This window comes from Oncorhynchus nerka, linkage group LG15 (assembly GCF_034236695.1).
Source record: "Oncorhynchus nerka isolate Pitt River linkage group LG15, Oner_Uvic_2.0, whole genome shotgun sequence".
Classification (NCBI taxonomy): Eukaryota; Metazoa; Chordata; class Actinopteri; order Salmoniformes; family Salmonidae; genus Oncorhynchus; species Oncorhynchus nerka.
In genome coordinates this window covers 80,932,987-81,077,165 of record NC_088410.1, presented here as the reverse complement: position 1 = coordinate 81,077,165, position 144,179 = coordinate 80,932,987, and the positions used below count along the sequence as shown (strand labels likewise).

The 144,179-nt window shown below is 44.0% G+C and overlaps 1 protein-coding gene across 5 annotated transcripts; it reads left to right on the top strand.

The window, feature by feature from the left end:
• The first annotated feature begins 22,536 nt into the window (after positions 1 to 22,536).
• On the top strand, positions 22,537 to 132,263 carry sema3fb (sema domain, immunoglobulin domain (Ig), short basic domain, secreted, (semaphorin) 3Fb). Of its 5 annotated transcripts, none has more exons than XM_029683760.2 (19): positions 22,537 to 22,947; positions 26,323 to 26,478; positions 82,204 to 82,364; positions 84,721 to 84,783; positions 85,045 to 85,164; positions 86,752 to 86,841; positions 88,891 to 88,984; positions 91,988 to 92,104; positions 92,266 to 92,405; positions 94,803 to 94,917; positions 117,494 to 117,563; positions 117,712 to 117,856; positions 118,056 to 118,278; positions 119,415 to 119,503; positions 119,990 to 120,031; positions 120,637 to 120,794; positions 126,280 to 126,347; positions 127,039 to 127,172; positions 129,626 to 132,263. In XM_029683760.2, exons 2-19 carry the CDS (start codon positions 26,361 to 26,363, stop codon positions 130,031 to 130,033), a joined length of 2,355 nt encoding a protein of 784 aa, XP_029539620.1. In that variant the 5' UTR covers positions 22,537 to 22,947; positions 26,323 to 26,360; the 3' UTR covers positions 130,034 to 132,263. The 5 variants fall into 5 exon arrangements, with proteins under 5 accessions (XP_029539620.1, XP_064858008.1, XP_029539622.1 ...); XM_065001936.1 differs by having other exon boundaries at positions 120,637 to 120,796; positions 126,267 to 126,347; XM_029683762.2 differs by lacking the exon at positions 86,752 to 86,841.
• Positions 132,264 to 144,179: the final 11,916 nt, after the last annotated feature.

Here is a 144,179-nt window from a genome sequence, read left to right as displayed (position 1 = left end):
TGTGGTTTAAACACCTCTACTGGGTGAGCTTGGCTGGGTAGAACCTGTGGTTTAACCATCTCTACTGGGTGAGCTTGGCTGGGTAGAACCTGTGGTTTAACCATCTCTACTGGGTGAGCTTGGCTGGGTAGAACCTGTGGTTTAAACACCTCTACTGGGTGAGCTGGGCTGAGTAGAACTTGTGGTTTAACCATCTCTACTGGGTGAGCTGGGTAGAACCTGTGGTTTAAACACCTCTACTGGGTGAGCTTGGCTGGGTAGAACCTGTGGTTTAAACACCTCTACTGGGTGAGCTTGGCTGGGTAGAACCTGGGTTTTAACCACCTTTACTGAGTGAACTTTCCTGGGTAAAGCCTGTTGTTTAACCACCTCTACTGGGCGAGCTGTGCTGGGCTGATCCTCCTGGGATCTCTGCCTGTCTGTGATGACACTTGAGCTGGATGTGTTTTCCACCTGTCAGGTTTAGAAGCACCAGGGTTCCAAACAATCCTTAATCAGTTATGTCATCGACACAAGATCACAGGATGACCTCTCAACCTCTGTTTGGTAGACTGATCAACAGCCTGACAAGTTAAGAGGTGTGCCACACCTGTGATTTACTAAGGAGAGTCTCATCCAAAGAACATGCTCTGTTGGGGATTTGTCTGTTTGTTTCCACCCAACAGGAAATGCAGTGCCTGGTTCTAGTGGCATGGAGAGGGTGGCAGAGTGGCCTATCGCCACATCATGTCAATTCGGCGATGTGTTCTGTAGGTATGAGAATGATTTACTGCATCAGACGTGGTCTTGATTTCACTGGAATTAGAGTTTAAAGCAAATCATTCAGCAATCCCCTGACTGGTTTCCTGGCACTGCGCGGCATCAGTGTTTGTTTGTAGCAGGGGGTGAGAGAGTTATTGAAAACATCCAGCACTCAGCCTAGAAATGTAGTTTATGTTAGGAACCCCTCCCTTGACATAATTCACTCGCCAAACGTGATCCTGGCAAAAGACGACAAAATAATAAAACAATTTTAACATCTGATTTCTGTCAGTGAGGCTTTAGAAACAAAGACATAGCTTGGCAAGGCATTTAAGTTACACATAGCAACCAATGCCGCACTGTGTTTTAGGAAAACTTTTTCAGTGACTGCTAGAAAAAGGGCTAAAGCGTTAGAGCCGTTCTACGGGGTTTGCGTAGTAGTCTACACAGAGAAGCAGAGGAGCCCAGACGTGCAGGTCCCTCAGCCCTTCCAGCTCTATGGCAGACAAGTACAAGTGCCTCTAATAGCATCAAAAGCTTCTCCCCTTCCTAAAAACACCCAAACACAATTTCACTAAGTGTCAAGCTGTCTGTCACCTGGAGAACTATCGTGTGTGTGTGTGTGTGTGTGTGTGTGTGTGTGTGTGTGTGTGTGTGTGTGTGTGTGTGTGTGTGTGTGTGTGTGTGTGTGTGTGTGTGTGTGTAACCATGTATGTTGTCTATCCAACTAGCCTCTGGCGCTGAGGGGTAATTATCCTGAAGCACCTTTCACCACTCAGTCTTCTTCCTCCCTTCTCAACATCAAAGAGCTGATTCACCAAGCAAACAAGTGCTGTGGAGTTGTTCTGAGGGATGTTTTCAGAGTTGACCAGCTACTAATTTCACCGCCTCTGTGGGTCATTTGCACTGGTAGGTGCTGGACAGATGATACATTTATCCTGAGAATAACTGAAGTACGCAAACGCTTGTTCTGACAGCCCATTTTCTGACAGCTTTTGTCAATCTTCCTATTAAACACCTTCATCATACATCATGACTCTGCAGAAACAGCATGATTCAGTGCTGGCTCCAGTTGGTTGCAAGGAAGCAGGTGGTTTCACGATGCAAAATCATGACTGCTGATATTTCCTGTGAAAGATATTAGAGTGAGTTTCCAGAACTTTTGGGTGGTGTGTATGTGAGAGTTATGTCATAGAGTGACATTTGGAGAGCACGCCCTGGGCTTTGCCTGGCTTCCTGTGGGCTGGCATGGGGGAAACAGGCAAGCTTCAGCAGGAAAAGGAAAGAGCAACTACATGGGAGCAGGTTTCCTTTACTATGGAATGACGTGATGAGGTGTGTGCCACTGTCATGAATGACTGTCAAACACACAGCCTTTCCACAGAATCCTTATGGTAAAACACAGACACTAGTACTGTATGTTCCTTACACATTACCCATACAAATCACCATGGCAATGTGTTTAATGAGGTTGTGAACATGAGGGATACTCCCCCACCAGTGGTGTAGTATATGAATCAGATAAGGGACTGTTAATACATTCCTCTCATAGGTCTAATGCATTCTCCAACCAGCATCCAAAGACAGCAGACAAAGTATCAGCACAGCACACCTAATTTGCAGTGTGAATAATGTCAGTTGTTGTTTTATTCTGGTGTGGGACAACAGCATTCACAGCAGTTGTGTCTAATGTCTCCCATGTCTACTCTCTGCTCACTCATTGGGGGTTGCACCTCATCAATTAGAGGAAGGGAGTGCTCTGTCTCTGCTGCTGCAATAGCTGATAGGACAGCCAGTGAGATCCTCTCAAGCTTGGTTCCCATGGACCATTCTAGATAACCCTTCACCTCTGGCAACCCTTACAAGCCCAACGCATAGTGACAAGACTGGATATGAAGACATATTCAGCAAAACAGTTGACCCATTCCATTACTATCATGACTGTACAGTATGCAGGAGAGGTTTGCATTGAGAGAATTGTAAACTTGTGAATACATTAGTTTGAACATATTTCACAGACTCCTGTCAGTATTTTGAAATGTAGATATTATGCTGTAAGAAACTTCATGAATGCGTTCTGTGAATTCAAAGCTTTCTCTTCTCATGCAGACAAAATAGGAATGCTTCAAGTATCAAACACATTGAGCTCTTTGTTCATTCTCCTTTCAAACAGCCTAATTATGCGTGCTTAATCATGCAACTTAACCACCAATTTGTGCCTAACAGCTATTAAATGTATTTTTTTTCTAATGTTCTTCGATGAACAATTAGAAGTTGCTTTCTATTCTCTCTAAATATTTTTTAAAATTCCTTTTCTGTGTCTTTCCTTGTCATGTCTGTCATTAATCCCTGCCATGTGGTATTTACAATAGAGCATTGGGATGCAGTATTCTTGAACTAAGCCTATCCATCCCAGTAGAGGTTCTGATGTAGGCTGGTGTCATCTTTGACCTCTGGCACAGCAACATCCTGGTAGTGCCTAGTGATGGAGGAAAAGATAGATACAGTTACACATCAGGACATTATTTTTGATTTTATATCGTATCGTTTTGACAATATTGCAATATTATTTTTGCTCTTGTTGGCTGTACCTGCACCAAAACTCCATATTCTTTTTAAATAGGGAGCCAATTTGTTTTCAGCACATTTATTTATATTACTGATCAAAACTCAATTTCTCATGGCACTCTCTTGTCCCTGTGCAACAGACATATGCTGAGCAATATGTTTGGAACATCGAAACGCTAAAATATCACAGTATCGAATTGCAAGCCAAATAGATCTTGAGAATCGCAATATATATCGTATTGGCACCTAAGTATCGTGATAATATCATATTGTGAGGTCCCTGGCAATTCCCAACCCTAGTTAGTGCCCTTGTAGGATGTGAGTGTCATGGAGACTGAGGTCATAACCCAACTGCCCAGTAGCAAGGCAGGAAGTAGATGAACACATAGAGGAACTGGTGCGCTCTTACCCAGTAGAAGCCTGCTGCCTTCCCACAATATCCTCAGGAAGTATCAATGGGCTGGGCAACGCCAAGCCTACAGCACAATAGACCACTTGGGGATAGAGGCCGCTGACGTCCTTTTGCTCAAGAGATGGATTAAGTAAAAGACGATACTGAACTTCAGAGTTATTATTACATATTTTCTGTCAATTCAAATGAAGTAAACAGATAAGTGGTAAAAGACAGAGGGTAGAAGAAAGACATCATACAGGTAGAGATATAATCAGCAGTAAGTGATTGTGTTGAGGACAAAGTGGAGGGAAATAGACTCCAGTAAAGCCTCACCTAACATTTAAGCAGATGGTGGTGAGGAGTTAACACGCACTCTACCCGACAGAGTACCTGCACGGTCTCAGTGACCTCTCTGACCTGACCGCCACAGCCACCTGCTCCATGGGCCTGTCAGCCCCAGTGATGACAGACACCCACTCCCAGGGAGAGGAGGGGAAAGGGGACAGCAGAGGGGTGAGGTGGGCTGAGCACGCAGAGTTTCCAATATTCAATTATACTGATGTTTATCTTTTTGTAATGGTATGCAATCATACAGGGTCATATGACAACACTAATAATTCCTGTCCTCATTGAATAGGAAGCTTGGTGTAGAGAATATCCCAGCATTCCTCTGGGGGAGATGCAGTGGTTTCCACACAATAACCACAGTAGCTGGCAGTGAGACAGAGTGGCATTGGCAAAGTGGTGGGGCCGGCAGCATTGAGAGACAGCTGCTAATCCGTTTTTAAACGTACCCATACCTTTCAGTGCCCTTGTACATTCTCTGTCTGTCTGATAGACATGGGCACCACAATGTGTAGTGCAGCAATACGATACAATACAATAAAACTTGTCCAATGTAACATCTTCATTGGTGGTTTTCTTCGTTGGGGGCATTAGCAAATAAAAAAGGTCTGGTGATATCACAATAAGATATCAATGTATGGTGATATAATCTTATTTAAATTCAGTTGTTGTAAATAGGCACTCCCAACAATGCCGTCCATCCAATAACAATGCAGTAGTGACATAATAGAGGAGTTTTTGACTGTACTCTAAGGTACTACCAGCCAGCACAATGCACAGTCCCTACTTGCTGTTACTCCCCTGAAACGTCCCTTTAAATTGCATCAAAGCATGACGCATACTATGCATGAATCATAAATGACCCACCTCTAATTGTGCTTATTTCTCTTTCCGCAGAATGAAATCACCACTCAAAGTTTGAAAGATGGATTATGTTTTACAAAGTTCTGCCCCTTGACTTGACTTTAGCAGCCAAGAAGGACCACAGAATTTGAGGTCCTGCCCCCATGAAAATAGGTTTATTGAGCAACATTGAGTTAGTGGACACTGAGATATTCTCCACCCTAGCACTGTAGAGTTGTGATTTTGTTTAATTACAGACTATTTACCTTAGACATATTTCAGCATTGATGTAGGGCGGTCGTGGGTAAAAATGAGCTCACCTTTTCCTCCATGCACACACAAGCACACAGGTACGCGTATGCACACACACACACACACACACATGCAGACGCACACACACGCACACACACACGCACGCGCGCACGCACACACACACACACACACACACACACACACACACACACACACACACACACACATCATGGGCAGTGGTCCAGTGGTCTCACTGGGATACTGATTTATTTGTGCAGCTTGGAAGAGAGAAGTTTACAGTACTCCTTCCCTTTCCTATTTGATGTGAGAAAGGTGGAAGGAAATCATAGCCATTTCCATAAAATGGCCTCAGATTCTGGCCACAATGGGTTGTGGCTCCTCTTAGATACTGGCAGTAAGGAAACATAAGGGGCTGCAGTTAGAGTCTGGGAGGGAGCGAGGGAGGGAAGGAGGGAGGTGTGCTTCGTGAAAAGCTCAACATGCTGCCAAAAACAACAGAGGAAACTGTGGCTGAATCACTCCAACCACAGGTACGGGGAAAGGTGGTCCTGTAACATTAGTGTTCTTGTGAGGACCATGCTATTAAGGGCATTCAGAAAACATTATCAATCCATATAATCTTTCAAATTAGATTTTTGCCACTGTTCGAGCTGAGGGGGCAGTTGTCCAAAATGGCATGGTTGTGTGGTGAAAGCTGCAGAGAGTTGTGGTCTGTTGCTAAAGGGGCCAACACACAGCCAGTTGCCCTGTTCATCACTGCTGCCAGGCCCCACTCACTCCCTCACTTAGCCATTCACTCGCTTGCTAGCTCGCTTACTCACTCACTCTCCAACTCTCTATTTCACTCACTCTCTAACTTACTCTCTAACTCATTCACTCACTGACTCACACACTCTCTAACTCGCTCACTCTCTAACTCACTCACTCACTCACTATCTAATTCACTCACTCACTCACTCACTCTACTCTTTAACTCACTCTCTAAATCACTCACTCACTCTCTAACTAACTCACTCATTCATTTTTTAACTCACTCACTCTCTAACTCACTTACTCACTCTTCAACTCACTTTCAAATGCACTCATTTACTCTCTAACTCACTCACTCACTCTCTAACTCACTCACTCACTCTTTAACTCACTCACTCCCTCTCTAACTCACACACTCTCTAAGTCACTCACTCACTCACTTGCTCTCTAACTCACTCTCTAACTCACTCACTCACTGACTCACTCGCTAACTCACTTACTCCCTCACTCTTTATTTCACTCACTCGCTCACTCGCTCGCTCACTCACTCACTCACTCACTCACTCACTCACTCACTCACTCACTCACTCAGTCTCTAACTCACTCACTCTCTAATTCACTCACTCACTCTCTAACTCACTCTCCAACTCACTAATTCACTCACTCTCTCTACAGCACTCATTCATTCTCTAACTAACTCACTCATTCATTTTTTTTAACTCACTCACTATCTAAACCCACTCACTCACTCTGTAATTTACTCACTCTCTAATTCACTCACTCTCTAACTCACACTCTAGCTCACTCACTCACTCTTTAACACACTCATGCACTCTCTCTACAGCACTCACCCACTCTCTAACTAACTCACTCATTCATTCTTTAACTCACTCAATATCTAACTCACTCACTCACTCTCTATTTCACACACTCATTATATAACTTACTCTTTAACTCACTTTCTAATGCACTCACTCACTCACTCACTTGCTCTCTAACTCACTCACTTACTCACTCCCTCACTCTCTAATTCACTCACTCTCTAAGTCACTCACTCTAACTCACTCATTCATTGTTTAACTCACTCACTATCTAACTCACTCACTCTTTAACTCACTTTCAAATACGCTCATTTACTCTCTAACTCACTCACTCTCTAACTAACTAACTCACTCATTCTGTAACTCATTTCACTCACTCACTCCCTAACTAACTCACTCACTCACTCACTCACTCACTCACTCACTCACTCACTCACTCACTCACTCACTCACTCACTCACTCACTCACTTTCTAATTCACTCACTCTCTAAGTCACTCACTCTAACACACTCACTCTCTGTCACTCTCTAAGTCACTCACTATATTACTCACTCAGTCTCTCACTCACTCACTCTCTAACTCACTCTCTAACTCACTCACTCACTCACTCAATTCTCTAATTCACTCACTATATCACTCACTCAGTCTCTCACTCACTATATCACTCACTCAGTCTCTCACTCACTATATCACTCACTCAGTCTCTCACTCACTCTCTAACTCGCTCTCTAACTCACTCATTCACTCAATTCTCTAACTCACTCACTATATCACTCACTCAGTCTCTCACTCACTCACTATATCACTCACTCAGTCTCTCACTCACTCACTATATCACTCACTCAGTCTCTCACTCACTATATCACTCACTCAGTCTCTCACTCACTCACTCTCTAACTCACTCTCTAATTCACTCACTCTCTAAGTCACTCACTCTCTAAGTCACTCACTCTCTAAGTCACTCTCTAAGTCACTCACTATATCACTCACTCAGTCTCTCACTCACTCTCTAACTCTCTAACTCACTCACTCAATTATCTAACTCACTCACTCACTCTCTAATTAACTCACGCATTCATTTTTTAACTCACTCACTCTCCAACTCACTCACTCTCTAACCCACTCTCTAACTCATTCACTTGGTTCTGTAAAATACTGTATGTGTGTTTAATTTGAAAAGTATTTTCAACAAAAGTTATTACGTCTGTACTGCAAGTGGACTATAACTACTTACCAATGAAAAAAGCAGGATAGAGAAAGATTATTCCATGATCAAGGTGAGATGCTGTCTACTGCAATAACCTATTTTTCCATTTAAATGCTAATAACACTGAGAACATCGACTTCAGACCAGCATTTTTTGTCATATCTTGTCACACCATAAGGATACAGCTTTTCTACTGAAGTTGAAAGATGACTACATGTGCAGCCCTTAAACTCAACAGGGTTGTGTGTGTGTGTGTGTGTGTGTGTGTGTGTGTGTGTGTGTGTGTGTGCGCGTGTGTGCGTGTGTGCGTAGTTATGGGTTTCAGGTTGGAAGGTGCAATGTTAAACACATTAAACATGGTCAAAGACCAATGACCTAACACCCATATGTACAGCCAACCTTTTTGCCTCCTCATTATTCCTCCCTTGGAGATGTGTTTGTGATTATGCTTTACCTTTAGGCTTATTGAGAGGGACTTCAGGCTCTCAAGAGGTTAAATGATGTCATATTTTTTACACTTGGAACTAGTTGCCTAGCAATGAGGTAGACGTCCTGAAACAGAGTGTTTTGAAATGGCAACACAGCATGTGAAGACCGTAATACCTATTTCCAGGATGAACAAGACACCTCATGTGTTTCCCACAAAATTACTAAAACAATTCCCACAACTTGCCTGAAACATCCAGACAGAGACAGTTCAGTGTTGACAACTACACCTTTCAGCTCAGCAGCACCAACACCAGGTGGATTATGAAACGTGCATTGTTCATCTGAATGCCAGCAGCACTGTAAAGCATGCAGTCACAAAGAGTGGAGAGCTAGACACGCACCAGGGTTGTTACATCTCCCTACACAATGGGACTGTGAAGATGAACACAATGTGGATGTCACACCTTCTCCCGCTCCCCTCTCTGGCGCTCGAGGGTGCCAAGCTGCCCATCATTACGCACACCTGTCACCATCATTACACAGATCAGTGCTCATTGGACTCACCTGGACTCCTTCACTTTGTTGATTGCCCCTCTATCTATATCTGTCTGTTCCTCAGTTGGTTCCCTGTGTCAGCATTATTTTCGAAATGTCGTTTTATCCCCCTGTCCAGACGCTGTTCTTGTTTTGTTATATGTCCGTTGTTTCATTAAATGTTCACTCCCTGTACTTCCTTCTCGTCTCCATCATCAGTCCTTACAGAATACTGACACCACTATTTGAAGCATCAGGGAGTTCGTGTTTTTTGGTTTTGGTGGTGACGTCGGGTCCGGGTGCCGCTGCCGATGGAACAAGGGGTGCCTCAGCTGGCTCGTTGGGCTTCCAAGCCTTTTTAAACATTTTTTATTTCACCTTTATTTAACCAGGTAGGCTAGTTGAGAACAAGTTCTCATTTGCAACTGTGACCTGGCCAAGATAAAGCATGGAATAAAAAACATACAATCAATAATACAGTGGAAAAGTCTATATACAGTGTGTGCAAATGAGGTAGGATAAGGGAGGTAAGGCAATAAATAGGCCATGGTAGCGAAGTAATTACAATATAGCAATTAAACACTGGAATGGTAGATGTGCAGAAGATGAATGTGCAAGTAGAGATACTGGGGTGCAAGGGAGCAAGATAAATAAATAAACACAGTATGGGGATGAAGCAGTTGGATGGTGTCACACCCTGACCATAGTTTGCTTTGTATGTTTCTATGTTTTGTTTGTTCAGGGTGTGATCTGAGTGGGCATTCTATGTTGGATGTCTAGTTTGTCTGTTTCTGTGTTTGGCCTTATATGGTTCTCAATCAGAGGCATGTGTTAGTCATTGTCTCTGATTGGGAGCCATATTTAGGTAGTCTGTTTTGTCATTGTGGGTTGTGGGTGATTGTCTATGTTAGTTGCTTGTGTCAGCACAGTTCTCATTATAGCTTCACGGTCGTTATTAGTTTATTGTTTTGTGTAGTTTGTATTCAGTGTTCAGTGCTTTCTTTAATTAAAAAATCATCATGAACACATACAATGCTGCATTTTGGTCCGTTCCTTACGACGATCGTGACAGATGGGTTATTTACAGATGTGCTATGCACAAGTGTAGTGATCTGTGAGCTGCTCTGACAGCTGGTGCTTAAAGCTAGTGAAGGAGATATGAGTCTCCAGCTTCAGGGATTTTTGCAGTTTGTTCCAGTCATTGGCAGCAGAGAACTGGAAGGAAAGGCGGCCAAAGGAAGAATTGGCTTTGGGGGTGACCAGTGACATATACCTGCTGGAGCGAGTGCTACGGGTGGGTGCTGCTATGGTGACCAGTGAGCTGAGATAAGGCGGGGCTTTACCTAGCAGAGACTTGTAGATGACCTGGAGCCAGTGGGTTTGGCGACGAGCATGAAGCGAGGGCCAGCCAACGAGAGCGTAAACTTGCAGTGGTGGTTAGTATATGGTTGGCTTTGGTGACACAACGGACGGCACTGTGATAGACTGCATCCAATTTGTTTAGTAGAGTGTTGGAGGCTATTTTGTAAATGACATCGCCGAAGTCAAGGAACCATAGGATGGTCAGTTTTACGAGGGTATGTTTGACAGCATGAGTGAAGGATGCTTTGTTGCGAAATAGGAAGCTGATTCTAGATTTAATTTTGGATTGGAGATGCTTAATGTGAGTCTGATAGGAGAGTTTACAATCTAACCAGACACCTAGGTATTTGTAGTTGTCCACATATTCTAAGTCAGACAACCGAGTAGTTATGCTGTACATGTGATGCTGTACATGTGGGCAGGTGCGGGCAGCGATTGGTGAAGATCATGCATTTAGTTTTAGGTGGATCAGAGTATCACCAGCAGCAAGAGCGACATCATTGATGTATACAGAAGAGAGTCAGCCCAAGAATTGAACCCTGTGGCACCCCCATAGAGACTGCCAGTGGTCCGGACAACAAGATCTCCGATTTGACACACTGAACTCTATCAGTGAAGTAGTTGGTGAACTAGGCGAAGCAATCATTTGAGAAACCAAGGATGTTGAGTCTGCCGATAAGAATGCAGTGATTGACAGAGTCGAAAGTTTTGGCCGGGTCGATTAATACGGCTCCACAGTAATGTCTCCTATTGATGGCGGTTATGATATCATGTAGGACCTTGAGCGTGGCTGAGGTTCACCCATGACCAGCTCTGAAACCAGATAGCATTCCAGAGAAGGTACGGTGGGATTCAAAATAGTCGGTAATCTGTTTGTTAACTTGGCTTTCAAAGACCCTAGAAAGGCATGGTAGGATATATATAGGTCTGTAGCAGTTTGCGTCTAGAGTGTCTCCCTCTTTGAATAGGGGGATGACCACGGCAGCTTTCCAATCTTTGGGAATCTCAGATGATCCTGAAGAGAGGTTGAACAGGCTATTAATAAGGGTTGCAACAATTTCGTCAGATAATTTTAGAAAGAGAGGGTTCAGATTGTCTAGCCCGGCTGATTTGCAGGGGTCCAGATTTTGCAGCTCTTTCAGAACATCAGCTATCTGGATTTGGCTGTAGGAGAAATGGGGAGGCTTAGGCGAGCTGCTGTTGCGGGTGGAAGGCTGTTGATCGGGGTAGGGGTAGCCAGGTGGAAAGCATGGCCAGCCGTAGAAAAATGCTTGTTGAAATGTTCAATTATATTGGATTTATCGGTGGTGACAGTGCTTCCTAGCCTTAGTGCAGTGGGCAGCTTGGAGGAGCTGCTCTTATTCTCCATGGACTTTACAGTGTCCCAGAACTTTCTTGAGTTTGTGCTACAGCATGCACATTTCTGTTTGAAAAAGCTAGCCTTAGCTTTCCTAACTGCCTGTGTATATTGGTTCCTATCTTCCCTGAAAAGTTGCATATCACCTCTCAAACCTTAGCTGGCTCGAGAGGTTTCCTTGCCTCGGTTAGCTCGCAGGCTCCCATCCCACATCAGGCCTCAGCCGGATCCTCGGGCTCCCATCCCATGTCATGCCTCACCTGGCTCGTCAGGTTCCCACACCTCAGCGGGATCATTCTGCTCTCTGGCACTCGAGGGCGCCAGACTGCCCATCATTACAATCCACTTTTTACATTTTTTATTTAACCTTTATTTAACTAGGCAAGTCAGTTGAGAACAAGTTATTTTTTACAATGACGGCCTACCAAAAGGCAAAAGGCCTCCTGTGGGGACGGGGCTGGGATTAAAAATAAATTAAATAAAAAATATATGACAAAACACACATCACAACAAGAGAGAAAACACAACGCTACATAAAGAGAGACCTAAGACAACAACATTGCATGGCAGCAACACATGACAGCACAGCATGGTAGAAACACAACATGACAACAACATGGTAGTAACACAACATGGCAGCAGCACAACATGGTAGCAGCACAAAACAGGGTACAAACATTATTGGGAACAGACAACAGCACAAAGGACAAGAAGATAGAGACAACAATACATAACGACAAAACAGACACAACTGTCAGCAAAAGTGTCCATGATTGAGTCTTTGAATGAAGAGATTGAGATAGAACTGTCCAGTTTGAGTATTTGTTGCATCTCGTTCTAGTCGCTAGCTGCAGCAAACTGAAAATACAAGCAACCCAGGAATGTGTGGGGACCTTTAGTGAATGTTTGGGGCTAGCATAACGGGTGTTGTATGTTGAGGATGAGGGCTGCAGTAGATATCTCAGATGGGGGGAGTGAGGCCGAAGAGTGTTTTATATACAAGCATCAACCAGTGGGTCTTGCAATGGATAAACAGAGATGACCAGTTTACAGAGGAGTACAGAGTGCAGTGCTGTGTCCTATAAGGAGCATTCGTGGCAAATCTGATGACCGAATGGTAAAGTACATCTAGCCGCTCAAGAACACCCTTTCCTGCCGATCTATAAATTACGTCTCCGTAATCTAGCATGGGTAGGATGGTCATCTGAATCAGGGTTAGTTTGGCAGCTGGGGTGAAAGACGAGAGATTACGATACAGGAAACCAAGTCTAGATTTAACTTTAGCCTGCAGCTTTCATATGTGCTGAGAGAAGGACAGTGCGCCGTCTAGTCATACTCCCAAGTACTTTCATGAGGTGACTAACTTAAGCTCTAAGCACTCAGAGGTAGTAATCACACCTGTGGGGAAAGGGGCATTCTTCTTACCAAACCACATGACCTTTGTTTTGGAGGTGTTCAGAACAAGGTTAATTAAGGGCACAGAAAACTTGTTGGACACTAAGAAGCTTTGTTGTAGAGTATTTAGCACAAAATCTGGGGAGGGTCCAGCTGAGTATAAAACTGCATCATCTGCATATAAATGGATGAGAGAGCTTCCTACTACCTGAGCTATGTTGTTGATGTAAATTCAGAAGAGCGTGGGGCCTAGGATCGAGCCATGGGGTACACCATTGGTGACAGGCTGTGGCTGAGACAGCACATGTTCTGACTTTATACACGGCACTCTTTGAGAGAGGTAGTTAGCAAACCAGGCCAAAGACCCCTCAGAGACACCAATACTCAGTTGTGGAAAAAGTACCCAATTGTCATACTTGAGTAAAGTATAGATACCTTAATAGAAATTTACTCAAGTAAAAGTGAAAGTCACCCAGTGAAATACTACTCATGTAAAGTCTAAAAGTACTTGGTTTTAAATATACTTAACTATCAAAAGTACATTTAATTGCTCAAATATACTCAAGTATCAAAAGTAAAAGTATAAATAATTTCAAAGTCCTTATATTAAGCAAACCAGACGGCACCATTTTCTTGTTTTTAAAATGTATGGATAGCCAACACTCCAACACATTTTTTACAAAAGATGCATTTGTGTATGTGAGTCCACCAGAACATAAGGCAGTAGGGATGACCACGTGTTCTCTTGATAGGTCTGTGAATTTTACAATTTTCCTGTTCTGCTAAGCATTCAAAATGTAACGAGTACTTTTGGGTGTAAATGGTACAATATTTATTTTAGGAATGTAGTGAATAAAAATTAAATAGTTGTCAAAAATATAAATAGTAAAGACCAGATACCCAAAAAAACTACTTAAGTAGTATTTTAAAGTATTTTTACTTATGTACTTTATACTACTGCCAATACTCCTTCGCCGGCCCACAAGAATGGAATGGTCTACAGTATCAAAAGCTTTGGCCAAGTCAATAAAAATAGCTGCACGACATTGCTCAGAATTAAGGGCAATGGTGACATTGAGGACGTTTAAGGTTGCAGTGACATCCATAACCTGAGCGGAAACCAGATTGCATACCAGAGAGAAAACTACAGATATCAAGAAAGCCAATCAGTTGATTATTGACAAGTTTTTCCAACACTTTTGAGAAACAGGGAAAAATAGAAATATTCCTATAACATCATATGTTGTGAAATGTATCTTACTGGGAGGATTTCTGTATTTTGAAAGTTACATATCTTGAAAACTTGATTTTTGGGGTGGAATTTTCCTTTATTGAATCATGCAGGGTGACATCCAATGCTTGCAATCCCACAGTCCCACAGGCAGGCAATGCCCATGATGTCACGCCCTGACCATAGAGAGCCATTGTTTCTCTATGGTGTAGTAGGTCAGGGCGTGACTAGGGGGTGATCTAGTATATTCTATGTCTATGTTGTGTTCTAGTTTCTTTTTCAATGTTGGTGTTTTGTATGATTCCCAATTAGAGGCAGCTGGTAATCGTTGTCTCTAATTGGGGATCATATTTACGAAGGTATTTTTCCCACATGTATTTGTGGGATCTTGTTTATGTGTAGTTGCCTGTTATCACTCCATTGTCTTCACGTTTCGTTCATTCTTTATTTTTTTTGTGTGTTTCAGTTATTAAACATGTGGAAACCATATCACGCTGCACCTTGGTCCGATAATTCTTACGACGAACGTGACACCTGAGCAGGTTCTTCACTCTCCCTTTGGAATGCATTATATTCTGCAGAACACTAAAAACAACGTCATACACCACTTAGATGTCAACAGCATCATTAAATCACCTCCCGGCAAGATTTTATCCCAAATATTATAGTTCAGGCCCATTTAAAAACAGAGAGTCCTTTTGGCTGCAAAATGTCTACAACTCATCTTGCATTTTGATCAAGCAGAAAAGCACAACTCACACATGGGCAGTGTGGGACTCGTTCTGACACCCCAAATGTTCTTCTTTCAGCAGAATGGATGAGGTGAGGAATGTAGAGATGGCTTTGCAGAACTCTCAGGCACATTTCTCATCTCAGACAGCAAATCCATTCTGCCCTCAGCCTCAGACCCTACCTGAAGAGCTGAAGAGGAAGAAGTCAGTTTGAAGTCATCGGGGAGATCTTTTCCATTTGACCTCTGCCAAGTCACTTTGTAAAAGGACCTTTATGGAAGGCCAGAATACATTGGAGATTGAGGAGTATAGATTGAATTTCATGACTTTTTATGTGTGAAAACTTGAGATACTTTATACAGTTTATTTTGACTCCATTGATTCAACTCCAGCACATCTAGCTAACTTCCCTAATTCATTGGCATGCTTAATTGGGAAATGAATGCATGACATTTAAAGGGATGAGATTGAAGAAGAAAATTATAAAGCAGGTAGGAAAGGACAGTGAAAATAATGAGTCTCCTTTTTGAAAATTAACAGCAGTAACTTAATTAATGCATTGGATTCTATCAGTTTGAATGGAAGGGGAAATTCACCATATTAATGATAATTTCCTAAGCTCTGTAAAATGAATTACATCAGTTGCCCTCTGACAATTATTATTCAAATTATCATCACAAGTACATGACGAAGATAACATTGTTTTTTTGGACATTTGCAATGGGGTTATTAATCAGCACCTGTTAAAGTGTTCTTTGTGCTCGGTCATATTAGTGGAAGTGAAAGTCAAACATTAATTGGAAAGCGATGTGAATTATGTTTAATGGCTTTAAGGTCAACTTAGTATGTGGTCTCAGTCTTTATGGCCATAGAGTTGGCCAACTGAACATATACAACATGTGCATTACCAGTGATTTGCAAATAGGTATTCATTTGTCTGTTTCTTCTTGCATGAAGTTCCAATAATAACATAAAATGTATACTTTTTTCCCGCTTGTGGATTGATCAAGCATTTAAATCCATAGGAATATAGAACACATATTATTAGCAAGTGTGTAATGTTTTCCTCAGCCAAATCCTGTTGAATATTATCCTTCTACACATCATGTGATGGTGGCAAATGGTAAGTCTCTGGCTGTCGTTGGGAAATGGAAATAATACAAGCAGTTGATTAAAAGCAAATAAACACCCTCTAAATAGTGAGAGTCAAATTTGGTGATATACAGTGAGCACCAAAAGTGTTGTGACAATGAAACATTTTTTGTTGTTTTGGCTCTGATCTCCAAAACTTTGAAGTTGAAATGATACAATGACTATGAGGTTAAAGTGCAGACTGTCAGCTTTAATTTGAGGGTATTTTCATCCATATCGTTTGAAACAGTTTAGAAATGACAGCACTTTCTGTACTTTCCCCCCATTTTAGGGGACCAAAAGTATTGCTCCCAGACAGACTAAATAACTTTGTTGCTCGCTTTGAGGACAATACAGTGCCACTGACACGGCCCGCTACCAAAACCTGCGGGCTCTCCTTCACTGCAGCCGACGTGAGTAAAATATTTAAACGTGTTAACCCTCGCAAGGCTGCAGGCCCAGACAGCATCCCCAGCCGTGTCCTCAGAGTATGCACAGACCAGCTGGCTGATGTGTTCACGGATATATTCAATCAATCCTTATCCCAGTCTGCTGTTCCCACATGCTTCAAGAGGGCCACCATTGTTCCTGTTTCCAAGAAAGCTAAGGTAACTGAGCTAAACGACTACCGCCCCGTAGCACTCACTTCCGTCATCATGAAGTGCTTTGAAGACTAGTCAAGGACCATATCACCTCCACCCTACCTGACACCCTAGACCCACTCCAATTTGCTTACCGCCCCAATAGGTCCACAGACGACGCAATCGCAACCACACTGCACACTGCCCTAACCCATCTGGACAAGAGGAATACCTATGTGAGAATGTTGTTCATCGAATACAGCTCAGCATTTAACACCATAGTGCCCTCCAAACTTGACCCTGGGTTTCGACCCCGCTTTGTGCTACTGGGTACTGGACTTCCTGACGGGCCGCCCCCAGGTGGTGAGGGTAGGTAACAGCATCTCCACCCCGCTGATCCTCAACACTGGGGCCCCGCAAGGGTGCGTTCTGAGCCCTCTCCTGTACTCCCTGTTCACCCACGACTGCGTGGCCATGCACGCCTCCAACTCAATCATCAAGTTTGCGGACGACACTACAATGGTAGGCTTGATTACCAACAACGATGAGACGGCCTACAGAGAGGAGGTGAGGGCCCTCGTAGTGTGGTGTCAGGAAAATAACCTCACACTCAACGTCAACAAAACAAAGGAGATGATTGTGGACTTCAGGAAAAAGCAGAGGGAGCACCCCCCTATCCACATCAATGGGACAGTAGTGGAGAGGGTAGTAAGTTTTAAGTTCCTCGGCGTACACATCACGGACAAACTGAATTGGTCCAACCACACAGACAGCGTTGTGAAGAAGGCACAGCAGCGCCTCTTCAACCTCAGGAGGCTGAAGAAATTCGGCTTGTAACCAAAGCACTCACAAACTTTTACAGATGCAGAATCGAGAGCATCCTGTCGGGCTGTATCACCGCCTGGTACGGCAACTGCTCCACCCACAACCGGAAGGCTCTCCAGAGGGTAGTAAGGTCTGCACAACGCATCACCGGGGTCAAACTACCTGCCCTCCAGGACACCTACACCACCCGATGTCACAGGAAGGCCATAAAGATCATCAAGGACAACAACCACCCGAGCCACTGCCTGTTCACCCCACTATCATCCAGAAGGCAAGGTCAGTACAGGTGCATCAAATCAGGGACCGAGACACTGAAAAACAGCTTCTATCTCAAGGCTGTTAAACAGCCACCACTAACATTGAGTGGCTGCTGTCAACATACTGACTCAACTCCAGCCACTTTAATAATGGAAATTAATGTAAAAATGTATCACTAGCCACTTTAAACAATGCCACTTAATATAATGTTTACATACCCTACATTACTCATCTCATATGTATATGTATATACTGTACTCATTTAAACTGCTGCATCTTGCTGCATCTACTTCATCTTGCCATCTTTATGTAATACATGTATCACTAGCCACTTTAAACTATGCCACTTTATGTTTATATACCCTACATTACTCATCTCATATGTATATACTGTACTCTATACCATCTACTGCATCTTGCCTATGCCGTTCTGTACCATCACTCATTCATATATCTTTATGTACATATTCTTTATCCCTTTACACTTGTGTGTATAATGTAGTAGTTGTGGAATTGTTAGGTTAGATTACTCATTGGTTATTACTGCATTGTCGGAACTAGAAGCACAAGCATTTCGCTACACTCGCATTAACATCTGACAAATAAAATTTGATTCGATTTGACCAAAAGTATTGGGACAATTTCACTTATACAGTATGTGTATTAAAGTAGTCAAAAGATCAGCATTTGGTCCAATATTCCTAGCATGCAATGATTACATCAATCTTGTTACTCTAAAAACGTATTGGATGCATTTGTTGTTTGTTTTGCTTGTCTTTCAGATTATTTTCTGCCCAATAGAAATTAATATGAATGTATTGTGTCATTTTGGAGTCACTTTTATTGTAAATAAGAATAGATTATGTTTCTAAACATTTCTACATTAATGTGGATGCTACCATGATTTGGATAATCCTGAATGAATCGTGAATAATGATGAGTGAGAAAGTTGCAGATGCAAAAATATCATACCCCAAAAAAATGCTAACCTCAAATGTTATTGTGATGGTAAGAGGTTAGCATGTCTTGGGGGTCTGACATTTCTGCATCTGTACCTTTCCCGATATGGATGAAAATACCCTCAAATTAAAGCTGATAGTCTTTACTTTAACTTCATAGTCATTGTATAATTTCAAATTCCAAGAGAAGAGATACAGTAATAAAAAGACAACTGGGGGATTTTGAGTCATTCCCAAAGTGCTGAAAACAAAGATGTTAGAGTGACGTTTTGGAACATCTTTTTCATATCATTACAGTTTCGACAACTCGTTTTTAACAATGGAATAATGCAGATTTCTGTGCTATAGCAACATGAATGGGGCAACATACACTGAGTGTACAAAATATCAAGAATGCCTATCTTTCCATGGCATAGACTGACCAGGTGAATCCAGGTGAAAGCTATGAACCCTTATTTGTCACTTGTTAAATCCACTTCAATCAGTGTAGATGAAGGGGGGAGACAGGTTAAATAAGGATTTTATGCCTTGAGACAATTGAGACATGGATTGTGTATGTGTGGTATTCAGAGGGTGAATGGGCAAGACAAGTTGTAAGTGCCTTTCAACAAGGTATGGTAGTAGGTGCCTGGTGCACCGGTTCGAGTGTCAGGAACTGCAACACTGCTAGGTTTTTCACACGCGACTGTTTCCTGTTTGTATGGTCCACCACACAAAGGACATCCAGCCAATTTGACACAACTGTGGGAAGGATTGGAGTCAAGGAGGGGGGGGGGGGGGGGTTCAACTCAATATTGGGAATACTCAGTGTAGATAATTTCTGTTCCATAAGCAAGTCTCTGATGTGCATTTGCTAGCAATTGAAAGGAGCCATTCAAAGGACAATGTAGAATATAAGGTCATCTTTTCAGTTTGTCTCAGCTATTATTGTAACAGGAGAATACTCCTGTTGTTTTTTATGAAATACTGCCTACATGCTACCCTAGGCCTACAGACCTAAGGCAAATCTGCCAAAAGTCTGGCGTTTGCAACAATATCCTTTACCTGTATTTTAACTTTATTGTTGTTGATGTACAGTATGGCATGGTGTATGCCTTCCTACTATATAGTTAGTGTTTGTCTCTCTTCATTTGTGTCCATATACCACATTCCAACATCGAAGAAAGTGATCAGGAAAACAAAGACCAAGATTGTTTTGCAGTCAGTCAGTCAGGTAAGTATCTTCCAACATACAGTAAGAAAGTATGGGATTGGTGAACCCCCACGAGATGGTTGAGCTAACGTGCACTAATGTGATTAGCATGAGGTTGTAAGTAACAATAACATTTCCCAGGACATAGACATATCTGATATGGGCAGAAAGCTTAAATTCTTGTTAATCTAACTGCACTGTCCAATTTACAGTAGCTATTACAGTGAAATAATACCATGCTATTGTTTGAGGAGAGTGCACAGTTATGAACTTGAAAATGTATCAATAAACCAATTAGGCACATTTGGGCAGACTTGATACAACATTTTGAGCAGAAATGCAATGGTTCATTGGTTCAGTCTAAAACGTTGCACATACACTGATAAATTGCACCTAAACTGGAATAACACATTGTGGCCTTTGTCTTGCATTTCAAAGATGATGGAACAAAACAACAACAATAAATAATCCATGTTTTTTTCTTTGTATTATCTTTTACCAGATCTAATGTGTTATATGTATATAGACTCCCCTTTTTTTCTACTGTGTTATTGACTTGTTAATTGTTTACTCCATGTGTAACTCTGTGTTGTCTGTTCACACTGCTATGCTTTATCTTGGCCAGGCCGCAGTTGCAAATGAGAACTTGTTCTCAACTAGCCTACCTGGTTAAATAAAGGTGAATATATATATATATATATATTCTCCTACATTAATTTCACATTTACACAAACTTCAAAGTGTTTTCTTTCAAATTGTATCAAGAATATGCATATCCTTGCTTCTGGTCCTGAGCTACAGGTAGTTAGATTAGGGTGTGTCATTTTAGGCGAAAATTGAAAAAAAAAATCTTAAGAGGTTAAAAAATTGCTGATATTTTCTCATCATATCGTTATCCTAAGGACTAGGCAGTCAGCTCTGTGGGCAGGTAAGGTCTACCAGGTAAGGTCTACACCTAGGCCCATACAATGTGTAGGCTACAACACTGTAATTACAGTAGCTGACTAGCTGCTTATGTAGGATAACATAAGGTCATGTGATGTACAGTGCATTCGGTATAAATATTCAGACCCCTTCCCTTTTTCCACATTTTGTTACGTTTGTTACGCCTTATTCTAAAATGGATAAAATATTATTCATTAATCTACACACAATGCCCCATAATGACAAAGAAAAAACAGGTTTTTAGAAAATGTTGCTTATTTATTAAAAATTAAAAACTGAAATACCTTACATACACGTATTCAGACCCTTTGCTATGAGACTTGCAATTGAGCTCAGGTGCATCCAGTTTCCATTGACCATCCTTGAGATGTTTCTACAACTTGATTGGAGTCCACCTGTGGTACATTCAATTGGTTGGACATGATATGAAAAGGCACACACCTGTCCATATAAGGTCCCACAATCGACAGTGCATGTCAGAGAAAAACGAAACCATGAGATTGAAGGAGGCACAGATCTGGGGAAGGGTACCAAAAAATGTCTGCAGCATTGAAGGTACTCAAGAACACAATGGCCTCCATCATTCTTAAATGGCAGAAGTTTGGCACCACCAAGACTCTTCCTAGAGCTGGCCACTCGGCCAAACTGAGCAATCGGGGGAGAAGGGCCTTGGTCAGGGAGGTGACCAAGAACCCGATAGACAAGAACCCGATAGAGCTTCAGAGTTTCTCTGTGGCAATGGGAGAACCTTCCAGAGGGACAACCATCTCTGCAGCACTCCACCAATCAGATCTTTATACTAGAGTGGCCAGACGGTAGCCACTCCTCAGTAAAAGGTACATGACAGCCCTCTTGGAGTTTGCCAAAAGTCACCTAAAGGACTCTCAGACCATGAAGGAGCACACAGCCAAGACAACGCAGGAGTGGCTTTGAGACAAGTATCTGAATGTCCTTGAGTGCTCCAGCCAGAGGCTGGACTTGAACCGGATCGAACATCTCTGTGCAGACCTGAAAATAGTTGTGCAGCAACACTCCCCATCCATCTGACAGAGTTTGAGAGGATCTGCAGAGAAGAATGGGAGAAACTCCCCAAATACAGGTGTGCAAAGCTTGTAGTGTCATAGCCTAGAAGACTATTTAAAGTATATATATATATTTAAACTTTATTTAACTAGGCAATTCAATTAAGAACAAATTATTATTTACAAAGACAGCTGTAATCGCTGCAAAAGGTGCTTAAACAAAGTACTGAGTCTGAATACTTATGTAAATGTAATATTTTAGTATATAATTTTCTAAAAGTTTTCAAAAATGTCTAAAAACGTGTTTTCATTCATTAATGGCATTGTGTGTAGATTAATGAGAGGGAAAAAACGATTCAATCCATTTTAGAATAACGAACTGTGTAAAAAAGTCAAGGGGTCTGAATACTTTGCGAATGTGGGAACAAATTATCAAAGCGCAAAGCGTTAAATGTGTGTGTGTTTTTCATAAATGTGGAGTCAATCTGGTTTGAGGGATACTGATACTGTTGACCAATGAATCACCACAATAGTCCGGTCTGTTCTATCAGACTGATTATCTAGAGGCGGGAGGAATGGGCGGCGGCAGCTAAGGTACTTCCCTCCCGGTGGGTGTGTTCAACGCAAGTGTAGGCATTGCATCCACCTGCCAACGCGTTTCCCTAGCAGTCCGAAGCGAATACACTTTTACCAGGAACACTTTCTGCGTGTATAGACGAATTTCAGACAAAGAGGAATACTTAAAATTGTCTGTTTTCCGGGATCTGTCACATTGGACTTGTCACAACTTGTCATTAAACTTTCACAAAATTGATTTGGAGAGACGTTTTCAGCTGCTCCTCATGAGCATTGTACTGGGTAGCAATAAACACACCGGGCTCAGGTGGATCTCTAAAGACTGACCTGCAACGGCACCCGGATCTTATACATTTTAAACTTGGAGACGAGAGACGAGAGGCGAACGATTTCGTGGAATTCTGTTGGTTTTTTCGATGACTTGTAAGGTTGGACTTGGACTCAAAGTTATTTGTGGAGAGTAAAGTGACAATCAGGTAATTGTTCATAACGTTAACCTTACGAAAAAAGATTGCAGTCTGAGTGCATTATAAATGTAGTACAGTGAATCATTACTGCAGTATGCTGCAAATACTGCGTCCAAAAATAAAACATGTTTAGTGTACTACAGTTATAACTGCAGTGTAACTATAGTTAGAGTGCAATATAACTGCAGTTCAACTGCGTCCAAAATACCACAGTCGACTGCAGTTACTGCACTTTTATTTTTGTAAGGGTAATGCTTTGCATTCAAACAGCCTACAATTTGCACACAGCACTGACATTATTTACTGGTGGGTTACATTTGACATGATGTTTCTCCAAAAGAGCTGTGACAAAATGGGTCTAATAAGTTCTGTACTGGCATACAACTGTTACATTTTTTTTGTTGATTAGGTTAGCCTGTATGAAAAACAGCTTAATGTGGCTTGTTAAATTAGGCTTTTATAATGAACATTTGAATTTAAGTGTGACAGCCAATGCTGGACACTTCGACTTTGTTATAAACGTGTATGCTATGTCATGTCAGTTTTAGCATTTTTAAAATGTAACCTTTATTTAACTAGGCATGTCAGTCTTATTTACAATGCAGGCCTACCCCGGCCAAACCCAGACAACGCTGGGCCAATTGTGCTCAGCCCTATGGGACTCCCAAACACGGCCGGATGTGATACATCCTGGAATCGAAGCAGGGACTGTAGTGACGCCTTTTGCACTGAGATGCTGTGCCTTAGACCACTGCGCCACTCGGGAGCCGCGCCATGCTTTAAACGAGTTTTCCTTTTTTTCTGTTCACTCACGTGCTGGAACAACTAACGTTACCAGCTGCAGATCTATCTGACAAATTAGTAGCTTTATGTCGCACAACTCAGAAGACTGCAGAAAGTATGCAATCCTACTCTTAGAATATGATCCTAATAGCCCGCTGAATTGTCAAGCGCGGCTGCCGCTGGACCAAGCAGAAAGAGGGCGAGTGGCTAAAAGCGAGTTTTAATAGTGGTCTTTACCGTCTTTCGGCCAGTAAATCATGCTCAACGAGGCAATTGTCTTGATTCACGATACAGCAATAAGTAATGTTTGCTGTCAAAAACACATGCAAGTACTGAGAACAGACAATTAGGCAACACCTCTGATAAAATGCATTAACGAGGAACCGTCCAAAATTATGTATTATTATAGGCTAGTTTGTTGACATTTGAACGAAAATGCTTATCTAATGTAACAGTGATGACATACCAATGAACCGATGGGGTGGGTGGGGGATGAGATGTCTTAATTAGGTGTCATGTTTATTATACATTTTCGATCCTTTGATGAGAACCATGCCAAGGCTACTGAGCCCGTCATTCCTATATTTAGCTCTAACGAATTTATGTTTATGTTTTCAAGTGTAGGCCCACGCTATTACACTGCTATTACACTTGTTGCACTACAAGAACATAAAGAGGAAGACATTGGATCTGGACCTGTTAGATCATTTAATCAAATTAGAATTCCTAGGATATTGTGCAAATGGAAAATCATTGCACGTCTGTGTGTAACTGTGTGTGTGTGTGTGTGTGTGTATGCGCCTGTGTGTGTTGGTGTGTGTCTGTGTCAGTTTAAATGTTATTTGTAAATAGTTCATTGTTTAATATAATTTGCTTGTGTGAAGGAATCGGACCATGACTCAGAATAAACAGCTGCCCAGTTAACAAATTGTCCACAAATAGCTGAGGTTTGAACAGCTGGTTATACTCATAAATCCACCCTAACCAACCCGTTTGGTTAAATGATCTCTTTTGAGCTGTAGGCTCTGGCCCCAGCTCTCCAGCAGTCTGCATGCTGTGTTTGTGGTTGAAGTGCCCTTTACACTGTGCTCACTTGCAATCGCATGCAGAGTGGTTGTATAGCCATCAAAATGTAAACGTTGTACATTGCTGATGTGTATTCACTGAATCCAAGGTGCATGTGATGTCGTAGCACCCTGGGCTATGGGACACAGAAACTGCCTGTTACAGCTGAAGTAATAGCGCTATAGCTCCTTGACTGTGGGAATCAGGATAATGTGAAGGTTGACAGTGTCCATAAGATCAGGGCACTGTATCTAGTAGATGGCATGAGCTTGTTGGCCAAGCCTGAACATCCATGGATCCGTGGTTTATTAACCACAGTGGCATCTGCCCTACACTGTTAAAGCCATGAAATAAGACTAATAATAATACTTACCCTAGATTTGAGTTTGGCAGTTTTTTTGTTGTTGTATCAAGTCTAGACAACACCGTACTACCCTTTAAGGGGCAGTGCAGTCGAAACTTGATTTTCCTGCGTTTTATATATATTTCCACACTATGAGGCTTGGAATAATACTGTGCATTTGTGAAAAATAGCATAATTCCCTTTTAGTGTAAGAGTTGTTTGAAAAGACCACCAAACATTGCAGCTTGTTTGCAATTTAAAAAAAAAATTGGACCACCTGGTGAAATCATCAGGTGGTATAAGTTAATAGGCCAATAACAAAGAGAGTTTGCCCTCCTCTCTGCAAATAACAGCCAGGTTTCAGGTTACATATCCCTCCCATTAGGCTCGTTCAATTAGACCCCTCACTCAGGCCACGCCCAGACATTCTAGCAAAATTCTTGCTTGAAAAATAGCTTTTTGCTAAGAAGCTATTTTTGATTATTCTTTACCATTTAATTGAAAACAATCACAGTAAGGTACATAATTGTTACCCAGAAATGATTTGATATTGAGATAAAAATGGCTGCATTGGATCATTAATAAAGCATGCAGTATTCTGCTTACCCTTTATAACTTGAGTGTATTGCCCATTCCTTTTAGGTATGGCTCCATTGCTACATTTGATCATGTTAATGTTATTACAGTTTCAATCAACAATCCCAGTGGTTCTGGTAAGACTGGTTGATTTTATCTTCAATACTGTATTCTATTTTGTAGAGGTGAGATTACACCAGTGACAAAAAAAAAAACTCTGGTTTGTGTGAAGACAAGGTATAACCTTGCATTAGGTGACTACATAATTACAGAGTAGTGCACGGGGTTTGTGATCTTGAAAGAGGAATGTGTTTGGTGGGACTAGAAGATAACAGCATATTCTTGCACAAGAGGCAGGGAACAATGGAGGAGACAGCTTGATTTTTCCATCATTTTGTCTCGCATACATCAAGGTCCTATATGACTCTGGCCAAATGGAATTGGACTCTCTACTTTTCATAGGTCCAATGGTCTGGGTGTAATCCCTAAACATCAGTGATGGAACATCAGATGTTCACAGCTCTCACAAGGAAGCTATCATCGTAAATACCACTGTGTAATACTTTTAGCAGCTAATGTTTTTAAATGTTTAATTGTTGACCTCTTCTTTCCTCCAGTGTTCTGTGATTGTTCTTTACCTGGAGGTTGGTTCACCATGCTGTTGGCAGGTCTGTGGACGGTCCACATACTCCTGGCCCTGGTTGTTGGGGCTCTGTGCAATCACAACATCAACGACCCTCATGCTTCACCCCGCGTCTTCATCTCCTTCAAAGGTAAGAGGCAAACATCTCTGGTCTACCCCCTAGTGGTTTCTATCTGGAGTCTTGAATTCATGTAGCTCTCTCCTCTAATAGCTTCCTCCCGTTGTGTGGCGTCATTAAAAGAATCACCGCATTTTCTGTTTTCTACTGCTCTGCACTGTGTGTGCACCCTTTGTGTGACTGATGATATGATAATCAGATAAATGGGATGATTCTGGCCTTGATAAGTGCTCTAGATTCCATAGGAAGAACTTACAGCATAGTCATGAGTCATGTTGCACCACAGATCCGTCATAGTGACCACTAACAAATCATGCGATTCTAATTAGCTTCCTCTCTTAAATATTCTGGCAGGGTCATTCTCAGCAACTGCTTCCACTTTACTATATTAAACGAATAATTAAAAACACAAACAAAGGAGGAAAAAAAGCTTCAAATTGAGGTTAACAAAGACAACAGTGTATTTTTTAGAACAATTTTCCCTCTGATACAGAATGGTAGTTATAAGGTGTCCTTGAATCAACATGATTAGATTCTCTGGTGTTTTTGTAATGGAGAAGGAACTATCTAAAGGTGAAAGTGATACATTATAAAGACTTTGCCTGCAGCATTTTAGCATGTAATGATAACACTATCATGGTCATTATCAGATCAGGGGTCCCTCTACAGAATGACACATCTCAGGGCTTTGTTCATGCACTTCAGTGGCCATGTAGATGAGGTGGGGTAGGGCTTGGGGTTGTGGGGTTTGGAGGGAGCGTGTAGCGGGTATTACTGAGATCAAATTGCCTGGTTCAACCAAGCAGAGCGCTGTTTGTCCCTAAGGTCTGTCCCTCTCTCCAATCTAGCCGGCGATTAGCAGCCGTAGCAGCGCTAAGGGACTGAGCAGTGCCCCTGTTTGCTTTGGCTTCCATTTCCCAGGACTCCTGGGCTGGCACAGTTCAATATTAAAGGTTCTTTCCCTCTTTAATCAAGGCAGATTAAACACATCACTGAACACGTATCCAGAGCTCAGCATTTCTTTCATTATTTTTCCCCCAAATATCAATATACCCAGTTCTCTAGTTGAATATCTTCAAATATATTGCTTTTACTCAACTGCATCAACAAAGTTGTTTTTTTTTCGTTTTTCAATTGATTGTTTTTCTTAGAATGGATTTTTTTTTAAATATTCAAAAAATTCTCAGAAGTGTGTCGTTTGAAATTGTGGCCTGCTCTTTATATTAGCTGCAATACTTTTTTGGCAAATCCAGCAGTATTGTTTGCTGATGAGCAGACACAGAGGAGAACCTGGCTCTCTTGCTTACCTGTTTGTTTTGCTACCCAGTCATGATGCATTTCACAGTCTACTGACTCTGCTTTTCTCCTAAGCTCTGGAGAGAGCCTTTTCCCCCTTCAATATTGTGATTCACCCACTTAATTGCTTTTCTAGTACCTTGTAAACCCCACATTGACAAAGCAGCTGCACTTTCTACCTTGCATTATAGTGTTTTAATTATTCACTACAGTTTCAGGGATGCATTTTACTATTGACTGGCGATGTAGGTTATTTTTATAGATCGTACTTACTAACTAGATTTTTAGCAACAAGTTTGAGATTTCTCTTTATGGCACCCTTTGATGTTTTGGGCATCAAAGGGTGCTATGGGCTATGGACTTTGACACAGCATAACATTTATATTGCAGTGGAGGCTCCTCAGAGGAGGAAGGGGAGGACCAACCTCCTGAGTGAATTTCATAAAAAAATGGTAAAACATTTAAAAAGTTATCCTTTTTAGATTAAACTATACAAAATATATTCACATCACCAAATAATTGATTAAAACACACTTTTTTGCAATGAAGGTCGACTGTAGCCTCAGCAGCAGTCTGTATTGTAGCACAACGGTCTAGCCGGAGAACAGATAGCTTTCGTCCTCCTCTGGGTACGTTGAGTTCAATACAAAGCATAGGCAGCTCATGGTTCTCACACCCTTTTATAGACTTACACAGTAATTATGACAACTTCCGGAGGACGTCCTCCAATCTATCAGAGCTCTTGCAGCATGAACTGTCATGTTGTCCACCCAATCAAAGGATCAGAGAATTAATCTAGTACTGAAATCATAAGCTACAGCTAGCTAACACTACAGTGCATAAAATGTGGTGAGTAGTTGACTCAAAGAGAAAGACAATAGTTGAACAGTTTTGAACAAATTAATTTCTTCCAAAATGAAGGAGAAGCAAGAGAGAGAGAGGCTATAGCGAGGCTATAAAAGTAGCGAGGCTATATACAGACACCGGCTAGTCAGGCTGATTGAGATAGTATGTACATGTAGATATGGTTAAAGTGACTATGCATATATGATGAACAGAGAGTAGCAGTAGCATAAAAGAGGGGTTGGTGGGTGGCGGGTGGCGGGACACAATGCAGATAGCCTGGTTAGCCAAGATGCGGGAGCACTGGTTGGTCGGCACAATTGAGATAGTATGTACATGAATGTATAGTTAAAGTGACTATGCATATATGGTAAACAGAGAGTAGCAGCAGCATAAAAGAGTGGTTGGGGGAGGGGGGTGGCACACAATGCAAATAGTACGGGTAGCCATTTGATTACCTGTTCAGGAGTCTTATGGCTTGGGGGTAAAAACTGTGGAGAAGCATTTTTGTCCTAGACTTGGCACTCCGGTACCGCTTGCCATGAGGTAGTAGAGAGAACAGTCTATGACTGGGGTGGCTGGGGTCTTGGACAATTTTTAGGGGCTTCATCTGACACTGCGTAGTGTAGAGGTCCTGGATGGCAGGAAGTTTAGCCCCAGTGATGTACTGGGCCGTACGCACTACCCACTGTAGTTGCTTGTGGTCAGAGGCCGAGCAATTGCCATACCAGGCAGGGATGCAACCAGGTAATCAAATGGCTACCCGTACTTCATGCTCCCGATGTTGCAGCTCTAGAACCATTTGAGGATCTAAGGACCCATGACAAATCTTTTTAGTTTCCTGATGGGGAATAGGCTTCTTGGTGTGTTTGGACCATTCTAGTTTGTTGTTGGATGTGGACACCAACGAACTCGAAGCTCTCAACCTGCTCCACTTCAGCCCCGTCGATGAGGATAGGGGCGTGCTCGTTCTTCCTTTTCCTGTAGTCCACAATCATCTCCTTAGTCTTGGTTACGTTGAGGGATAGGTTGTTATTCTGACACCACCTGGCCAGGTCTCTGACCTTCTCCCTACAGGCTGTCTCGTCATTGTCTGTGATCAGGTGATCTACCACTGTTGTGTCATCTGCAAACTTAATGATGGTGTTGGAGTCATACGGTCGTGGGTTCACTTACTTATCTAGCAACTGCTGCTAGCTAGTTTAGCCTACTCAAACACCCTGCTCAAACAGAGGGATGCTATGTTAGCTAGCTGGCTATGACTATTCAACACAACACTGAAACTTTTCCAAGTCAAGTACAGATTTTGGTTTGACAATTTTTTTGCCACCGGGCCCCGCCGGTGTATGTGCTAAACTGCTTACTGACTGTACACTGTAACGTTACTGCATGATTCTAGGTGGTTTACTAATGCATTAGTTATATTAGCTATGTTGAGTATGACGTTAGCTAATATGGTGATAATGATGTAGGCTGTGTGTAGAGGTTATGGTATGGTTTTTCGTCTGGTCACATACAGCTGATGTGTTGTGCATTGAAGTTTACAAGCAAGGGGATAAGGTGAGAGGAGTAGAGCGCATTGATGCAAGAAGGAATACAACGCGGCTATATGAAAGTGAACTGTGTTTACTCTTGATCAGGGGTGTATTTATTCTGCCGGTTCTGTTAAAAAACTTTCTTCAACGGAAGCAAGCAGAATGAAACGGGAATAAACATACCTGAATTTGTCCAATAGAAACTCTTGTTTGCAACTGTTGGACTAATGATTACACCCTAGATCAGTTAAATACAGGCAAGAGTGTGCAAGACGGTATTGAATGTGTGCACCTACGTTTTAAACTTGAATTCATAACCTAGTTTGTAGCAACCTCATCATGGTTATAGGAAAATGGTAATATCTTGTAGTAGCCTAAACCTATCGCTGTTATATTGAACTGTGTGAATGGAATATGAATTATATTATAATAATTCCTCCCTCATCTTAAACGGCATCGACTGCCGGTGTTATATTGATATACTTTTATGTATAATATGCTCATTATGAAAGTGCCGTATAATGGTGCCGTATCATATTAAACGTATCCCAAATTAAAAACTTTAAGCTGACATCCCTTCTTGGTTATTCAATGGTCTGGTCTCTTAACTATTGTGAGGTTGGTTGCTTGCCAAAACCTGCTTACTCTGCTGCTCCCGAGAAGCGCTAAGGACCGTGACCTCGTACACAAGGGGCCCTCACTTCCCCATTAAACAGGTCGTACCTACGTGGAGAGTAAGTCGAGAACCTCTTAATTGTTTTTTTCTTTCTACTTTAGTGAAATGCTTCCCCAGGGAACTTCACCTACAGATGCAGGCTCTTAATTTGATCACTCTTTTGTTGCTGAGAATTTTCCTCCACTTAAGGAAATGCAGATGAGCTTCGTGATTTACATAAATTCACAGAAAACCAGCACTAACACACGGTTATATTAACATGATTGCACTTTTCATGTAGCCTACTTTTATCCAGCTAATCGCTTAACCACCCATCAAGCAACATTATGGACTACAAATTCTGTTGCTGCAGGATTATTTTGCTATGACAATACTGGTGGAATTAAGATCCTACATCTCTATGATGCAGTCTGGTCTGGCCTACTGACTGAGTGTCAATTATATGCAGCCAAATGTGGAGCATGAAGCTCTGCTTTTGTAAATAAGAAAACGTTCAGCATTAGTATGTCTCAAGATATTCACTCTAAAACTTGAATGTTAGAAAGGTTTACGTATTGCACAAATGGTATGTTTTGGAGCTAAATGGTTTGAACCACAATAGTGAGGATATTTCAAGTCTAGCCATCATCTGTAGCCAGTGAAAGCATGAGGTAAGAGCCTTGAAAGGATAGACTTCGGTCAGGCTTATCACTGTCTCCTGCCCTGCACGATCACAGCCAGGGTGAAGGACTTTGATAGCCAGAGCTGTGAAGTCCGCTTCAGTTAGGAAAGCTAATAGGAATCTGTGTAATCAATACCTCACAGCTCATTTAAATGGCCAACCTAACTTAGGCATAAAGAGAAGTGAGTCGCCATAGATAATCTATTGCACTCTATGGGGGTAGCTCAGACAAGACTGCTGTCGCCAACAATCCCCAAGAGGGGAATATCTCCACCCGTCTACCCCCATAAGTCAGACCTGGAAAACTGGAGAATACAGTGAATTATACTGAACAAAAATATAAATGCAACATGTAAAGTGTTCATGAGCTGAAATAAAATATCTCAGAAATGTTCCATACGCATAAAACAATTATTTCTCTCAAATCTTGTGCACACATTTGTTTACATCCCTGTTAGTGAGCATTTCTTCTTTGCCAAGATAATCCATCCACCTGACAGGTGTGGCATATCAATAAGCTGATTAAACAGCGTGATCATCAAATCAAATCAAAATGTATTTATCACACACACATCAAATCAAATCAAATGTATTTATAAAGCCATTCTTAAATCAGCTGATATCTCAAAGTGCTGAACAGAAACCCAGCCTAAAACCCCAAACAGCAAGCAAGGCAGGTGTAGAAGCACGGTGGCTAGGAAAAACTCCCTAGAAATGCCAGAACCTAGGAAGAAACCTAGAGAGGAACCAGGCTATGAGGGGTGGCCAGTCCTCTTCTGGCTGTGCCGGGTGGAGATTATAACAGAACATGGCCAAGATGTTCAAATGTTCATAGATGACCATCAGGGTCAAATAATAATAATAATCACAGTGGTTGTCGAGGGTGCAACACATGGTTAGCAGATGTTAATCTGAGTGTAGCGAAATGCTTGTGCTTCTAGTTCCGACCATGCAGTAATATCTAACAAGTAATCTAACAATTTCACAACAACTACCTTACACACAAGTGTAAAACGAATATGTACATAAAGATATATGAATGAACGTCCGACCGGCCTCACAACCACAGACCACGTGTATGGCATCGTGTGAGGGCGAGTGGTTTGCTGATGTCAACGTTGTGAACAGAGTGCCCCATGGTGGCGGTGGGGTTATGGTATGGGCAGGCATAAGCTACAGACAACAAACACAATTGCATTTTATTGATGCCAATTTGAATGCACAGAGATACCGTGACGAGATTATGAGGCCCATTGTCATGCCATTCATCCGCTGCCATCACCTCATGTTTCTGCATGTCGCAAGGATCTATATACAATTCCTGGAAGCTGAACATTTCCCCGTTCTTCCATGGCCTGCATACTCACCAGACGTGTCACCCATTGAGAATGTTTGGGCTGCTCTGGATCGATATGTACGAGATTGTGTTCCAGTTCCTACCAATACCCAACAACTTATCACAGCCATTGAAGAGGAGTGGGACAACAGGCCACAAACAACAGCCTGATCAACTCCATGCGAAGGAGACAGACTGGGTTTCTTTTCCACGACCCTACTTTTTTTAGAAGGTATCTGTGACCAACAGATGCATATTTGTATTCCCAGTCCTGTGATATCCATAGATTACGGCCTAATTTATTTAATTAAATTAACTGATTTCCTTATATGAACTGGCACCAAATAAAATCTTAGAAATTGTTACATGACCTCTTGACTTTTTTCACATTTTGTTATATTACAGCCTTATTCTAAAATGGATAAATACAAATACAAATTGCTTCAATCTACACACAGTACCCCATAATGACAAAGCGAAAACAGGTTTTTAGAATTTTTTGCCAAGAACCCCCTTATTTACATAAGTATTCAGACCCTTTGCTATGAGACTCGAAATTGATCTCAGCTGCATCCTGTTTCCATTGATCATCCTTGAGATGTTTCTACAATCTGGATTGAAGTCCACCTGTGGTAAATCCTATTGACTGGACATGATTTGGAAAGGCACACACCTGTCTATATACAGTTAACAGTGCATTTCAGAGCAAAATCCAAGCCATGAGGTCGACGGAATTGTCCGTAGAGCTCTGAGATAGGATTGCGTCGAGGCACAGATCTGGGGAAGGGTACCAAAAAATGTCTGCAGCATTGAAGGTCCCCAGGAACACAGAGGCCTCCATCATTCTTAAATGGAAGAAGTTTGGAACCACCAATAATCTTCCTAGAGCTGGCCCCTTGGCCAAATTGAGCAATTGGGGAAGAAGGGTCTTGGACAGGGAATTGACCAAGAACCCGATGGTCACTCTGACAGAGCTCCAGAGTTCCTCTGTGGTGATGGGAGAACCTTCCAGAAGGACAAACATCTCTTCAGCACTCCACCAATCAGGCCTTTATGGTAGAGTGGCCAGACGGAAGCCAAAAGGCACCTAAAGGACTCTCAGACCATGAGAAACAAGATTCTCTGGTCTGATGAAACCTTTGGCCTGTATGCCAAGCATCATGTCTGGAGGAAACCTCGCACCATCCCTACGATGATGCATGGTGGTGGTATCATTACGCTGTCGGTATGCTTTTCAGTGGCAGGGACTGGGAGACTAGACAGGATCGAGGCAAAGATGAACGGAGCAAAGTACAGAGATCCTTAATCAAAACCTGCTCCAGAGCGTTCAGGACCTCAGACTGGGACGAAGGTTCACTTTCCAACAGGACAATGACCCGAAGCACACAGCCAAGACAACACAGGAGGGGTTTCAGGACAAATCTCTGAATGTACTTGAGTGGTCTAGCCAGACCCCGGACTTGAACCTGATCGAACATCGCTGGAGAGACCTGAAAATAGCTGTGCAGTGACGCTCCCCATCCAACCTGACAGAGCTTGAGAGGATCTGCAGAGAAGAATGGGAGAAACTCCCCAAATACATGTGTGCCAAGGTTGTAGTGTCATACCCAAGAAGACTTGAGGCTGTAATCGCTGCCAAAGGTGCTTCAATAAAGGAATGAGTAAATGGTCTGAAAACTTATGTAAATGTGATATTTTATTTTTTATAAATTTGCTAAAAAAATCTAAAAATCTTTTTTTTGCTTTGTCATTATGAGGTATTGTGTGTAGATTGATGAGGAAAAGACAGTTTAATCAATTTTAGAATAAGGCTGTAATGTAACAAAATGTGTAAGAAGTCAAGGGGTCTGAATACTTTCCGAATGCACTGTATGTAATACATTCAGTGTAAAGGCACTATTCCAGATTTGTTTGTTTTTTAGAAAGTTAAGATAAACCAAAGCCCTCCACTACTAAAGTGAAAGCCAATGAATTGCCATGCAAAAGTATTGTCTGAGAGAATACAGCCTCCAACATGACAACTAATAAGTGATTGTTTATATGTAAGGCTCCTTGTAAATCCATTTACAGCAGATTTAGCCCTATCTGTGTTGTTTCACAGATTACCCGTGTTGAAATGCAGATTGACAATACCCATGGAGAATGACAAATCATTTTTACAAACAAATGCACTGATAGGCATTGCTCCAGCGATTCTTCTCATGTTTTGGTATAGAATTCCCCTGCATGACAGATGAGCGTAACCCTACTTTGTTGGCTCATATCCCCCCTCTGACATAATGTAATAATACTATTTATGACACTAGTAGCAATATATGCTGTTTAGCAGACACTTTTATACAAAGAGGCATGCGTGCATAAGTTTCTTTTAGGTATGGGTGGGCCCTGGAATTGAACCCACTATCCTGGCATTGCATTCACCATTCTATACCAACTGAGCTACAGAGACATGTTATTGCTCATCCATTATGGAGTGATCCTTGCTTATGGCTCAGCCTTTTGAGGTTTTAAACCGCACATGAACCCTGGCTACAGCTGTGCTGTTTAATACGTAGCTTACTATGACTCACTAAATACTCATTGTAGTCAAATAGAACGTCAGCTTTTGTTTATTGTTATTGTAAAACCATTGCATATGCTGTATGCATATGTTTACAGAAAGTGTGAGTTGTGAATAAAAGCCATTAGTGTCTATATTATCTCAGCAAGGCCTCTAGGACACAGGTTCTTTACATTTGTCTGCTAATATAAGGTAAACTTAAGGTGAGAATAAACAAAGGGACAGGGTCAAGAGGTACCACAGTTGTAAATAACATGACAGGACCTGGGCTAGGTAGTGATGACATGTCCCTCCCCCGCAACCACCTCCACAGAGATGTGCTGACAAGACCATGGTGTACACATTGGTATGTATATGAACATATCATTGGTTGTGTTTGCTGTTTCTAGCTTCCTGTTAACTGCAATATTTTTGAAGTTATCTACCTCTACACACGGTCTCCCTCTCACCTTTTCCTTGGCGGGGTTAATGGAATTTGAAACAGTTGTTCTCAAGTGTAGTAGAAGTTATGGGGTATGGTGGGAATGCTTGGGAATGCTGTGACATCACATGGGATTGCTCCCTTTTTGGCATCTGAAGAGGAGCAGGAATGTTGGTCACTGTGACCACCGTGGTTGGGATCGGGAATACCATTGGTAGGTGTCTCAGAGCAGGAGGAAGCTACACTGACTGACCACCGTGGTTGGGATCGGGAGTACCGTTGGTAGGTGTCTCAGAGCAGGAGGAAGCTTCACTGACTGACCACCGTGGTTGGGATTGGGAATACCATTGGTAGGTGTCTCAGAGCAGGAGGAAGCTACACTGACTGACTGCCCCCGTCTTTCATTCACCACCGTGGTTGGGAATACCATTGGTAGGTGTCTCAGAGCAGGAGGAAGCTACACTGACTGACTGCCCCCGTCTTTCATTCACACTTCTCCTCTGCACCCTCCCCGTCTAGCCCAGAGGTAACAGCACGCTTCTATTTTTACTCTCTGGCTCCGTCTTTCTGTCTATTTCGGGTGCTGCCGGGGTTGTAAACTTCCCTTCAGGGTTTATAGCCCTGCACTCAGGACTTTCAATGCCCTTGAAGTACAGTAGTGTTGTATCTGTAATGTAAAGTGTTATTTGCCAGTGTGTTAATGCTGCAGAACCTGAACAACAACAGAGGAGATTAGAAGCAGCTTAATACTGTCCGCGCTGTTTACCAGTAGTTGTTTTCGTTTTTATAAATCTGAGTGTCAGTTCATCTTCCAGCTGACCCCCCAGTGGCTCCCTTTCACCGCCTCCACTAGTCAATGTATACACCATTACAATATTCAGACAGAATACAGACAGCAGCCCCATTGTTCATTTAGGAATACATTAGAGGACAAGTGTTCACTTACAGCCACACCTTCACACTGGCTGACTGGGTCTTATCACTCGAATGGACCACAAGATGTGTTGTTGATCCTATGAAACCAAACCACGCTCCCTTGCATCTGGCACAGATGAAAACATTTGGCTATATTGTCGAATTACATTTAGCAGGCCTTCCTGGTCCCTATTGCAGTGGTGGAGAGGTAATGACTGACAAAGCATTAAAAAACACTTTTACTTTGGCCCTGACCCAGCCCTCAGTTTCCCCCCAAAGCAGCTATACTTGTTGAGAAATACTGTGCTCCACTGTCAGGCACACAGCGCCCATCTGTCATACAATTGTTAACTATTGAACATTGGCCGCTGGAGGCCAGTGGTTATATGGAAACACTGCCTGGTCTTTCCCTTCTCTCTGGGCTGTAGGTTCGGATTCATAATACACTCATCAAGAGTGTCAGTTCTGTCAGGAAAGCAAGTCTCACTGTGTCAGATGCATATTGTGTGCATACAAAAATGTGTGTGTGCATGTGAGTATGAGAGGCGGAGAGAGAGAGTGTTGAAGCTCTATGTTGTGAGGTCAGTGCATTGAGCTCTTGTGTTCCAAAACCAGTGTTAATCCTCCATTGTGGTCCACATTACCCACAGGAGGGAGGGGAGGGTGGCATGAATCCCCCCCTTACACCTGCTCCCTGACCTCACCCCCTTACCCCCTTAACCCCTACCCCCTCACCCCCTTACCTCCTCAGCCCTCACCCCCGCCCACGTCAGGTGGTAGAGGGGTTTATGATCCCAGCAGGGTCACACGTGGGGAGTGGTTCTGCACACACTGTCCTTAATCCAGTTGTGATACTGTGTCATGATGCTACTTTCTCTCTCAAAATAAAACATCACAGTGGTCACGATGTAATTTCATATCTGTGCCAGCCAGCCATTAGTACTGCACCGCTACTATCAGCTTCTGACTCCTCTGGACTTGGCAAATCTGTTCTGTTCACTCATCTTCATGTGTTGGTCATTAAAAGCACATTGTAGTTTTTATGACTGTCCATGAATTGCGGTCATTGTAGTGCAGGGTTATAGAATTGCTGTTATAGAATCTTGCCGGTTGGCACTTGAGTCTGCAAGTAGCTTACCTAAGGCCACGTGGCCATGTAGTTTTTAAGAGAATATGTATCAGAATTCACTTACTTAGGTGGTCCACCTTTTTTATGCTGATAAAGTGTTGGAGCTTCCCTCTGGAATCTTTTGGGGTTAAATAAGAGTTAGCAGCGTTGCTCAATGCGTGAAAATCTGGGCCAAACTTCGGAATGATTGATGCTGATAAAGTCTCTTGTTGACACTTTCTGTCGCATTGTGTAATATCTTGGGTGTCTGTGCATATGCACACGTGTGTGAGTGAGTGAGTGTGTTTTTCATTAAGTGTGTAAACAGATTCTATGGAGGAACAGGAGACGCAGGCAGGGTCAATCCCCACTGTGCTCGGCATGGAACTTAACTTGAAGCGGAAGGATTATTCTGGGGAGGGAAACTGAAGGTGACAGTGTATCGTCTAAATATACTCCAGCCTGTCTCGGGGGTTCAGATTCCTGGTGCCCTGCCCTCTCTCCTTCTCCCTCTCTCCTTCTCCCACTCCCTATCTTCTTCTCCCACTCCCTCTCTCTTCCATTGACAAGGGAACAGCGGCAAATGCTAAGGGAGTGGAGTGTTTGGAATTCCTGGAGTGGCAATGGTGCTCTCTTTTAGCACACAAGGGAACCGAGCTGCAGTGTGTGTGGTGTTCCCTCCCTGGTGAGACTTTCACCTGTGGACATCCTCTGGGCTCGGGTTCCTGATTCTGTCAGAGCCCTGTCTTGATTGAAACCGAGGCCCAATGTTGTCTGTCTATCTCCTCTCCTCTCATCTCCTCTGTCTGGCTCCTCTTTCACGGCCATGTTGTTGCATCTGTTGCTCCCTCGCCATGTTGGAAAATAACATCTATCCAGATAATATGAATTACTTTTTCCCTATGGTACCAGACCAGTGGGGCCTGTACACCTTTGTTTTTATTGTAAAATACGCACTCACACAGTTTCACTCTTTATTCAACTAGAATAACAGAAAAGCAGAACCAGACCATCAAGTAAAAGCGGAGCAGAAACAATGTTAGCCTTTGATATTGTGAGATTACACTGAGCCTCTTACAGTGAACATACGCAGACATTTCAAGGGTAAATGATGGCACATGTTCCAAATGAATGCTATTAAGACTCTACCTCATTGTTTACTTTAATCAAAATGGTTGCTATGGTTTTCTTCAGTGGATTCAGTTTTCTCAGAGCTGAAATCCAAGCAGTCTGCTAGCTAAGTCAGTCTACAGTACTCAGTGATGGGTTGTATGTAGACAGACTTGTGTAGAGAGCAAGTGATTTTATTCTCACCAAAAATACAATACAGAAATTGATAGATAATTGATTGTTTCCAGAAAGGACCTTTCTTTCAGCACCAGCTTGTTGGGTTAAACTGAAGCAGTGAGACTAAACTGTCTAACAGACCCACAGGGTTTCACCCTTGAAGGTCACTCTTTTCTAGGTGGCATAATTGTCACTTCCTGTGGGATTTGGTGGCTTTCCTCACCAGTGAAAACAGAGCATTAGTGCTCACTGGATAAACAGGTGTAGAAATCCTGTATGGCTTTGTCCCATTGTACACAACTCTCTGTTCTCAGATTGAGATCCAAACCACGGTGTATTCTTGTCCCATTGTACACAACGCTCTGTTCTCAGATTGAGATCCAAACCACGGTGTATTCTTGTCCCATTGTACACAACTCTCTGTTCTCAGATTGAGATCCAAACCACGGTGTATTCTTGTCCCATTGTACACAACGCTCTGTTCTCAGATTGAAATCCAAACCACGGTGTATTCTTGTCCCATTGTACACAACGCTCTGTTCTCAGATTGAGATCCAAACCACGGTGTATTCTTGTCCCATTGTACACAACGCTCTGTTCTCAGATTGAGATCCAAACCCCGGTGTATTCTTGTCCCATTGTACACAACGCTCTGTTCTCAGATTGAGATCCAAACCACGGTGTATTCTTGTCCCATTGTACACAACGCTCTGTTCTCAGATTGAGATCCAAACCACGGTGTATTCTTGTCCCATTGTACACAACTCTCTGTTCTCAGATTGAGATCCAAACCACGGTGTATTCTTGTCCCATTGTACACAACGCTCTGTTCTCAGATTGAGATCCAAACCACGGTGTATTCTTGTCCCATTGTACACAACGCTCTGTTCTCAGATTGAGATCCAATCCACGGTGTATTCTTGTCCCATTGTACACAACGCTCTGTTCTCAGATTGAGATCCAAACCAAGGTGTATTCTTGTCCCATTGTACACAACACTCTGTTCTCAGATTGAGATCCAAACCACGGTGTATTCTTGTCCCATTGTACACAACTCTCTGTTCTCAGATTGAGATCCAAACCACGGTGTATTCTTGGACGTGGCACTGCCCCTGTGGAAGATACGATTTACATGTCAGCGAGAATAATAGTACAGAGGGATTAGTTGTCTAATAATTCCCACTAAACCTGAGCTGAGGCTAGAAAGCTATCTGAAAACAGAACACCGGTGCAAGTGAGGATCATCTTGAAGTGCTCAGATTTACTGGAATGGTGGGAAAAAGAGAGAATGAGGGAGGGACAGACAGGGAGAGTGAGAGAACCTGTATGCAGTGACCCAGACAGAGATCAAGTGCAGATTGACTGAGCCATGACCTTCACAGGCTTCTTTGTCTTGTCATTTGGATACAGGGAGAATGCATCTCCAGCTCTACTCCAACTCAAATTACCACAATGGCTCATGACAGCAGTCTAGTGCTTCCTTAGATCAAGAGGCCGCCGTCTCACTGTACTGCACAGAGCACTGGAATTGGAGGGGAGATGGCAATGCACTGGGAAAATTGTGAGGTGGCAATGAGTGTAGTGTTGGGGACAATATTCATGACGTGGTGATACATTTGAAGCATTTTTATCCTCCAACTGCTCAAGGGTATCTCTCTCTCTTGTTCATTTCAGGTTGAGAAGAAGATTGTTGCATATCGCTCCTTCTGTTGTTTTTACCAGTTAGTAATTGGCTAAATCTCAAACTTGTCTCTCTCTCTCTTTCTCTCTCAGCAGTATGGGGAGCACGTTAACCTGTTGCGACGAGCCATCCCGGATCCGGGATCGTGAATACAGCCTCAAGCTCATTACCATAACGCAACGTTAACTATTCATGAAAATCGCAAATTAAATTAAATCAATATGCTAGCTCTCAAGCTTAGATTTTTGTTAACAACACTGTCATCTCAGATTTTCAAAATATGCTTCTTAACCATAGCAAAACAAGCATTTGTGTAACAGTATTGATAGCTAGCGTAGCATTTAGCGTAGCATTTAGCGTTAGCATTCAGCAGGCAACATTTTCACAAAAACCAGAAAAACATTCAAATAAAATGAGGAGACTCTCAGTTAGATAGCAAATGTTCCGTTTTTACAAAAATATTATTTGTTTAGGACAAATCGCTCCGTTTTCTGCGTCACGTTTAGCTACGAAAGAAACCTGTATCCAGGATTGTGTAAATCTATCCGCAAGCTCATTAGCATAACACAACTTTAACTATTCATGAAAATCGCAAATGAAATGAAATAAATATATTTGCTCTCAAGCTTAGCCTTTTGTTAACAACACTGTCATCTCAGATTTTCAAAAATATGCTTCTCAACCATTGCAAAACAAGCATTTGTGTAACACTATTGATAGCCTAGCATAGTATTATGCCTGACATTCAGCAAGCAACATTTTCACAAAAACCAGAAAAACATTCAAATAAAATCATTTACATTTGAAGAACTTCAGATGTTTTCATTGAGGAGACTCTCAGTTAGATTGCAAATGTTCAGTTTTTACAAAAAGATTATTTATGTTGACAAATCGCTCCGTTTTCTCCATCACGTTTGGGTAAGAAAAAAACTAAAATTAAGTCATTAAAACGCGAACTTTTTTTTGAAAACGTCAGAGTGTTTTCTTTCCAAAGCTGCCAATTATATGCATAGTCGAGCATCTTTTCGTGACAAAATATTGCGCTTAAAACGGGCACGTTTTTTTAATCCAATAATGACATAGCGCCCCCATAGGTTGAAGAGGTTAAGGGCCAAAAACATTATCCTCTGAAAACGTGTCCAGCTGGATTATCCATTTATTAGTTGATGTTTGTCATTATATTTCAGGAGTTATGCCACGTAACATGGGGTATGGACTTACCCCATACCCTATCTGTCGTAAACAGCCCTCTTACATACATGTACACAACTCCTTTTCTCACAAGAGGTCAGGTATGTGGGAGTTCCTCAGAAATGTCATACCAGAGGGCCTGAACCTGACTGAGGAGGTCAATGGTCGCTCTTCCTCTCCTCTTCTGTCAGTTGGATATTCTGTTACTGAGTTCTCTCTCTTATTCTCTCTATCTATCTCTCTCTTTCTCTCTCACCCCCTCTCTCTGGGCTGTGACTGGGAACACCATACAATGTAGTCACCAAGCTGAGTTATGAGAGTGGGAGACTATAGTTTAGATTTGAACCAAATGGACTCAACTGAGTTTACCTCAGGAACTAAAGTTTAGATTAGTTGGCCATATTACAGTGTTGCAAACTGACTGCTAAAAGAGAAGACTCCATGTCTCATCTCTAAATGTACATTTCTGTGCATTACATTTTTTAAATCAAAATTCAAACTACATCATTAATGTTACAAATGCCAAGGACTGAGGTCAGATATTGTTGTAAAGTATACCAACTAAGTGTTTTCCAATGCATGCAAAGGATAAAGGCAACTAGTTGGAACAATACGTAATATATCATTTTCAGGTAGGGATTAGGTAGGTAAGTAGTAGATAAGTAGTAGGTATGGAGTATGCAGGGAGTAGGTAGGTAAGTAGGGGGTAGGTAGGTTGGTAAGTAGTAGGTAGGGAGTAGCTAGGTAAGTAGTAGGTAGGGAGTAGGTTGGTAAGTAGTAGGTAGGGAGTAGGTAGGGAGTAGCTAGTAGCTAGGTAAGTAGTAGGTAGGGAGTAGGTAGGTGAGTAGTAGGTAGAGAGTAGGTAGGTAAGTAGTAGGTAGGGAGTAGGTACGGAAGTAGTAGGTAGGGAGTAGGTAGGTAAGTAGTAGGTTGAGAGTAGGTAGGTAAGTTGTAGGTAGGGAGTAGGTAGGTAAGTAGTAGGTAGGGAGTAGGTAGGTATGTAGTAGGTAGATAAGTAGTAGGTAGGGAGTAGGTAGGTAACTAGTAGGTAGAGAGTAGGTAGGTAAGTAGTAGGTAGGGAGTAGGTAGGTAAGTAGTAAGTAGGGAGTATATAGGGAGTAGGTAGGTAAGTAGTAGGTAGGGAGTAGGCAGGTAAGTAGTAGGTAAGTAGGTTGGTAGGGAGTAGGAATGTAAGTAGTAGGTAGGGAGTAGGTAGGGAGTAGTAGGTAGGTAAGTAGTAGGTATGGAGTAGGTAGGGAGTAGGTAGGTAGGTAGGGAGTAGGTGGGGAGTAGGTAGGTAAGTAGTAGGTAGGGAGTAGGTAGGTAGGTAAGTAGTAGGTAGGTAGTAGGTAGGTAAGTAGGGAGTAGGTAGGGAGTAGGTAGGTAAGTAGTAGGTGGGGAGTAGGTAGGTAGGTAGTAAGTAGGGAGTAGATAGGGAGTAGGTAGGTAGGTGTTAATTGTTACGTGAGGAGTTTGAGGCCAGGCCAGGGCAGCTCTTACCCAATTCGGTTTTGTTTTTGTTTGTGGCCCATCTTTTCAAGGACCCCCGTGATGGTGCCTCCTCTCCATTGGTGGGGGAGAGAAAGGGGGGACCCCGGCTTGCAATCCCCTTGTTGTTGTTCTGTGTCGCCCACACACTCTTCCCCCTGTGAAGGTCTTGCAGGCCTCTCGAGCCATAGCGGCGTTGGTGTAGGTCTGCCTCCCATTCACAGAACTACATTCACATTCTGGGAGACCTGGGGGTGGGTGTCAAACTGTCAGCAGGCCTTTTTGTCAATGAATTGCCCTGCAAACCATCCCACAGGCCTCTCTCTGTGCTGCCTGTACATTCAAGAGGCCAGGCCCAGGACTGCTTTTTGAAAAATGGACGGACATGGGGGTGCTTGGTGATGATTTGATGGACATGGGGGTGCTTGGTGATGATTTGATGGACATGGGGGTGCTTGGTGATGATTTGATGGACATGGGGGTGCTGGGTGATGATTTGATGGACATGGGGGTGCTTGGTGATGATTTGATGGACATGGGGGTGCTGGGTGATGATTTGATGGACATGGGGGTGCTTGGTGATGATTTGATGGACATGGGGGTGCTGGGTGATGATTTGATAGACATGGGGGTGCTTGGTGATGATTTGATGGACATGGGGGTGCTGGGTGATGATTTGATGGACATGGGGGTGCTTGGTGATGATTTGATGGACATGGGGGTGCTGGGTGATGATTTGATGGACATGGGGGTGCTGGGTGATGATTTGATGGACATGGGGGTGCTTGGTGATGATTTGATAGACATGGGGGTGCTTGGTGATGATTTGATGGACATGGGGGTGCTGGGTGATGATTTGATGGACATGGGGGTGCTGGGTGATGATTTGATGGACATGGGGGTGCTGGGTGATGATTTGATGGACATGGGGGTGCTGGGTGATGATTTGATAGACATGGGGGTGCTTGGTGATGATTTGATGGACATGGGGGTGCTTGGTGATGATTTGATGGACATGGGGGTGCTGGGTGATGATTTGATGGACATGGGGGTGCTTGGTGATGATTTGATGGACATGGGGGTGCTGGGTGATGATTTGATGGACATGGGGGTGCTGGGTTATGATTTGATGGACATGGGGGTGCTTGGTGATGATTTGATAGACATGGGGGTGCTTGGTGATGATTTGATGGACATGGGGGTGCTGGGTGATGATTTGATGGACATGGGGGTGCTGGGTGATGATTTGATGGACATGGGGGTGCTTGGTGATGATTTGATGGACATGGGGGTGCTTGGTGATGATTTGATGGACATGGGGGTGCTGGGTGATGATTTGATGGACATGGGGGTGCTTGGTGATGATTTGATGGACATGGGGGTGCTTGGTGATGATTTGATAGACATGGGGGTGCTTGGTGATGATTTGATGGACATGGGGGTGCTTGGTGATGATTTGATGGACATGGGGGTGCTGGGTGATGATTTGATGGACATGGGGGTGCTTGGTGATGATTTGATGGACATGGGGGTGCTGGGTGATGATTTGATGGATATGGGGGTGCTGGGAGTCACAGGAGCCGGGGGGATAGTTTACACTCTCCCCTGGCTGGCCTATCGCCATGTCAACAACTGTGTTGTAATTGGGAATATCTGTGGATGTTATGGGTGTGAAGGGAAAAGATAATGTTTTTGAAATGCTTTGGCATAGTGCTCCACTTAACCCCAGGAGATTTCACTCATCTGTTTTCCTTTTAATTAGATCCAGCTCTGGAGTTTTCTCTATTCTCTTAACCCCTCAGGTGCACTCCAAACCTGAGCTCATCAAAGGCTTCCCATTGTTTTACAGATAGAAACGTGGGTCAGTTTACAATGTTAAGTCTCTGTTCGAAAACTTAACTTGGCTGCTTGTTTCCCCCACTTCCCCTCTGAATGGGGGTTAATTCTGAATGGGGGTTAATTAATACTTTATTGCCACTTTACTGTGTGTATCCCAGTGAGCTTATTTACCCCCCCAGAGATGTCCCGTTGAGTTTCCCAGAGTATCACGACAGCCTCTTTTGCATTTCCTTTCTGTGTGAATACAAACGGATCCAGAGTCCGAGAAAAAACACTCACCCATACGTTGAGAGATAGAGAGAGAACATCCCTGGTCATTCCTAACTCCTCTGATGTGGTGGATTCACGAAACACAGATGCTTTTTTTTTTATTACACATTTGAATTGTTGTAGTGTTATCCGTAAATTAAGAAAATTGTGCCGTCTAGTTTGCTTAATATAAGGTATTTGAAATGATTTATACTTTTAATGCTTAAGTATATATTAGCAATTACATTTACTTTTGATACTTAAGTAAGTATATTTAAAACCATGTACTTTTAGACTTTTACTCAAGTAACATTTTATTGGGTGACTTTCACTTTTACTTGAGTCATTTACTATTAAGGTATCTTTACTTTTACTCAAGTATGACAATTGAGTACTTTTTCCACCACTGGAGAGATTATAAGGATAACACTCTCCCACTCCCTCTCAGTCAGTGTTGGTTCACAGACTCTCTCTCTCTCTTGATACAGTGTGGATATCATTTCATCCACAGTTGTCCTTTTCCACTTTTCCACTTGCCCAGTTTAGACATGTTTATGCTGTATCTTACAGGATATGACTAGAGAGAAATAGTGAGAGAACAGGGTGACAGAGAGAGAGAGTGTAAACGATTGGAGGAGGATAGGGATGGAGTGAATAAGCTGTTTGGGTGCAGAGAACTGGGAGTACTGATTGCATTGGGATTCAACTGTAGCCTTGTCTGTAACTGTACATAGTGGCTGCATGCAGTCACTTCCCTGGAGTTAAGCTCTACTGGTGTATAATCAGGCAGAAGTCCATGTGTTTCTCACCATTGAGGTTTTATTTATGCTGCCTTTAGTGCCAGTATTAACAAACTACTCAACTCAACCTCATTCTTTTTCACTTTCGGTTGACAGATATCATCACCCACTTTGTAATGTTGCTTTTTCTCTGCCGCCATTGAGAAAACTATGATACATAACTCTGTCAGCTTAAGTTAAATGACATTTCATGGCTGTAAGGATGACCAATGACTATTTTAATAAATGTTATTTAACTAAATGCACCTCGTCATTTTCCGTTACGGGGAGGAGTGTGTGACCATGCAGAGGAAGGTGCCCGGGTGGACTCTGTCCATGTCTTTTGAATGCAACCCATCCTCTCAGCAGAAATAAGGCAGAGTTGAGCTTGTGAAGCCCAGTGTTTCCCCTATATATAAATTGACTGCCACTGAAAAAAAAAGAATGATAATTATATTCAGTACCAGTGAAAAGTTTGACGACATCAAAACTATGACATATGGAATCGCGTATTAACCAAAAAAGTGTTAAACAAATCCAAATACTGTATATTTGAGATTTGAGATTCTTCAAAGTAGCTACCCTTTGCCTTGTCACCTTGTCACAACACAACTGATTGGCTCAAATCCATTAACCTCTAGCGTCGAACAATCCCGTATCCGGGAGCGTAATCATAGCCTCAAGCTCATTACCATAACGCAATGTTTCCTATTCATGAAAATCGCAAATGAAATGAAATAAATATATTGAAACACAAGCTTAGCCTTTTGTTAACAACACTGTCATCTCAGATTTTCAAAATATGCTTTAACCAAAGCTACACAAGCATTTGTGTAAGAGTATTGATAGCCTAGCATAGCATTAAGCCTAGCATTCAGCAGGCAACATTTTCAACAAAACAAGAAAAGCATTCAAATAAAATAATTTACCTTTGAAGAACGTCGGATGTTTTCAATGACGAGACTCTCAGTTAGATAGCAAATGTTATTTTTTTCCAAAAATATTATTTGTGTAAGAGAAATAGCTCCGTTCTGTTCATCACGTTTGGCTAAGAAAAAAAAACGAAAATGCAGTCAACACAACGCCAAACTTTTTTCCAAATTAGCTCCATAATATCGACAAACATGGCAAACGTTGTTTAGAATCAATCCTCAAGGTGTTTTTCACAATTCTATTTGATGAAAAATCATTCCTGGCAGTCGGTTTCTCATCCGAGGCAAACGAAAAAAAACTGCAGCTGGCAGATTACGCAATAATTGCGACGGAGGACACCAAGCGACCACCTGGTAGATGTAGTGTCTTATGGTCAATCTTCCAATGATATGCCTACAAATACGTCACAATGCTGCAGACACCTTGGGGAAAACGTGGAAAAGGTAAGCTGACTCCTAGCTCCTCCACAGCCATATAAGGAGTCATTGCCATGAGGCGGTTTCAAAAAATGCGGCACTTCCAGATTGTATTTTTATCTGTTTTTTTTCTGTAACATCAGTTCTGTGGCACTCACAGACAATATCTTTGCAGTTTTGGAAACGTCAGAGTGTTTTCTTTCCAAAGCTGTCAATTATATGCATAGTCGAGCATCTTTTCGTGACAAAATATCTTGTTTAAAATGGGAACGTTTTTCATCCAAAAATTAAAATAGCGCCCCCTATATCCAAGAAGTTAAGAACAAAATAATTTCCACAAATTAACTTTTAACAAGGCACACCTGTTAATTGAAATGCATTCCAGGTGACTACCTCATGAAGCAGGTTGAGAGAATGCCAAGAGTGTGCAAAGCTGACATCAAGGCAAAGGGTGGCTACTTTGAAGAATTGCAAATATAAAATACACTTTTTTGGTTACTACATGAATCCATGTCTGTTATTTCATAGTGTTGATGACTTGACTATTATTCTGCTAATAATAGTGAATAATAGTAAAGATTATTCAACCCCCCCCCCCAGTCTATCTAACATTTATACCCAAAAGCCTTTCCCAAAATGTTTTTGGTGGAAATAAAATTGTTATATAATGCTGTCTCCAGAAGAGGATTTACCATAATTATGGGTTCATTTGGTGTGACTCCATCTCTCTCTCTCTCTCTCTCTCTCTCTCTCTCCATGCCAGTCCCTATACCAGCCAGCTCTCCCCATGCCAGTCCCTATACCAGCCAGCTCTCTCCATGCCAGTCGCTATAGAAACCAGCTCTCTCCATGCCAGTCCCTATACCAGCCAGCTTTCTCCATGTCAGTCCCTATATCAGCCAGCTCTCTCCATGCCAGTCCCTATACCAGCCAGCTTTCTCCATGCCAGTCCCTATACCAGCCAGCTTTCTCCATGACAGTCCCTATACCAGCCAGCTTTCTCCATGACAGTCCCTATACCAGCCAGCTTTCTCCATGCCAGTCCCTACAACAGCCAGCTCTCGTCATGCCAGTCCCTATACCAGACAGCTTTCCCCATGCCAGTCCCTATACCAGCCAGCTCACTCCATGCCAGTCCCTATAGCAGCCAGCTTTCTCCATGCCAGTCCCTATACCAGCCAGCTCTCTCCATGCCAGTCCCGATACCAGCCAGCTCTCCCCGTGCCAGTCCCTATACCAGCCAGATCTCTCCATGCCAGTCCCTATACCAGCCAGCTCTCCCCATGCCAGTCCCTATACCAGCCAGCTCTCTCCATGCCAGTCCCTATACCAGCCAGCTCTCTCTATGCCAGTCCCTATAGAAGCCAGATCTCTCCATGCCAGTCCCTATACCAGCCAGCTCTCCCCATGCCAGTCCCTATACCAGCCAGCTCTCTCCATGCCAGTCCCTATAGAAACCAGCTCTCTCCATGCCATTCCCTAAAGAATCTCAAATATAAATGCATTCCAGGTGACTACCACCAGAGAATGCCAAGAGTGTGCAAGGCTGTCATCAAGGCAAATGGTAGGTACTTTGAAGAATCTCAAATATAAAATATATTTTGATTTGTTTAACGCTTTTTTGTTTACTATATGATTCCATATGTGTTATTTCATAGTTTTGATGTCTTCACTATTATTTTAATAAGCCAGCTCTCTCCATGCCAGTCCCTATACCAGCCAGCTCTCTCCATGCCCGTCCCTATACTAGCTAGCTCTCTCCATTCCCGTCCCTATACTAGCTAGCTCTCTCCATGCCCGTCCCTATACTAGCTAGCTCTCTCCATGCCCGTCCCTATACTAGCTAGCTCTCTTCATGCCCGTCCCTATACTAGCTAGCTCTCTCCATTCCCGTCCCTATACCAGCCAGCTCTCTCCATGTTACACGTCCGTTGTCATTGCCAGGAACGCCCAGGTCTGGTTCAGACTAAGAGCTGGAAAAAATAACAGGTCATTATGAAAAGAGAGTCTGGCAGATTTGCGAAATATCCCAAACAACTCAAATGACTTTATTATGGTTCAACTTGTTATGATTTATGTGGTGTTATCAGAAAAGAGAAAGAGTATCTTGTTGTGGAAGCCAAAGGCAGCTGAGGCTTCAGCCCAGTGGTTGTAGTGTCATGAAGGCAATAGCAATGGGAAATGTTTTAACATACAGTAATTACATTCAAACAGCTATGAGAGTCATATACATTAAATCAATAGAGGATCTTAGTAGTGCTCTCTGGTGGCTTTCATGACCTCCTTTCAAATGTAACTTCGTAAGATGTTTTGCCATTTACTTTAGAATTGTAGTACAATGAAATGGTTAATGGTCAACTGAAGGCTTTGTGTTAAAATATGGTGGCCTACATTTTCTCTCTATTTTCTCATTGTCTCCAAAGGTGTATTCTGTCAACCCCTTAACGTAGAATTTGTAGGTCCATAGTGAAACTGAGAGTTGGTTTTGGATCAAATGTTGTGTCGTTTCACAGTCGGGCTTCTGTCTCAGTAGAGCTCAGTTCTTTTCCGCTGTTCAACAGAACCCCAATTCTCACTCTCAGTAACATCCTTAAGTTACCTGCCAATGGCTGCCATTTGAGATCGAGAGGAGATTCACTTCCATCAGATTATTCAGAGGGACAGCTGAAATGCACTTTTTAAAAGAGCTGTCATGACCTCTGGACAACCAGCCACAACACCTGGTATATTTCCTGTCATTGAGTTTTATACTTTCCTGTGTCACACACAATACTGGTTTCCAACTGTTAGTGACAGATATTTTCACATTGGATTAAGAACATATTGATCTGCATCAGTCTGACCTTGGTTGATGTGACAACCAGAAGACCCATGGGCACTTTTGGACTGTTTTCCTCTGTGCCCTAGGAGGCTGGCACAAATTTGCACCACAATCCCATTTGACTAGCTAAACAACATTTAATCCATTCAACAAGATTTTAAGTAGAGAAACTATGTCCTTATTTTATCAAAATGCCTCTCTCTGTGGTTTGTGTAATGGGATTCTGCAGGACAGCATATCTGATTCTTATGAATGGAGGTGTAAGGCAGTGGGTCGGCGGAGGTACTGCAGATCTCTCTCTCTCTCTCTCTCTCTCTCTCTCTCTCTATATATATATATATATATATACACATCCTTCTTCTTCCTCCAAACACGGCGAGTGGAGTTTAGACCAAAAAGCCCTATTTTTGTCTCATGAGACCACATGACCTTCTCCAATTCCTCCTCTGGATCATCCAGATGGTCATTGGCAAACTTCAGACGGGCCTGGACATGCGCTGGCTTGAGCAGGGGGACCTTGCTTGCGCAGCTGGATTTCAATCCATGACGGCGTAGTGTGTTACTAATGGTTTTCTTTGAGACTGTGGTCCCAACTCTCTTCAGGTCATTGACCAGGTCCTGCCGTGTAGTTCTGGGCTGATCCCTCACCTTCCTCATGATCATTGATGCCCCACGAGGTGAGATCTTGCATGGAGCCCCAGACCGAGGGTGATTGACCGTCTTCTTGAACTTCTTCCATTTTCTAATCATTGTGCCAACAGTTGTTGTCTTCTCACCAAGCTGCTTATCTATTGTCCTGTAGCCCATCCCAGCCTTGTGCAGGTCTACAATTTTATCCCTGATGTCCTTACACAGATCTCTGGTCTTGGCCATTGTGGAGAGGTTTGGGTATGTTTGATTTTGTGTGTGGACAGGTTTTTTTATTTATTTTTTATTTCACCTTTATTTAACCAGGTAGGCTAGTTGAGAACAAGTTCTCATTTACAACAGCGACTTGGCCAAGATAAAGCATAGCAGTGTGAACAGACAACACAAAGTTACACATGGAGTAAACAATTAACAAGTCAATAACACAGTGGAGAAAAAAAAGAGTCTATATACATTGTGTGCAAAAGGCATGAGGAGGTAGGCGAATAATTACAATTTAGCAGATTAACACTGGAGTGATAAATGATCAGACGGTCGTGTACAGGTAGAGATACTGGTGTGCAAAAGAGCAGAAAAGTATGGGGATGAGGTAGGTAAATTGGGTGGGCTATTTACCGATAGACTATGTACAGCTGCAGCGATCGGCTAGCTGCTCAGATAGCAGATGTTTGAAGTTGGTGAGGGAGATAAAAGTCTCCAACTTCAGCAATTTTTGCAATTCGTTCCAGTCACAGGCAGCAGAGAACTGGAACGAAAAGCGGCCAAATGAGGTGTTGGCTTTAGGGATGATCAGTGAGATATACCTGCTGGAGCACGTGCTACGGGTGGGTGTTGCCATCGTGACCAGTGAACTGAGATAAGGCGGAGCTTTACCTAGCATGGACTTGTAGATGACCTGGAGCCAGTGGGTCTGGCGACGAATATGTAGCGAGGGCCAGCCGACTAGAGCATACAGGTCGCAGTGGTGGGTGGTATAAGGTGCTTTAGTAACAAAACGGATGGGACTGTGATAGACTGCATCCAGTTTGCTGAGTAGAGTATTGGAAGCTATTTTGTAGATGACATCGCCGAAGTCGAGGATTGGTAGGATAGTAAGTTTTACTAGGGTAAGTTTGGCGGCGTGAGTCGACTCTAGATTTGATTTTAGATTGGAGATGTTTGATATGAGTCTGGATTGAGAGTTTACAGTCTAGCCAGACACCTAGGTGCTTATAGATGTCCACATATTCTAGGTTGGAACCATCCAGGGTGGTGATGCTAGTCAGGCGTGCGGGTGCAGGCAGCGAACGGTTGAAAAGCATGCATTTGGTTTTACTAGCGTTTAAGAGCAGTTGGAGGCCACGGAAGGAGTGTTGTATGGCATTGAAGCTCGTTTGGAGGTTAGATAGCACAGTGTCCAAGGAAGGGCCGGAAGTATACAGAATGGTGTCGTCTGCGTAGAGATGGATCAGGGAATCGCCCGTAGCAAGAGCAACATCATTGATATATACAGAGAAAAGAGTCCCGAGAATTGAACCCTGTGGCACCCCCATAGAGACTGCCAGAGGACCGGACAACATGCCCTCCGATTTGACACACTGAACTCTGTCTGCAAAGTAGTTGGTGAACCAGGCATGGCAGTCATTAGAAAAACCGAGGCTACTGAGTCTGCCGATAAGAATATGGTGATTGACAGAGTCGAAAGCCTTGGCCAGGTCGATGAAGACGGCTGCACAGTACTGTCTTTTATCGATGGCGGTTATGATATACCTTGAGGTACTAGGTGGTACCAGGTGTCTTTTATACAGGAGTTCAAACAGGTGCAGTTAATACAGGTAATGAGTGGAGAACAGGAGAGCTTCTTAAAGAAAAACTAACAGGTCTGTGAGAGACTTACTGGTTGGAATTCTTACTGGTTGGTAGGTGATCAAATACTTATGTCATGCAATAAAATGCAAATTAATTACTTAAAAATCATACAATGTGATTTTCTGGATTTTTGTTTTAGATTCCATCTCTCATAGTTGAAGTGTACCTATGTGTTCCTATGATAAAAAAAATATTTTTTTCACCATAAATGTTATTGGGCACACACAAAATTATATTCTAATAGTTCAGCCATCTTATTGGTCAACAAAAGATAGACAATCTCCTGTTGTCAAATTGACATAAATGCACTGTAATTCAAGCTTTAAAACAGTGGTTCTTTTTCTCTCTGCCTCATGGCAAAATGTGTAGAATTTCAGGATTTTGGCTTTAAAGCTGCAACAACAAAATGTATCTCTGCCCCATGACAAAATGTTTAGAATTGCAGGAAATTAGCTGGAAAACTCAAACATTTTGCTAAATGTTTCCCTTCCCAGGGCCCGAGACGGTTCATCCAGCCATGCACTGCCAAAGTCATAGTTAATCTCTTTGTATGTTCAGATTATGAGGTGGCAGGTAGCCTAGGGGTTAGAGTGTTGGGCCAGTAACCAAAAGGTTGCTAGATCGAATCTGTCATTCTGCCCCTGAACAAGGCAGTTAACCCACTGTTCCTAGGCCGTAATTGTAAATAAGAATTTGTTCTTAACTTATTTGCCTCGTTAAATAAAGGTTAAATAAACAAAATAAGGGAGTCCCTGATGAATTTGCTATCCCAATAACAAAAGGGGTGTCACGGATGAATAGGAGTGAAAGGTAGGAATCAGGTGCAGAGGGTTCAAGGAAAAATGGCAATTTACTCCGGCACAAATGGTCATGCCCAAACACAGGGCGGAAAACACTGACCAACCCAAAACACAGGGCGGAAAACACTGACCAACCCAAAACACAGGGCGGAAAACACTGACCAACCCAAAACACAGGGCGGAAAACACTGACCAAACCCAAAACACAGGGCGGAAAACACTGACCAACCCAAAACACAGGGTGGAAAACACTGACCAACCCAAAACACAGGGCGGAAAACACTGACCAACCCAAAACACAGGGCGGAAAACACTGACCAACCCAAAACACAGGGCGGAAAACACTGACCAACCCAAAACACAGGGCGGAAAACACTGACCAACCCAAAACACAGGGCGGATAACACTGACCAACCCAAAACACAGGGCGGAAAACACTGACCAACCCAAAACACCGGGCGGAAAACACTGACCAACCCAAAACACCGGGCGGAAAACACTGACCAACCCAAAACACAGGGCGGAAAACACTGACCAACCCAAAACACAGGGCGGAAAACACTGACCAACCCAAAACACAGGGCGGAAAACACTGACCAACCCAAAACACAGGGTAACACGGTCCGGAGCACAACAACACCTCCAACTCAAAACGTGAACACAAAATAATCCCACAAAAAATAATCCCGCACAAAATAATCCCGCACAAACAAGATCAGGCCTCACAAATGTAAATAGGCGAGCAAGTCAAGAAAACACAAATGGAAACAGGTGCAACTAATAAGACAAAACTAACAGAAAAGTAAAAAGTGATCGGTGGTGGCTAGTAGGCCGGTGACGACGACCGCCGAGCACCACCCGAACAGGCAGGGGAGCCAACTTCGGCGGGAGTCGTCTCAAAATGTTTGAGATACCCTGGTGTAAGGTACTCAGTTTTAGACATTATTTAGACATTATTTAGAAGCATGTGAGGGAATAGAAACGGTCTGGAGGTCGATGGTAGTAGACATTGTCTGTATAAGGAGTTTTCACAGGTTACGTATCAATGTCAACACAGTCTGGTTAAGAGTGGATGGATAATCCAGGTTGTTCTCTCTCCATTCTCAGCTTTACAGTAAACCAACCCTATCTGCCCACTGGATAAAAACAGATGGATTTGCATGCTGTATCTCTCAAATGTTTGAATGCTGTCAAAGTCGTGTACTATCTCAACTTGAAGCTTCATAATGAAACTCCCCACATATGGAAATGTATAACTCCATTTCTGAATGACATAAAAGAACATTCCAATAATATTTTTTCTCCACACAGCAGTTGTCCCACATCAAATCATAGCTGAGACCATGTGGGTTTAGTGCATAAAGCATCGGACAAAATCAATTAAGTACGTTAGCTGTACTGCAGTTCAATTCACATCATCCCACAACCCAAATATTTCCCCTTAAGAGCACTTTCTCTGGCATTGATGTAAGCCATAGATCTCCGACTGATATTCTGCATCCTCTAATAGCATTCTGTGGAAGAGAAACTTTCCTGGGGAATCAGATTAACTTCTATCTCACAAAGAGCTTCCACAAGAGCTCTGTTTTGACTTGTCTTGCTTAATTTCTGTGGCAAACAGTTTTTCTGAAGTCATCATGGGTGTGGGATAGGGGCCAGGGAAATCGCTGAAAGGTACATGTCGATCTCGTTCACAGCTGTGCAACGTCTCTTGTGTAGCTACTGTAGAGAAGAAAAGCTGTCAAGCAAAAACAAACAATGGGCCAAGAATCATGTCTGTTGTCCCAGTCCAAATCAGATGATCATATAACTGAGATTACAGTAAGGGAGAGGCACCTCCTTTATCATGACATACATATGAGGGGTGGTTCTCCCTGGAGCTACTGGGATATCATCTGCCTGGACCTGATATCATCTGCCTGGCCCTCTGCAGATGGATGTGGAGTGGACCTTGGTTGGCAGTCGTGGTAAGAGATAAAAAAAATATGATTTATTATGTTATGCTGAGCAAATATTCATTGCAGGTGTTATCACCCCCTGACTCTCTTTATTTGACCTTTACACACGGAAATGCTGAGACTGAGACCAACTGAAAATGTATGTGAATAAAGAGCAATTAGGCAAATTATAAACAAGAGAGAGTTAAACCAAATGAGAAAGACCATAACTAGAGAACAACTTTGTTGCTGTTGTAATCACACTGCTGCTCTCTTATTTAACTATACTGAACAAAAATATAAAGTAAATATGCAAAGATTTGATTGAGTTACAGTTTATATATATATATTGTTTTCATCTGCTCTATCTCTATGGCACCACAGTGCAGCCGGAGACAGAGCCATTGACCCTGGACAGAACCCCCGGTAGGCCAGTACCCTCTCAGCATTCACTCCAGCCTCCTTTTCCTTTGTCTATTGTTAGCTCTTCATTTATGCTATCTGGTTTGAAAGTCACGGTTCCACACACCACAGAAGTTACATTTGTGGAACACCCTTTACATACTACATGTTTTACTGGATCAGATCAAATCTATTCATGTTAAAAATCCTTTTCACAAAGCCCCTTTACTGTATATTTTTTGATAACTCATACTAAGTGAATTGTAACTCATAAAATGACTCTGGGGCCCCTCATTGCGAGTGATGTGACTATTAGAGACGCTCCTTTCAGTGTATTCATGTTTCCTTGCGTGAATGGGGCCAACAATAACGTGCCATATTAATTGCTTACACACTGGGATTGGGTTTTGTTCCATTTGGCGCAGTGCGGAGAATCCATTAATCTCTTCCCTCAAACCAGGGGTAGTCTCTATCCACGGTTTCATTCCCAGTTGATGGTAAATTGCTGGAGACCTGGAGGGCCACAAAGGAGTGCGAGAAAGACGGAGTTCCATCTGTACTGGAGCATGCTGGGCCTTTTACACAGGGCCAGGCATGACGGAGTTCTCAGCTCCAAAGAGCAGTTTGGGTGCATCAAAGCATAACACTGCTGAGGAAATGCTGCAATAACCCCAATTATAGACAGACCAAAATAACTTAGTCGCTGGTTTCCGTGGTGCTTGTTCCTTTACTTCTCTCCCACTCTTCCTCCCTCATCCCTTTTTACTTTATATTTTCAGTTTCTCCCTCTGTCTTTATCCATCTATTTCGTTTCTCCCTGGATACACCAACATTCTCTGCGACCAGGTGTGAGGTCTCTCAAATGGGATTTGCAGTGACAGTAAGAGAGAGCACCTTCTCATTGAGCTTGTCTTAGGTCATGTTGCCTCCTCCCAACCAAACCAATGCCTTTCTTGCTATATAGAAATTCACTGAGAAAAGCTCTCTTTCAAACAAGTTGAAATCTACACTTTCGACCCCGTCCACTGCCAAAATTCCTGGTGGGCTATAAGGTCATGGGATAGAATGTCAATCAAACATTATGACTGTCAGTTTTGACTGCAGTTAAAGATTTAGTTCCTTGGGGAGAGTCTGGCTGGTCAGTCAGAGCTGGGGGAGAGACTGGCTGGTCAGTCAGAGCTGGTGGAGAGACTCGCTGGTCAGTCAGAGCTGGGGGAGAGACTGGCTGGTCAGTCAGAGCTGGGGGAGAGGAATAGTCTTGATTTCATTATTTTTCCTGAGTTGTCTACCTGTCTTTTACGAGTGTAGATCACATCCCAGACATGGGTATGAAAACAGCGAGAGACCTCAGCTTTGGTGAATGGGATTATAGCTGAAAGGAGGTGACTGGTTCAGTCATCTCTATTGGGAGATGGGAGTCTTCTCTGCTCTGCGGGGAGGGAGTTGACTTTCCTTAGACATTCTCAGGCCTCTGGCCTGAACCCTCAGGGCTCATATGGGATTAATGTTAAGACCTCGGGACGCTAGCCGGCTGCAAAGTGCTTAAGAATGCTTTCTTCCCTTCTCTAAGAGTGCACCCGGGGATTTAGAGTTTCTGGAGTGGATGACCAATAGGATTTAGAGTGGATGGAGTGGTTGACCAATAGGATTTAGAGTGGATGGAGTGGTTGACCAATAGGCTAGCTGGTATCTGACAGGCCTAATGTGTGTTAGAACACAACACTAAGACCTTGATTAATGGACTTGGTCCAGACCAATAGAAAATCTGTTAAGGGTTGTGTTTTTTTATTCCATTCCAGTCGAACTGCCAGGAAAGAGTACTCTTCATGTTAGTATATAATCCACACATGAGTTAATAAAGGATTGTTTTTAGAATCATGCTGTACAGTATCAGACTTTGAACTTGACCCATTACGTCTCATTGTCAGTGGTTGGCCAAGTGAGAGGGAGAGTAGGCTCAGGGAATCAGAACCTTTCAGAGGGAAGTATTGTATTTGTAGTAGAGTGCACTGCTCTTTCTTTTTCTACTAGATTTTCTTTACTCACAGTCTCCCCCTCCCATCCCACTCTCTACCTGCTGCTTTCTGTTGTCATGCCAGTCCCAAAGGTTATAATTGAATGGAAATGTGTGAGCTTGTCATGGGTGTGCAGAGGGAGTCCCATTGTGAATTTCAAATGTTTGGGGTTATTATGAGGGAAGAGCAATGGATATCACATGGTGTGAGATGCCAGTTTACTGTTTGAGATGATAAAGGAATGTACAGATAACTGGGAAAATAAAGGAAACACCAACATAAAGCCTCTTAATACATTTACTCAAGAGTTGCCTTTATTTTGGCAGTTACCTGTAGGTTACCACTCTTCCACTGGAAGTCGAAAATAATGGATGAGATAGAGGGAGAGGGGAACCCCTCTAATCAGTGGGGATGTACATTCCATCCAGAGAGATGGATGGTTCTTTTCTTCTACCCCCAGACTGAGTGCTCTGCTACAGAAAGCAGCCTCAGTGCCGCTGCTGAACTCTAAATGCACTTAGCGGCATGAGAGATTCCAAGCTTGGCCCATTAGCTCAGATAAACCCAGCAGGGATTGAGAAGCTAAGATCAATGACTCATTTTGGGTAGTCTATGGCTGAAGTTCTGTGCCAATGTACAGAGTGGGATGCCATTGGTCAGCTCAGCAATCCTCTAAAACCCCCTCCAATCCCCTTCCAGCCTGCAGCCAGGGCATTTTGGTTCAACAACACAGCAGGATCCCTCTGGGATTTACCACATATTCTATGTCAAATATACTCTCCAGGAATAATGAGCAAAGGTTTCAGCATTTTAACCTGACACTTTACAGGATAGATACAACACTGAATTAGTTTGATAACCTAAGGTGCATTGTGTATATTTACATTTATGGTCCCAAGTTTACTATGGAATGCTCTGGTGTAGAACTTTCTGCATCTACCTCAGACCATTTACTGAGCATTTACTGAACACAAACAGACCCAAGGCTCAGGTAGCACTGGGATATAGCCCTCGTAGTAGGATTAAAAGTTCCTGCTCATATAGGAACATTGAAACCTGCTCAGATGAAGATCTTTCAGTGCTTGTCTTGTCAGGCCTGATGCATAAACTGTTACTGATTCAGTGGAGTCATGTCTGTGATCCCATTGCTAATGTAGGAATGTGTTTGTTTAGTACGGAGGACTTGTTTTCTCTGACATTAATAGGCTTTTCTCCCCTTGCTCTGTGGCAGTGATTACATTTTCATAACCAGCGCATAAACTGTACTGTGGCAGTGGCTCTATTTTTATGTTGTTTTATCCCTCTAGAGGAGCAAGTATATGCATTATATTACCATAAAAGGGGATGTTTCATAACATTATGCTTGATTAAGAGTGTTGAGAATAATGCACGTTGGTTCCCACATCTAGTGAAAGGGAGGATCCAGTCTTCCTGGTGATGTCATTGTGTGAAATGACAGTGTTTGTATTCATCATGCGTGTCCAATGACATTCATGTCAAAAGCTGGACTGGCCTGCTATGTCCCTGTATTGGCACTAGCTTGGTTGAGAGGTTAACCCCTCTTTCATACCCACGAGTCAAGTGTAGGTGGGTTGGATTTAGGGACTGTTGTATAATGTATAAGTGGGGTTTGGTAGGATTTGATCACATGCCTGCCATTCTGATCAACAAACAACTCCATACGTGCACCAGTTGCATTAACTCTCTCTCTCTCTCTCTCTCTCTCTCTCTCTCTCTCTCTCTCTCTGTCTCTCTCTCTGTCTCTCTCTCTCTCTCTCTCTGTCTCTCTCTCTGTCTCTCTCTCTCTCTCTCTCTGTCTCTCTCTCTCTCTCTCTTTCTCTCTCTCTCTCTCTCTCTCTCTCTCTCTCTCTCTCTCTCTCTCTCTCATTCTCTGAACTAATAACCCCTGTCCCCCCCTGGTCCAACGTCCCCTTAATATACCTGCCTCAGTGGGTTTCTGTCTGTGTTTTGGCTGATTGATCAATGTTGAAAGGGGACCCCTTAAGTGAAAGTGTAAAAACTATCTGCAATCAATGATTGACAGTTTGGTTTTCCTCTATCAAGGTCACATAGCCAATTTTAGCCTGTCAGAGCCGTAGGCCAATCAAGTGGTGAGTGGATGAAGCTTTGTTTTGTCTCTTCAGATTCTCTAGTACCAGAGGCAAGGAGAGAGGTGGGGGCTGCAGTAAATCACACTAGGATTTAGAGCTATGAGCAGGACAGAACAGATCCGAGAGAGAAGAACTGGAGAATGACTTTCTGTGTTTCTGCCATCTCTACTCGCTACAAATGCAATTTAGCTGCAGGGTTTTTGTTTAATCTGCCATAGGTCTGATAGATTAGCTGGTTAATATACAGCTACATGTGGTCAAATAGGGTTTTATCCAGTCAGTATGAGTAAATCCTAGTGCCACAGTATGTTATGTTTTGTGAAACGTATGCACATTATTGGACAATGTGCAGACGACACCATTCTGTATACATCTGGCCCTTCTTTGGACACTGTGTTAACTAACCTCCAAACGAGCTTCAATGCCATAAACACTCCTTCTGTGGCCTCCAACTGCTCTTAAACGCTAGTAAAACCAAATGCATGCTTTTCACCGGTTTGCTGCCCGCACCCGCACGCCTGACTAGCATCACTACTCTGGGGGGTTCTGACTTGAATGAATATGTGGACAACTACAAATACCTAGGTGTCTGGCTAGACTGTAAATTCTCCTTCCAGACTCATAATAAACATCTACAATCTAAAATTAAATCTAGAATCGGCTTCCTATTTCGCAACAAAGCCTCCTTCACTCACGCCGCCAAACATACCCTCGTAAAACTGACTATCCTACCAATCCTCGACTTCGGCGATGTCATTTACAAAATAGCTTCCAATACTCTACTCAGCAAACTGGATGTAGTCTATCACAGTGCCATCCGTTTTGTCACCAAAGCCCCTAATACCACCCACCACTGCGACCTGTATGCTCTAGTCGGCTGGCCCTCTCTACATATTCGTCGCCAGACCCACTGGCTCCAGGTCATCTATAAGTCTATGCTAGGTAAAGCTCCGCCTTATCTCAGCTCACTGGTCACGATAACAACACCCACCCGTAGCACGTGCTCCAGCAGGTATATCTCACTGGTCATCCCCAAAGCCAACACCTCCTTTGGTCGCCTATCCTTCCAGTTCTCTGCTGCCAATGACTGGAACGAATTGCAAAAATCGCTGAAGCTGGAGACTTATATTTCCCTCACTAACTTTAAACATCAGTTATCTGAGCAGCTAACCGATCGCTGCAGCTGTACATAGCCCATCTGTAAATAGCCCACCCAATCTACCTACCTCATCCCCATATTGTTTTTATTTACTTTTCTGCTCTTTTGCACACCAGTAGTTCTACTTGCACATCATCATCTGCTCATCTATCACACCAGTGTTAATTTGCTAAACTGTAATTTCTTCGCTACTATGGCCTATTTATTGCCTTACCTCCTCACGCCATTTGCACACACTGTATATAGACTTTCTTTTTTTCTATTGTGTTATTGACTGTACGCTTGTTTATTCCATGTGTAACTCTGTGTTGTTGTTTGTGTCGCACTGCTTTGCTTTATCTTGGCCAGGTCGCAGTTGTAAATGAGAACTTGTTCTCAACTAGCTTACCTGGTTAAATAAAGGTTAATTAATATTTTTTTAAATAAATGTATAGAGGGTATAGAGGGTTCGCATGAAAACACGCAGAGGTGCACATTTTCTCTTAAAAGCTACTGCTCATCACAGCTAAAACTGCAGTTGGTAAATTCATTTTGACACAATAAACTTTTATTTTAGTGAAAGTGAGGAAATGAATCTGGGTGCTCCAGATGAGGACCTGTTGGCCTGTCATGGCTGTGATGAAATGTAAGAGCACGCTAGCCGCTCACACGTGACCTCTTTATTGAGAATAATATCCCTTGTTTCCCCTGGGCCAGAGGAGACTTGGCTGTGGTTGGCTCGGCTCACTGGGAGTCAGAATGGAGACGTGTTCACATAGACCCCCATCTCTCTCTCACTCTGGAATGGAGATTGAGGCTTTTAAAAAAGATAGCACATTGTCGGGGGTCACGGTAAGATGAGGGATGTACGGCGTGGCGATGGGGGTGTTGGGAGGTCATGTTGGGGCGATTAAGGGAAGGGAATGACGGATACTTTTGCATGGTAGCTAGCTGTGAGGTCCTAGGACTCGGGCCGGCACAACCAAACTATTCCACCTCGGGGGAACCGGCCTGATATGCATGTTGCCTCATTCACACACTTCTTTCTTTACTCTCTTTCTGACCTCATTCTGGTCTTTGATTACTTCAGTCTTTCAATGTTCAATCCTGGCTCTCTTTGCCCTTTAAGCTGTTAAGAAACATGAGGAATGGTTGGGATATTGTGTGTGTGTGTGTGTGTGTGTGTGTGTGTGTGTGTGTGTGTGTGTGTGTGTGTGTGTGTGTGTGTGTGTGTGTGTGTGTGTGTGTGTGTGTGTGTGTGTGTGTGTGTGTGTGTGTGTGTGTGTGTGTCAGAGAGGGAGAGTTGAAATCAGAGATAGCATGTCATCATCAGCTTGGAGAACTTTTCACCCACTGTCTCTTAATCGTCCTGTTAGCTGCAGAGAGATTACCAGTGACAAGCTGAGAGGACTAAATCATCTTGGCAAACTCCAACTCACTGACCCGGGCTCCCATTCCTCTTCTCCTGTATCTTCTCAACACCACCACCTCACATGGACTGGGAGTAGAGCAGGACTGCAGGAATCCATCTGAACAATTAGTGACAACAAATTTGATAAGACAAAGAGCACATTTTTTATGTGCAGACTTGTGACAATTATTCTGTAAAATTCTTACAGTGATGTAGAATCATTGTCAATGCCTTAGAAATTCAATCAGTTTTGTTATGAATTATTGTAATTTGTTATGGACAATGAGTATTGTACAGTATGTACATCACTGTCCAAGATGTGTAGGGACAAGAGCTTTGACACAAAAATGTTGAATGGACAGAGAGGCTCTCTGACCAGATGGAATGTTAGTGTCTATAGGGAGTGTATTGTCTCCTTCTGGCTTCTGATGCAGATCAGACATCTCAAGCCTGGGAAGGCCCTTTAAAACGGCCATGCAGGTTTAAAGGACGGTCAGTAGGCTTACAGTCACAAACCACCATGGTACTAGCTCAGTGCTCTCTGTCCCTTGGTATGTCACTGGGTTGTGCTGGAAGGGTTAACCCTGTGGCCTCTCATTCCCATGTGCGCATGTGTTGGGGATGTAGGGCACTTCAGCACTCTGCTTGGTGAGGGGCCCAGAGAGGAGACAACAGACAAAAACACCATGCTGTTTGTGAAGGGCTAATCGCTTTTATTTCAGATGAGCGCCCTCTCAAAAGAGAAAGACAATTATGAGGCAAAATGCATGACCCTGCTGACATAAGCGTGGGAAAACACCCGCTTTGACTCCTAATCCCATTTCCTGTCCTTCCGGCCTGGGTAACGGGGCACTTGCCTGTGGACTGATCCGCACCCGCTGCTATTGGTGGGACCCCAACCCCCATAACCAACCCTCAATTCTCCTAACCAAACCCCATGTCAGGGTTTCAGGCTTTAGCTCTTGGATACTTCTCCCTGACAAGGTAGGAGACAAATGGTAAAGGAATGGTTATATAGCAACCAGTGTATCCTTCCTCATTCCTCTATCCCTAAAAACAGAAATAATCACACAAAGGTCCAAACACTCTCAAATCAAATCAAATGTATTTGTCACATACACATGTTTAGCAGATGTTAATGCGAGTGTAGCGAAATACTTGTGCTTCTAGTTTCGACAATGCAGTAATAACCAACGAGTAATCTAACCTAACAATTCTCACCACCTCCCTCCTGCGGGTCAGGAAGATAAGCGCTGTGCTGTAGAGGCCCAAAGTGAAGTAGCAGCAGGAGGTGGCTGGTGGGAGGAAGAGGCTTGTCACAATGGCCTCTGTCACATTCTGTCAGCTTTTCCTGTCCTATACAGGATGAGGAGGAACAATAATGCTCTCCTACACTGTGACCCCACACTGCTAAACAAATAGGACCTTTACATTTATGGGTCATCATATGGGGTCACATTAGTTTACCATCCTTATCTTCCATCCTAATCTGAAAACAAGACTCCCTAAATTGTATCAGCATACCGATTGCGCAACCAAGGCTGGCAAAACCTTGGATCATTGCTATTCTAACTTCTGCGACGCATATAAGGCCCTGCCCCGCCCTCCTTTTGGAAAAGCTGACCACGACTCCATTTTGTTGATCCCTGCCTACAGACAGAAACTAAAACAAGAAGCTCCCACGCTGAGGTCTGTCCAACGCTGGTCCGACCAATCTGATTCCACACTCCAAGACTGCTTCCATCACGTGGACTGGGATATGTTTCGTATTGCGTCAGACAACAACATTGACAAATACGCTGATTCGGTGTGCGAGTTCATTAGAACGTGCGTTGAAGATGTCGTTCCCATAGCAATGATTAAAACATTTCCAAACCAGAAACCGTGGATTGATGGCAGCATTCGCGTGAAACTGAAAGCGTGAAACACTGCTTTTAAATCAGGGCAAGGTGACCAGAAATTTGACCGAATACAAACAGTGTAGCTATTCCCTCCGCAAGGCAATCAAACAAGCTAAGCGTCAGTATAGAGACAAAGTAGAATCTCAATTCAACGGCTCAGACGAGAGGTAGACAAGAGGTATGTGGCAGGGTCTACAGTCAATCACGGATTACAAAAAGAAAACCAGCCCCGTCACGGACCAGGATGTCTTGCTCCCAGGCAGACTAAATAACTTTTTTGCCCGCTTTGAGGACAATACAGTGCCACTGACACGGCCTGCAACCAAAACATGCGGCCTCTCCTTCACTGCAGCCGAGGTGAGTAAAATGTTTAAACGTGTTAACCCTCGCAAGGCTGCAGGCCCAGACGGCATCCCCAGCCGCGCCCTCAGAGCATGCGCAGACCAGCTGGCTGGTGTGTTTACGGACATATTCAATCAATCCCTATCCCAGTCTGCTGTTCCCACATGCTTCAAGAGGGCCACCATTGTTCCTGTTCCCAAGAAAGATAAGGTAACTGAGCTAAACGACTACCGCCCCGTAGCACTCACTTCCGTCATCATGAAGTGCTTTGAGAGACTAGTCAAGGACCATATCACCTCCACCCTACCTGACACCCTAGATCCACTCTAATTTGCTTACCGCCGAAATAGGTCCACAGACGATGCAATCTCAACCACACTGCACACTGCCCTAACCCATCTGGACAAGAGGAATACCTATGTGAGAATGCTGTTCATCGACTACAGCTCGACATTTAACACCATAGTACCCTCCAAGCTCGTCATCAAGCTCGAGACCCTGGGTCTCGACCCTGCCCTGTGCAACTGGGTACTGGACTTCCTGACGGGCCGCCCCCAGGTGGTGAGGGTAGGCAACAACATCTCCACCCCGCTGATCCTCAACACTGGGGCCCCACAAGGGTGCGTTCTGAGCCCTCTCCTGTACTCCCTGTTCACCCACGACCTCGTGGCCACGCTCGCCTCCAACTCAATCATCAAGTTTGCGGACGACACAACAGTGGTAGGCTTGATTACCAACAACGACGAGACGGCCTACATGGAGGAGGTGAGGGCCCTCAGAGTGTGGTGTCAGGAAAATAACCTCACACTCAACGTCAACAAAACTAAGGAGATGATTGTGGACTTCAGGAAACAGCAGAGGGAACACCCCCCTATCCACATCGATGGAACAGTAGTGGAGAGGGTAGCAAGTTTTAAGTTCCTCGGCATACACATCACAGACAAACTGAATTGGTCCACCCACACAGACAGCATCGTGAAGAAGGCGCAGCAGCGCCTCTTCAACCTCAGGAGGCTGAAGAAATTCGGCTTGTCACCAAAAGCACTCACCAACTTCCACAGATGCACAATCGAGAGCATCCTGGCGGGCTGTATCACCGCCTGGTACGGCAACTGCTCCGCCCACAACCATAAGGCTCTCCAGAGGGTAGTGAGGTCTGCACAACGCATCACCGGGGGCAAACTACCTGCCCTCCAGGACACCTACACCACCCGATGTTACAGGAAGGCCATAAAGATCATCAAGGACAACAACCACCTGAGCCACTGCCTGTTCACCCCGCTATCATCCAGAAGGCGAGGTCAGTACAGGTGCATCAAAGCTGGGACCGAGAGACTGAAAAACAGCTTCTATCTCAAGGCCATCAGACTGTTAAACAGCCACCACTAACATTGAGTGGCTGCTGCCAACACACTGACTCAACTCCAGCCACTCTAATAATGAGAATTGATGGGAAATGATGTAAAATATATCACTAGCCAACAATGCTACCTAATATAATGTTTACATACCCTACATTATTCATCTCATATGTATACGTATATACTGTACTCTATATCATCTACTGCATCTTTATGTAATACATGTATCACTAGCCACTTTAACTATGCCACTTTGTTTACATACTCATCTAATATGTATATACTGTGCTCGATACCATCTACTGTATCTTGCCTATGCCGCTCTGTACCATCACTCATTCATATATCTTTATGTACATATTCTTTATCCCCCTCCACTTGTGTGTATAAGACAGTAGTTTTGGAATTGTTAGTTAGATTACTTGTTGGTTATTACTGCATTGTCGGAACTAGAAGCACAAGCATTTCGCTACACTCGCATTAACATCTGCTAACCATGTGTATGTGACAAATAAAATTGGATTTGATTTGATTTGGGTTCTAAATCAACTGCAGGCACGAGGATACACCTGAAAAGTTTAAAGGAGAGAGATATGTACCGTTATCTTCCAATGGTCTTCCTAAACTCTGCACATTGTCTCCCGAATGGCCCTCATTCTCTTACTCAGTTGAAGCCCCCTGCCTCTTCTTACTTTCCTTTTGATTCACAGTGTTTTTCTTAGTATTGTTTGCTGGTGTATAGAGGGGAGGCTGTTGCTGTATTTCGCACAAATAAAACGGTCAATTGTTCTCTTTTGAATTTTCTTTGTCAAAAGCAAAGGATTCTCCACTCAGTAGAGTGCTAAGTATCTCCTAGTTTACCCTTCCTGCATTCTGGGACTTTCTGAGAGTTTCCAGCCTACAGCATAGCACAAGACCAATGGGGGACCTCCTGATAAAATAATATACTTTAGATAGACCACAAATTACTTTGACTAAAGTTGGAAAAAAAACATTATATCCATTAAAGTTTAGTTTTGTGTCCGTTTCGGCTTTGGTTTGGCAGTTTAATTTAATATGTTATCTATCATTTCAGTAATATCATAATAGTAACTTTTTAATGATATTCATTAGGGTAAATGTGGTCCAGCTTGGAAATAAAAATCCCCTCTTCATTGAAGCTCCTGTCCAATTCACACAGAGTTGACTGATTTAGCAGAGATAGGGTTATTGAAGCTCCTGTCCAATTCACACAGAGTTGACTGATTCAGCAGAGATGGGGTTATTGAAGCTCCTGTCCAATTCACACAGAGTTGACTGATTCAGCAGAGATGGGGTTATTGAAGCTCCTGTCCAATTCACACAGAGCTGACTGATTCAGCAGAGATGGGGTTATTGAAGCTCCTGTCCAATTCACACAGAGCTGACTGATTCAGCAGAGATAGGGTTATTGAAGCTCCTGTCCAAATCACACAGAGTTGACTGATTCAGCAGAGATGGGGTTATTGAAGCCCCTGTCCAGTTCACACAGAGTTGACTGATTCAGCAGAGATGGGGTTATTGAAGCTCCTGTCCAATTCACACAGAGTTGACTGATTCAGCAGAGATGGGGTTATTGAAGCTCCTGTCCAAATCACACAGAGTTGACTGATTCAGCAGAGATGGGGTTATTGAAGCTCCTGTCCAATTCACACAGAGCTGACTGATTCAGCAGAGATAGGGTTATTGAAACACAGACAATTGCTCTGTAGGTGAAATATGACGACTGATCATTTTTGACTTGTGGAAACAGGATTTTGTCCCTTTGGGATCTGACCGTTTTTCAGCCGTATTCACTTCAATTAAATCAATTTAAGTGGCAGAGTTTGATGGTGCCTTTGATATGCAAACCTTATTCCTATGGTGATGAAGTGTTTGTGAAGACCCCATTAATGAGAGCAGAGATTGAACTCCAGGCTATTTGAACTTAGTTCTGTACATGTTGTTGAGACAAGCCAGTTTGACATAGATACCAATGAACATTTTACTCTTTTACATGTTTTGTTCCGAAGGCTTTGCTACTTCTTTAAATTCCTACCATTAATCATTGGTCTTACTTCTCAATATATGTTGATTACAGAAATTCATTTTGCACAATTGGAGAAGTATGGTTAGGATATTACAAATTGTTGGCTACTGTAGCCTATATAATTTAGTTTTCATACAATGCCTCTCGACTTTCATGGTTCCAGACTACGATGTATTCAGGACACCAGAAGGTATGCTCAATATGTCTAGACACATTATGCATATTATTAATGGGTTCACAGGGCATAGTAATTCATAGACACACATAGTGCGCATTGTCTTCCAGTAAGAGGGATCTTACGGCGGGGAGTGTTTTAGAGTGATGGCAGGGGGTCACGACCCTAGGCTCAGTGAAACATGGAGGTCCCTCTTTCTGCCCGTTTGTCTCTGTGTCTGGACTCTGTGTCTCTCTCTGATGAACAGAGAACACAGGCTCATTGGGATTATTTTCAGGCGGCCAGTAATGTCACTTTACCCCAGGACAATCCCTGTTTCCTGATTCCTGTCAGGCCGGGGCGAGATAACCCTTACCCTGAGCTAATCCCAGATTAGACTGGAGCATGGCCAGACGTTGCTGACCACTGCTGACCTTCCACCTCTCGGTCTCAGAGTCGATACTGGACTGTGCTCAGCACTGCTGACCAGCACTCATAACACCGGGCGGGAGATGGAAAGTGCTATCAAAGCAGGTTGGCCAGAGACACAAGCCATGTTATCTCTCAGAGAAGTAAAAATGCACTGATGTCCTCTCAAGCTATGAGTGCCTAAGCCACAGACACAGGAGTGTGGGTGCAATAATCAGGTTAAATTTGGTTTGAAATCTACTGAGAGAGATACAGGGGAGGAATGCAACTGATTTACAGTAGGCTCTGGTTTAGACACAGTGTCTGGGGTCGCAGTGGGAGGAGGGAGATATGGGGAGGGGACGTGTGGGATATGAGCAGGGTTTAGATTCGTCACTGTTGAGAAGGAGATTGTTCGTAAAACACATGGCCACAGAAAGAGACGCGTTTTTGCAGATGTGTGTGATTAGATGAAGCCTCCCTAGCGATGATCTCCTTCCCTCTCCTTCTCTTTCTCCTTCCCTCTCCTTCTCTTTCTCCTTCCCTCTCCTTCTCTTTCTCCTTCCCTCTCCTTCCCTCTCCTTCTCTTTCTCCTTCCCTCTCCTACTCTTTCTCCTTCCCTCTCCTTCTCTTTCTCCTTCCCTCTCCTTCTCTTTCTCCTTCCCTCTCCTTCCCTCTCCTTCTCTTTCTCCTTCCCTCTCCTTCTCTTTCTCCTTCCCTCTCCTTCTCTTTCTCCTTCCCTCTCCTACTCTTTCTCCTTCCCTCTCATTCTCTTTCTCCTTCCCTCTCCTTCTCTTTCTCCTTCCCTCTCCTTCCCTCTCCTTCTCTTTCTCCTTCCCTCTCCTACTCTTTCTCCTTCCCTCTCCTACTCTTTCTCCTTCCCTCTCCTTCTCTTTCTCCTTCCCTCTCCTTCTCTTTTCCTTCCCTCTCCTTCTCTTTCTCCTTCCCTCTCCTTCTCTTTCTCCTTCCCTCTCCTTCTCTTTCTCCTTCCCTCTCCTACTCTTTCTCCTTCCCTCTCATTCTCTTTCTCCTTCCCTCTCCTTCTCTTTCTCCTTCCCTCTCCTTCCCTCTCCTTCTCTTTCTCCTTCCCTCTCCTACTCTTTCTCCTTCCCTCTCCTACTCTTTCTCCTTCCCTCTCCTTCTCTTTCTCCTTCCCTCTCCTACTCTTTTTTTTTCTTTCTCTTTTTTCTTTATAAAGGGGTGGATCAGCTTAATATTGCAGAAAGAATATTGGTTCCATCAATGTAATTGTCTGCATAATTTCCAATCTCTCATATAGTTTTTAGTCAGTATTTAGTCAGCCACCAATTGTGCAAGTTTTCCCACTTAAAAATATGAGAGAGGCCTGTAATTCATCATAGGTACACTTCAACTATGACAGACAAAATGAGAAAAGAATATCCAGAAAATCACATTGTAGGATTTTTAATGAATTTATTTGCAAATTATGGTTATTATGCTCCATATATACCACTTGGGTCCTGTTTCAGTAATAATGATATCAGACCTTCTTGTTGCGTGTCTGATAATCTACCATTTATATAGGAGTGGTTAATACATGCTAATAATGGTCCTTTGAGTATATCAAAAAATGTTTTGTATTCTTCCACTGGTATGCCATCCAGCCCTGGAGTTTTCCCATCCTTAAAGGCCTCAACTGCATCAAGCAGTTCCTCCTCAGTCATTTGGCCTTCACATGAGTTTTTCTGTACGGATGTTAATTTTACAATATTATTAGGAAAAAAATCCATACAATTAGTTTCAGTTAGTGGAGATGGAGGAGCCTGAAATGAAAACATTAGCCTATCCTACAAGATGAAACAATGAAAGAGGACAGAGTCTCTTCTTCACAGTATGAGGAACAACTCCCTCAGAGATCCCTCATCTCCTCTCCTCCATGTTGTTAGCCTGATACTGAAGTATGGCACATCTTTCTGCAACATTTAGGATGATGATTCCATTCCCACCCTCCCAGACCCAGACATGCCTCCCTATACACACCCTCCCAGACCCAGACATGTCTCCCTATACACACCCTCCCAGACCCAGATATGCCTCCCCCATACACACCCTCCCAGACCCAGACATGTCTCCCCATTCACACCCTCCCAGACCCAGACATGCCTCCCCCGTACACACCCTCCCAAACCCAGACACGTCTCCCCCATACCCTCCCAGACCCAGTCATGCCTCCCCCATACACACCCTCTCAGACCCAGTCTTGCCTCCCCATTCACACCCTCCCAGACCCAGACATGTCTCCCCCATACACACCCTCCCAGACCCTGTCATGCCTCCCTCATATACACCTTCCCAGAACCAGACCTGCCCCCCCCCTATACACACCCTCCCAGACCCAGTCATGCCTCCCCATACACACCCTCTCAGACCCAGTCTTGCCTCCCCATTCACACCCTCCCAAACCCAGACACGGCTCCCCCATACCCTCCCAGACCCAGTCATGCCTCCCCATACACACCCTCCCAGACCCAGACATGTCTCCCCCATACACACCCTCCCAGACCCTGTCATGCCTCCCTCATATACACCTTCCCAGAACCAGACATGCCCCCCCTATACACACCCTCCCAAACCCAGACACGTCTCCTCTATACCCTCCCAGACCCAGTCATGCCTCCCCATACACACCCTCCCAGACCCAGACATGTCTCCCCCATACACACCCTCCCAGACCCAGGCATGCCTCCCTCATACACACCTTCCCAGAACCAGACATGCCTCCCCCATACACACCCTCCCAGACCCAGACATGTCTCCCCATTCACACCCTCCCAGACCCAGACATGCCTCCCCCATACACATCCTCCCAGACCGAGACACATCTTCCCCATACCCTCCCAGGCCTAGTCATGCCTCCCCATACACACCCTCCCAGACCCAGTCTTGCCTCCCCCATTCACACCCTCCCAAACCCAGACATGCCTCCCCCATACACACCCTCCCAGACCCAGACATGCCTCCCCATACACACCCTGCCAGACCCAGACATGTCTCCCCCAGCCAGCCTGTCTCCTCTCTCCCCTAGCCTGTCGAAGAGGAGAGGGCTTAGGTGACAGGAGCCAGAGGCCCCCAGTGATAAGGGCCATCTCTCCGCATGAGAGCCCATCAGAGCTGACAGTGTATACAAATTGATACCATTAGCAAAGAGTGGGCGAGAGGGGGGTGGAGGTGGGGAAGCCATTAATTGGTTCTAATTATAGAGCGGGTGGGCCCTGGGGTCGGGGGTGGGGGGTAGAGGAGTGATAACAAGCTGGCGATGGTGGTAAATCAGAGGCAGTGTGTGACATGGGCATCACAGCACATGATCCTCTACATTCTGTGGGGTCAGACCTGTACACTAATGATCTTCATCGAGTAACACATGTGCATGCATCTGACAAACACACGCACGCACGCACGCACGCACACACACACACACACACACCATGGTTTGAGACATTCTTGAGCAGTGCTGGGACACACCTATTTCATAAAAAGGGAGCTTACCGCAATGGACTATCAACAGCATGTCGTGAATACCTGGGCAGGTATGCTTTATTGTGAGCCAGCAGATGGGGTGGACTGGATGGGGTGGGCTGATAGTAGGTAACTTTTGAAGTTGCAAAATCCAAGACACCTGATTATTTGCTTATAGGGGTCTCTTTTTCTAGCATGTCTTTCTTGCTGAATATACAGGTATGTTTCCTGCAGGATATGCTATAAAGGAAGACGAGCATTGCTATCCATGTAGGCTACTACAGTAATAATATTTTAAGCTTGGAAGATGAAATCACAAAGTTTATGATAGTGGCTGTACGTGTAAGAGGTAGCAGTTTGGTAACATACACAGCACAGGGTACAGGCATGCTGTCAAGTCTCTATTTGTTAGCCCCTCCCCCCTCTCGGCATCAAGGTGTTGGGCTGTCTCTGCACTAAGACATGCAGGGAAGCATAACCACTCCACTGAGAGACAAATATGCCAGGTTACCACCCCCCCTCCATGGGGCGCGTAGGCATCTCTAAGGAAGTCTGATCATATCTCCTCATTATAATCGTGAAGCCGTGCTCTTGTATTTCTCTTATCTGGTGATTCATATTTGCTATCTGATCTGACACCGCCAGCCCCTCTGACCCTGTCCATTTTTCTTTACCTCTCAGTGTTGTTCTAGAAGCACTAGGTAAGTAAGCAGCAGGTGCTGTTTTTCCATGCTCCATGCCCTCATCATTTATTTTCATTAAATGCAGCTGCACAGCTACTCGTACACACTGTACTCTACAGGACCAACCTCCAGCAATCACACAGGCATTCTTTTAACATTGTGTCACCTCTCCTCGGGCCTTGATGCGTGCAGCCAACGCAAATCCAAACAACTCCTGTTAATCTTTGACATGAAGACAAATCGTGTTGAAAGGAGCTGTTGAAGGTAAATCAAAGAGGACGCTAGCTGTAGGACGCTGGTGGCTCCGGGCTGCTGATTAGAAGAGGCTCTCCCCTGTGTGCAAGCTGGGACTGAAGGGATGTCAGCGGTGGTGTCAGACATAACCTTGTACCAGTGTGCCGGAGATCCACGCCAGTGGAGCAGCTAGCTCTAATACAGGGGAATGTATATAACGAGGACCCTACTGCCGTGAAGGGGCAGTGGGGACACATCCAGTTCATGTCACCTGTCATACTGCTCAGTTACAGTCACACCATCTGGCCCTTTATCTTCCCACTACAGGAAGTCACCGTTGTGAAAGCTGTGTCAGATTTTCAGAGCTGAGAAATAACAACCTGTCTAAGACATGCAGGTATCTGGAGATGGGCCATATCTGTGGAAATATACCGGATTCTCCACCGTTATGGTTATGGTGGCAACACACCCTGCTAGGACCAGGTTGCATACAGTACTCAGAGAGCCCTCTCAGAGTAACTTTGTGGTGTCTTTCAGAGTGTTTACTGTGCAGTGTGCACATGTGCTTTTGCTGCTTTGTCCTGACACTAATTGCAAGTGTCACGCCCTGACCTTAGATATCTCTGTTTTCTATATATTTTGCTTAGGTCAGGGTGTGACTAGGGTGGGTACTCTAGTATTTTGTATGTTTAGGGTTTTCGTATGTCTAGGATTTTTGTAGGTCTAGGGGTTTTTGTATATCTATGTTGGCCTGTTATGGTTCCCAATCAGAGACAGCTGTTCATCGTTGTCTCTGATTGGGGATCATATTTAGGCAGGCCTCTTTCCCCACTTTCTGGTGTAGGATCTTGTCTATGTGTAGTTGCCTGTCAGCACTATATTGTATAGCGTCACGGTTAGTTTGTTATTTTGTTAGTTTGTTCGGTGTTCATTCTTTTAATAAAGAGAATGTACGCATACCATGCCATACCTTGGTCTCTTTCATACGACGAACGTGCAAATTCATTCAAGCCCAACCGCTAAATATCACACTGCATTTCTAAAGTTAAAAACAAGCTGGGCCACTAACAGCTGATTAGCTCTTCTGGAAAAACTCTGATTAGATACAAAGCTTCTCTCACATTATTTTAGTGTCTATAGTGATTAGATTCATCTATCACTAGATGATAAATCAACCAAAACACTGGAGGCAGCATTTTCTCATATGTGTCCGCAAACTAGTTGAAGCATGTTTACAGTAGTACCATGGAGGAGAACAAGACGAGGACAGAATGACAATGAATGATTGTAGCTCTGATCTCCAGATAGTAGAGCCTGAGCTCTGAGCCCATCCCCAGGTCCATCATACCGCTGGCAGGTCTAACCAACCAATGATATTGAGTCTGCCTAAGAACAAATGAGCCTTTCTTACTGTGTACAGGGCTACAGGCAGAAGACACTTCCTAAATATGGCAGGTAGAAAAGAGTAACACAGGTGTTAATGAGAGGATCTGATTTAGACTTCCAGAAGGTATTGGATGACGGGCAAAGCTTTTAAACCTGTGGCACTGGTATTGGATGTCGGGCAAAGCTTTTAAACCTGTGGCACTGGTATTGGATGACGGGCAAACTCTTTTAAACCTGTGGCACTGGTATTGGATGACGGGCAAACTCTTTTAAACCTGTGGCACTGGTATTGGATGACGGGCAAACTCTTTTAAACCTGTGGCACTGGTATTGGATGACGGGCAAACTCTTTTAAACCTGTGGCACTGGTATTGGATGACGGGCAAACTCTTTTAAACCTGTGGCACTGGTATTGGATGACGGGCAAACTCTTTTAAACCTGTGGCACTGGTATTGGATGACGGGCAAACTCTTTTAAACCTGTGGCACTGGTATTGGATGACGGGCAAACTCTTTTAAACCTGTGGCACTGGTATTGGATGACAGGCAAACTCTTTTAAACCTGTGGCACTGGTATTGGATGACGGGCAAACCATTTTAAACCTGTGGCACCGTTGCCTGGTTGATACATTACTGCACCTCGTAAAAAGGGGATGGGGCTGCCAACATCATTCTGTCCTCCTATTGGTGATAGGTTTTTCCTTAGGTCCTAAATCTATAGGGTTTGAGATCCCATCACTGGAACGGAGTGGGCGTAGGGAAGTAATGCTGACCACTCTGACATTTTTCTTCACTACGTTGACAGCTTTCAAATTATAATGCCCGGGTTTCTGACATGCACCTCCTTTCATGTGGGTGAGCATGCCATTTCTCCCAGCCCCTCTTAAACACTGCTATTATCACTCCTGCCACTCCAGTGTGTGTGAAGTCACATACCTAGCTTTGCCTCGCTCCGAGGGGCTATGGCTGTAATCGTAGGCTACAGGCTCTTTGTGATCACCCATAACAAGCTCACAGAATATTTGTCTCTATACTTTATTGCATAGCCATAAAGCATTGGCATGTGTCAGTTTATCCAAACCGCATTGTTGGCTTTGCAATAAATACGCCCCAATCAATGTAACAGGATAAACTGATGGCGCTGCTTGTATTCTTGTCTTCACTATAACTCTAATGATGAAAAGATTATAAAAGAGAAACCACAGACAAAATCTAGTTAGCTCAGGTGGTTTAGAGCCAAACCTCTTTGCAATTTCCGCCACAGTCTCATAGACAAATTTAATGTACGTAACTATTCAGCCCCTCAACCCATGACCCCTCCACCCTCCTCTTCTTCCAGGCCCCGCAGAGACACAGGCAGGATTCATGCAGTAACATGCTATGCTCCATCTTTCTTTGGCAGAGCCCACACTTTTAATGTACCCAGTTTCAAACCAGAGAAATATGTAGCCGGGTGGAACACCCACATCAGGCTGATGTAGCTGATGTGAGCTGCACAGTCATGTGCCTGGAGTATTCTTTCCCCCCTGTGTTATGTTTAAACATACAAATGTTTTCCATTATTCAGTCATTCGCCTTATTCGACTTGTAGATTCGCCAGGAGACTTAATATGGGTTGAGCCGGGTACACTTAAATCATGCAGTAATCTTTCCTTAATGAGAGGAAGTGCTCATGTTTCTGAGCCCGCCACAAAACATGATTCATTAATACAGTCTACAATACAAATCTACAAAATCCTTCTTCCTTTAGTTATTTCATACTACAGTGGATTGTGCATTATTATATATAAGACAGCATTAACCTATGTTAATCATTCTTGCATTGAAGTATAGATGTGCAGTATACCCAGGGGATATCAAGAATATACACCCTTCAACTCAACATTATCATGCTCAAACATACATTTTCAAAGTAAACTGGACCCGTGGGCAATTCATTGAAGAAGGGGAGATATGTTGTAACATGCGTGCCTGCAGCCATGGGAGATCATCGTCAGTTGCCAAGTATTCTCTCAGGAGGTGGAATGGATGGCCCTGTTTGACTGTCAGGCTTCTGAGATCTGCCTTTGATTTGTGCCTTCCTCCCCTAGCCAGTCTGCACAGAGGCTCACTAAATACCACAGCCACAAAGTCAAAATTGGCTAAAGAAAATAGCTTTTTGGTCTTAATTTAACGTCAGGGTTAGGCATACGTTTAGCAGTGTGGTTAAGGTGGGATTTGGGGCATCTGCCAGAGAATATGCCATTAAGAAACAGTGGGTTTGGGCGTCTTCTTACATGACTCCAAGCCACATCCACTAACATTTTATGCTAATAGAATGGAATGTTCGGTAATAGGAAGTGGTCTGTAAGCCAGCACTAGCTAGAGATATCCGGACGGAGTATGGAGAGGATTGTCCATGCTCAGTAGACTGGAGAGAATGGACAGGACCGCCACCAAAGACTTTACTGAGAGTTCTGAGCTCAAGCGACAGAGGTTTCACCTACCACTCTGCACACCATTACTCATGGCAATAACGTCTGTTTGCACTTGTTGCGTGCATGTGTGTATTTGAGTGATCAGGATTACATGGATCAGCTTCTCTCAGTGGCAATCGGCAGTCTCACTTTTCCCACCAATAGAGGCATTGCCATTCCACGGGGGGGAATTGTTCTGCTCCCTCTGTGTCCTACAGACCCCCCAGAGTCAGCTACACCTAGTAATGGACTCCTTTAAGAGTTGATCTTGCTCTAATAGACTGAACCAGGTCTCCAAATCTCCAGGCTAAGTCTATGTGGTGAGAATGCTGTCATGCCCTAATGCAGCTGGCAAACAGCACTCAGAGTTCATCCTGGGAGGCCCATTATGTAGTAAAGCTCCCCGGCTTGGTCTGCACAGAGGCCTAGTTCCAGCTGCTTCACTCCCTCTGCTGTCAGAGATCATGCACCTGTCCTGTATTATAGAGAGAACCTGCACAAGCATGTCTTGTAATAGGCCTGACATTGGCTATAGATAGAAGCAGATCTTTAAGAAACTGTGGCATGAAGCACCCTGTTCACTACAAGCCTGACCAAAACTCATTCTCCTCCTTCTTGCCAAATGGTATGACATCTAATGAAGTAGCCCAGTCAAAAACCTCCATCCATCTTGATCATGCACGCAGCACATTTTCCCCTCTGTCTTAGTGTGCCTTAGCTTGCTGATGGTGGCTCGGTGTTTGCCCATTCCTTTTACAGGCCTTCTGGGTTTGTTTCCACAGGTGGCTTGACCTCTGAGGCAGTGTGGCGGAGCCTGCCGCCATTATGAGCACTGGATCAACATTTAATATGAGCACACTCCCCGGTGCCTCTGTCTGTCTGAGCAGAGGGCCGAGCAGGGGAGGGGAGAGGAGGAGAGAGGAGCAGAGGGGATGGGAGAGGAGAGAGGAGTGTAGGGGATGGGAGGGGAGAGGAGGAGAGAGGAGTGGAGGGGAGAAGAGGAGAGTGGAGCGGAGGGGATGAGAGGGGAGAGGAGCGGAGGGGATGGGAGGGGAGGGGAGAGGAGGAGAGAGGAACGGAGGGGATGGGAGAGGAGCGGAGCGGAGGGGATGGGAGAGGAGGGGGAGGAGGGGGAGAGGAGGAGAGGAGAGGGAGAGGAGAGGAGAGGGAGAGAGGAGAGGAGAGGAGAGGAGAGGAGAGGAGAGGAGAGGAGAGGAGAGGAGAGGGGAGAAGGGGAGAGAGGATGGGATGGGAGAGGAGAGGAGAGAAGGAGAGGAAAGAGTAGAGGGGGTTGAAGGGAGGAGAGAATGGGATGGGAGAGGAGAGGATGAGAGGAGAGGAGAGGAGAGGAGAGGATGGACGGGGAGGAGAGAGGGAGATAATGTTCAGTGGCTGGTGTGCTTTTCCTTCCAGATTTCCTCCTCTTTTTTTTCTCTTGTTTTACCCTCGACGAGACACCAGGAAGTTCCATGGCACGTTGGGTTTACAATGAGCTCAATGCCAAACCCCCAGGAGAAAGGCCTCTAATACGTGTATAGAAACAGTAGATTCCTCCTCTTAGTAACGCTTCAATTCAGTGCGACAGGAGGAGCATTAGGGGAGACTAAAGAGAAAGCTCTCTGATCCATTCTTTAACCAGAACAGATGAGAACTGATGGAATAGGATTTTCTACACAGCCTGGCAAATGTTCTGTATTTGTTTAGACTATTTTTCACTGACAAAGGAGCAGTGTTATTATCTAAATATGCATAACAGTATAGTAAAGTGTTATAGATATTTAATGTGTTATGTTATAGCTTTGGTGAAGAAAAAAAACACATGGCAACTAGCTATAGATGTTTTAAATGGGTCATATGTTTGGTGTGGTAGTGTTTGTTGCCACCCTTTGGTGTACATTATCACTCCATTATTCGTACATTATCAGGTGATTATGCTTTTGGATTACATATGTTTTGGAGCTGGAAATGGAGTGTTCTTTAGGGTATATTGTTGCTCTGTAGCTCTCTGAGTCCCTCCTCACCTAACAGATGGTCACATCCAGCTAGCCTCTGAAAACCAACATACGTTGAGTTGTTGCCGACAGGCTGGATCAGAAAGGGCTTGAACTGCCCTGGAATGTGTCTGTGTTAAACGTCCTGTTCAGTAGCACATCACCAGTGATATAAAGTGCAGTGAAAAAGTATTTGCCCCCTTTCTGACTTTCTAAAATTATTTGCATATATATTGCATAAAACCTAATACTAGATAAAGGGAACCTGAGTTCACAAATGAAAAAAAAGATGGATACTTATTTTATTTATTTATTTAACAAAGGTATGTAACACCCAGTTCCATAAAGGCCTGATTGGTGGAATGCTGCCAAAATGGTTGTCCTTCTGGCAGGTTCTCCCATCTCCACAGAGGAACTCTGGAGCTCTGTCAGAGTGACAGATTGCTCAGTTTGTCCGGGCGGCCAGCTCTAGGAAGAGTCTTGAGGGTTCCAAACGTCTTCCATTTAAGAGTGATGGAGGCCACTGTGTTCCTGGGGACCTTCAATGCTGCAGACATTTTTTTGGTACCCTTCCCCAGATCTGTGCATCGTCACAATCCTGTCTCGGAGCTCTACTGACAATTCCATCGACCTCATGGCTTGGTTTTTGCTCTGACCTTCACTGTCAACTGTGGGACCTTTATATAGACAGGTGTGTGCCTTTCCAAATCATGTCCAATCAATTGAATTTACCACAGGTGGACTCCAATCAAGTTCTAGAAACATCTCAATTTTGAGTATCATAGCAAAGGGTCTGAATACTTATATAAATGAGGTATTTCTGTTTGTTTTTTAAAACTATTTTTTCTCTTTGTCATTATGGGGTATTATGTGTAGATTGCTGAGAAAAAAATAATAGTTAATCCATTTTAGAATAAGGCTGTAAGGGCTTTCTTCTATCTCCTCCTCTGACGAAGAGGTAGAACAAGGATCGGATCAAAATGCAGCGTGATGATGATTCATGATATATTTAATGAAGGAAAACTATACATGCAGAAACTACAAAAATAATGAAATGAAATAATGAAAACCGAAACAGCCCTATCTGGTGCAAACACAAAGACAGGAACAATCACCCACGAAACACTCACAGAATATGGCTGCCTAAATATGGTTCCCAATCAGAGACAACGATAATCACCTGACTCTGATTGAGAACCGCCTCAGGCAGCCATAGACTACGTAGACACCCCACAAAACTCCTAAGACAAAAACACACCACAATAACCCATGTCACACCCTGGCCTGACCAAATAAATAAAGAAAACACATAATACTAAGACCAAGGCGTGACAAAGGCTGTAATGTGGAAAAAGTCAAAGGGTCTGAATATTTTCCAAAGGCACTGTAGGTCCCCGACAGCTGTCAATCACACATATGACCTATAAACAGACGCTTGCCTGACACACGTATTAAATTAAACTGTATAAATATAGCAAATCTAATGTTATTAATAATTGATTATTGACGTAACCCAGAGTTATATTTAGATCCTGTATGAAAGACTGGTAATATCAATATGTTGAGAAATGTCTGTGGATAGAGTTTATTTTAAGGTCCTGTGGTTTGATGGGGGACATGGGCATGACTCCCGCCTTGTCTTGGTATTCAGACAACTTCCTGAGAGACAGTCAGACAGTTACATAGGAATGTAGTTTTCACTATGTTCAACAGAGGGACTTGAATGTAAACCAGCACTTGCCTGCTTTGGCTTTAGACAGGCATACCAAAGTAGAGTTACTGGTTTTGAAACAGGTCCTGCATAAACATGTATATTAATAAACTGCTTTTTACACTTTTGAAATAGCTGATACATTTGATTTATTTTTACTATGCTGTGTTGTTTTCACTTTGAAGCTGTGATACACCAGGACCATTTTGTTTGTTGACATAAGTTGACGTAACAATATTAATAATAATAATAATTATCATCCTTTTTAGGTGGCTGCTCATATTTGTCCTATTTCACAGAGCTATAAGTGTGTATTAATATGAATGTGCGAATTGTAAATGTGTTTTTTGCATATCCCACTCTCCCTATGACACCCTCAGAGAGTTGGGACATGGCCAAACATCTTCCTCTGATTATGTGCAGGCACACCTTAGACTTTAATTAGACCTACATGCTTCCTGTACTGTTTTTTATCTCCACAATTGAACAACTAAAAGTAACATACAGTACATGAACATGTGGTATCGTAGAGCTGTTGTTTGTTGGTGGTCTCCTGAAATGTTTAAGTAGAATAAAGGTACAAATTTAACAGGATCTTCCAGCTTATTTAGTGAAACCTCAATGTTTGTCAAGCAGCAGTATATGAGTACCATCCTGCTAAGCCCTACCCTGTAGGGTCCCACAGAGCGTTTGTGTTTGGTGGAGGACCCAAGCAGTGGAGAGACAGCGGGCCTCTCAAACAGCACTGCCCTGTCTGTACATGGCTGTTGAACCGTGGAGAACAAATCAAACAAACACTCCAGTCTCACATGGAAGGTTCTGTAGGAAGCGTCCTGTTTCTGTTTCCTCTGGAATTTCTGTTAAATGCATTCTTCATTTCGTCAGAGCTCAGACCTTCAGATGACCAGAGAAAAGCATCCTTGGTGGATGTCCATGGCAGTATTTGACAGAGATGTGGAAGAAAGACAATAATAATTATACTTTTCTTAGAAGGAGCATCTCTTAGACAGTGTTAAGATGTCCACAACACAATGAGACCCTCTCTAGCACTTGTCACTGATCTGCTGTGTTTGGTTTCAACAGTGTTAGTTGAAAGCATCATATGAACCACACATCGGTATGCCTAACAGGGGTGGTTTCTGAAATGTGTCAGTTGAGCGTGTGTGTTACTGTGTTTGTGTACAGCAATTTTCTGTCCCAAAAGGATACATTGCTCTCTTGTTCCCCCCCTCTCTCTGCAGAGCTGAGGTCCACTGGCACTGCCCAGCACTTTGCCTACCTGCTAAACACGTCTGACTATCGAATCCTGCGTATGGACGAGGACCACGACCGCATGTACGTGGGCAGCAAGGACCACATCCTGTCCCTGGACCTGCATGACATCAACAAGGAGCCGCTCATTGTAAGACCTTACAGTCACTAACGCTTCACCTCTTCACCTTCCCTTGCCTCCTGTCACCCCATCCTTCTCCCAAATCCAGTCAGCTGATGTTCTGAAAGAGCTGCAAAATCTGGACCCCTACAAATCAGCCAGGCTAGACAATCTGGACCCTTTCTTTCTAAAACTATCTGCCGAAATTGTTGCCACCCCTATTACTAGCCTGTTCAACCTCTCTGTCGTGTCGTCTGAGATTCCCAAAGATTGGAAAGCAGCTGCGGTCATCCCCCTCTTCAAAGGGGGGGACACTCTTGACCCAAACTGCTACAGACTTATATCTATCCTACCCTGCCTTTCTAAGTCAAAAAAACAAATTACCGACCATTTCGAATCTCACCATACCTTCTCTGCTATGCAATCTGGTTTTAGAGCTGGTCATGGGTGCACTTCAGCCATGCTCAAGGTCCTAAACGATACCTTAACCATCATCGATAAGAAACATTACTGTGCAGCCGTATTCATTGATCTGGCCAAGGCTTTCGACTCTGTCAATCACCACATCCTCATCGGCAGACTCGACAGCCTTGGTTTCTCAAATGATTGCCTCGCCTGGTTCACCAACTACTTCTCTGATAGAGTTCAGTGTGTCAAATCGGAGGGTCTGCTGTCCGGACCTCTGGCAGTCTCTATGGGGGTGCCACATGGTTCAATTCTTGGACCGACTCTCTTCTCTGTATACATCAATGATGTTGCTCTTGCTGCTGGTGAGTCTCTGATCCACCTCTACCCAGACGACACCATTCTGTATACTTCTGGCCCTTCTTTGGACACTGTGTTAACAACCCTCCAGGCAAGCTTCAATGCCATACAACTCTCCTTCCGTGGCCTCCAATTGCTCTTAAATAAAAGTAAAACTAAATGCATGCTCTTCAACAGATCGCTGCCTGCACCTAAAACTATCTGCCTGTCCAACATCTCTACTCTGGATGGCTCTGACTTAGAATACGTGGACAACTACAAATACCTAGGTGTCTGGTTAGACTGTAAACTCTCCTTCCAGACCCACATCAAATATCTCCAATCCAAAGTTAAATCTAGAATTGGCTTCCTATTTCGCAACAAAGCATCCTTCACTCATGCTGCCAAACATACCCTTGTAAAACTGACCACCCTACCAATCCTCGACTTCGGCGAAGTCATTTACAAAATAGCCTCCAATACCCTACTCAACAAATTGGATGCAGTCTGTCACAGTGCCATCCGTTTTGTCACCAAAGCCCCATATACTACCCACCGCTCTCGTTGGCTGGCCCTCGCTTGATACTCGTCGCCAAACCTACTGGCTCCATGTCATCTACTAGGCAAAGTCCCCCCTTATCTCAGCTCGCTGGTCACCATAGCATCACCCACCTGTAGCACGCGCTCCAGCAGGTATATCTCTCTGGTCACCCCCAAAACCAATTCTTTCTTTGGCCGCCTCTCCTTCCAGTTCTCTGCTGCCAATGACTGGAACGAACTACAAAAATCTCTGAAACTGGAAACACTTATCTCACTCACTATCTTTAAGCACCAGCTGTCAGAGCAGCTCACAGATTACTGCACCTGTACATAGCCCACCTATAATTTAGCCCAAACAACTACATCTTTCCCTACTGTATTTATTTGATTTTATTTATTTATTTTTCTCCTTTGCACCCCATTTTTTGTATTTCTACTTTGCACATTCTTCCACTGCAAATCTACCATTCCAGTGTTTTACTTGCTATACTGTATTTACTTTGCCACCATGGCCTTTTTTGCCTTTACCTCCCTTATCTCACCTCATTTGCTAACATCGTATATAGACTTATTTCTACTGTATTATTGACTGTATGTTTGTTTTACTCCATGTGTAAGTCTGTGTTGTTGTATGTGTCGAACTGCTTTGCTTTATCTTGGCCAGGTCGCAATTGTAAATTGTAAACTTGTTCTCAACTTGCCTACCTGGTTAAATAAAGGTGAAATAAATAAATAAATAAATCTCCCCCTTCCCTCCCCTCTCCTCTCCAGGGCTCTATAAACCCGGGTGAGGCTAACCATTTACCTCAGCTCTCAGAAACGGCCCCGAGGGTCATATGTTCCGTTCCGCTGCCCTGCGTTGCATGTTTTGATTAGCTCACCTCCAGTTTGTATTTGACTGAACCATTTTCTGGAGATGAGGGTTGTAAAACTACAAAAACATATCTAGATATGACCATTCCTAGTCGGCTAATATTACCGTGGGTGGATATCCCTGTGGCAGGTTTTGCCCCACAGCTATAGAGTCCAGTGATGTTGAACGGGTTGTGCGATGGGTTGGGTTATTGCTATAAAATGACCTCTGTTTTCCCCCTGCCTTCAGCTCCACTGGCCTGTCTCCCAGCAGAGGAAGACTGAGTGTCTTCTAAGTGGAAAGGACACCAATGTAAGTATTTCTGTTGACTCTCCATTTCCACACAACTAATTCAGCATTTATGTTTCAGGTCAGGTGATTTGTGCCATCTGTAACATGAAGTCATAGGAGACCAACCAGCCTCACTGTCTCCCTTCGGCCAGTGTTAAGTCTGGATAAATAGATGACCGTTAAACTGGTATTTTGAAATATTGACATTCTGTACCTTGTTCTATCTGGGTATCATTCATGTTGATAATCCATTCTTGTTTGTCTATGTTTGTCCCCATGCAGGGCGAGTGTGGGAACTTCATCCGTCTGATTGAGCCGTGGAACAGGACCCACCTGTATGTCTGTGGGACTGGAGCCTACAACCCCGTCTGTACCTACGTCAACCGCGGACACAAAGCACAGGTTAGAGCTCCATGAGTTTTGGAATACACTAGGTGTGTGTTCCCTACGCTACAGTACACAGTCAAGAGGTGAAGGAGGGAGACTACTGCTCTGACATTTAGTCTCCATCCCACACCTCCAACCCAGCCTTCCTCCCTTCCATCTTTCTCTCCCTCTCTCTTTCCATCCCCACACCTCTCTTTCGCTCTCTACCTCTCTCTCAATCCTACTTTCATTCCTACAATCACAAAACTCTACCCCTCCTGATATCCACAGCTTCATCTCCTGCCCCCATGCATAGACAACCATTGGAGTCTCAGCCTGCACACAGCTGTTGTCCCCAGCGCACTGTTGCTGTTACCGTTACTGTTACGGTGCTGTCTGTTTAGTCTCACTCCTTAATTGGAAGTGTTGAGTTTCCTGGAGCCGGGCATCACCACCACAGAGTACTTCCCTGTTTTATTGCCCCTCTCCAATACCCCCAGCCCTGCTGCTTTAAATTCAACACTTGTTCCTTAACGATGGTCCTGGGACATTTAAGAGGGAATAAATAAAGGGTTGTGGATAAATAATATTTCCCTGTTTCCTCCTCTCTGAGGACTCTGCCTGATGCAGAGGACACACTCTTCACACCCCTTTGCTATTTCATATGGATCCATATGACCCTTACTAACAAAGGGCATCCATCCATCCACTCATAGCTCTAGCAGCCCTGTGCCTCTCAGTTGGCCTGCTCCCTCTTTGCTTCCTCAGCCTCTAGTCCTCACCATGTGAGGAGTTGGGTAATTGGCCATGGCAGCTCCCATTATGGGGTGCCAGTGAAATGTCCTAGTTATAGTACATTAATGAGATGGCTTTTATTTTCCCTTCACATCGAACAGACAGGTCAGTCTCTTCCCGTGAGCCCTCGCTCTCTCTCTCTCTCTGGAGTTAAATATGGGAGCAGAGATGTAAAATGGTACAACCATACACACACACACACACACACACACACAGCTTTTCAGACGGGAAACCATGAGTAGGCGAAACGCTACTCAATGCCAGAAATCGGCTCATTTTCTAATGTGGATGTATACACACACATGGACACTCCTTCTCATACGTCAGGAACCTGCTTTTGTAACTGAAGACATGCAGATCAATTGATAACAGCTTGCCAGATTTCAGAATTCTTTCATTTTCAGTTAAGCCATTTTTCAGGCGTGATTTCCTTTTTACAAACCTAAAGGATAGTAGCCTACATGAGGCTATGATAGCTAGTATTGTCTGGAAAAGCCAAATATTGGTTCTTGGCAGCGGCTCAGGCCAGAGTTGAGTGGATATATCATGCTGTGAGAGACTGTATTGACTCATCGACAGGGTATAGAACGGATATTGCTGATGTTCGTGCCATCTGGTGAAGTTAAGCTACGCAAACATTCATCTCACAGAGAATGTAGAGAATGAGAAATCCATACATTTTCCTCACAAGCTGTCCGAATGACATTATTCAAACAGTCATGCAGTCGCATCAGTCCAAGACCAGTTTACAGAGTTACTGAGCTCACGTCAGGTCCCGCCTACTGCAGGTGCGTAACATCCAGAATGTGTCGCTGTCTCCTGTTTTAGGCCGCCATGCACCTGCAGATGCCCCAGACTGGAGCGAGGGCTAACCGCGCGGCCGAACCCAGCGCTGTGTTCGAGACACTAGGACTGAAGGTGGGACGTGGGTCAGGTGCCCGTCACTAGCCTGTACGGTTCTGCCTGTCTGCCCCTGAGCCTTGCCCCTATGGGCTGGGGAGTGCACTGGCGACCCACTCTGGGCCTCAGCTTGCATGCCATGCGCACTCTGTCTCCCCCTCTCTCCCTCTCTCCGTCTCTCTCTGTAGGGGGAGGGCTGTGCATGTCTCCTGACCCCTCTGTTCTGTCTGTGCTCATTCTGTGTCTTGAAACACTTCTGTCATCATCAGTTGAATTGTCCCACTGCGTTGGGTCTCTAGTGTAGTTGACCGCTGATCTCCTCACTGCTAAGCATGTCTTCTCTAGACCCTGTCCATTTGGAGAAAATAAATTGGTTGTTCAAATGTTTGTCTGTTTTTGTTTCCTCCGTCATATTTCTGTTGTGTGTTGCTCTCGTTGTTCATTTGTCAATTTTTGTGTAAGCCTCATCTTTTGATCACTCACTCACTCACTCACTCACTCACTCACTCACTCACTCACTCACTCACTCACTCACTCACTCACTCACTCACTCACTCACTCACTCACTCACTCACTCACTCACTCACTCACTCACTCACTCACTCACACTCTCTCTCTCTCTCTCTCTCTCTCTCTCTCTCTCACACTATTTAGGTGTGCTGTTGAACTGATTCTCCACTATTTGTGTCACCTGCTTCTTATGCATGAGAGAGATGAATGTCCAGCACTTTGTGATTTTCTACACAAGGTCACACAACATGTTAATACACTACACAATCAAATATAGATCTTTCATTGAGGATGAATACAGTATAACACTGACACCATCGATGACTGATGTATGACAGTGTTTCTAACTAATAAGCCCATTTGTGGTCAATAAATTCATCTCTTTCCTCTCCTCCTTACATTGTCCTGTCACTTGTGTTATAGGACACAGAACACCCCACCCTCCAGTCCTTCACCCTCCCCACCCCACCGCCCTCTCCCTCTCCCTCTGTAGGAATGTGGGCCAACCTCTCCCACAGGTCTCACACGGTTAACGTCTGACCCACTCTCACTGCAGCCCTGTTGGTTCAGGACAAACACAAACTGCTAAAGCAGAAAGGAAATAATAGATCCACATAGCTGAGCAACACCATTCACAGTACAGGAAGGAAGTCTTAACCCTTAGAAGGACAGGGCCATTATGTTTGAATGTGTTGCATGCAACACTTAGTCCTCTGTCGGGTAACATCTTTCATAAAGGGTTTAAAAACATGTTCAGAGAATATCCCTTGGCACATGTGACCGCATTTTCATTAACATCTGGCATCTCTTGCAGGGAGCTGCCAACACCTTCAGATTTACATGTGTGGTTGATTTGAATCAAAGGTGAGAGGGAATATCATAAGGGTGTACTCAGGAGGCAGTGGAGAATGACATGGGCAAGCGCTGCACTTTCTCCTGTGTTGACGGACAAGGACAAAGGTGTCTTCGTCTCTCTGCTCCCCTCAGTCCTCGATTGGAGAGTGAGGGATTGGGGGATTTGACTTGTTCTGGTTTGTGGCAAGGCTACAAGGCATGTCATCGCATGCCATTGGCTGTTTCTATCCGCGACTCCAAATACCTGCCAATCACCTTTCAGTGCTGTGTATAGAGACACCAGGAATCATGAGCATCAGTCATCCAGCCTCCATCCCAGGCATGTTTTTGCTGAGCAGAAGTACAGGTCTCAGCAGCAGTAGGGCTACATATACCGATTTAACCAAGAGAGGATGAGAGACATTTGGCCAATGAGAGATTGTTGTGCAGAGAACAGCCCCTTGACGCATTATGCCCTCAATCATTCTAGTGCACTAGAGAGGAATTAAAAGAGTTGGATTGAGATCCTGTTTTTTTTCTATATGCAGGCACTCTCATTAGTCTATATTTCATCCTTTACAAACCACAATGCCTTATAGGCCCCAGAGGACCTACTGGAAGAATATTGAACTGCCTCAATTTTCCCTCCACCAGGGAATCACACTGACATGATGAAGACCACTATGAATTTATTGCTTCTTTCTTATTATTTTTCCATTTCAGGAATACATATGGCATTTGGAGCCGGGAAAAGTGGAGTCTGGGAAGGGAAAGTGCTCCTACGACCCAAAGCTCAACAGTGTCTCGGCTTTGATCAGTGAGTATCATCATCCAAGCCACACTTGGCCACATGGCTGGAGATGTCCCAGGAATGTCCCAGTCCCAGTCCATTCCAGTTCACCCAGTTTGTCCCCATGGCTCTCTCAGTGACTCTGACGGTCCCTGAGGCCATGTCCCCTGTGTACGCCTACTTTTATCTCCCACTGCTACAAATGGCCACCTCCTTTATCCCAATTTTTTGGGGGGCAACTTTTAAATGTTTTATATTGCCTAACATCTGTCCAGGCAGACAAAGTATCCTTTTTCATTCTGTGCCTATTTTCCATGAGAAGGATAGCAGAGCAATGCTGATCTCATCTCTGATGATAAAATCAGAAGGCATCATGCCTTGTTAAGAATCAGATTTAAGGAGCTGTGGGCACAGACCAGTGGGTTCACAGTTTTAATAGGCCAATCCTTTCCATGGTAGCTTTGTGACTTTCATTGGAAAAATACCAAGAACATATTCATATGATTTGTTGTGGTCATTTATCATGAGAAATCCAATCATATGCTTTTCTAGCCAATACATGCAGATCAATCACATGACACATTGCAACATGTTTGGTTTGTGGTAACTTCATGTTGTAAGGTATGGTGTTGGTGTTGGTGGATCTTCTAAAAGGAACCATGAGGTAAGTGAGTGTCCTTCACTCTCCACTCATGGTCATTCTGCCTGGGCCAGACCTCACAGTTGCCACCCGTGTAAATTGATCCTGACTGTGGGGTGGGACAGTCAGTGTAAGTTGATCCTGACTGGGGTGGGAAAGTCTGTGTAAATCGTCAGCACCGCCTTCCCACGTTAGTACACTGCCAGCTGACCAGGGCGGAACCAGAGAAGCAGGGAACCAGCGAACCAGGACGAATGAACCCCAGTCTCTACCAGTTAACATCAGCTATGGGTGACTAATGGCAGGGAATAAGAACTGGATACTACTTTGACCCCTAAAAGGTCACACATGTAGGTCTACCCCCTCACCCCTACCCCTAGATAACATACACGCTCTATACTGTAAATCAGGGCCTGAGTTGACTTTACTTATTAAAGACCTGGAGAATTGAATTAACTAGTAGTATAGTTGTTGCTGCCTTTGCCCTGAGCCCCTGTTGTCCCATTAACCCCACCCCTGAGAACTCCCCGTAGCTACTAAATGCTTGCTGGGACACCTGTTCTCATATGAGGCCCAAACAGCAACTGGAGGACCAAAATTCAGTCTCCCCACTGATTAACAAGTCTCTGGTCCTTCTACCCTGTGTGTGCCCATCTGGACAAGAGGAATACCTATGTGAGAATGCTGTTCATCGACTACAGATCGGCATTTAACACCATAGTGCCCTCCAAGCTCGTCATCAAGCTCGAGACCCTGGGTCTCGACCCCGCCCTGTTCAACTGGGTACTGGACTTCCTGACGGGCCGCCCCCAGGTGGTGAGGGTAGGCAACAACATCTCCACCCCGCTGATCCTCAACACTGGGGCCCCACAAGGGTGCGTTCTGAGCCCTCTCCTGTACTCCCTGTTCACCCACGACCTCGTGGCCACGCTCGCCTCCAACTCAATCATCAAGTTTGCGGACGACACAACAGTGGTAGGCTTGATTACCAACAACGACGAGACGGCCTACAGGGAGGAGGTGAGGGCCCTCAGAGTGTGGTGTCAGGAAAATAACCTCACACTCAACGTCAACAAAACTAAGGAGATGATTTGTGGACTTCAGGAAACAGCAGAGGGAACACCCCCCTATCCACATCGATGGAACAGTAGTGGAGAGGGTCGTAAGTTTTAAGTTCCTCGGCATACACATCACAGACAAACTGAATTGGTCCACCCACACAGACAGCATTGTGAAGAAGGTGCAGCAGCGCCTCTTCAACCTCAGGAGGCTGAAGAAATTCGGCTTGTCACCAAAAGCACTCACAAACTTCTACAGATGCACAATCGAGAGCATCCTGGCGGGCTGTATCACTGCCTGGTACGGCAACTGCTCCGCCAACAACCGTAAGGCTCTCCAGAGGGTAGTGAGGTCTGCACAACGCATCACCGGGGGCAAACTACCTACCCTCCAGGACACCTACACCACCCGATGTCACAGGAAGGCCATAAAGATCATCAAGGACAACAACCAACCGAGCCACTGCCTGTTCACCCCGCTATCATCCAGAAGGCGAGGTCAGTACAGGTGCATCAAAGCTGGGACCGAGAGACTGAAAAACAGCTTCTATCTCAAGGCCATAAGACTGTTAAACAGCCACCACTAACATTGAGTGGCTGCTGCCAACACACTGACTCAACTCCAGCCACTTTAATAATGGGAATTGATGGGAAATGATGTAAAATATATCACTAGCCACTTTAAACAATGCTACCTAATATAATGTTTACATACCCTACATTATTCATCTCATATGTATACGTATATACTGTACTCTATATCATCTACTGCATCCTTATGTAATACATGTATCACTAGCCCCCCTGACTATTTACATTTACCCCCATTTGTTTTTACACTGCTGCTACTTGCTGTTTATTATCTATGCATAGTCACTTCACCCCTACCTCTATGTACAAATGGCCTCGACTAACCTGTACCCCCGCACATTGACTCGGTATCTGTACCCCCTTGTATATAGCCTCGTTACTTTTATTTTATTGTGTTACTTTTTTATTTATTATCTGGTAAATATTTTCTTAACTCTTCTTGAACTGTACTGTTGGTTAAGGGCTTGTAAGTAAGCATTTCACAGTAAGGTCTACACCTGTTGTATTTGGCACATGTGACAAATAAAGTTTGATTTTGATTTTAAAGTATTGGGCGCTAGGGTCCGCCAGGGGGTCTTGCCAGGGACTGAAGGTTTAATTTGGGTAGTGGGGGTTTCTGTGTAAGGAGAGCTTCAGTCCGTTATGCCAAGGGTGTGCCTGGCTTTATATCAAAGAGTCAAAATATTTGGCTCAGTGGATGAATCTCTTTCCCTCTGTCCTTCCCTCTCCCCTCTCTCTCAGATGGTGAACTCTATGCTGGGGTCTACATTGACTTCATGGGAACAGACTCTGCCATCTTCCGTACTGGGAAACAGACCGCGATGCGTACAGACCAGTATAACTCCAGATGGTTAAACGGTAAATAAATGTCTTCTTTAATAATATTTAATGTTTACAAAATCCTCAACTCTTTAATAAACAGGAAATGCAAACAGTTTGTAAATGATATCAACCAGATGTTCAGTGATCTTCATATCCTCCTACGCATCTTTCTCTCCTTCTCTCTCTCCTTCTCCCAGACCCTTCCTTCATCCATGTGCAGCTCATCCCTGACAGTGCAGAGAGGAATGACGACAAGCTGTACTTCTTCTTCCGTGAGAAGTCTGCTGAGATGGGCCAGAGTCCAGTGACCCAGGCCCGCATCGGTCGGATCTGCCTGGTGAGCACAGCCTCAGAATGGATTGTACTAATAATGAGACCACATTCACAAATAACAATGCATGTGACATGCACAGCAAATATGCCCCAGTTTCATTAAGAAAGGGAAAGGAACCAGTCTCGGTCTGTAGAACTGATGTTTGTCTAACACTGACTCGCTGAAATCCATGTATATTTAACCTCCATGTGTACAATACATGTCTCTATCCTTGAGATGGAACCCTGACATACGACCCTATGATCGTCTGACCTCCCGACTGGTATTCTTAAAACGTATTAAAGGATGTAGTATATTAGGTATTCAGGTAACAGAGCAGCAGGGTAAAAGCCAGATCCCCTAAACCAGTTCTACCTAATCATTAATTGCACACACCTGGTGTCCCAGGTCTAAATCAGTCCCTGATTAGAGGGGAACAATGAAAAAAACGCAGTGAATCTAGCTTTGAGGTCCAGAGTTGAGTTTGAGACAGCGTGTGGTAATTTCCCTGACCTTCTCCCCCAAAGCTGCAAATTGAGAGGATCAGCAACAACAATAACAGGGAATGTGTTTGTCCCTGTAGGGTCAACTTGGAGCTTAGGATGCATCTTTCTGGGCTGTTCTATCATTCACTGGTCCCCAGTGATACATTCTATCATTCACTGGTCCCCAGTGATACATTCTATCATTCACTGGTCCCCAGTGATACATTCTATCATTCACTGGTCCCCAGTGATACATTCTATCATTCACTGGTCCCCAGTGATACATTCTATCATTCACTGGTCCCCAGTGATACATTCTATCATTCACTGGTCCCCAGTGATACATTCTATCATTCACTGGTCCCCAGTGATACATTCTATCATTCACTGGTCCCCAGTGATACATTCTATCATTCACTGGTCCCCAGTGATACATTCTATCATTCACTGGTCCCCAGTGATACATTCTATCATTCACTGGTCCCCAGTGATACATTCTATCATTCACTGGTCCCCAGTGTTACATTCTATCATTCACTGGTCCCCAGTGATACATTCTATCATTCACTGGTCCCCAGTTTTGTTGTTCTAACATTCACTGGTCCCCAGTTTTTCTGTTCTCTCTTTTTCACTTCTATACATATCTGGATGCTCTTAATGCTGTTTGGTTTATTGTCTCTACACACTCCTAGCACCCAAATATATGAACAAATGTACAGGGTATTTGCTCAAATAATGTAACACAAAATGTATGAAAACAATTTCAAATCCCAGTTAGGGACTTATTACATATAAATATGTGTAGACTGTCGTGTGCAGTATGTACAGGCCTACAACCATCATGTGGGCATTACAGTGATATATGTGGTGAAAACAATTTGTTAGAGCAATATTTATTAATGTATGACCTGGCAGTGTAGTTTCTCCATAAAAGTGGAATGTGCTTTGAGGAGAATGTGCTGGTTAAGGAGGAGGAAGCCTCTAAATCACATCTACTGGGTTTGTCTCTCCCTCACTGGGCTAGAATTAGGCTCTAAATAAAAGGAGACAGTGTTTACCATCTCATCTCCTCACAACTAACCAATTGTCAACGATTCGCCAGCTCGCTCTCCAAACCGGGCTGCTTTTTTAAATATGTACAGTGTGTGTGGGTGACTCCACCTGTGTTTATTTTTGGTGGGAGGATGTGAGTGTGTGTGTGACGAAGACCATGTTTTGTCCCTCTCTCTCCCCCTCTCTCTGTCTGTCCGCTTCTCCCACTCTATACCCTTCTCCCTCTCTCTCTCTCTCCCTCCACTTCTCCCTCTCTCTCTCCCTCCTTCCACTTCTACCTCTCTCTCCTATTCTCCCTCTCCCTCATTCTCTCCTTCTGCTTCTCCCTCTCCCTCTGCTTCTCCCTCATTCTCTCTTTCTGCTTCTCCCTCTCCCTCTGCTTCTCCCTCTCTCTCCCTCCGCTTATCCCTCCCCCTCCACTTCTTCCTCTCTCTCCCCCTCTCGCTCTCCCTCCGCTTCTCCCTCTCTCTCTCCCTCTCTCGCTCTCCCTCTCGCTCTCCCTCCGCTTCTCCCTCTCTCTCCCCCTCTCGCTCTCCCTCTCGCTCTCCCTCCACTTCTTCCTCTCTCTCTCGCTCTCCCTCCGCTTCTCCCTCTCTCTCTCCCTCTCGCTCCACCTCTCGCTCTCCCTCCGCTTCTCCCTCTCTCTCCCCTCTCGCTCTCCCTCCACTTCTTCCTCTCTCTCCCCCTCTCGCTCTCCCTCTCGCTCTCCCTCCACTTCTTCCTCTCTCTCCCCCTCTCGCTCTCCCTCCACTTCTTCCTCTCTCTCCCCCTCTCGCTCTCCCTCTCGCTCTCCCTCCACTTCTTCCTCTCTCTCCCCCTCTCGCTCTCCCTCCGCTTCTCCCTCTCTCTCTCCCTTTCCCTCTCCCTCTTCTTATGCATGCAGAATGATGACGGTGGACACTGCTGTCTGGTCAACAAGTGGAGCACTTTCCTGAAGGCTCGGCTCATCTGTTCAGTGCCTGGGGCCGACGGGATCGAGACACACTTCGACGAGCTCCGTGAGTTCTCCTCCCTTCCCTTGATATGGTGTCACCCGTTATCCACATTAACGTGAGGAGCGAGGAACCAGACAGCCTGTGGCATGTCTTGAGGTTTCCCATTGGTATTAATACTGTGTCAAATAGAGTCCACAAATTATGATGGAACTGACTCCAGACCAGCTAGAGGAACTAGTTGGTGTTGCCTGTCCTTTATAATCCTGCTTGCACTATCCATCCAGCCTGATCTCAGACCAGTTTTATCTCTGCATACCACCACCTGCCCAGAGCCTGACTGCACTGCACACAGCCCAGTCCTTGTCCCATATGGCAGCCTCTTCCATTACACTCAATACTCCTGTGGCCCATACTGCATGCTGTAATGGGAATTGCACACACTCCGGTAGTGTACTTATTATTTTCCTTCAAGATGTCTCAAACAAAAGGCTTCTTTTTCCTGGCTGTGCATTAAGAGGTGCTCTTCCCTCCTGTAATTTACTGGATATGAGGGGCTTGCTGCCTCGTGGCAGACAGATCAGGTAGCCAGGCAGGAATGTCAGGTCCATTACCATGTCTTTCTCTCTCTCTGTCTCACTGCTTCCAAATAGAGCATTGGAATGATGAGGCTTCTGATGGTTCTGTGACGGAGTCTACAGTTACTCAAGCCCTAACCTCAGCAATAAAAAGCTTGTGTGACTTTCTATTTGACCTCTGCTTTTATGTTATGGTTGAGTAATTCTGCTCGTGTGTGCATTAGTCTTGGACTTACCTGAACACTATGGCGCAATGGTAAGGCTTTTTTTGTTAATGGTGACCATTTCACCCAAGTAAATGAAAGGATATCCAAACCGCAAGCACCGTACTCCGTACTGGTAGAATTACTCCAGTAATACAAGACAACAAGATCTATGTGCCATCTAGATAATATGTACTCTGAGTATCTCTAAAACATACATGCCACCAAAGTATTTGGGTTTAGCATACCTTGATGTAAGAAGAACTTTGCAGCAAGCCGGGACTGGTTGCGAAAGTACCTGGATAAAGAGAACAGATGAACTTACATTTCCCCTCTCTCTATTAGTGTTGTAGTAAAGTAAAGAGGACATTGGGGTCATTATTGAAAATGTTGATGAGCCTTCCAGCCCAGCTTTAGGCCTTGTTGTTTGGGAGCAGTATTATGTGTGACTGAGGTTAGCGAGGGACGCCAAAGACCCAGAGTGTTTTTACAGTTGGAAAGAGAAAAAGACTTGGCTCTACCTGAGAACTTGCATCCACATTATACACAGTAAATTGAAACACACAATGTAGAGGCCTTATCCAGGCACATGTGGTTGTATTCTATGTCAAAATTAAGAGGCCAAAGAAAATAGGTTATAGATATACAATAAAGAGATGCTATAAAGGTTTAGATTGTATGGGTTGATATAAATTAAGAGGTGCATTGCATGAGCTTGAGCTTGATCAACAACATGGCTCATGGATTTCAGAGAGAAGACTTTATGAGAGATGAACAAGAGTGGTAAAGAAAAAGAAAGACTGAACGAGAAAGAGAAGGGGGGAGTGGAAGAGAGCGATATCAGTCAAAGCTCCAGCAGAAATACATTCTTTCTGAGGAATCAAAAAAATGTGTAGACTGAGTTTGTATTGCTTTAGAAAAGAGGAAAGGCCAGTTTCCATTCATAGCTCTTATTAAAGACATGCTCCAGAAATGTGGCTACTACTAAGGATTTTTTAACTACTAAGTATTTTTTAAACCTCCTGATTTGGGCTTGATGTGTCAATGTGTAGTTCATACATAAATAACCTATGAGCAGAATTACCGTCTTACCTCAATTAGCCACGGAATCCCGAGTTTGAAAGCAACTGTTTTTCTAGAACCTGTGCTGTGCCATTTTCCCTACACTTTCCCCCACGTTGGTTAGCCCCCTAGCAATTTGAGTTCAGCCAATGAGCTTTAGCCTCTCGCCATATGAGTGACAGCTAGCAAGAGGTACATCATGCAACAACACCAGACCTAAAAGAGAACAATGACGTGGTGCACATATCTGCACGTACACTATGTAGACACCCTTCAAATGAATGTATTTGGCTATTGCAGCCACACCCGTTGCTAACAAGTATATCAAATCGAGCACACAGCCATGCAATCTCCATAGACAAACATTAGCTGAAGAGCTCAGTGACTTTCAACGTGGCACCATCATGGGATGTCACCTTTCCAACAAGTCAGTTTTTGTCAAATTTCTGCCCTGCTAGAGCTGCCCCGTTCCACTGTAAGTGCTGTTATTGTGAAGTGGAAAGTTCTAGGCAACAACGGCTCAGCCGCGAAGTGGTAGGCCACACAAGCTCACAGAACGTGTGCTGAAGCAACGTGTGCGTAAAAATCATCTGTCCTCGGTTACAACTCTCACTACCGAGTTCCAAACTGCATTTGGAAGCAACGTCAGCACAATAACTGTTTGTCGGGAGCTTCATGAAATGGGTGTCTATGGCCCAACAGCTGCACACAAGCCTAAGATCACCATGTGCAATGCCAAGCGTTGGCTAAAGGGGTGTAAAGCGCGCCCGCCATTGGACTCTGGAGCAGTGGAAACGCGTTCTCTGGAGTGATGAATCACGAATCTGGGTTTGGCGCATGCCAGGAGAACGCTACCTGCCCGAATGCATAGTTCCAACTGTAAAGTTTGGTGGAAGACAAATAATGGTCTGGGGCTGTTTTTCATTGTTCGGGGTAGGCCCCTTAGTTCCAGTGAGTTGAAATCTTAATGCTACAGCATACAATGACATTCTAGACGAGTCTGTGCTTACAAGTTTGTGGCAACAGTTTGGGGAAGGCCCTTTCCTGTTTGAGCATGACAATGCCCTTGTGAACAAAGTAAGGTCCATACAGAAATGGTATGTCGAGATCACCCTGCAACGGAGCCCTGACCTCAACCCCATCGAAAAAACACCTTTGGGATGAATTGGAACACCCACAGCGAGCCAGGCCTAATCGCCCAACATCAGTGCCCGACCTCACTAATGCTCTTGTTGCTGAATGGAAGCAAGTCCCCGTAGCAATGTTCCAACAACTAGTGGAAAGCCTTCCCAGAAGATTGGAGGCTGTTATATCAGCAAAGGGGGGACCAACTCCATATCAATGCCCATGATTTTGCAATGAGATGTTCGATGAGAAGGTGCCCACAAACTTTTGGCAATGTAGTGAAGTTGTACGCAATTTTCAGGGACTACTTTCAAAAGTATACAAATGTACCAGAGAATCCCTTTAACCTGTTAGTACTCTAGGGGCAGTATTTCATTTTTGGATAAAAAGACGTGCCCGTTTTAAGCGCAATATTTTGTCACGAAAAGATGCTCGAATATGCTTGGAATTGATAGTTTTGGAAAGAAGACAGTCTTACGTTTCCAGAACTGCAAAGATTTTCACTGTGAGTCCCGTTATGGTAATGAGCTTGAGGCTGTAGTAACGATACCGCATGCGGGATGGGGCGGACTATGAGGTTAACAAGCCTTCCTGTTGCCAACTCTTCTCTGCCTTGTCAGAATATTTCTATTTCCAATCAAGTAGCTTTTCCCCTTTATAATAATAATATTTGGGGGGGCAACCGACTGCTGTACATGTATTGAGCTAATGATAGCTCCTGTTGTCTGTCTGTTTGTGACTGCCGTGTAGTTTATCTGATTCATCCCTTTCTGTACTGGAACAGCTGTGTGTCTTGGTGGAGCTCATCTGTTGAATGACAACCCTGACAGCCCTTCTCCCTGTGTCTGTAGTAACCCATGACCGTTCTACTGTTCTGCCTTGAGCAGCTGTGGGCTCTGGAGGAGGGTGTATGTGTGTGTGTGTGCTTGCGTGTGTGTGTCGGTGCATACGTATGTGTATGCATGTGTGTGTCTAGAGATAAAAGGTGGTTAAGGAGGAATAAGGACCATATGCTCTGTTTCAGTCCCTCTCCTTATCCTTTGCTATGGGAATGAAATCATAACCTCAGACTCTCCCCTGAGAGAGCCTTGAGTGACACTCAGAGTGTACACATACAACTGGACTCACCAGGCCTGCTCACCTCTACTGTCATTCAACTGGACTCACCAGGCCTGCTCACCTCTACTGTCATTCAACTGGACTCACCAGGCCTGCTCACCTCTACTGTCATTCAACTGGACTCACCAGGCCTGATCACCTCTACTGTCATACAACTGGACTCACCAGGCCTGCTCACCTCTACTGTCATACAACTGGACTCACCAGGCCTGATCACCTCTACTGTCATAGAACTGGACTCACCAGGCCTGATCACCTCTACTGTCATACAACTGGACTCACCAGGCCTGCTCACCTCTACTGTCATACAACTGGACTCACCAGGCCTGCTCACCTCTACTGTCATACAACTGGACTCACCAGGCCTGCTCACCTCTACTGTCATACAACTGGACTCACCAGGCCTGCTCACCTCTACTGTCATTCAACTGGACTCACCAGGCCTGATCACCTCTACTGTCATACAACTGGACTCACCAGGCCTGCTCACCTCTACTGTCATACAACTGGACTCACCAGGCCTGCTCACCTCTACTGTCATACAACTGGACTCACCAGGCCTGCTCACCTCTACTGTCATACAACTGGACTCACCAGGCCTGCTCACCTCTACTGTCATACAACTGGACTCACCAGGCCTGCTCACCTCTACTGTCATTCAACTGGACTCACCAGGCCTGCTCACCTCTACTGTCATACAACTGGACTCACCAGGCCTGCTCACCTCTACTGTCATACAACTGGACTCACCAGGCCTGATCACCTCTACTGTCATACAACTGGACTCACCAGGCCTGCTCACCTCTACTGTCATACAACTGGACTCACCAGGCCTGCTCACCTCTACTATAATTCAACTGGACTCACCAGGCCTGCTCATCTCTACTGTCATTCAACTGGACTCACCAGGCCTGCTCACCTCTACTGTCATTCTGTTGTGTATATACAGTTAGAACTATGTCAACCGGACAACTATTGTTTTTAGTGTGTCCAGTCTACGCAAAAGGAATAATTTGTGACTATAAGACTTGTAGAATGTATTATACGTCAGATCATTGTCCATTAAATGCCATATACTGCTTTCAATTCAAGTTATAGAGTTCTCACAAGTTCTTGACAGCGAGGTATGTGTAGACATGCAGTGTCTTTATCCTCTGGCCAATGGACATTCCCCTACTACACACTGGCAGGCTGGCCACTTACTCTGTTCTGTGAGGTAGATGGGCCTCCTGAGAGGAGAATGTGGGCTAGTCAGAGAGCAGGCCAGCGGGGAGAGACAAAATCTTAGGTAGAGTTCTTGCAGGGACCCCCAGAGGCTTGTGAGGTATGATTCCGTCTTCCTCTAGGGCTTAGAATACGCTCATGGATAGAATGGTTACTTTCCAAAGGTGTTGTCTCTGAAGCTCTTGGTCTTTTCTTTGTGTGTTTTATTACATTGTGTATAATACAGTACTGAATCCTTCACCTTGGCCTGCTAGTCCTTCCTGTGGAGATGTCTCTCAGTTCATTTCCTGTTGCTCTATAGAGATGTGCCATGGACTTACACCTCCTGTTTCCGACAGCAGGATACTGGAATTCAGTAGTACAACCCTGGAGGAGGAGGCTAGCCACATCTTCTCCTTTCATCTTGGCTTTGACCCCATCCTCACTGCTAGTTTATCTCCAATTCCATCAAGCCACTGCATGACTGTGGTCCAGTCACACAACGTCTCTAGTTTATCTCCAATTCCATCAAGCCACTGCATGACTGTGGTCCAGTCACACAACGTCTCTAGTTTATCTCCAATTCCATCAAGCCACTGCATGACTGTGGTCCAGTCACACAACGTCTCTAGTTTATCTCCAATTCCATCAAGCCACTGCATGACAGTTATCCAGTCACACAACGTCTCTAGTTTATCTCCAATTCCATCAAGCCACTGCATGACAGTTATCCAGTCACACAACGTCTCTAGTTTATCTCCAATTCCATCAAGCCACTGCATGACTGTTATCCAGTCACACAACGTCTCTAGTTTATCTCCAATTCCATCAAGCCACTGCATGACTGTGGTCCAGTCACACAACGTCTCTAGTTTATCTCCAATTCCATCAAGCCACTGCATGACTGTTATCCAGTCACACAACGTCTCTAGTTTATCTCCAATTCCATCAAGCCACTGCATGACAGTTATCCAGTCACACAACGTCTCTAGTTTATCTCCAATTCCATCAAGCCACTGCATGACAGTTATCCAGTCACACAACGTCTCTAGTTTATCTCCAATTCCATCAAGCCACTGCATGACAGTTATCCTGTCACACAACGTCTCTAGTTTATCTCCAATTCCATCAAGCCACTGCATGACTGTGGTCCAGTCACACAACGTCTCTAGTTTATCTCCAATTCCATCAAGCCACTGCATGACTGTGGTCCAGTCACACAACGTCTCTAGTTTATCTCCAATTCCATCAAGCCACTGCATGACTGTTATCCAGTCACACAACGTCTCTAGTTTATCTCCAATTCCATCAAGCCACTGCATGACTGTTATCCAGTCACACAACGTCTCTAGTTTATCTCCAATTCCATCAAGCCACTGCATGACTGTGGTCCAGTCACACAACGTCTCTAGTTTATCTCCAATTCCATCAAGCCACTGCATGACTGTTATCCAGTCACACAACGTCTCTAGTTTATCTCCAATTCCATCAAGCCACTGCATGACTGTGGTCCGGTCACACAACGTCTCTAGTTTATCTCCAATTCCATCAAGCCACTGCATGACAGTTATCCAGTCACACAACGTCTCTAGTTTATCTCCAATTCCATCAAGCCACTGCATGACAGTTATCCAGTCACACAACGTCTCTAGTTTATCTCCAATTCCATCAAGCCACTGCATGACAGTTATCCAGTCACACAACGTCTCTAGTTTATCTCCAATTCCATCAAGCCACTGCATGACTGTTATCCAGTCACACAACGTCTCTAGTTTATCTCCAATTCCATCAAGCCACTGCATGACTGTGGTCCAGTCACACAACGTCTCTAGTTTATCTCCAATTCCATCAAGCCACTGCATGACTGTTATCCAGTCACACAACGTCTCTAGTTTATCTCCAATTCCATCAAGCCACTGCATGACTGTGGTCCGTCACACAACGTCTCTAGTTTATCTCCAATTCCATCAAGCCACTGCATGACAGTTATCCAGTCACACAACGTCTCTAGTTTATCTCCAATTCCATCAAGCCACTGCATGACAGTTATCCAGTCACACAACGTCTCTAGTTTATCTCCAATTCCATCAAGCCACTGCATGACAGTTATCCAGTCACACAACGTCTCTAGTTTATCTCCAATTCCATCAAGCCACTGCATGACAGTTATCCTGTCACACAACGTCTCTAGTTTATCTCCACCAACGCATGACTGTGGTCCAGTAGTTTATCTCCAATTCCATCAAGCCACTGCATGACAGTTATCCAGTCACACAACGTCTCTAGTTTATCTCCAATTCCATCAAGCCACTGCATGACTGTTATCCAGTCACACAACGTCTCTAGTTTATCTCCAATTCCATCAAGCCACTGCATGACTGTTATCCAGTCACACAACGTCTCTAGTTTATCTCCAATTCCATCAAGCCACTGCATGACTGTTATCCTGTCACACAACGTCTCTAGTTTATCTCCAATTCCATCAAGCCACTGCATGACTGTGGTCCAGTCACACAACGTCTCTAGTTTATCTCCAATTCCATCAAGCCACTGCATGACAGTTATCCAGTCACACAACGTCTCTAGTTTATCTCCAATTCCATCAAGCCACTGCATGACTGTTATCCAGTCACACAACGTCTCTAGTTTATCTCCAATTCCATCAAGCCACTGCATGACTGTTATCCAGTCACACAACGTCTCTAGTTTATCTCCAATTCCATCAAGCCACTGCATGACTGTTATCCTGTCACACAACGTCTCTAGTTTATCTCCAATTCCATCAAGCCACTGCATGACTGTGGTCCAGTCACACAACGTCTCTAGTTTATCTCCAATTCCATCAAGCCACTGCATGACTGTGGTCCAGTCACACAACGTCTCTAGTTTATCTCCAATTCCATCAAGCCACTGCATGACTGTGGTCCGGTCACACAACATCTCTAGTTTATCTCCAATTCCATCAATCCACTGCATGACTGTGGTCCGGTCACACAACTTCTCTAGTTTATCTCCAATTCCATCAAGCCACTGCATGACTGTGGTCCAGTCACACAACGTCTCTAGTTTATCTCCAATTCCATCAATCCACTGCATGACTGTGGTCCAGTCACACAACGTCTCTAGTTTATCTCCAATTCCATCAATCCACTGCATGACAGTTATCCAGTCACACAACGTCTCTAGTTTATCTCCAATTCCATCAAGCCACTGCATGACAGTTATCCAGTCACACAACGTTTCTAGTTTATCTCCAATTCCATCAAGCCACTGCATGACAGTTATCCTGTCACACAACGTCTCTAGTTTATCTCCAATTCCATCAAGCCACTGCATGACTGTGGTCCAGTCACACAACGTCTCTAGTTTATCTCCAATTCCATCAAGCCACTGCATGACTGTGGTCCGGTCACACAACGTCTCTAGTTTATCTCCAATTCCATCAAGCCACTGCATGACAGTTATCCAGTCACACAACGTCTCTAGTTTATCTCCAATTCCATCAAGCCACTGCATGACTGTTATCCAGTCACACAACGTCTCTAGTTTATCTCCAATTCCATCAAGCCACTGCATGACTGTTATCCAGTCACACAACGTCTCTAGTTTATCTCCAATTCCATCAAGCCACTGCATGACTGTGGTCCAGTCACACAACGTCTCTAGTTTATCTCCAATTCCATCAAGCCACTGCATGACAGTTATCCAGTCACACAACGTCTCTAGTTTATCTCCAATTCCATCAAGCCACTGCATGACAGTTATCCAGTCACACAACGTCTCTAGTTTATCTCCAATTCCATCAAGCCACTGCATGACTGTTATCCAGTCACACAACGTCTCTAGTTTATCTCCAATTCCATCAAGCCACTGCATGACTGTGGTCCAGTCACACAACGTCTCTAGTTTATCTCCAATTCCATCAAGCCACTGCATGACTGTTATCCAGTCACACAACGTCTCTAGTTTATCTCCAATTCCATCAAGCCACTGCATGACAGTTATCCAGTCACACAACGTCTCTAGTTTATCTCCAATTCCATCAAGCCACTGCATGACAGTTATCCAGTCACACAACGTCTCTAGTTTATCTCCAATTCCATCAAGCCACTGCATGACAGTTATCCTGTCACACAACGTCTCTAGTTTATCTCCAATTCCATCAAGCCACTGCATGACTGTGGTCCAGTCACACAACGTCTCTAGTTTATCTCCAATTCCATCAAGCCACTGCATGACTGTGGTCCAGTCACACAACGTCTCTAGTTTATCTCCAATTCCATCAAGCCACTGCATGACTGTTATCCAGTCACACAACGTCTCTAGTTTATCTCCAATTCCATCAAGCCACTGCATGACTGTTATCCAGTCACACAACGTCTCTAGTTTATCTCCAATTCCATCAAGCCACTGCATGACTGTGGTCCAGTCACACAACGTCTCTAGTTTATCTCCAATTCCATCAAGCCACTGCATGACTGTTATCCAGTCACACAACGTCTCTAGTTTATCTCCAATTCCATCAAGCCACTGCATGACTGTGGTCCAGTCACACAACGTCTCTAGTTTATCTCCAATTCCATCAAGCCACTGCATGACTGTTATCCAGTCACACAACGTCTCTAGTTTATCTCCAATTCCATCAAGCCACTGCATGACAGTTATCCAGTCACACAACGTCTCTAGTTTATCTCCAATTCCATCAAGCCACTGCATGACAGTTATCCAGTCACACAACGTCTCTAGTTTATCTCCAATTCCATCAAGCCACTGCATGACAGTTATCCTGTCACACAACGTCTCTAGTTTATCTCCAATTCCATCAAGCCACTGCATGACTGTGGTCCAGTCACACAACGTCTCTAGTTTATCTCCAATTCCATCAAGCCACTGCATGACTGTGGTCCAGTCACACAACGTCTCTAGTTTATCTCCAATTCCATCAAGCCACTGCATGACTGTTATCCAGTCACACAACGTCTCTAGTTTATCTCCAATTCCATCAAGCCACTGCATGACTGTTATCCAGTCACACAACGTCTCTAGTTTATCTCCAATTCCATCAAGCCACTGCATGACTGTGGTCCAGTCACACAACGTCTCTAGTTTATCTCCAATTCCATCAAGCCACTGCATGACTGTGGTCCAGTCACACAACGTCTCTAGTTTATCTCCAATTCCATCAAGCCACTGCATGACAGTTATCCAGTCACACAACGTCTCTAGTTTATCTCCAATTCCATCAAGCCACTGCATGACAGTTATCCAGTCACACAACGTCTCTAGTTTATCTCCAATTCCATCAAGCCACTGCATGACTGTTATCCAGTCAATTCCACAACGTCTCTAGTTTATCTCCAATTCCATCAAGCCACTGCATGACTGTGGTCCAGTCACACAACGTCTCTAGTTTATCTCCAATTCCATCAAGCCACTGCATGACTGTTATCCAGTCACACAACGTCTCTAGTTTATCTCCAATTCCATCAAGCCACTGCATGACTGTTATCCAGTCACACAACGTCTCTAGTTTATCTCCAATTCCATCAAGCCACTGCATGACAGTTATCCAGTCACACAACGTCTCTAGTTTATCTCCAATTCCATCAAGCCACTGCATGACAGTTATCCTGTCACACAACGTCTCTAGTTTATCTCCAATTCCATCAAGCCACTGCATGACTGTGGTCCAGTCACACAACGTCTCTAGTTTATCTCCAATTCCATCAAGCCACTGCATGACTGTGGTCCAGTCACACAACGTCTCTAGTTTATCTCCAATTCCATCAAGCCACTGCATGACTGTTATCCAGTCACACAACGTCTCTAGTTTATCTCCAATTCCATCAAGCCACTGCATGACTGTTATCCAGTCACACAACGTCTCTAGTTTATCTCCAATTCCATCAAGCCACTGCATGACTGTGGTCCAGTCACACAACGTCTCTAGTTTATCTCCAATTCCATCAAGCCACTGCATGACTGTTATCCAGTCACACAACGTCTCTAGTTTATCTCCAATTCCATCAAGCCACTGCATGACTGTGGTCCAGTCACACAACGTCTCTAGTTTATCTCCAATTCCATCAAGCCACTGCATGACAGTTATCCAGTCACACAACGTCTCTAGTTTATCTCCAATTCCATCAAGCCACTGCATGACAGTTATCCAGTCACACAACGTCTCTAGTTTATCTCCAATTCCATCAAGCCACTGCATGACTGTTATCCAGTCACACAACGTCTCTAGTTTATCTCCAATTCCATCAAGCCACTGCATGACTGTTATCCAGTCACACAACGTCTCTAGTTTATCTCCAATTCCATCAAGCCACTGCATGACTGTGGTCCAGTCACACAACGTCTCTAGTTTATCTCCAATTCCATCAAGCCACTGCATGACTGTTATCCAGTCACACAACGTCTCTAGTTTATCTCCAATTCCATCAAGCCACTGCATGACTGTGGTCCGGTCACACAACGTCTCTAGTTTATCTCCAATTCCATCAAGCCACTGCATGACAGTTATCCAGTCACACAACGTCTCTAGTTTATCTCCAATTCCATCAAGCCACTGCATGACAGTTATCCAGTCACACAACGTCTCTAGTTTATCTCCAATTCCATCAAGCCACTGCATGACAGTTATCCAGTCACACAACGTCTCTAGTTTATCTCAATTCCATCAAGCCACTGCATGACAGTTATCCTGTCACACAACGTCTCTAGTTTATCTCCAATTCCATCAAGCCACTGCATGACTGTGGTCCAGTCACACAACGTCTCTAGTTTATCTCCAATTCCATCAAGCCACTGCATGACAGTTATCCAGTCACACAACGTCTCTAGTTTATCTCCAATTCCATCAAGCCACTGCATGACTGTTATCCAGTCACACAACGTCTCTAGTTTATCTCCAATTCCATCAAGCCACTGCATGACTGTTATCCAGTCACACAACGTCTCTAGTTTATCTCCAATTCCATCAAGCCACTGCATGACTGTTATCCTGTCACACAACGTCTCTAGTTTATCTCCAATTCCATCAAGCCACTGCATGACTGTGGTCCAGTCACACAACGTCTCTAGTTTATCTCCAATTCCATCAAGCCACTGCATGACAGTTATCCAGTCACACAACGTCTCTAGTTTATCTCCAATTCCATCAAGCCACTGCATGACTGTTATCCAGTCACACAACGTCTCTAGTTTATCTCCAATTCCATCAAGCCACTGCATGACTGTTATCCAGTCACACAACGTCTCTAGTTTATCTCAATTCCATCAAGCCACTGCATGACTGTTATCCTGTCACACAACGTCTCTAGTTTATCTCCAATTCCATCAAGCCACTGCATGACTGTGGTCCAGTCACACAACGTCTCTAGTTTATCTCCAATTCCATCAAGCCACTGCATGACTGTGGTCCAGTCACACAACGTCTCTAGTTTATCTCCAATTCCATCAAGCCACTGCATGACTGTGGTCCGGTCACACAACATCTCTAGTTTATCTCCAATTCCATCAATCCACTGCATGACTGTGGTCCGGTCACACAACTTCTCTAGTTTATCTCCAATTCCATCAAGCCACTGCATGACTGTGGTCCAGTCACACAACGTCTCTAGTTTATCTCCAATTCCATCAATCCACTGCATGACTGTGGTCCAGTCACACAACGTCTCTAGTTTATCTCCAATTCCATCAATCCACTGCATGACAGTTATCCAGTCACACAACGTCTCTAGTTTATCTCCAATTCCATCAAGCCACTGCATGACAGTTATCCAGTCACACAACGTTTCTAGTTTATCTCCAATTCCATCAAGCCACTGCATGACAGTTATCCTGTCACACAACGTCTCTAGTTTATCTCCAATTCCATCAAGCCACTGCATGACTGTGGTCCAGTCACACAACGTCTCTAGTTTATCTCCAATTCCATCAAGCCACTGCATGACTGTGGTCCGGTCACACAACGTCTCTAGTTTATCTCCAATTCCATCAAGCCACTGCATGACAGTTATCCAGTCACACAACGTCTCTAGTTTATCTCCAATTCCATCAAGCCACTGCATGACTGTTATCCAGTCACACAACGTCTCTAGTTTATCTCCAATTCCATCAAGCCACTGCATGACTGTTATCCAGTCACACAACGTCTCTAGTTTATCTCCAATTCCATCAAGCCACTGCATGACTGTGGTCCAGTCACACAACGTCTCTAGTTTATCTCCAATTCCATCAAGCCACTGCATGACAGTTATCCAGTCACACAACGTCTCTAGTTTATCTCCAATTCCATCAAGCCACTGCATGACAGTTATCCAGTCACACAACGTCTCTAGTTTATCTCCAATTCCATCAAGCCACTGCATGACTGTTATCCAGTCACACAACGTCTCTAGTTTATCTCCAATTCCATCAAGCCACTGCATGACTGTGGTCCAGTCACACAACGTCTCTAGTTTATCTCCAATTCCATCAAGCCACTGCATGACTGTTATCCAGTCACACAACGTCTCTAGTTTATCTCCAATTCCATCAAGCCACTGCATGACAGTTATCCAGTCACACAACGTCTCTAGTTTATCTCCAATTCCATCAAGCCACTGCATGACAGTTATCCAGTCACACAACGTCTCTAGTTTATCTCCAATTCCATCAAGCCACTGCATGACAGTTATCCTGTCACACAACGTCTCTAGTTTATCTCCAATTCCATCAAGCCACTGCATGACTGTGGTCCAGTCACACAACGTCTCTAGTTTATCTCCAATTCCATCAAGCCACTGCATGACTGTGGTCCAGTCACACAACGTCTCTAGTTTATCTCCAATTCCATCAAGCCACTGCATGACTGTTATCCAGTCACACAACGTCTCTAGTTTATCTCCAATTCCATCAAGCCACTGCATGACTGTTATCCAGTCACACAACGTCTCTAGTTTATCTCCAATTCCATCAAGCCACTGCATGACTGTGGTCCAGTCACACAACGTCTCTAGTTTATCTCCAATTCCATCAAGCCACTGCATGACTGTTATCCAGTCACACAACGTCTCTAGTTTATCTCCAATTCCATCAAGCCACTGCATGACTGTGGTCCGGTCACACAACGTCTCTAGTTTATCTCCAATTCCATCAAGCCACTGCATGACAGTTATCCAGTCACACAACGTCTCTAGTTTATCTCCAATTCCATCAAGCCACTGCATGACAGTTATCCAGTCACACAACGTCTCTAGTTTATCTCCAATTCCATCAAGCCACTGCATGACTGTGGTCCAGTCACACAACGTCTCTAGTTTATCTCCAATTCCATCAAGCCACTGCATGACTGTTATCCAGTCACACAACGTCTCTAGTTTATCTCCAATTCCATCAAGCCACTGCATGACTGTGGTCCCGGTCACACAACGTCTCTAGTTTATCTCCAATTCCATCAAGCCACTGCATGACAGTTATCCAGTCACACAACGTCTCTAGTTTATCTCCAATTCCATCAAGCCACTGCATGACAGTTATCCAGTCACACAACGTCTCTAGTTTATCTCCAATTCCATCAAGCCACTGCATGACAGTTATCCAGTCACACAACGTCTCTAGTTTATCTCCAATTCCATCAAGCCACTGCATGACAGTTATCCTGTCACACAACGTCTCTAGTTTATCTCCAATTCCATCAAGCCACTGCATGACTGTGGTCCAGTCACACAACGTCTCTAGTTTATCTCCAATTCCATCAAGCCACTGCATGACTGTTATCCAGTCACACAACGTCTCTAGTTTATCTCCAATTCCATCAAGCCACTGCATGACTGTTATCCAGTCACACAACGTCTCTAGTTTATCTCCAATTCCATCAAGCCACTGCATGACTGTTATCCAGTCACACAACGTCTCTAGTTTATCTCCAATTCCATCAAGCCACTGCATGACTGTGGTCCAGTCACACAACGTCTCTAGTTTATCTCCAATTCCATCAAGCCACTGCATGACTGTTATCCAGTCACACAAGGTATCTAGTTTATCTCCAATTCCATCAAGCCACTGCATGACTGTGGTCCGGTCACACAACGTCTCTAGTTTATCTCCAATTCCATCAAGCCACTGCATGACAGTTATCCAGTCACACAACGTCTCTAGTTTATCTCCAATTCCATCAAGCCACTGCATGACTGTTATCCAGTCACACAACGTCTCTAGTTTATCTCCAATTCCATCAAGCCACTGCATGACTGTTATCCAGTCACACAACGTCTCTAGTTTATCTCCAATTCCATCAAGCCACTGCATGACTGTTATCCTGTCACACAACGTCTCTAGTTTATCTCCAATTCCATCAAGCCACTGCATGACTGTTATCCAGTCACACAACGTCTCTAGTTTATCTCCAATTCCATCAAGCCACTGCATGACTGTGGTCCAGTCACACAACGTCTCTAGTTTATCTCCAATTCCATCAAGCCACTGCATGACTGTGGTCCAGTCACACAACGTCTCTAGTTTATCTCCAATTCCATCAAGCCACTGCATGACTGTGGTCCAGTCACACAACGTCTCTAGTTTATCTCCAATTCCATCAAGCCACTGCATGACTGTGGTCCGGTCACACAACATCTCTAGTTTATCTCCAATTCCATCAAGCCACTGCATGACTGTTATCCTGTCACACAACGTCTCTAGTTTATCTCCAATTCCATCAAGCCACTGCATGACTGTGGTCCAGTCACACAACGTCTCTAGTTTATCTCCAATTCCATCAATCCACTGCATGACTGTGGTCCGGTCACACAACTTCTCTAGTTTATCTCCAATTCCATCAAGCCACTGCATGACTGTGGTCCAGTCACACAACGTCTCTAGTTTATCTCCAATTCCATCAAGCCACTGCATGACTGTGGTCCGGTCACACAACATCTCTAGTTTATCTCCAATTCCATCAATCCACTGCATGACTGTGGTCCGGTCACACAACTTCTCTAGTTTATCTCCAATTCCATCAAGCCACTGCATGACTGTGGTCCAGTCACACAACGTCTCTAGTTTATCTCCAATTCCATCAATCCACTGCATGACTGTGGTCCAGTCACACAACGTCTCTAGTTTATCTCCAATTCCATCAATCCACTGCATGACAGTTATCCAGTCACACAACGTCTCTAGTTTATCTCCAATTCCATCAAGCCACTGCATGACAGTTATCCAGTCACACAACGTTTCTAGTTTATCTCCAATTCCATCAAGCCACTGCATGACAGTTATCCTGTCACACAACGTCTCTAGTTTATCTCCAATTCCATCAAGCCACTGCATGACTGTGGTCCAGTCACACAACGTCTCTAGTTTATCTCCAATTCCATCAAGCCACTGCATGACTGTGGTCCGGTCACACAACGTCTCTAGTTTATCTCCAATTCCATCAAGCCACTGCATGACAGTTATCCAGTCACACAACGTCTCTAGTTTATCTCCAATTCCATCAAGCCACTGCATGACTGTTATCCAGTCACACAACGTCTCTAGTTTATCTCCAATTCCATCAAGCCACTGCATGACTGTTATCCAGTCACACAACGTCTCTAGTTTATCTCCAATTCCATCAAGCCACTGCATGACTGTGGTCCAGTCACACAACGTCTCTAGTTTATCTCCAATTCCATCAAGCCACTGCATGACAGTTATCCAGTCACACAACGTCTCTAGTTTATCTCCAATTCCATCAAGCCACTGCATGACAGTTATCCAGTCACACAACGTCTCTAGTTTATCTCCAATTCCATCAAGCCACTGCATGACTGTTATCCAGTCACACAACGTCTCTAGTTTATCTCCAATTCCATCAAGCCACTGCATGACTGTGGTCCAGTCACACAACGTCTCTAGTTTATCTCCAATTCCATCAAGCCACTGCATGACTGTTATCCAGTCACACAACGTCTCTAGTTTATCTCCAATTCCATCAAGCCACTGCATGACAGTTATCCAGTCACACAACGTCTCTAGTTTATCTCCAATTCCATCAAGCCACTGCATGACAGTTATCCAGTCACACAACGTCTCTAGTTTATCTCCAATTCCATCAAGCCACTGCATGACAGTTATCCTGTCACACAACGTCTCTAGTTTATCTCCAATTCCATCAAGCCACTGCATGACTGTGGTCCAGTCACACAACGTCTCTAGTTTATCTCCAATTCCATCAAGCCACTGCATGACTGTGGTCCAGTCACACAACGTCTCTAGTTTATCTCCAATTCCATCAAGCCACTGCATGACTGTTATCCAGTCACACAACGTCTCTAGTTTATCTCCAATTCCATCAAGCCACTGCATGACTGTTATCCAGTCACACAACGTCTCTAGTTTATCTCCAATTCCATCAAGCCACTGCATGACTGTGGTCCAGTCACACAACGTCTCTAGTTTATCTCCAATTCCATCAAGCCACTGCATGACTGTTATCCAGTCACACAACGTCTCTAGTTTATCTCCAATTCCATCAAGCCACTGCATGACTGTGGTCCGGTCACACAACGTCTCTAGTTTATCTCCAATTCCATCAAGCCACTGCATGACAGTTATCCAGTCACACAACGTCTCTAGTTTATCTCCAATTCCATCAAGCCACTGCATGACAGTTATCCAGTCACACAACGTCTCTAGTTTATCTCCAATTCCATCAAGCCACTGCATGACTGTGGTCCAGTCACACAACGTCTCTAGTTTATCTCCAATTCCATCAAGCCACTGCATGACTGTTATCCAGTCACACAACGTCTCTAGTTTATCTCCAATTCCATCAAGCCACTGCATGACTGTGGTCCGGTCACACAACGTCTCTAGTTTATCTCCAATTCCATCAAGCCACTGCATGACAGTTATCCAGTCACACAACGTCTCTAGTTTATCTCCAATTCCATCAAGCCACTGCATGACAGTTATCCAGTCACACAACGTCTCTAGTTTATCTCCAATTCCATCAAGCCACTGCATGACAGTTATCCAGTCACACAACGTCTCTAGTTTATCTCCAATTCCATCAAGCCACTGCATGACAGTTATCCTGTCACACAACGTCTCTAGTTTATCTCCAATTCCATCAAGCCACTGCATGACTGTGGTCCAGTCACACAACGTCTCTAGTTTATCTCCAATTCCATCAAGCCACTGCATGACTGTGGTCCAGTCACACAACGTCTCTAGTTTATCTCCAATTCCATCAAGCCACTGCATGACTGTTATCCAGTCACACAACGTCTCTAGTTTATCTCCAATTCCATCAAGCCACTGCATGACTGTTATCCAGTCACACAACGTCTCTAGTTTATCTCCAATTCCATCAAGCCACTGCATGACTGTGGTCCAGTCACACAACGTCTCTAGTTTATCTCCAATTCCATCAAGCCACTGCATGACTGTTATCCAGTCACACAAGGTATCTAGTTTATCTCCAATTCCATCAAGCCACTGCATGACTGTGGTCCGGTCACACAACGTCTCTAGTTTATCTCCAATTCCATCAAGCCACTGCATGACAGTTATCCAGTCACACAACGTCTCTAGTTTATCTCCAATTCCATCAAGCCACTGCATGACTGTTATCCAGTCACACAACGTCTCTAGTTTATCTCCAATTCCATCAAGCCACTGCATGACTGTTATCCAGTCACACAACGTCTCTAGTTTATCTCCAATTCCATCAAGCCACTGCATGACTGTTATCCTGTCACACAACGTCTCTAGTTTATCTCCAATTCCATCAAGCCACTGCATGACTGTTATCCAGTCACACAACGTCTCTAGTTTATCTCCAATTCCATCAAGCCACTGCATGACTGTGGTCCAGTCACACAACGTCTCTAGTTTATCTCCAATTCCATCAAGCCACTGCATGACTGTGGTCCAGTCACACAACGTCTCTAGTTTATCTCCAATTCCATCAAGCCACTGCATGACTGTGGTCCAGTCACACAACGTCTCTAGTTTATCTCCAATTCCATCAAGCCACTGCATGACTGTGGTCCGGTCACACAACATCTCTAGTTTATCTCCAATTCCATCAAGCCACTGCATGACTGTTATCCTGTCACACAACGTCTCTAGTTTATCTCCAATTCCATCAAGCCACTGCATGACTGTGGTCCAGTCACACAACGTCTCTAGTTTATCTCCAATTCCATCAATCCACTGCATGACTGTGGTCCGGTCACACAACTTCTCTAGTTTATCTCCAATTCCATCAAGCCACTGCATGACTGTGGTCCAGTCACACAACGTCTCTAGTTTATCTCCAATTCCATCAAGCCACTGCATGACTGTTATCCAGTCACACAACGTCTCTAGTTTATCTCCAATTCCATCAAGCCACTGCATGACTGTGGTCCAGTCACACAACGTCTCTAGTTTATCTCCAATTCCATCAAGCCACTGCATGACTGTTATCCAGTCACACAAGGTATCTAGTTTATCTCCAATTCCATCAAGCCACTGCATGACTGTGGTCCGGTCACACAACGTCTCTAGTTTATCTCCAATTCCATCAAGCCACTGCATGACAGTTATCCAGTCACACAACGTCTCTAGTTTATCTCCAATTCCATCAAGCCACTGCATGACTGTTATCCAGTCACACAACGTCTCTAGTTTATCTCCAATTCCATCAAGCCACTGCATGACTGTTATCCAGTCACACAACGTCTCTAGTTTATCTCCAATTCCATCAAGCCACTGCATGACTGTTATCCAGTCACACAACGTCTCTAGTTTATCTCCAATTCCATCAAGCCACTGCATGACTGTGGTCCAGTCACACAACGTCTCTAGTTTATCTCCAATTCCATCAAGCCACTGCATGACTGTGGTCCAGTCACACATCGTCTCTAGTTTATCTCCAATTCCATCAAGCCACTGCATGACTGTGGTCCAGTCACACAACGTCTCTAGTTTATCTCCAATTCCATCAAGCCACTGCATGACTGTGGTCCGGTCACACAACATCTCTAGTTTATCTCCAATTCCATCAAGCCACTGCATGACTGTTATCCTGTCACACAACGTCTCTAGTTTATCTCCAATTCCATCAAGCCACTGCATGACTGTGGTCCAGTCACACAACGTCTCTAGTTTATCTCCAATTCCATCAATCCACTGCATGACTGTGGTCCGGTCACACAACTTCTCTAGTTTATCTCCAATTCCATCAAGCCACTGCATGACTGTGGTCCAGTCACACAACGTCTCTAGTTTATCTCCAATTCCATCAATCCACTGCATGACTGTGGTCCAGTCACACAACGTCTCTAGTTTATCTCCAATTCCATCAATCCACTGCATGACAGTTATCCAGTCACACAACGTCTCTAGTTTATCTCCAATTCCATCAAGCCACTGCATGACAGTTATCCAGTCACACAACGTCTCTAGTTTATCTCCAATTCCATCAAGCCACTGCATGACAGTTATCCAGTCACACAACGTCTCTAGTTTATCTCCAATTCCATCAAGCCACTGCATGACAGTTATCCTGTCACACAACGTCTCTAGTTTATCTCCAATTCCATCAAGCCACTGCATGACTGTGGTCCAGTCACACAACGTCTCTAGTTTATCTCCAATTCCATCAAGCCACTGCATGACTGTGGTCCAGTCACACAACGTCTCTAGTTTATCTCCAATTCCATCAAGCCACTGCATGACTGTTATCCAGTCACACAACGTCTCTAGTTTATCTCCAATTCCATCAAGCCACTGCATGACTGTTATCAGTCACACAACGTCTCTAGTTTATCTCCAATTCCATCAAGCCACTGCATGACTGTGGTCCAGTCACACAACGTCTCTAGTTTATCTCCAATTCCATCAAGCCACTGCATGACTGTTATCCAGTCACACAACGTCTCTAGTTTATCTCCAATTCCATCAAGCCACTGCATGACTGTGGTCCGGTCACACAACGTCTCTAGTTTATCTCCAATTCCATCAAGCCACTGCATGACAGTTATCCAGTCACACAACGTCTCTAGTTTATCTCCAATTCCATCAAGCCACTGCATGACTGTTATCCAGTCACACAACGTCTCTAGTTTATCTCCAATTCCATCAAGCCACTGCATGACTGTTATCCAGTCACACAACGTCTCTAGTTTATCTCCAATTCCATCAAGCCACTGCATGACTGTTATCCTGTCACACAACGTCTCTAGTTTATCTCCAATTCCATCAAGCCACTGCATGACTGTGGTCCAGTCACACAACGTCTCTAGTTTATCTCCAATTCCATCAAGCCACTGCATGACTGTTATCCAGTCACACAACGTCTCTAGTTTATCTCCAATTCCATCAAGCCACTGCATGACTGTGGTCCAGTCACACAACGTCTCTAGTTTATCTCCAATTCCATCAAGCCACTGCATGACTGTGGTCCAGTCACACAACGTCTCTAGTTTATCTCCAATTCCATCAAGCCACTGCATGACTGTGGTCCAGTCACACAACGTCTCTAGTTTATCTCCAATTCCATCAAGCCACTGCATGACTGTGGTCCGGTCACACAACATCTCTAGTTTATCTCCAATTCCATCAAGCCACTGCATGACTGTTATCCTGTCACACAACGTCTCTAGTTTATCTCCAATTCCATCAAGCCACTGCATGACTGTGGTCCAGTCACACAACGTCTCTAGTTTATCTCCAATTCCATCAATCCACTGCATGACTGTTATCCAGTCACACAACGTCTCTAGTTTATCTCCAATTCCATCAAGCCACTGCATGACTGTGGTCCAGTCACACAACGTCTCTAGTTTATCTCCAATTCCATCAAGCCACTGCATGACTGTTATCCAGTCACACAACGTCTCTAGTTTATCTCCAATTCCATCAAGCCACTGCATGACTGTGGTCCGGTCACACAACGTCTCTAGTTTATCTCCAATTCCATCAAGCCACTGCATGACAGTTATCCAGTCACACAACGTCTCTAGTTTATCTCCAATTCCATCAAGCCACTGCATGACTGTGGTCCAGTCACACAACCTCTTTCAGCAACACAAAGCAACGTTCACCCCTAACATGAAGTCCACCAAGCTTGACTTGCCTCTGCCCTGCAGTTTGAAAGAGGAGAGGAGAGACGTGTACATTTGTGCATCCTGTTTGACACCTTTGGATCCCTAAGAGCAGAGCTGTTCTGCTGTTCTGTTTTGTGAAAGGCAAAGGGCGTAACTTTTGATGGAGTGACTGGAGCTCTGTAAATATTAGCGGTGATGAGGAGTGTGCTGTGGAACAGGACATTTCTTTAGTCTGTCCTCTTTGCACTGACTTGATTGTCTCTGTGTATCTGTCTTTTAGGAGATGTTTACATACAGCCGACGCAGGATACCAAGACTCCTGTTATCTACGGAGTCTTCTCTGTCTCAGGGTGAGTGGGCAAATTCTGTTCAGACACTTTTATTAGAACATATTAAGAATAATTATTGAAATATACTTTCATTGTCATATTATGTCCCTTTTTGGTTTATTTCAGTTCTTAACCCACTGAGCTGTCTATCTCACCCCTCTCCATACAGCTCAGTGTTCAAGGGCTCAGCAGTTTGTGTCTATTCCATGGCTGACATCCGCCAGGTCTTCAATGGACCCTTTGCCCACAAGGAGGGTCCCAACTACCAGTGGGTGGCCTACACTGGGAAGATCCCCTACCCTCGGCCTGGGACGGTGAGCCTCACCCTCCCATGACCCTGAGTGTTAATAACAAACCAAGGTGGCATAAACGACACTTAGACATCAAACAGAAACCATTTGTCTTTCAAGCAGGACACACATTATCAGCCTTCATACCCAAAATTTAAGTGGTTGTTGATGTTTCTGTGGTGAGAGGCAAATGTTTTAATGCTAGTTTCCTTTTCAACAACAGTGCCCCGGTGGTACGTTCACCCCCAACATGAAGTCCACCAAAGACTACCCAGACGAGGTGATCAACTTCATGCGGAACCACCCCAATATGTACAACGCTGTGTACCCAATACACAAGCGCCCCCTGGTGGTCCGGACCAACGTGGAGTACGAGTTCACCACCATCACTGTGGACCAGGTGGCCGCGGTAGACGGGAACTATGAAGTGCTGTTCCTGGGAACTGGTGAGTCCTCACTAGTCTATATTCATGTGAAATATAGCAGGCCTACATCACTCTTTGTACAATGTCCAAGGATGCCAAACAGATTTCCTTCTGTTAGTAAAACATAGGAGAAACATGTAAATAATCCCAAGGCAGTCCCGCCAGATGGACCTGCTGTCTTTCTCCCTATCATTTAACCCCAGGAGCAAAGCTTTTGAATGCCTTTTTGTCAAAATGGATGTTTCACCAATAAATAGGGTCATTCTTCACATCATTCACTTTAAGTAATAGCTTTTGGGTTCTCTACCTGCAGGGCAGGGCAGGGGGGTGAGAGGAGAGGAGAGGGAAAGGAGGAGGGGGGTTACAGTAAGGAAATCCATCACACAAATCTCACCACCGGTACATTGCAGCGGTAGAGATTTTTCTGTTTGTCTCCTTTCTTTGAACTTGTAAAAAGCTGACGTGACATCACTCCCCTAGTGCATGAAGCCCATACATGCAGCGCAGTATCCCTTTTGTGTGTGTTTTTTGTTCTGGGAGACTAATGGATTTTTATACGAGCACACCGTGCTCCACTATGCCCAGAGTCAGTGTAATATGTAGGACAACAGGTGAACACGGAGAGATCTGTCTGAAAGTGGTGAAGAGTACTGTAGTGTAGTGCTAAGGCCTGATGGAATGATGAGTGAGGATTAACCTTTACATTAGCAGAGGAATGTAGCGAGGGCAGTTTGATTAACTGGCAGCAAGGCAGGGTAGTGTCGGGTTACAACTAATCTCCTTCCCAGACACTTCCGCCCAAATGCGCAAAGAGTCTGATGGATCAATGTGTCAAACTTGGCCTTCTTTAGCCAATACAGAAAGACCGGGATAAATTCCCAGTGCATAGGCATTGGCTTAATCGGCTTAATCTACCAACCAATCACGCTAGCGCAACACAAGCACTGAGTCACGCCTCGTAGTTGTGTGGTTTGCTAAAATTAATTGATGACAAATACTCAGTAAGGTCACTCCCATATAATTCTATGATCATTCCCACTAAGACCAAAATGGAATCATTGATGTACCAGCCATTTGTGCGCAATAGTCTGGGGACAAGGTTAGGTTACAACAGGTATGTAGTAGTTTCAAGTCTCAGGTGTTTCCTTGGGCCACAGACAGGGGAACGGTTCAGAAGGTGATTGTGTTGCCCAGAGATGACCTGCAGACTGAAGAACTGGTCCTGGAGGAGGTAGAGGTGTTCAAGGTGAGCACTAACTGTCTTTCTTAGTTTTATATCCTCTCTCTCTCATTTTCTCTCTCTGTCTCTCTCTTTCTATATCTATCTTTCTCTGTTTCTCTTTGGCTTTCGCTGTAGGTCTCTATGTCTCTCTGTCTTTCTCTATGCCTCTCTCTGTCTCTCTGGCTCTGTCTCTCCCTGTCGCTCTATGTCTCTCTTTATGTCTCTCTGTGTCTGTCTCTGTCTTTCTCGTGTCTCCCTCTTTGTCTCTCCATGTCGCTCTCTGTCTCTCTCTGTCTCTATGTCTCTCTCTCTCTGTCACTCCCTGTCGCTCTCTGTCTCTCTCTGTCTTTCTCTTTCTTTCGCTCTTTCTCTATGACTCTCTCTCTCTCCCTCTCTCTCTCTCTTTCTCTCTCCCCCTCTCTCTCTCTCCCTCTCTCTCTCTCTGCTTATAACCATGTATATTTTCAACAACTTTATAAGACTGATCAATGCATTGTCTTCCCATTTCAGGTTCCTACTCCGATTATAACAATGAAGATCTCGTCCAAAAGGGTAAGCATGTCTGTATAAAACCTTACCCAATAGACCTATATATCTTTCCTGGGATAAAGAGCCAAGGAGCTGAATTAAATGAAGGGACATTATTTTGGAATGCCATGAACTACATGTAAACAGCTGTGGAACTAATGTGTCCCTTCATAATTCATAGAAGGCCTGCAGTCTGGTTTAGACAATGAAAGGAGAAATATGGAAAATGCATTCAACTTTAGTTTTGTCTTTCACTGTGATTAAAATAGTTGGCCATGGATACATGACATGACATCATTCTTAGAAAGGGTTGCAATTTTACAACAGCTGATCTTAAAAACTGAAGATTGTCTTCGAACAATGGAAATCTTTGTTATACAGAAAGGGTGAGCTCTCCCAATGTGCTCACAAATCTTCCAATAAGCAAATTATATTATCACATTACATTGTTATGGCTTTGATGGATTCTTATCCCCTGTAAACCTCTGCACTAAACAAATGGAGAGCCTTCATAGAAGCCACTCTGCATCCTCTGTACACTGATACTCTGTGTCTGTGATATTAGCTGGATATTCCCATACTTTATCCAGCTGTGATCTAACATCCTTCATGGCTTCCTCCTCTCACAGCAACAGCTCTACGTGTCTTCTGAGCTTGGTGTTACCCACCTGGCCCTCCACCGCTGTGACGTGTACGGGGAGGCATGTGCTGACTGCTGCCTGGCCCGGGACCCCTACTGCGCCTGGGACGGAAAGTCCTGCTCCCGCTACTCCGCCTCGCAAAAGAGGTGAGCATCAGCATGAGCTGCTCAGAATGGCTCTATGGATTGTTGACTGGCTCTATAGGTTGTTGACTGGCACTACAGGTTGTTGACTGGCTCTATGCATTATTGACTGGCTCTATACATTATTGACTGGCTCTATAGATTGTTGACTGGCTCTATATATTGTTGACTGGCTCTATGCATTATTGACTGGCTCTATAGATTGATGACTGGCTTTATAGATTGTTGACTGGCTCCATAGGTTGTTGACTGGCCTTATAGGTTGTTGACTGGCTCTATACATTGTTGACTGGCTCTATACATTGTTGACTGGCTATATACATTACTGACTGGCTGTATAGATTGTTGACTGGGTCTGTAGATTGTTGACCCTCTCTATAGATTGTTGACTGGATCCATTGATTGTTGACTGGCTCTATATATTGTTTCCTGGCTGGATATGTTGTTGACTGGCTCAACAGATTGTTGAATGGCTCTATATATTGTTTACTGTTGCTATAGATTGTTGACTGCCTCTATACATTGTTGACTGGCTCTATACATTGTTGACTGGCTTAATATACAGTGGGGCAAAAAAAGTATTTAGTCAGCCACCAATTGTGCAAGTTCTCCCACTTAAAAAGATGAGAGGGGCCTGTAATTTACTTGGACATGTACTGGCTTAGACAGGGAGACACATCTGGCACTGCAGGATTTGAGTCCCTGGCGGCGTAGTGTGTTACTGATGGTAGGCTTTGTTACTTTGTTACTACTCACCGTTCTTGTGATAATTTTGACCCCACGGGGTGAGATCTTGCGTGGAGCATCAGATCGAGGGAGATTATCAGTGGTCTTGTATGTCTTCCATTTCCTAATAATTGCTGGGACCAAATTTGGAACCAAAGTTGGGACCAATGATCACAAGAACGGTGAGCAAAAATCGCAGAACCACACGGGGGACCTAGTGAATGACCTGCAGAGAGCTGGGACCAAAGTAACAAAGCCTACCATCAGTAACACACTACGCCGCCAGGGACTCAAATCCTGCAGTGCCAGACGTGTCTCGCTGCTTAAGCCAGTACATGTCCAGGCCCGTCTGAAGTTTGCTAGAGAGCATTTGGATGATCCAGAAGAAGATTCGGAGAATGTCATATGGTCAGATGAAACCAAAATATAACTTTTTGGTAAAAACTCAACTCGTCGTGTTTGGAGGACAAATAATGCTGAGTTGCATCCAAAGAACACCATACCTACTGTGAAGCATGGGGGTGGAAACATCATGCTTTGGGGCTGTTTTTCTGCAAAGGGACCAGGACGACTGATCCGTGTAAAGGAAAGAATGAATGAGGCCATGTATCGTGAGATTTTGAGTGAAAACCTCCTTCCATCAGCAAGGGCATTGAAGATGAAACGTGGCTGGGTCTTTCAGCATGACAATGATCCCAAACACACCGCCCGGGCAACGAAGGAGTGGCTTCGTAAGAAGCATTTCAAGGTCCTGGAGTGGCCTAGCCAGTCTCCAGATCTCAACCCCATAGAAAATCTTTGGAGGGAGTTGAAAGTCCGTGTTGCCCAGCAACAGCCCCGAAACATCACTGCTCTAGAGGAGATCTGCATGGAGGAATGGGCCAAAATACCAGCGACAGTGTGTGAAAACCTTGTCAAACGTTTTCTGTAAGTCTTCACCTCTGTCATTGCCAACAAAGGGTACATAACAAAGTATTGATAAACTTTTGTTATTGACCAAATAGTTATTTTCCACCATAATTTGCAAATAAATTCATTAAAAATCCTACAATGTGATTTTCTGGATTTTTTTTTCTCATTTTGTCTGTCATAGTTGAAGTGTACCTATGATGAAAATGACAGGCCTCTCTCATCTTTTTAAGTGGGAGAACTTGCACAATTGGTGGCTGACTAAATACTTTTTTGCCCCACTGTATTGTTGACTGGCTCTATACATTGTTGACTGGCTCTATACATTGTTGACTGGTTCTATACATTGTTGACGGGCTTTATACATTGTTTGCTGGCTCTATACATTGTTGACTGGCTCTATTGATTGTTGACTGGCTCTATACATTGTAGACTAGCTTATAAATTGTTGACTGGCTCTATTGATTGTTGATTGGCTCTCTAGATTGTTGACTAGCTGCATAAATTGTTTACTGGGTCAATAGATTGTTGACTGACTCTATACATTGTTGACTGGCTCTATACATTGTTGACTGGCTCTTTACATTGTTGACTGGATCTATAGATTGTTGACTGGCTCTATACGTTGTTTACTGGCTCTGTAGATTGTTGACTGGATGCTTTGATTGTTGACTGGCTCTATATATTGTTTACTGGCTCTGTAGATTGTTGACTGGTTCTATAGATTGTTGACTGGCTCTATAGATTGTTGACTGGTTCTATAGATTGTTGACTGGCTCTATAGATTGTTGACTGGCTCTATACATTGTTTACTGGCTCTGTAGATTGTTGACTGGATCCTTTGATTGTTGACTGGATCATTTGATTGTTGACTGGCTCTATACATTATTGACTGGCTCTATACATTGTTGACTGGCTCTATACATTGTTGACTGGCTCTGTAGATTGTTGACTGGATCCATTGATTGTTGACTGGCTCTATATATTGTTGATGGCTGGATATGTTGTTGACTGGTTCAATGCATTGTTGACTGGCTCTATACATTGTTGACGGGCTCTATAGATTGTTGACTGGCTCTATAGATTGTTGACGGGCTCTATAGATTGTTGACTGGCTCTATACATTGTTGACGGGCTGTATAGATTGTTGACTGGCTCTGTACATTGTTGACGGGCTGTATAGATTGTTGACTGGCTCTATACATTGTTGACTGGCTCTGTAGATTGTTGACATTGATTGTTTCCTGGCTCGAAATATTGTTTCCTGGCTGGATATGTTGTTGACTGGCTCAACAGATTGTTGAATGGCTCTATACATTGTTGAATGGCTCTACAGATTGTTGACTGGCTCTATACATTGTTGGCTCTATACATTGTTGACTGGCTCTATAAATTGTTGACTGGCTCTATACATTGTTGACTGGCTCTATAGATTGTTGACTGGCTCCATAGATTGTTGACTGTCTCTATACATTGTTGACTGCCTCCATAGATTTTTTTACTGACTGGCTCTATACATTGTTGACTGGCTCTATAGATTGTTGACTGCCTCTATACATTGTTGACTGGCTCTATAGATTTCTGACTGGCTCTATACATTGTTGACTGGCTCTATAGATTGTTGACTGGATTTATACATTGTTGACTAGCTGTTTAGATTGTTGACTGGCTCTATAGATTGTTGACTTCCTCTATACATTGTTGGCTGGCTCTGTTGACTGGATATGTTGTTGACTGGCTCAACTGGCTCTATACATTGACTGGCTGTTGAATGGCTCTTTATACATTGGCTCTGAATGGCTGGCTCTACAGATTGTTGAATGGCTCTATACATTGTTGACTGGCTCTATACATTGTTGACTGGCTCTAGCTGGCTCTATAGATTGGTTGAATGGCTCTATACATTGTTGACTGGCATTGTTGACTGGCTGGCTCTATACATTCTATGACTGGCTCTATATGTTGTTGACTGGCTCTTTTGATTGTTGACTGGCTCAATTGTTGACATTGTTGACTGGCTCTATAGTTGATTGTTGACTGGCTCCTGGCTCTATAGTTGACTGGCTTGTTGACTGTCTATACATTGTTGACTATACATTGTTGACTGCCTGGCTCCATAGTTGACTGGCTCTATACATTTGTTGACTGGCTCTATAGATTGGACTCTATACATTGTTGACTGGCTCTATAGATTGTTGACTGGCTTATACATTGTTGACTCTAGTTGACTGTTTAGACTTGTACATTGACTGGCTCTATAGATTGTTGACTGGCTCCTAGATTTTGACTATACATTGTTGTTGACTGGCTCTATAGATTGTTGACTGGCTCTATACATTGTTGACTGGCTCTGGCTAGATTGTTGACTGGCTCATTGATTGTTGATTGAATGGCTCTACACTGGCTCTATAGATTGTTGACTGGCTTTATACTTTGTGATTGCTCTATACTGGCTCTATTGTTGACTCATACATTGCTGACTATAGATTTTTGACTGGCTCAATAGATTGTTGACTGGCTCTATACATTGTTGACTGGCTCTAGAGATGTTTGACTGGCTCTATACATTGTTGACTGGCTTTATACTTTATTGACTGGCTCTATAGATTGTTGACTGGCTCTATAGATTGTTGACTGGCTCCATAGATTGTTGACTGGCTCTATACATTGTTGACTGGCTCTATACATTGTTGACTGGCTCTATACATTGTTGACTGGCTCTATAGATTGTTGACTGGCTCTATAGATTGTTGACTGGCTCTATAGATTGTTGACTGGCTCTATACATTGTTGACTGGCTCTATAGTTGACTGGCTCTATACATTGTTGACTGGCTCTATAGATTGTTGACTGGCTCTATAGATTGTTGACTGGCTCCTATAGATTGTTGACTTGCTCTATAGATTTTTGACTCTCCATAGATTGTTGACTGGCTCTATACATTGTTGACTGGCTCTATAGATTGTTGACTGGCTCTATAGATTGTTGACTGGCTCCATAGATTGTTGACTGGCTCCATAGATTGTTGACTGGCTCCATAGATTGTTTACTGGCTCTATACATTGTTGACTGGATCTATACATTTTTGACTGGATCTATACATTTTTGACTGGCTCTATACATTTTTGATTGGCTCTATACATTGATGACTGGCTGGATATCTTGTTGATTGGCTCTATAGATTGTTTACTGGCTCTATACCATGTTGACTGGCTCTATAGATTTTTGACTGGCTCTATATATTGTTAGCTGGCTCTATAAATTGTTGACTAGCTGTGTAGATTGTTGAATGGCTCCATGGATTGTTGACTGGCTGTAGAAATTGTTGAGTGACTCTTTACAGTAGGTCGTTGACTGGCTCTGTAGGTTGTTGAATGGCTCCATAGGTTGTTGAATGGCTTTCTGCAGTAGGTCGTTGACTGGCTCTTTAGGTTGTAGAAAGGCTCTATAGGTTTTTGAATTGCTTTATAGGTTGTTGATTGATTCTATAGGTTGTTGAATGGCTTTTTGGTTGTTGACTCATTCTATAGGTTGTTGAATGGCTCTATAGATTGTTGACTAACTCTATATGTTATTGGATGGCTCTATAGGTTGTTGAATGAATATATGCAAAGTTCTATGGCTGTATGGATTTTTGACTGGCTCGGTGGATTGTTGAATGCAGGTGCTTCTACATCTGCATTGCTTGCTGTTTGGGGTTTTAGGCTGGGTTTCTGTACAGCACTTTGAGATATCAGCTGATGTACGAAGGGCTATATAAATACATTTGATTTGATTTGATTTGAATGGCTTTGCATTTGCTTGTTAATTTATTCTCTTCTCTTATTCGGGAATACTGGTCTGACCCCTTTAGACGCAGCCGAAGGCAAGACGTCAAGTACGGGAATCCCATCCGGCAGTGCAGGGGCTTCAACTCCAATGGTAAGACCAGTATTTGCCAGTTCTAGTGGGTGGATGGGTTAGAGATTTTCAGTGGCAGTGAATTCATCTCATTCATTTTGAGAGGACTAACTTAATTTATGCCATCACGTGCCAGCATTTGTATAAAATTCTCCCCAATTTTGTGATATCCAATTGTGACCCAATTACGATCTTGTCTCAACTCTGTAACTCCCCAATGGGCTCGGTAGAGGTGAAGGTCAAGTCATGCATCCTCGAAACATGACCTGCCAAACCTCACTTCTTAACACCTCCCCACTTAACCCGGAAGCCAGCTGCACCAATGTGTCGGAGGAAACACCATTCAACTGACCACCTACGTCAGCCTGCAGGCGCCCGGGCCAGCCACAAGGTGTCGCTAGAGCGCTATGAGCAAAGTAAAGCCCCCCCCGGCCATACCTTCCCCTATCCTGGATGATGCTGAGACAATTGTGCACCGCCCTATGGGACTCCCGGTCACGGCCATTTGTGACACAGCCTGGGATCGAACCTCGGTCTGTAGAATGCCTCAAGCACTGTGATGCAGTGCCTTAGACTGCTGCGCATCTCGGGAGGCCCCACATGCCAGCATTTTCTTCAAATAGATATAAATAAAACATTGCTCTTTTGGATTTTTGGTCTTTGTGGGACTTGATACTGAATCTATGGTTGCCATGGTGTCTTTCTATCTCAGCTAATAAGAACACCCTGGAGATGGTGCAGTATGGGGTGGAGGGCAGCAGCACCTTCCTGGAGTGCCAGGCCCGTTCACCTCACGCCGCCATCAAGTGGCACCTGCAAAGGGACAACAGTGACCGCCGTAAAGAGGTAAGCAGCCATCTATGACGCTCACAATATCACTCAAACTAGTATTCTTCCCAAAACACTGTTGAGATCTAGAGGTATACTTTCTGCACAATTTAACTTTATACTCAGACATATTAAGGGATACCATGAACTCAGGTAACTTGAACCATATATCACCTCTCTGACAGGGAGTTTATAGGTTTAGGAGTAAATCTCTCTAGAAGGATGTGATGTTCCTCTCTGTTGACAGCACTTCTCATTCTTACATAATGATGGTGAAGAGTCTTTGTCAGGCTGCTGTATGTTTCATCTGATAGCTGAAATCTATTGATGTATTACTGTTGTCAGTCTATTGATGTATTACTGTTGTCAGTCTATTTATGTATTACTGTTGTCAGTCTATTGATGTATCACTGTGATAGAGAGACAACATCCATCCAGACATGACAACCAGGTGGTTGGTCTTCAACCTGGCGTGGTAAAGCCCAAACTTTCCCATTACCCAAAGTATGGGCCCCATACATAAAACAGCATAAGACCAGCTCATGGTTTCTCACCCTGACGCTTTTGTTAAAGTTTTATGGTGTAACTTCTGTTTTATTTGCTTTTCTGTTGGATTCTGCCTATCCCCATTGGCTTGGCTCAGTTGGCAGGGCTGTTGCTCAGCACATCTGATTCTGGGTAGAATAGCTGTCAGCGGCTAATAACACTCTTGAATATGTATCAGGGTAAACATCAAGAGACAATGGATAAAATCACTAGAGCACTTATTGAACTGCAGGTCAATGTGGATTGTGTTAGTCGAATAATGTATAGGTAGTCATAACACTGATATAGTGGTATAGTTGGTGGTTGGTGATGATGCTGTTCTGCCAACAAGAGCAGGAAATTAGCTGTCTGCTTGGCCTCTCCTCTGATGTTTCTACCCTGGCTTTACATCATGCCTTATTTCTTCATAACTCTCTCCCTCTCTCACACACTTTTTATCTCTCTCGCTCTCTCGTTCTCTCTCTCTCTCGATCGCTCTCTGTCTCTATCGCTCCCTCTCTTTCACTCAATTTCAATTCAATTTAAGAGCTTTATTAGCATGGGAAACATGTTTACATTGCTAAAGCAAGTGAAATAGATGATAAACAAAAGTGAAATAAACAATTAAAAATGTACAGTAAACATTACACTTCCAAAAGAATAAAGACATACAGTGTTGTAATGATGTGCAAATAGTTAAAGTACAAATAAAAATACATAAATATAAAATATATTTACAATGGTGTTTGTTCTTCACTGGTTGCCCTTTTCTTGTGGCAACAGGTCACATATCTTGCTGCTGTGATTGCACACTGTGGTATTTCACCCACAAGATATGGGAGTTGGATTTGTTTTTGAATTCTTTGTTGGTCTGTGTAATCAGGGAAATATGTGTCCCTAATATGGTCATACATTTGGCAGGTTAGGAAGTGCAGGTTAGTTTCCACCTCATTTTGTGGGCAGTGTGCACATAGCCTGTCTTCTCTTGAGAGCCAGGTCTGCCTTCAGCAGCCTTTCTCAATAGCAAGGCTATGCTCACTGTCTGTACACAGTCAAAGATTTCCTTCATTTTGGGTCAGTCACTAATGGTCAGGTATTCTGCCACTGTGTACTCTCTGTTTAGGGCCAAATAGAATTCTAGTTTGCTCAGTTTTTTTGTAAATACTTTCCAATGTGTCAAGTAATTATATTTTTGTTTTCTCATGATTTGGTTTGGTCTAATTGTGTTGCAGTCCTGGGTCTCTGTGGGGTCTGTTTGTGTTTGTGAATAGAGCCCCAGGACCACCTTTCTTAGGGGGCTCTTCTCCAGGTTAATTTCTCTGTAGGTGATGGCTTTGTTATGGAAGGTTTGGGAATCGCTTCCTTTAAGGTGGTTATAGAATTTAACATCTCTTTTCTGGATTTTGATTATTAGCGGGTATCAGCCTATTTCCGCTTTGCATGCATTATTTGGTGTTTTACGTTGTACACTGAGAATATTTTTGAAGAATTCTGCATGCAGTCTCAATTTGGTGTTTGTCCCATTTTCTGAATTCTTGGTTGGTAAGAGGACCCCAGACCTCACAACCATAAAGGGCAATGGGTTCCATAATTGATTCAAGTATTTTTTGCCAGATCCTAATTGGTATGTGGAATTTTATGTTCCTTTTGATGGCATAGAAGGCCCTTCTTTGTGGAAGTTACCTGTGTCGCTGATGTTTAGGCCGAGGTATGTATCATTTTTTTGTGTGCTCTAGGGCAATGGTGTCTAGATGGAATTTGTATTTGTGGTCCTGGCAAGTGTAACTTTTTTTGGAACACTATTATTTTTTGTCTTTCTGAGATTTACTGTCAGTGCCCAGGTCTGACAGAATCTGTGCAGAAGATGCTGCTGTAGGCCCTCCTTGGTTGGGGAGAGAAGCAAACAGTATACATTTGACTTCAGATTCTCTCTCTCACTCTCTCAGATGCGCTCTGACGGGCGGGTACTGAAGACAGAGCAGGGTCTGCTGCTGCGTTCTCTCCAGCCCTCAGACTCCGGGGTGTACCAGTGCACAGCCACAGAGAAGAACTTCAAACACACGCTGGTCAAGCTGCAGCTAGTGGTCCTGTCCAGCCGAGCCGTCAACAACCTCCCGGTGGAGGGTGGGGGGCTGGGGCCGTCTCCGCCCAGCGCGGGTCAGTACAAGGACCTGCTGACCATCCTGAGCCAGCCAGAGATGGGCCTCATCAACCAGTACTGTGAGGACTACTGGCAGCTGGGAGACTCAATGATGGGAGCCATCAAGGGCAAAGACACGAAAGAACTCAAGGAGCAGAAGAAACCACGCAACCGCCGACATCACAGCGAGGGAGAGGAGGAGGTGGAGACATGAGGGGTCCCTTAACTCTCCCAAACCTCAATGGCACTCTTTGGAAACTGGGAAAGACTCAACTTAAGAGAGTGACTAGGTGAAAGAAATTTAAAAAACACAAATAAAATACACAGAAGTGGTAAAAAACAAGAGGCATACAAACACACCCCACATCCCTTTGAACAATACAGTATATGATACACAGTATTTATTGTAAGTTGTATATAGAATCATTCTGTGGATTTCTTTGTACTTATAGAAAAATGCTCTTTGTGTATAGGTACCTTTTGGGCAAATGTTATTGTTATTATTGTTATTAATTGTATTATTGTTGTTACTGTCATTACAAAATTATTCATCTTTCCATCTTTCGACATTAACACCTATGTTTGGAATGTGTAAACTGGCATGTAAAGGCTGTTCATTGTGAATTGAAAGGTGTCATTGTAAACAGAGAAATTAACTGAGGGTTGGGGTAGATGGAGATATATCTATCTTGCTTGTTGTTTGCTTTGACAGAAATTCAATACTCAAATTAAGGGCTCGCCAGGAATTGTTTGAACATAGAGTAACCTCACCATATTGAATAAGGACAAAGACGCCTCACTTTAAGTTTCAAGTTTTATTTGTCTTATGTACGGGATACACATGGTATACACCATCCAACCAAATGCTTACTTGCAGGTTCCTTCTCGACAGTGCAACAACATTAAGAAAATATTCAAGATAAGAATACGAACATAAAGTAAATATCTCAGTAGAATAGAATAAACATTTTAGCATAAGTATAATACAGGAAGGCACAATTTATTGTCCAATGTTTACAAGTGTTTTAGTGAAGGGGGGATTCAGGGGGCAAGTTCAATGGCAGAGGATGCACAAATTCCTCCACTCATTGGATAGCTATCCCTGTGAACCTGGTTTCTAAATGAGTATATTGAATACCCATGCTATTTTATTGGCTCCCTAAATAGGTTGATGGTTTTTATTTCTGGCTTCATTTGTTATTCCTCACTGTACAGTATATGCCTTTGTCTGAGGCAAACCAGTTGTTCTAAATGCTGTGTTGCTATGTATCCTACAGTATGCATGAAAACAGTTCTACATGGCCAGGATCAGGGTAGGTATCAATATATCAAATGTTTCCAAGGCAATTCATATTTGTGTGAGTGTGAAGGTTGACACTATGATTGTTATTGAATGGCCAGGTCAATCAGATAGATATTTTAACAAAAGGATGAAAAAAAGGATTCAAATCTTACCTTTGAGCCGCTCAATTGTGGTAAACTAAGTTGTGAAAATGGTCAAGTAAAAAAGAAACAAACACCATAGATACTTATCAAATAAACACTCTAATGCTTTCTTTGGTTTATCTAAACATCCAATGGGATTGAGTGTGAGGGACAGTAAAGGAAGGGTCAAGGTTTTGGAACAAAGGGCATTATTCTCTTATCTTTAAAAGATTGACTTGAATCTCATGGAATGTATTGGATATTCAAATCATTGGCCAGGGCCAAACCTAGCACACTTTGGCCAAATACGTTTTATTTTGGTTGACAAAAACAAAAGCACAATTCAGCTTGAGATGGTGCGATGCCCAGATCCCTTTTACTAAGCAGCCATTTTGTTCTGACTAGGAGCCATCTATTTTCATTTATTGGTGAGTTTGGCTTTACATGTACAAAAATAAACATGCCCTTACAGAACAGAGCATTGAACAATGTTGTGACACTTACTAACCAAAATATTTGGGAAGCTGGCTTTTCATTGTGTGCATGAGTATGTATTTGTACTGTAATTATAAAACAAACAAAAAACTATGTTGTAGTTTTTCTGTTCTTCCAGTGTACAGTATGGTCAACTTCAGCCAAGGTCTGAGGGACAGCCTCAGTGCCACAGAGAAAAACTGAATGGATGAGAACTACTATGTGTATTGTACCTACAGATATTGACATGCTCGCCCTTCCACTCTTCACTATAGAATACTATTCATTCCCAGAATAAAACCAGACAGCCCCTGTTACTCTCCTCTAGTTGAAAACAGGGTGTTACAGCAACAAACAAAAAAAGGATTTTTAAGATGTGTCTTTACTTTTGGAGTGTTTTTGTTTTGTTTTGCTCGGTTAAGACTTTCTGAAAAAAGATTAAATGCACAGACAGAAATGACGTTATTGTAATGACTAAATTACTTTCTCTTCCCTTTCCATTGTTGTTGCTGACTAATAAATTAAAGCTCTATATTTATAAAGAATGGAATGGTCTACTTTTATTCTGATGTGTCCATATTATATTTTAAATATCACTCAGACCTTTTGGGATTAAATGTTCCAAGCTTCCTCAGAGAGAGTATGATGAGCTACTAGCCATTTGTGGCAGACAAGGGCATCACTGGCAGCTTGACTTATCTAATACAGAACCCTCGGAGGAAATACATTTACATTGTAGTAATTTAGCAGAGGGTCTTATCCAAATTTTTATACTGGTCCCCCACATCAATTGAACCCACAACCCTAGTGTGGCAAGTGCCATGCTCTGTCAACTGAGCCACATGGGTGGGACTCAATAGATGAGGAGGGAGATGAGGAGATGAACAGTGTAAGATGAATACTGAGGCTGTTCCCACTATCAGCTTGCTGTGTGCCTCTCTCAGATCAGCACACTTACTGCTCTATTCAATCAAACCCGTATTGCAGTATTTGCGCAGTAGCCTGATTTCCAATGGTCATATTAACTCAGGGTGGTCTTGGGTACTGTATAAAAACATGCAACTAGTACCAGGGTGTCCCCCATCACAGGTATGCTTTCCCTTTTCAGAATTAGAAGTGTGTGGGCACTGGATGAATATTGTAAATAAAGACACGGTGTAAACATTGCTATGGCGGGTTTGAATGAACTTCAGATTTAGGGCTCTATTCAATCTGTAGAGCTGGGGCCTCATTTATAAAACGGATTTACAATTGTTTGATCTTAAGTATGACTTACGCAGAAAACCACTTATAATAAGTTATTTATAAAACCTTACTTGACGTGGACATGATCTCTACGCAAAGTCTAGACTTGACGTAAGCTATTTTTCTGCTGGTTATGTAGGGCTATTGCAGTTTGGGAAGCAAATGTGTCCAAGCCTGTTGTAAACTTTGCATTAGCTTCATGAACAATTTGTTATGAATTATCGATTAAATGTGTGAGGAATTAATTGCAAGGTATGTTGAATTAAAAACAGGGTGCGTGTTCTGTAAAAAGAGTATCAAATTTTTAAAAAAGGTAACCATGTTCTTGCGTTATTGGAAGATATTGAAAACCGTGCTTTTAGAAAGGAGAGAGTTTTCAGAGACATGAATGCCTTTTTTTGCTCATGATGATCGCTATCGTCTCCCAGGAAATGTTCTGTTAGATTTGTGCGCGGATTTAGCCCAAAGTCTGGAAAGGAAGACACGCTGCAATCATGCCATACCCGTATCTGTCCAAGTAGTCTACTTTCCACTCTGGAATTCCTCGCTACTTGGCATTCCAGAGGGAAATTAGTGACAGGTTGGATATATCTCAGCCGCATCCTGCCACATGTGATTGAGGCGATTCTCCCATTATTGTCCACGAGATACATTCGTTTCCCATTTACAGCCGACGAACAGGTGCGCGTCAAAGGCCACTCATTTAATTTCCCAGGAGGATAGGCGCATCAGTTGACTGCACGTCTGTATGTAACAGTAGAGCTTCCGCCCCTCTCCTCGACCCGGGCAGGAACCAGAGACCCTCTACAACAACAGTCACCCACGAAGCATCGTTACCCATCGCGCCACAAAAGCCACAGCACTCAAGGAGGACAACTATTCCAGGTCTCAGAGCGAGTGACGTCACCGATTGAAACGCTATTAGGGCGCACCACCGCTAACTAGCTAGCCATTTCACATCGGTTACAAGTAGGTGAGACCGAGTTTGCGTCTCTCACATGGGTCGGCAGACCATTCCATAAAAATTGAGCTCTATAGGAGAAAGCCCTGCCTCCAGCTGTTTGCTTAGAAATTCTAGGGACAATTAGGAGGCCTGCGTCTTATGACCGTAGCGTACGTGTAGGTATGTACGGCAGGACCAAATCAGAGAGATACTGTAGGTAGAAGCAAGCCCATGTAATGCTTTGTAGGTTAGCAGTAAAACCTTGAAATCAGCCCTTGCCTTGACAGGAAGCCAGTGTAGGGAAGCTAGCACTGGAGAAATATGATCAAATTTTTGGGTTCTAGTCAGGATTCTAGCAGCCGTATTTAGCTGAAGTTTATTTAGTGCTTTATCCGGGTAGACGGAAAGTAGAGCATTGCAGTAGTCTAACCTAGAAGTGACAAAAGTATGGATTAAGTTTTCTGCATCATTTTTGGACAGAAAGTTTCTGATTTTTGCAATGTTACGAAGATGGAAAAAAGCTGTCCTTGAAACAGTCTTGATATGTTCTTCAAAAGAGAGATCAGGGTCCAGAGTAACGCCGAGGTCCTTCACAGTTTTATTTGAGACGACTGTACAACCATTAAGATTAATTGTCAGATTCAACAGAAGATCTCTTTGTTTCTTGGGACCTAGAACAAGCATCTCTGTTTTGTCCGAGTTTAAAAGTAGAACGTTTGCAGCCATCCACTTCTTATGTCTGAAACACATGCTTCTAGCGAGGGCAATTTTGGGGCTTCACCATGTTTCATTGAAATGTACAGCTGTGTGTCATCCGCATAGCAGTGAAAGTTAACATTATGTTTTCGAATGACATCCCCAAGAGGTAAAATATATAGTGAAAACAATAGTGGTCCTAAAACGGAACACTGATACACAGCCTAAAACCCCAAACCCCTAAAACCCCAGAACTTGTCCGTGTAGACCAATTTGGGTTTCCAATCTCTCCAAAAGAATGTGGTGATCGATGGTATCAAAAGCAGCACTAAGGTCTAGGAGCACGAGGACAGATGCAGAGCCTCGGTCTGATGCCATTGAAAGGTCTTTTACCACCTTCAAAAGTGCAGTCTCAGTGCTATGATGGGGTCTAAAACCAGACTGAAGCATTTCGTATACATTGTTTGTCTTCAGGAAGGCAGTGAGTTGCTGCGCAACAGCCTTTTCTAAACTTTTTGAGAGGAATGGAAGATTCGATATAGGTCGATAGTTTTTTATATTTTCTGGGTCAAGGTTTGGCTTTTTCAAGAGAGGCTTTATTACTGCCACTTTTAGTGAGTTTGGTACACATCCGGTGGATAGAGAGCCGTTTATTATGTTCAACATAGGAGGGCCAAGCACAGGAAGCAGCTCTTTCAGGAGTTTAGTTGGAATAGGGTCCAGTATGCAGCTTGAAGGTTTAGAGGCCATGATTATTTTCATCATTGTGTCAAGAGGTATAGTACTAAAACACTTGAGTGTCTCTCTTGATCCTAGGTCCTGGCAGAGTTGTGCAGACTCAGGACAACTGAGCTTTGAAGGAATACGCAGATTTAAAGAGGAGTCCGTAATTTGCTTTCTAATAATCATGATCTTTTCCTCAAAGAAGTTCATGAATTTATTACTGCTGAAGTGTAAGCCATCCTCTCTTGGGGAATGCTGCTTTTTAGTTAGCTTTGCGACAGTATCAAAAAGGAATTTCGGATTGTTCTTATTTTCCTCAATTAAGTTGGAAAAATAGGATGATTGAGCAGCAGTAAGGGCTCTTCAATACTGCACGGTACTGTCTTTCCAAGCTAGTCGGAAGACTTCCAGTTTGGTGTGGCGCCATATCCGTTACAATTTTCTGGAAGCTTGCTTCAGAGCTCGGAGCTAGTTTCTTATGAGACATGTTTTTAGTTTTTAGGGGTGCAACTGCATCTAGGGTATTGTGCAAGGTTAAATTGAGTTCCTCAGTTAGGTGGTTTACTGATTTTTGTCCTCTGGCGTCCTTGGGTAGACAAAGGGAGTCTGGAAGGACATCAAGGAATCTTTGTGTTATCTGTGAATTTATAGCACAACTTTTGATGTTCCTTGGTTGGGGTCTTAGCAAATTATTTGTTGCAATTGCAAACGTAATAAAATGGTGGTCTGATAGTCCAGGATTATGAGGAAAAACATTAAGATCCACAACATTTATTCCATGGGACAAAACTAGGTCCAGAGTATGACTGTGACAGTGAGGTGGTCCAGAGACATGTTGGACAAAACCCATTGAGTCGATGATGGCTCCGAAAGCCTTTTGGAGTGGGTCTGTGGACTTTTCCATGTGAATATTGAAGTCACCAAAGATTAGAATATTATCTGCTATGAATACAAGGTCCGATAGGAATTCAGGGAACTCAATGAGGAACGCTGTATATGGCCCAGGAGGCTTGTAAACAGTAGCTATAAAAAGTGATTGAGTAGGCTGCATAGATTTCATGACAAGAAGCTCAAAAGATGAACATTTGAAATTTTGTATTGTAAATGTTAGCAACACCTCCGCCTTTGCGGGATGCATGGGGGATATGGTCACTAGTGTAGCCAGGAGGTGAGGCCTCATTTAACACAGTAAATTCATCAGGCTTCAGCCATGTTTCAGTCAGGCCAATCACATCAATATTATGATCCGTGATTAGTTCATTGACTATAATTGCCTTTGAAGTAAGGGATCTAACATTAAGTCGCCCTATGTTTGAGATGTGAGGTATCATGATCTCTTTCAATAATGACAGAAATGGAAGAGGTCTTTATCCTAGTGAGATTGCTAAGGCGAACACCGCCATGGTTCACGGTCTCAATGGGGATAGCTGAGCTGACTACACTGACTGTGCTAGTGGCAGACTCCACTATGCTGGCAGGCTGGCTAACAGCCTGCTGCCTGGCCTGCACCCTATTTCATTGTGGAGCTAGAGGAGTTAGAGCCCTGTCTATGTTGGTAGATAAGATGAGAGCACCCCTCCAGCTAGGATGGAGTCCGTCACTCCTCAGCAGGTCAGGCTTGGTCCTGTTTGTGGGTGAGTCCCAGAAAGAGGGCCAATCATCTACAAATTCTATCTTTTGGGAGGGGCAAAAAAAACGTAAAGTTGTCAGGTAGCAAAGTAAGGTTGGCAACAAAACGCACAGCAAGACGTAAACAAGTCTGCAAGTTGTGACCAGAAATGGCGTCAAAATCACAGGAACAACCAATCAACACAATCAAGTTGCTGTGGGGGGTGTAGAGCTGTTGACCGTGGTAGGGGTAACCAGGTGGAAAGTGTGGCCAGCCATAGAAAAATGCTTATTGAAATGATCGATTATCGTAGATTTATCGGTGGTGACAGTGTTTCCTAGCCTCAGTGCAGTGGGCAGCTGGGAGGAGGTGCTCATTTTCTCCATGGACTTTGCAGTGTACCAAACACTGGAATTAGTGCTACAGGATGTACATTTCTGTTTGAAAAAGCTAGCCGTAGCTTTCCTAACTGACTGTATATTGGTTGCTGCCTTCCCTGAAAATGTGCATACCGTGATGCATATCGTGATTTTATCCTGCCAATACAGCATATAACCAGCAAGCTGTATGTTGATAATGTCGTCGTTCAGCCATGACTCTGTGAAGCATAAGATATTACAGTTTTTGATGTCCCGTTGGTAGTTAGCTAGAAGAACGGAAGACAGGGGGAGTTTATTTGATCGCGTACGAATTCTCAGAAGTCTGCCCAACCTCCGTCCTCTTTTTCTCCGTCATCTCTTCACGCAAATGACGGGGATTTGGGCCTGTTCCCGGGAAAGACGTATGTCGTTCACGTCATAGCTTCTGCCAGTTCGTGGTGAGTAATTGCTGTTCTGATGTCCAGAATATCTTTTTGGTCATAAGAGATGGTAGCAGCATCATTATGTACAAAATAAGTAAAAAAAGAAGTTACAAGCAATGCAAAAAAACAAACATAAAATCACAATCGGTTAGGAGCAAGTAAAATGTCAGCCATCTTCTCTGGCAACGTCTTTACGGTTAAGGTTAGTATTACTTACGGCTGTAAATACAATGTATTACCAGTGCAGGGTTAGAGCTAGGGTTGGTGTTACGGCTGGAGGTATAATGAATTTCCAGTCTACGGTTAGGGTTTGCAAAGAGAGCCTCCCATCATTCCTGCAGTGCTGCCCCTTTTGGCTCTAACTCAGGCCAGGGACAATAAGAACATGACCTGCCTCAGTGTTAGGAAGTTGTGCCTGTCATCTCTGTTTGAGGCCACTCCAGGCAACAGCTCAGATGGGTGGGGAAGACAATGAGACATCAGAGCAACATGGCATTGTCTGAACATCACTGGGCCCTATTGTCCATCCCCACCCTGCCCCATAGATGGAGCGCTGTTACCCAGCTTATCTGATGGCTGACAGCAGCTGACGGGGAACAGTGGAGCAAAGCTTGGAGACAGTGTGGGTGGTAGACTTCCCAACCCTGGATACAAGGACACCAACATCTAGTGGCCAGCTCTCATTTCCCTTCAATGGGGGCCTGAATTGGTGTTGTAATGTTGGCCATGATGAAGCCAGTAAAAGTACTGTATGGTACCCACCAATACAGTACCTCTACTGTACCTCTCTGACAGATTAGAGATGGGCAAAATACCAAGATATCAGTGGAAGGCTACGTTTACTCATGGCAATCAGTCGTCCTCAATTTCTTGTGCCTTGGTGGGTTAGCGCAGCATCTTCTGTGTAATTTGGAACCGTTAGACAGAGAGCTGCAAGACACCACACATCTCAAAGAGAACTGTCGTGGGATGCTATCTCTAACATGCCATGACACACTGACATCATTCAAGTGACTTTCCATGAGAGGAATTCTTCAGACAATACAATCCTTCCTTATCAGTTGGCCTGATCAAAGACTGTGATCATTATGAAGCAGACATGACTTTCAGTGGGTATCAACAATCTCCTTCGTCTCTCCCACAGCACACAACAGAGAGCCGAAGAACACAAATGGCTTTGTTGGACCAGGGAGATTGATTCTGAACTGGGAACAGTGAGAGGCAGCAGTTTGGAATCCAATGAAACTGGTTGATTGTTCTGACATGACCTTCAGAAGATTCTCAGTCAGTCACTGGTCCTAACCAGACAGTCACACCCACTCTGCTACTTAGATAGATCTGATAATCCACTGACATCGTGTGTTCTAACCTGGGGTGGCTGCCTGGTGGTGGTTTGAGCAGATCAACTGTTCTCATAGCAATTGCATTGTACTGCATGAAACACTGTATGTGGTTTTGGGTCCGAGTTAGGGTTATTTACAATTTAAAAGGTATTTTACAAACTATCCTACCTTCTTACTGCCTGACCAGGAAAAACTCTAGGCACTAGGCTCAGCAAAACCTACATTTGGGTTTTAGGACAAACTGTCTGGATGGATAGAACCATTGGGAGTAGGCCAGTGACCAATATTCAAAAAAGGGCTTCATTTTTAGAGATAACCCTACCCGAGGTAGAACAAAAGACAAAACATATTTTACTTCAAAAATGGTTAGATTGATAGATACAATAGGCGGAAATATCAACTAAGAATTTTTATGGTGAATGTAAGCTTTACTTTTTGGTATCTGATTAATAGACACCTTGCTCTCATTCAGTGCTGTATGGTTCTGCCTGATATAAATACATACTGTACAGTTACACTTTTATTTTTTGTGGCTATTGTAATCTAATCGGCTGTAAGGAAAACAAGTGGGCTGAGACAGTAAAAACTGTCATTTATTTTCAGTCAAAGGTTCCTCTGTGGATTTTATATGTTCAGCCTGCAATTATGTTAGGGGGCTACCCTAGATTTGACTCCAAATCCATTATGGCTCCCAAAATCTGAAATGGCTGCCACAATACCATTAAATGGTGGTTCAATCACCTGTATATGTTTTAAATGAAACATCTTTCAGATTTGTGTGTTGTACATATGACCTGTACTCAACTATGTTGGGAATCCAATATGCCTGCCATAATTACACTCAAACACCATTGTCTGGATACAGAAAAGGCAGCAGACTGCTTGGCATGGCAACACCAAGTATTCCAAGTCACGAGCCTCTGAGTCAAAAGAGGCTCCAACGAAATGGACGAGAACCCTGGACATCCTCTCCCTAACTCTACAACTTGCCCCCACTGTGGAATAACTTCTGCCTCCGGGATTTAGGTCTTAAATTACCTCATTATTTACAAGTAAGATTTGATGAATTGCTTGTCCAATACAGTTCCCTTGATCCAACATGACCTTCCGCTGGTTCACTGCATTTGTAATGGACATTGAGATGTGCCGGGGCACTTTTATGATGTTCCGGTTGAGCTGGGACATTGCTTTGTTCAAAAAAGCATGTCCAACAACCTGTCTGTCTGCCCTGGAGTTGCCATATATGTTGACCTGTTGAAATTATGGTGCATGGGGTGGATACAACCATACATGATGACAAGCGGATTAGGTAGATGTTGACTACAATAAAACAACACAACCTGACACTCATTGACCAAAAATGGCATCAACTTAGTGGGCCTTCATACTGTATGTCATAGGAATTGTGCCTATCTAATGTCAATGCAATCCTGAATCTCCCAGTCTGACCTGGAGTTGCTGTACATGTTGACATGGTGACAGTATGGTCTATGGGGAAGATGCAACCACATATGACAAGCTCATAAGGTAGGTGCTCGCCACATTGAACCAACACACCTCTCCAATGTCAATGCCATCCTGAATCTCCCAGAGCTGTTCTGGATAGGCCCACTCCACCATCGGTCTACCCTCTGGCTGTTAGTAAAGACAGAGACACCATGGAACTGGACTGTTACATGTCAGGAGGTAATTCAACAGCCAAAATGCCACCTGGAAAGTGGCATTTGCCCTTGTCACGACTTCCCCCGAAGTTGGCTCCCCTGCCTGTTCGGGCGGTGATCGGCGGTCGCCGTCACCGTCCTACTAGCCGCTACCGATCCCTTTTTCGTTTGTCTGTTGGTTTTGTCTTATTAGTTTCACCTGTGTGTATTTTGGTTTAATTAGGTCATGGTGTATTTTATTTTCTATACTGGACACCCTGTGGTTTTGGGTTGTCTGGTATAGTGTCCTGCGCCCTGTATTGTATTGGGCTTATCAGTTTGGTGTGCAATAGTAAAGCACTTTACTTCGTTACTCTCTCTCTGCGTCTGATTCCTTCACACACACCTAGTCCCGCGTGACAGAATCCCGCACCGCAACATGGAATCAGCAGGAGCAGCAGCATCTCCTCTCCCATCGATGGAGGAAAAGGTCCTCCATCATACCAGCGTTCTTCATAGGATTGGTTCGGCCATGGACCAAATGATGGAGAGGATGGATCGATGGGAGAGGAGTGGCCTTCCCACCTCATCTCCAGCACCCCATCCTCCAGCACCTCATGTTCCTGCTACCGCATCTGGCTCCGGGGCTCTTCGGCTGACGCTCCCACGGGAGTATGATGGAACGGAGAGGAGAGCGTGAGCGCCCTCGTCTCATGTTTGACTGGGCGAGCTCTCGAGTGGGCCAACGCAGTGTGGAACGGTCCGGACTCGGCGAGGGATCATTACTCCGAGTTCACCCACCGATTCCGAGCTGTGTTTGACCATCCACCAGAGGGTCGTGCGGCGGGTGAACGGCTGTTCCACCTGCGTCAGGAGACGAGGAGCGCTCAGGACTTTGCCCTGGAGTTCAGGACCTTGGCCGCAGGAGCAGGGTGGAACGACAGGGCCCTGATAGATCATTTCCGATGCAGTCTCAGGGAGGACGTCCGCAGGGAGCTAGCATGTCGGGACACCACCCTCACACTGGATGAACTCATTTACATGGCTATCCGTCTCGACAACCTGCTGGCTACCCGCAGGCGTTCGGATCAGGTCCTGTTGTTTCCACTTCCCAGCCCTCCTGCCCCTATCCCTATGGAGTTAGGAGGGGCGGCTTCGAGGGGGACCGGAGGAGGAGTGTCATCCTGTACCAGTTGTGGTCGGCGAGGGCACACGGCCAACCGGTGCTGGAGGAACTCGTCTGGGAGTCGGGAGGGCAGGCGGAACACTACTCGATCACCCCAGGTGAGTAAGCACCAGACTCACCCAGAGCTTCCTGTCGGTCATATGTATGTGTTAACTTCTTTCCCTGGGTTTCTTCCGTCTCTACAGCATAAGGCGCTAGTCGATTCAGGCGCAGCTAGGAATTTCATGGATCGTGGGCTAGGATAAGGCTAGGAGACAGTAGCGATGGAAACATATGTTGCTGAATCGCTGGGACAGGGGTACATTCGGTCCTCCGCATCACCCGTCTCCTCGAGCTTCTTTTTTGTGAAGAAGAAGGATGGAGGTCTGCGTCCGTGCATTAATTATAGAGGTCTAAATTCCATCACAGTGGGGTTTAGTTACCCACTACCTCTCATCGCTATGGCGGTGGAGTCATTTCACGGGGCGCGCTTCTTCACAAAACTGGACCTGAGGAGTGCGTATAATCTGGTACGTATCCGGGGAGGATGAGTGGAAAACCGCATCTAGTACTACATCTGGTCATTATGAGTACCTTGTCAAGCATGCCATATGGGTTGAAGAATGCTCCAGCCGTCTTCCAATCCTTCGTAGATGAGATTCTCCGAGACAGGGAGTGGTAGTGGACATCGATGACATCTTGATCTATTCTGCCACACGCGCGGCGCATGTGTCTCTGGTGCGTAAGGTACTTGGGCGACTGCTGGAGCATGACCTGTATTGCAAGGCGGAGAAATGTGAGTTTTTCAAACAGGCCGTTTCCTTCCTGGGTTATCTATTTCCACCTCCGGGGTGGTGATCGAGGAAGACCGTGTTACAGCCGTGCGTAATTGGCCGACTCTGACCACGATGAAAGAAGTGCAGCGGTTTTTAGGGTTTGCCAATTACTACCGGAGGTTTATCCGGGGTTTTGGTCAGGTGGCTGCTCCCATCACCTCACTGCTGAAGGGAGGACCGGTGCGCTTGCGTTGGTCAGCAGAGGCGGGCAGAGCTTTCAGTCGTTTGAAGGAGCTGTTCACCAATGCGCCCGTGTTGGCGCATCCGGACCCCTCTTTAGCTTTCATAGTGGAGGTGGACGCGTCCCAGCGCTCTGGCGTGCCACCCAAGCGAAACTATGATGAAACTATGACGTGGGGACCGGGAGTTGTTGGCTGTAGTCAAGGCTCTGAAGGCGTGGAGACATTGGCTTGAGGGGGCTAATTACACTTTTCTCATCTGGACTGACCATCGTAATCTCGAGTATATCCGGGCAGCGAGGAGACTAAATCCACGTCAAGCTAGATGGGCCATGTTTTTCACCAGGTTTCGGTTTACCATCTCATACCGGCCAGGCTCCCAAAACGTGCTGTCCCGCGTCTATGATACTGAGGAGCGGTCCGTTGGCTCCCCTGCCTGTTCGGGCGGTGCTCGGCGGTCGTCATCACCGTCCTACTAGCTGCTACCGATCCCTTTTTTGTTTGTCTGTTGGTTTTGTCTTATTAGTTTCACCTGTGTGTATTTTGGTTTAATTAGCTTCCCTATATGTAGTAGTTTGACCCGCCCTTGTTTTGTTCGGGATTGTCTTTTGTTACGTGTGTACATATTAGGTCGTGGTGTATTTTATTCTTTATACTGGACACCCTGTGGTTTTGGGTTGTCTGGTATAGTGTCCTGCGCCCTGTATTGTATTGGTGTGCAATAGTAAAGCACTTTACTCCGTTACTCTCTCTCTGCGTCTGATTCCTGCACACACACCTAGTCCCGCGTGACAGCCCTTATATGTACCTATTTTGCTACCACCCATGGCTGGCCAGCACATGTGACACCTGAACTGGATAGCATGTGAAGAATGAGTCCTAATGCTGTGGTGACTCATGCATTGGAATGGGAAATTGTTCAGTTATCCCATCAGCGCTATAAGGACATAATGCCATCTATGGCAAACAATAGGCACCTTAGGATGGTCAAACTTAAACAAAGATTCTGTATGTGATCGTATATGGTGGCTGGGGATTGGCTGTGAAATAGTGGTCTTTGTGCACCATGCTTGATCAGTAACACCACCTCTGCAACCCCTTTACTTTCCATTGAAGCCCAGGGATCATCTTCAAATGTACTGTATATGTGTGTAGAGTCATAACCAACGCTTCACAGTCATAGTCTATGACCTACACTCTAAGTAAACTGAGGTCACCCTCACAGGTTCTGTCACTCTCCTCATCTCCCGGTGGGCCTGTCCCAGACCATAATCCACTAC

Coding starts and splice junctions, on each gene's coding strand:
- sema3fb (XM_065001936.1), top strand. CDS start 26,361: ATGCTGTTGGCAGGTCTGTGGACGGTCCACATACTCCTGGCCCTGGTT. Junction 26,479..82,203: donor CGTCTTCATCTCCTTCAAAG/GTAAGAGGCAAA, acceptor CTCTCTCTGCAG/AGCTGAGGTCCACTGGCACT. Junction 117,857..118,055: donor CCTACCCTCGGCCTGGGACG/GTGAGCCTCACC, acceptor TTTCAACAACAG/TGCCCCGGTGGTACGTTCAC.